Source organism: Aquarana catesbeiana, linkage group LG04 (assembly GCF_042186555.1).
Source record: "Aquarana catesbeiana isolate 2022-GZ linkage group LG04, ASM4218655v1, whole genome shotgun sequence".
Classification (NCBI taxonomy): domain Eukaryota; kingdom Metazoa; phylum Chordata; class Amphibia; order Anura; family Ranidae; genus Aquarana; species Aquarana catesbeiana.
In genome coordinates, this window is record NC_133327.1 from 669279548 (window position 1) to 669423726 (window position 144179).

General features: G+C 43.0%; 3 protein-coding genes across 8 annotated transcripts in view; 1 reads left to right on the forward strand and 2 right to left on the reverse strand.

Annotated features, from left to right (window-relative positions):
• Window positions 1-7064: 7064 nt before the first annotated feature.
• On the reverse strand, window positions 7065-90325 carry CLHC1 (clathrin heavy chain linker domain containing 1). Of its 5 annotated transcripts, none has more exons than XM_073628588.1 (13): window positions 90152-90325; window positions 86074-86168; window positions 81626-81833; window positions 64287-64474; window positions 59476-59615; window positions 55268-55469; window positions 52461-52576; window positions 44337-44427; window positions 40068-40174; window positions 36047-36221; window positions 32138-32340; window positions 24457-24636; window positions 7065-7305 (listed from the first exon to the last, which is right to left on the reverse strand). In XM_073628588.1, the coding sequence occupies exons 3-13, from the start codon at window positions 81803-81805 to the stop codon at window positions 7109-7111; spliced, it is 1779 nt and encodes a 592-aa protein (XP_073484689.1). In that variant the 5' UTR covers window positions 81806-81833; window positions 86074-86168; window positions 90152-90325; the 3' UTR covers window positions 7065-7108. The 5 variants fall into 5 exon arrangements, with proteins under 5 accessions (XP_073484689.1, XP_073484690.1, XP_073484691.1 ...); XM_073628589.1 differs by having other exon boundaries at window positions 90247-90320; XM_073628590.1 differs by lacking the exon at window positions 86074-86168.
• A 567-nt stretch (window positions 90326-90892) lies between these two features.
• On the forward strand, window positions 90893-99409 carry RPS27A (ribosomal protein S27a). The gene is made up of 6 exons (XM_073628593.1): window positions 90893-90985; window positions 91107-91171; window positions 95405-95459; window positions 97373-97458; window positions 98517-98648; window positions 99226-99409. The coding sequence occupies exons 2-6, from the start codon at window positions 91124-91126 to the stop codon at window positions 99373-99375; spliced, it is 471 nt and encodes a 156-aa protein (XP_073484694.1). The 5' UTR covers window positions 90893-90985; window positions 91107-91123; the 3' UTR covers window positions 99376-99409.
• A 15195-nt stretch (window positions 99410-114604) lies between these two features.
• The window catches only part of MTIF2 (mitochondrial translational initiation factor 2), a 53093-nt gene continuing 23518 nt past the window's right edge, over window positions 114605-144179 (reverse strand). For both annotated transcript variants that reach the window (XM_073628595.1, XM_073628594.1), the window contains exons 10-15: window positions 141524-141776; window positions 138522-138662; window positions 135378-135542; window positions 127984-128124; window positions 121456-121643; window positions 114605-117668 (exon numbers count right to left, since the gene is read on the reverse strand). In XM_073628595.1, coding sequence (XP_073484696.1) covers window positions 121471-121643; window positions 127984-128124; window positions 135378-135542; window positions 138522-138662; window positions 141524-141776 — 873 coding nt within the window. In that variant the 3' untranslated portion in view covers window positions 114605-117668; window positions 121456-121470. The remainder of the gene's footprint in view (window positions 117669-121455; window positions 121644-127983; window positions 128125-135377; window positions 135543-138521; window positions 138663-141523; window positions 141777-144179) is intronic.

A 144179-nucleotide genomic window follows, 5' to 3' on the forward strand; every position in this document is an offset into this window, starting at 1 on the left:
AACGTGCCACATGCTTAAGGACAGTGGAAACCTCAATAATAAATGAATATAAACATGACAAAATCCAAAAAATATAAGTAAAAGAAAATACCAAAAGAACAGTGTTAAAAAAATGTTGAATAATAATCTCAGAAGATAAAATGTCCTTATTTGATAATAAAAAACAGTGAATAAATGAGTGTTGGAATTTCTCTGATATTCTGTGCAAATAGCAATGTAAACGGAGACTTTTCTTCCGTGCAAGTGTAGCAAACTAAACGGTGAGTAATCTTCAGTGCAAATACTGTATAGCAATGTAAATGGTGACTTTTCTTCAGTATTTCTGTATTTTTTTATTTGTTTAGCAAAAACGAAAAAACTCAGTGGTGATTAAATACCATCAATACACAACAAAAGCTCTTGCCTGGGGTATTGCCCAAATATTGGCTGTATGCCATTTCCCAAATACCACCTTACCTTATCCCAATAATTAAGCCAGACAAACTTATTTTTGGTTAAAATGGCCATAGCAGCCTTTTTTTTACACAAAACCAACCATAACAAAAAACACTTTAAACATACTAAAAATTGGTAATACACAGCCAAAAAATAACCTATCTGACTGAAATGAAACTGAATAGGATTCTTGAAGGCACGCTTGACTGATCAAATATCTGTATCTGGCACCACCTTGCCTTTCCATGGCCCCCAGCCGTGACTTACGCCAGCTCTGGGACAATTTTTGACAAATTCACCAGCCGATACAGCCAACTATTACTTCCGCCCTTATTAGGGCAGGTACACCCATACCAGAGATGGGCTCAACCCATCGTTCTCCAAAGAACTTAACCATCCCCGTCTTCAAAAACCCTACGACCTCTGCCAGCTGCTACGACACCTTGTAATCCCAGCTAATATGACACTAACACAACTGAACTAAATACATCCAATGCCTAATACTTTACAAAAAAGAGGGAGGAAGGGTGGGAGAATCTTGTCCGTGCTGTCCCAAAGTCCAAGTGATGCTAGAAGAACAAGACCCACCTAGCAACCCCTTAGGCCCACCCAGCCACACCCTGCCCCACCCTAATATCCTCCAATGGGGTAATGCTAATCTTATCCCTCCTAATTATAATCCCTCCTATTAGCTGTACTACTTAACCAACCCCCACCTTGCTGTAGCCTTTTAGGGAAAACCCCATCATGTAGGCCCTACACTTATGCTGCGCTTCAGCTCCTGGCCTAAACTATTTAGGTGAAAATAATGATAAAAATTTCATATGGGTACAACGTGTCATGACCGCGCAATTGTCATTCAAAGTGCAACAGTGCTGAAAGCTAAAAATTGGCCTAGGCAGGAAGAGGGTGAAAGTGCCCGGTAGGCAAGTGGTTAAGGCACTAACACACATTTATTCGATTTTTCTTACACCAAAGAGCAGTTCCTGGAGTCGGGCTCTATGAGAAGTGATGATCTTAAAGGGGTTGTAAAGGTTCACGTTTTTTCACCTTAATGCATCCTATGCATTAAGGTGAAAAAACATCCGACAATGCTGGCCCCCCCAAGCCCCCCCCGTTTTACTTACCTGACCCCTCGAAAGTCCCGCGCTCGCTCCCAACATCCTCTTCGCCGCTCAGCCTGGCCGTTGATTGGCTAGAGTGGATGGATTGAAAGCAGCGCAGTCATTGGCGCAGCGTGCCGGGGGGTGGGGCCGAGTGATACAGTCAGCGGCTATAGCCGCCGGCTATATCACGGGAGCGCGCCCGCAACAACTAAGCACCATGCAAGAGAGCTCGCACGAAGGTGTTTAGTTCTTGCGTGGAGGAGCTGAGACAGCCGCCGAGGGACCCCAGAAGACAAAGTTCAGGGGCCACTCTGTGCAAAACGAGCTGCACAGTGGAGGTAAGTATACCATGTTTGTTATTTAAAAAAAAAAAATACCTTTACAACCCGTTTAACTGAGCAACAGACAGGAAAAGGACAGGGAAGTTACACACAGAGAAGAGCCTGAGATAACATCATACATTGTATATATCCTGTATGTGTGAACCGTTCTCTATCTGCTCTTCATTCGCTTGAAAGCAAATTCTACCCCAAAATTCATAGCGTGGTTGCTATAAAGCTAAACCACTTTCTGGTTTCTCATCCTCAGACATTGACACATCACCAAACATTTCATTTCTCTTCAAAAGCTGCAACCTTTGAAAAGCCATTGATTTACCTTTCCCCGTACATTGTCATGATGACAGAATAATGGAAAATGGAATACTTACCTTTACGGAATTTTCCTTTCCTGGTGCCTATACATGGCAGCATACGCATGGTTGATTGCTCTATCCGCGGCCAACCCACAGGACCATTATAACTCTATAAAAGATAGCGAGCCCCCCCCCACCCCCATTCTCATAACTAGACTCAATTCAGCCACAAGAATAAGAACAAGGGAGGGGAATAGGCTGCCGTGGATAGGCACCAGGAAAGGAAAATTACGGAAAGACAAGTATTCAATTTACCATTTTCCTGGAGCCTTCATGGCAGCATACGTATGGTAAATAACTCGCTACCAGGGAGGGAATGCTGAGTAAAACAGAATTTTTAATTGATTATTACGAAACAGAAAATTGTAAGGTCTTCCTCCCAAAATCCCGGGAGGTGAGACTAGCTGGATCTAGGCTGTAGTGAGCCACAAACATGGAAAACGAGGACCAGTTTGCCGCTTTGCAGATTATCTCAGGGGAGACCTTTGCCAAGGCTGCCCATGAACATGAAATCCCTCTTGTCGAGTGCCCATTCACTTCCTGAGGAACAGGAAGCCAACTAGCCCAGTAAGCCCTGTGTATAATCTGCACAATCCAACCCGCTATTGTGCACTTTGGTGCTGAATTGAGTCTAGTTACGAGAATTGAGGCGGTGGGGAGGTGGCATCGCTCTCTTTTATAGAGTTATAATGGTCCTGTGGGTTGACCGGGGGTGGAACAACCAACCATGCGTAGGTTGCCATGAAGGCAACAGGTGTATGCTGATGGCACCAGGAAAAGCAGATTTGACCTAATGGGGTCCTTGGTCAGTGTTGAGCTTTAAGGCCTGCTTCACACGTGAGTAGCGCTACCCTGAAAGAGTCTCTGACAGATTTGGATCCTCTGCTGTTTTCTTGGCCCTAAATGGAGACACATTCATGCTGACGCTACCAAGGTTCCTTGACCGGGGGAGTCTCCCAGCCGTTATACAAGAAAGATAAAGACCAACTGTGATAAGGGACACAGTAGCAATACAGTACAATCAGATACCCTTTAAGTGTGGCCACCTATGTCCTGCAGGACCAAGGGCATCTGTGATAGCTCTTTGACTGCGAGATCACTCCCCAAGTGAGATATGTATGGATAACAAGGAAATGAGAGGATAGCTCACTTATAGGCCCTCAGTCAGGAGAATCTAGGTTTAAGCCTGCAAAAATCTGTTAGTCCTCCTGCACCCCAGAATTTCCAAAGGGGGACTGACCCTGAGTATAAAACAGTTTGAACGTTGGTTGTTCTGCTGGCTAATTTGGGGCCCTTATTATGGCGCGCCAATGAAGTGCTGTCCCTTTAAAGGGTACCTCCGCTTTCATGGAAAAAAAAAATAGCAAATAAAAAAAAAATATATATATATAGCATATATTAATTGAATGTTATTAAAAATTACCTTTCCTTTTCAATCTGCAGCTCTGTAATTCAGTAAGTACAATGCAATATGGCAACCTGGAGGTGTTCTGTACAAAACGCCCCCCAGAAACATTATTTCCTGCTCGCGCGATTGGCTGACTGATTTTCCCAGAAGTCTACACTAAGACACAAGTCAGATTTTTGGCATTCCCTGCAACAAAAATTCAATTTTTGGTGAGATACTCCCTATAGGAAATAACGTCTAAGGGGATGCAGGCCCGGCAGCTTTCCTCATTAGAGCCCTGATTCTGCAGCAGCTGGTTGATAATTATGAAGCCACTCCCATTAGGCTCACTTTGCACAGGGGCACAGAGGAACACACAGGGATATCTTCAGAATAACAAAAGGTAGAAATCTGCCACAAAGGTTGTTATAATCCTTGCAATGTACATCGATCACCTAGAGGGGAATGTTTTTTTTTTTTAACAAAAGTGGAGTTACGCTTTAAGATGTGGTAAGAACAAGCTAGTTCTCTTTAAGAGGCAGAGCTTTTGGCACCGGACGCTTTAAGGGGTGGAGCAATCGGCAATAGTTCACTTTAAGAGATAAGGTGGTGGGTGCTGTTCACTTTAAGAAATAATAATTGTTAACAAGAGTTACATAACGGCTTCAATTCCAGACACTTTCACTCCTTCCTGCCCAGGCCAGATTTCAGATTTCAGCGCTGTCACACTTTGAATGACAATGGAGCGGTCATGCAACGCTGTCGTTTTTGGATTATTTCATGGAATGACAATGGAGCGGTCATGCAACGCTGTCGTTTTTGGATTATTTCATGGGCACACAAAATTTGAATGCTTGAGATGTTTGGTATTTATTTACTTGGCACAGATGATAATAAACCCCAAACCAATAATACAATATATTGCAGCTTACCAATCATTAGATGTGGTGGCTGCATTCGTTTTCTTTTCTTCTACCCTCCCCCCGCCTCTGTTTTCACCTGGTGATCTGGCCAGTAACACACTTCCTGTTTTAGAGCGCCACCACTCTGGATGAAGGAGTACAGGGGGCACAGCAGACAGCAGGATTATCAGTCTTGGGGGGGAGGAAAGTGTACCAGCAGATTTAGATACACTAACAAATTGAAGCCAAACTCCAGCTAATACTTTATAATCAGTTAAAGCAAACAATTTTTTTTTCCTTTTGGGTTAAAGGTTTTGCATGAATTAATAAAAGCTGATCATTGTAAGCACCGCTGCCAGTCTTAAGTGGTTTGTCTCATCCCTGAAAACAGATACATTCTGCTGTAGAGCTTGACCTTCTGAAAAACGCTGGCTGGATCACCAGATGAAAATAAAGGAAAGAAAGCCTAAAAAGGAAAACGAATGCAGCCATCACAGGATTAGTAAACTGCACTATAATAAATGTCTGCTTCTGGGTTTAATCTCACTTTAATATTTTACAAAAATAATATTTTTCTTATGTGCACTAAAATAATTCTTTTGGTACTTTTGCTAAAATATAGTTAAAGCTAGTGGCGGCCTGTCTATTAGGGGCACCCGAGCGCCGTCCCCTCTGTCCACAGCCGCCAACCACTATTCATGCATCCGGCCCCTTTCAGGATGCCGGGCACATAATTTAAAGCAGCGGGGGTGTTTTTTGAAGCACCTGATTAGAGCCAGAGGCTCTAATAGGCTTCAAAATAGGTTGGGCTTGTGGCGCAGAGGATGCGTCTGGAGCCCACCTAGGTGTGTTACAACAGCGAATGAATATTCGCTATTACAACACTGATCCTCAATCGGGATCAGCCAATCAGAAGCAGGTCTGAGACCAGTTTTCCGATTGGCCGAAGAGAGTCACAATTGGCCGCCAAGGAAGAGGGAGGAAACGGAAGCGGCCGCGGATGCCCGTGGAGAGCAGGGGAAGGGAAAGCCCTCGCCGCCGAGCAAGAGAAGCCGCTGGTGAAGCCGCTGGTGAAGCCTGGAAGAAGCGCTGCCCACCATAGATGGGGTAAGTACACCAGACCCGACCGGGGGGGGCAGTGGTGCTGTTTGCCCCCCCCCCAAAAAAACTGACCACTTGTTAAAGTGGTAGTAAGGATTGGTAGGGGACCGCACTCTCTTCAACCTCTGAAGTAGCCGGCACCGGTCAGGTTATGCCTGTGTCCACCTCTCCATCATGACCTGGATTTCAATCCTAAGGAACCCATGATACAGCAAACCCTAAAGGATATTGGTGTTTAACAGACCTGATAAGTATGCCCATTACTCTCTGGATGTGCATAACTACTTTGGATTCCAATTAGTCCATTTAGGACTGGGACTGGTAGCTTTAGGCCATTACATGACTGTGCTATACTGAACGACCTTATAGTGTGAGGGAGGGAATTCGGGATTTGGAGTTTTTTTGCCCCAATGGTGGCCATTTATGTATCATCTCATACCCAGAACCTTGAATGCTGAACCTCCACTGCAGCAATCTCTACTATACACAGCTACCCTTCCATCATCCTTCCGTATTTCTTGCAACATGAGTTATGTGAATCCTATTTACACATCCAGAGAATACAGGAGCTATTCAGTGATTATGAACTACAGTGGAACCTCGGATTGCGAGTAACGCGGCAGTTAACAAGCGTTTCGCAATACGAGCAATAATTTTTTTAAAATTCTGACTCGGTTTGCGAGTGTTGTCTCCCAAAATGAGCAGGATTCAAGCCTCTGTGGTGTGCAGTACCGCATTTGGCCAGAGGTGTGGGGGCGGCGGTGACACTCGGAGACGCTCGGAAATACTCTGTTCCCAAGTGTCTCCGAGGGTTTCTGCGTGCATCTGAGCGGTCTCCGAGTATTTCCGAGTCTCTCCGGCGCCCCCCCCCCACTTCTGGCCACATGTGGTATTGCATGCAATGGAAGTCAATGTGGAACTAATTATCTTTGTTTCTATGGACTTCTATGGGGAAACTCGCTTTGTTATACGAGTGCTTTGGATTACAAGCATTCTCCTGGAATGGAATATGCTCGTAATCCAAGGTGCCACTGTATATGTGAACTTTCCCTTGCAGGAATACTAATCTAACGTACCCTGCATACCCCATGCGTGATTCTATCAAGCCAATCGCATCAGAACCAATCGAATAACTGCAAATTCCCTTCCGATTGATTTAGACACTAGTTTAGTTGGGAGTCAATCGGCCAGGGTGGATAATTATTACTCATTTTGTATTGATCGGCAGAACTGACATACTTTGTTTATAGATACGATTGTATTTTGATCGATCAGATCATGTGCAGGAGTAGTTCTGAACGCAGACAGTGTGTGTTTGGATCCTTATTTGTTTAGACAAACAAAAATACTGTATATGTACACACACAGATAAAGAATTACATCACAGCAACAAAACAACAAATGTAGATTTAGCCTAGATTGTAGAATAGAATTTATTTTGCATGTCAGTAGCAGTGCTCCCCCTGCTGCCACGCCACAAGTATTACATATACACGTGTTCCATAATTTTTGCATCTTCGTCTTTCGGGGGAATCTCCATCACTCCATCTTGTGATATGACAACAGACATGATCCTTTCAGACAGTCGCCTGTAGTTGTTGTTGGAGCATTCTTCTGCGATTTCCACCCAACCTTCTGCTGTGCATACCGCATCATTAAGAATGACCTGCTCTAGAGCATCTGCGGAAAAAATCGTATGTCGGCACTTAGTCTTAATTAAAAATAAGGCACAGTTTAGGTAGAAAAGCAAAACATTGTGAATGGTTTGGAAACATAATATTACTGTACACTATATGGGTGTACATAAATGATTTATCCAGGAGGACCTCATTTGTCTTGGAGACTCCAGTAGTAAGATTGCTCTTATGGAGTTCCTGCCTCTGCATCTCTACCACAGCTATTAGAAAAGTAACTAACACAGTCTCACGTATTCCTATGCTTGTTGCCAAGGCCTTTTAAAAAATAAAATGTCAATGGATTTTTAGATTTTTTCAGAACAGTGAATACAGAGGTGCGGTCTTTTTTTTTTTTTTTTTTGCAAATTTCTTTTTATTAATATTTTGCATAGTAAAAAAAAAAAACATAGAAAAAGAGGTTTGTTTACTTTTTTCTCTTTTTCTATGTTTTTCTATGACCACGCAGGGCGGGAGTCATAGAAAAGACAAAAGCATCCCCCATCTTCAATTCAGGTTCTCCACCTTGTAGACAAATCCCGGATGCAAATCCCCCCCCCCCCCCCAAAAAAAGGGGGTAGATGTATTAAAATCATAGTATAAACAGTAAGAAAAATAACTTCACAGATTGTATGATAATAAGGTCAGTAATAGTCCTTATATACAGCGATCTAAAAAGCAGTCAATCCCCGAGCAATCCCAATGGTAGTTCAAGAATTTACAGAGCCATAGGCTCCCAGATCCATTATCATTCAGATAATAGTGGAAACTATATAGTCATTAGGCCACCGAAAGATCACTATCTAACCAAACCTTCCAAACTTTGTCAAATTACTTTGGACACCCTCTGCTTGGGTATGTTTCTTTATAGAACGGAATCACTCTATTTACTAGCCCCTTCTCGTACAACAGTGAGGGCATCAAGGGGTTCTTCCGGTACAGGATCAGTGTCTTACGTGCACAAAACAATAACAAGCTAAGTAGGGTACGCTGGGCCCTAGTAGGTGCCAAGCCCTCCACCAAGCCAAGCAGGCATGTTGCTACAGTCAAGGGCACAGACACAGATGTAATCTCCGTTATACAGCGCCCAACATCAGACCAGAAGCCCTTGACCACCTGGCAGTGCCAAAACACGTGGATAAAATTGGCTGTAAACTTTGAGCGATGCCAAAATTCTGCCGATGTAAGAGGTGCGGTCTTTAAAAGGGTTCCACCTAGAGATGGGAAGAACACAAAACAATCTCCTGCGCTCAGGTGCTAAGTCCATATGTAAGTGGTGTAGCCAACCCTTTGGATATGGAAAGTCAAAGGTCATGCTGCCCTCCTCAGAACAATGGATATCCTTAGAGCTGAAACATATAGAAAAACAGGGAGGGCACACCGACCTTGCACATTACCAAAGATAACATTTATTTAAATAGTAAAAGCAAGAGTCATACTCAGAAACAAACATTAAAAAAAGGCTTAATATTGCTCCAAGAATTTGGAAACCGTGTCTTCTGGACACCTGCAACCTGGACCGGGTATTATTAGGAACCAGATGGTATCACAAGCGGCTTACGCGTTACGAGGGAGTACCCGCTTCATCAGAGCCTCATCGATTCTTGGAGCAATATTAAGCCTTTTTTTTAACATTTGTTTGTGAGTATGACTCTTGCTTTTACTATTCAAATACATTTTATCTTTGGTAATGCGCAAGGTCGGTGTGCCCTCCCTGTTTTTCTATACTTTTCTAGAGATGGGAAGGCCTGGAAAAAAAAAATGGAGAAAAAAAAGTCGCCCCCCCCCCCCCTTTTTTTTTTTAAAGCCATTTTCTTTTGTTTTTGTTCCACAAAAACTGAAGAAAAAAAATGTGGAATATATTATTTTACAATAATAAATATTATATCTATGACATGGTATTAAAACTATATGACACGAAGACCTTAGTGAAAGATTTGAGACTTTATGTGAAGTCTTAAATTATTGCAAGTTCTCTGAGCTGAAGACAAGCAAATCCTGGAACACAATTCAAGTAACACTGTACTTCTCAATGCAGTTCTCAAACAAGAGTAATATTCATTTCTGCCAATAAGGAGCACTGCAGGGGAAAGGCTCCAGTTTAATTTGCTTGTGGGCTCCATCTTGTACCTCCTATAGTTGGGCGATTGTTGGGATACAGTAGATGATAGTTTCTGTCCTCGCAGGTCTTAGCTGACAGGTAAGAGGGTTTGTCTGTCAAATTTTTTATATTATTTATTCTTTAAATTATACCTATTAGGCTTAATGTACACGTGACGTTTTTACAACCTCTCCTGAACGATTTAACTTGACAGATAGTAACCCACGTTTAAAATGTCCATTTTGCCGTGTTTACATGCCGCGGATAGCGGCGTTTTTCCGTGTTTGCGTTTAGAAGCGTTTGAAAAAAAAAATATTATTTATTTTATTTTTTCAAAATAGCCAAAAATGAAAAATGCCTGTAAACGAAACGTGGCTAAACGCAGGTTACCGCGTTTGGAAGTGTTTGGAGCTTGAAATGCCTCTAAACTCAGCGTCTGAACTCATTTTTTTGCTTTTCAAAAAAGGCCTCTAAACTCAACTACTTAGAAACGGCTACAAACGCCCCTGTGTACATGTACTGATAAGATAACATAGAGGAGAGTTCAGAAGCAGTTGAAAAAAAAACGCCCAACTGCTCCTAAACGTCAGTTTAGCAGCAGCAGTGTACATGAGGCTTTACCGTTCTCCTCCATCACAGCATAAAATTTACCTACTCCACAATTATTCAGAAACGAAAAAAAAAAACATGGAAAACATTTTTTTTCCCATGGCTTCAAAATTCCACCATAGTTCCACCATGGTACAGAAAGCCTTATGCATATCATCATGTATTATAAGAAAACAAAAACTCTGTGGCAAGAAGAGACAAGAGCGGGGAGCACGGAAGAGCGGGAAGTGCGGAAGTGCAAAGGAGTAGATCAGAGAAGAGCTGAGAAGGAAAAGAGGGAGCAAGTGGGCATTTGCCTGATAGTCAACACTGCAAATTTTGGGGGTTATTTACTAAAGGCAAATCCACTTGCAGTGCACTTGTAGTACACTTGGAAGTGCAGTCACTGTAGATCTGAGGGGGACATGCAAGGAAAACAAAAAAACAGCATTTTAGCTTGCACACGATTGGATGATCAAATCAGCAGAGCTTCCCCTCATTTCAGATCTTCCCCTCAGATTTACAGCGACTGCACTTCCAAGTGCACTTTCAGTGCAAAGTGCAAAGTGGATTTGCCTTTCGTAAATAACCCCCATTGACTCTTTGCATAAACTTCATGTCATCATCAATAAAACCCTTTGACACTTATGGAATACTTGTATTTATACTTCAGTATACCATAGTAACATCTGACAAAAAAGATCTAAAAACACTGAAGCAGCAGACTTTGTGAAAGTTAATATTTGTGTCATTCTCAAAACTTTTGGCCACGGCTGTAGGTGCAAAACATATGTATAAACTGCTGCTCCCGTTCTGTGGATAGGTAATGTCCCTTTTCATTTGCACACACATGTGTGGCTTTCTGCACCAACCACAACGCATTGAAATAAAGTTGATAAGACTTAAAAAGTGGTCATTTAGGACTAGAGAACATTAATTTAAAGCGGGGTTCCACCTATCTATCGTTTTTTTTTTTTTTTTGAGTTCATTCACAAGCTTTTCTTCTCAGCATTACATACTCACATATTGTGTGTAATATGTCCGCCTGTGTCAGATGTCATCGGAAAGAATAACTTATATTATTCACTGCAGGTGGTTTCCATCTTCATTGTGGGCATTTGAAGCCCACAAGCATTTATTTCCTGGATGTGGTGAATGCTGTGCTCCCAGCATTCACCGCTCATTCCCGCACATGCTCAGTGGCATCCTGGGAAGCCTGAGACTAGCTCCCAGGAGTCTGGGAGAGGCTAGAAACACGCCTACTCCCACGGGAGGAGAACCAGGAAGTGCAAAGAAGAATAGAAAAATAAAAGGTAATTACGGCGATTTAAATTTTTTTAAACGGCATGTCAGCATCTAGGCAAGGAAGAGAATACATACAGATATTGTTCAAAATTTGGGTGGAACTCCGCTTTAAAGTATGGTAGGATATTTAATGTGTGTACAGCTGCAGCCTAATGCTACTATCTCTCTCAATTGTCATAAGTGAGGTGAAAAAAAGAGGGAGCGGAGACAGTTGAGATGGATGGAGCAGGGCCATCAAGGGATGGACTATAGACACTGAGAACATTGGGTAGGAGAAATACGGAGTATACAAGAAGCACTCACTGGTTAAAGCAACATAGCAAGCCCAGAAAAGGGAGAACAGATATGATATGAAGGAGCAGAAGAAGAACAGAAGAAGAAGTATTGAGGAGAGAGAGTAGAGCAGGCACAAGAGAAGATCAGTGACAGTGAGATGGGGAGAGAAGTGCTACTAAGGTACAGATTGGAGGAGAGAGAAGGACACTAATGCCCCGTACACACGATTGGACTTTCCGCCAACAAAACCGTGGAATTTTGTTTGAAGGATGTTGGCTCCAACTTGTCTTGCATACACACGGTCACACAAATGTTGGCCAACAATTACGAACGTAGTGACGTACAAGACGTACGGCGAGCCGATAAAAAGGAAGTTCAATAGTCAGCATTGATTCCGAGCATGCGTGTTTGTACTTTGGACTTTTGTCCAATGGACTTGTGTACACACGATAGGAAAGTCCGACAACACACACTTGTTGGTGGAAAATTTGAGAACACGCTAGCCAACATTTGTTGGCGGAAAGCCCGCCAACAAATGTCCGATGGAGCGTACACACGGTCAGACTTTCCGCCAACAAGCTCACATCCAACATTTGCTGTCAGAAAATCTGACCGTGTGTACGGGGCATAAGAGAGGGGTGAAAAGTCTTCTGTAAAGAAATGGCTCCAGACCAAACATTGAGGAGGACGGCAGAGAGGTTCTTCATGGTATCTAAAACAATACAGCTTAACAAGACAACCTAAGGATGGGAGCTACAGCCAGCTTACTAGCAAGATCAGATTATTTGTATGTATTGCTACCCTGTTTCCCCGAAAATAAGACCTAGCGTGATTGTCAGCGATGGCTGCAATATAAGCCCTACCCCCCCAAATAAGCCCTACCCTGTTTCCCCAAAAATAAGACCTACCCTGAAAATAAGACCTATAAGGACTTTAACTAGGGCTTATTTGGAGGGTAGGGCTTATATTGCAGCCATCACCGACAATCACGCTAGGTCTTATTTTCGGGGAAACAGGGTATGAAGCAGCTTCTACTTTGTAACTGTCTACTATTACAGGACTATGACATGACAGACATGACCATTGCTTCCTGGCATTCAACAGTTGCAGTTCCAGGCACTCGAATCACAAGCTTTGGAAAGATCTATCTGTGGTCAGGAGATGAACGAGACCTGGTAATTCAATTTCCCTTCCTTCTCATTCTTGGAACTCATTAATCTATATGAGGAAACTACTGAAATGTTTTAATTGCAGTTCTAATCAATTGTTTCCACTCTTTACTTTTATGGACAAACTGAAATAACCAGGTATAAAGGGTGCGTCCACTCATAATTCATATAGAATCAGATTTAATAACAAGCTTGTTAACACTCTTCAAGATCCCAGCACTGTATCTTCCTTCTCAGTTCCCGGCTCTGGCAGCTGCTGTGGCCGCTAAATATCCTCTTCACAATTTCTGACACAATAACACAGTGAATTGGTGCCAGCAGTACGTCTCTGTCTACAGCAAAGTATGTCGCAAGATAGATGAGAGAACTGAGACCTTGGGTGGAGATCACACTGTAGGGCCCCTAAGACCTCATTTACATGGGAAGTGTTAAAAGTAGGTGGTTAAGTCACGGTTTTACAGCCCCCTGACTGCACAACAGCAAGTTAACATCTGCACTACTAGCGGCTGCTCTGCTGCATTGTGAACACGGGAGGTTGGCCTCTTGGTACAGGTGACATTCAGAGAATTCTTTGTATTTATTGAGAAAATGCAAAGCATTCTCTGATTGGATAATGTGGAGAGCGTGATGTCACCACCCCGCCTCTCTGCCTCATCCAATCAGAGAATGCTTTGCATTCAGTTTGAAAATGAAAAGAATTCTCTGAATGGCGCCTATGCTTAGAGGCCTGCCTCCTGTGTTCACAATGCAGCAGAGCAGCCGCTCAGCACGGGACCTGGAAGCTAGTGAAGATCACAGGAGTAGTGGTGCCTATTACAGTGATTGTCAGCTTCCAGAGGGATCCCACAAGTATAGTATATACATAGTCCATGCTGGACCAATGTAACTATGCACAGATATGCATACCTGGAATTCTTCTTTAAAGCTGAATTCCAGGAATTCAGCCACTTTGTAAAAAGTGAAGGTACACAATTTACAAAAACTGGTGCACACAGAATCTGTAACCATTTAGCTTCTAACTTCCGGTTGTTCAATTAAGCTTTGCCAATAAAGCCTAGAAGCTGATTGCTTACTATGCACAGCTGAACCAGATTCTGTGTGCACCAGTTTTAATAAATCTCCCTCTGAGTTAAATCCAAGGAGGTGCATGAAACCACTTGAACTAATATATATTATTTACATCTGACAGGTTTACAGTACTCCCGGGAGATTGCTATCGCTGTATTTCCGGGAGCCCAACGCTGATCCTTCTGATCTTTGCATCTTTAACAGCTGCTATGCCTGCCCCATCCAATCCTTCTGCCCAATCACAGAAGCCTTGGTATTATGTGAACACCTTAAAAAAATACAAAGGCCTCTGTGAATGCGCTGCAGAGGGGAGGGGCTGACATAGCTGCTGTGTGTGCATCTCTCCTTTCAGATCCCAGAGTGTCTCTCTCACAGAGGAATAACCCTGTTATGCCGTGTACACACAGGTGGACTTTTCGACCGGACTGGTCCGATGGACAGAATCCGGCGGACAATCCGACCCTGTGTGGGCTCCATCGGACCTGCAGCTGACTTTTTCGGTCAAAATTCTGACGGACTTTAATTTTGGAACATGTTTCAAATTTGTCCGACGGACCCGAGTCCAGTTGAAAAATCTGCTCGTCTGTATGCAAGTCCGATAGACGAAAGCCCACGCTAGGGCAGCTACTTGTGTGGTGGAGATTTGGGCCCTGAAGGTGATGGACTTTATTATTAATGTTACTTGCAGTGACTTTTCAATTACTATAGTTTGAGAACCCTAGTTTGGAATCAACAGAGACATCTTGCCCTGCTGTGGAATGTTATCTGGAGTGGCTATCTGACCATTTGATAGTACAGTGTCACTTCAAAGGAGGTGGGAGGTGTGAAGGGAACAGGAATAACCTGGTCAGGATATGGTAGCTGGTAAGAGAGCCCCCCCACCCCCATTGAATCAATGTAGCAGTTTTTAGCATATGAAAGGAAGGGGGGGTTTACAAGTGTATATATTGCAGCACAGATCACTGCCCATTCTCTTGTGCTGACGGTCTAGATGAAGGATGGTTACGTAAGATTTCTCTATACAATGTATCTTTATTATCTTCTGCCTCTTTTCTTTTCTGTAACCCTTTTCTACTGTAGGATTTTGCCTTAATATATTATTAATCTCTAGCTAGCATGTGTATGACCATTATAGCAATATTTTGTATCATTGGTCTCTGTTTTACGGTTGTATCCTCCACTTTGTATTTGGTAATCTCTAACGTTCCTTTTCTGTATAAATAAATGTAATTGTTTATCTTTTCGCACTGTTATAGTTCGTTTTTAATTCTTATATAGGAAAAGGTTTAATCACTCCATATAAGTGAGGTAGGTATAAAAATCTCCGTATCAGATGGTGCCTCCTTGTGTGAGGAAGTTTAATGTTGAAGTTTAATGTTGGGGTGAATGCGATTTGCATGGAAGACAGAGCTGGTGTTGTGTTTACCTGTCTCCCATCTGAATACCCAGACTAAAAAAACTTCTGAGAACTTTTTTTTTTTTACCTTTTGTCTATGTGAATATTTTGATGAGACTGATTTTGAGTATTGTATATATATAAAATGAAATTGTAAGTGCGAATGAGAGGAAAAGGATATGTGCTCTCTGCCAAAAAGCAATTTCAGATGACCCTTTGAATGAGATTAGGCCAATCATTGTGATTGAAACGCACAGTGGGCATAGAGCTACGTTTCCACTAATGCAACTCTAAGGTCGCATGATTGAGTGTGACTGAGGTACGACTTTAATGCGACTGTGGTGTGGCTTTGAATGCAACTTTGATCCAGAGTCGCATCAGAGTGGTGCATTGAGTAGCATAGATTGGAACAGGTGCTATTGAATTCAATGGGCTGCGACTTGTAATGCGACTTTGTGTCCAGAGTCGCATGGAAAAAAAAAATTGCATCAGTGGAAACGGAGACTAAATCACACAGAATGATCTTAGGTATGAATCTTTCTTCTTTACAATTACTAACTGGGGATTGTAAGCTTTGTAAGTTAACCTGGGAACAGTGGCTATAATGTAACATATACAAATCGTATTGCAATTAGGTGTGCATCAGTTAACTACCTCCTGTACTACAAGCATGCATAGGGTCCTGATTATCTAAGTTCGTGCTAATCATTAGTAATAATCTTTCGTTAAGCATTTCTTTTAGAGTACTTCAGAAAAGTCCACGGGGGGATTAAACTATTATTTAGTTTGGGAAATCTCCAGGCTAATTTTTTGAAGGACTATAGCCAGGACAGGGAATTGGCCTGGCAAGTAGTGAAAAAAAATCGGCAAGGGTGACAGAGGCGGTACCTGTCAACCCAATTCTTGGTCAGAGAGTAGCTACCTCTGAAGTAAAGGCAACCTGTAAAAAGGTTGGGGGAATCAGTTCAAGGTCCGGAGTCCGTAAAGGATGGGTAATCAAATCGCTTCAAAGAGGGCGTCTAACCGTGGGGAACCCTACCACTTGACCCCGAGGGAAGAGATGATAGATAAATATGGACCTTGGGTTGTGAAATATCTGCAAGATTGGGATCGTTGGACTGGGAAAAAGTATTCTAAAAGAGGTACTTTTAAGCCAAAAGCTTGGGAAGCCTTGTGGTACAGTCACCGCGGGAAAATGACACGAACAAATGAAAGAGATGCATGGAGCGCGTGGATGGTAGAATCCATGCATAGAACTGATGATGTGAATATTTTTACGGTGGGAGTTAAGGAGAAAAAACACCAGATGATGCTGCGGAGTAGGGACAAGCAGGGACAGCCACTAGAGCCACATCCCCAGAATAGTGACAGTGAACAGGGGGATGATGAGGAATGGCCAGGATTGGGGCCTTATACAGTTGCCCGGTTCTTGTTGGCCAGATACTCAGAAAGTGATAGGAATTGTCATCTATCAGCAGATGAAAAAAAGGGGAAGCTACAACTTGCTGCCAAGTTTAACACCCCAGTTAAAACCCCCAATGAATCACAGAAAAACTCTTCCTGTGAAGCATTGAAACCACAGGAAAGAGATAGCACAGCAAACCAGGGGAAGGGAATGCTGGAATCAGGGGAGAAAAATCTCCCTAGTTCCAGAGAGCAGATACCATCAAAAGGGAAACTTTCTTCCCCTCTGACAGAAGACCCTCCCGAATATAGTAATCCCCCATTTACGGGCTGCGAGCCAGCATTCTCCCCTAAACGGCAGTTAACTAGCAACCCTGCTCCTGTAAGCAATACTGGCAGTTCTGCTATAGAGTACACAGCCTATGTACCTTTATACCCCCAAGTAACTAGCACCCCACAGCAAGGACCTGTGTGGTGTCACTCTAATGGGGAAAGGATATCACCCAATGTGGGCACACCTGTGTACCATGGGACTGTTAATGCCACCCTTCAGGGCACTTTGCAGTTGGATAAAGTGCCCCCACCTGGCAGCAACCATCGTCCACAGTCTTATTGGGATTCGGTGACAGAACCCCAAAAGACCAATCCACAACTGATATCTTTTTCAGATGACGTATCTCTCTATCCTGTAAGAGAACAGGTGGTCTATGACAACAGTGGGAGATCCACGGGAAAGATGACACATCACGTGCCGTGGACTCCCTCTGAGATGAAAGGATTTCTGAGTGTTATCCCCCATCCAAGGACAGATCCCATTAAATTTGCCAAAGAGCTTCTGGACATCCAGGCAAGCTACAATGCAAACTGGGGTGATATGCTTCAAATAATGAAGAGGGTTTGTGAAGAAGGGGACTTGGATGAAATTCTTAGTAAAACCAATATTCCAAGAACCCTGTATGTGGACTCCAGCCATCAAGGAGATATACTCACTAAACAATTAGCACAGTTGATTAAAACAGTCTACCCTCCCCAGTCTTGGACCAAGGTGTCAGGAGTGATCCAAGGTCCAAAGGAAGATTGTATGACATACTACAATCACTTTAAACAAGCCGTGGAATCAGCTGGTGAGGACATTACTAACAGTGCCCTATCACCCGTATTGATACATAGCTTCATGACCGGGTTGAGAGGAAACATCAGAGAAAAATTGATGACTGCAAATCCAGACTGGAGAGATAAACCCCTCTCCTCTTTGTTGTCACTTGCAACTGCGATTGAAAGCAATATAGCAGATTGGGAGTCACAGAAACCTCAAAGGATCTGCATTGTCACTGATCAGTTGAACAGTGCAGATCTCGGCCAAACACCAAAAGGGAAACCAGTTTGCTTCAACTGCCACAGACCCGGACACTTCAAGAAGGAGTGTACAGCTCCAAGACAGAGTAGGCCACCACGACATGGAGAGGAAATGGCCATGCTGGCATTAAGGGAGGAAAGTTTCCAGTCAGAAGGGATACTTTCTGTCCCGCTTACGGGAGAGGATGTGGAATTAAATTTCACTGAAAGAAGCTGTAGTAAGAGCACGGGAAAAACACTGCAAATCTTTGTGGCCAGGTGGTTAGCTAATCAGTATGAACATTTGAAAGTGCAGATTACATCCCTGAAAGAAGCGCTAGAAATAACCAAAGGTACCATCCGTACTTTAGAAGCTTCTATGTTAAATTCTGAGGCTACCCACCAGCAATTAGTACTAGAAAACAAAAGATTACAGGAAGACGTTCATCAGTTGGGAAAGAGACTGAAGGATGTAGAAGGTGGGGCAAAACCATTATCTGTCAGCTTCCAGGAGCCGTTGGATCAGTTTTTAGATAGAGAAGATAACAAGGTAACTTATTTGGGTAGGTCTGAATTCAGGGGGACGTCCTCCACACCTAGGGTATGTATCAACAAGAATAAATCCCAGGAAGGTAAGGGCTCTTTAAAAATTGCCCCTATATTTTGTAAGCCGCAGGTAAAAGCTACGAGTGCAGAAAAGTCCATCCCACAGTCATCTAAAACAAAGCCCTTTGTTAAGAGATGTTGTACCACTTTAAATAAGATAAAATGCCACTTATGCGGATTACTGGGTCACATTGCGAGATTCTGTCTATCCAGTTCCAGTCAAAAAGTCGGTAAGCATAATCCATATAGGACCACAAGACGTGATTTTGAAGTGTACTCTGCACGCTTCGCCACATGGCCTAGGTGTAGGAAGTATGGACCACCTGGGTCAGGGGTCCCATTCCAAACTCCTGAGAAGGGGCTAATGAAATGGGATGGATCTCTGAAAGAATTTCAACCTTACCAAACAGATGTTATGGGTTTAAGAAGAAGTACAGGGTATTATAGAAAACATGCTGATATGTGTGATGTCTAGAGGTCATCCAATTGTGAGTGTGTGTGGAATATGCAATATATGTCGTATTGTGTGACATTTGTTCTCAGCTGCTGACAGCCCACCCAATTGACCCCTCTTCTTTCTCACCAGGTCTGTGAAAAGGTACAGCGAACTGTATTGACATGCAAATGACCTGAGCCATGATAATTATCTGTACTAGTGAATTGAAAGATACATGTACTAAAATGGGTTTGTTTTTCAGGAAAACAGTACTGGAGAGGTTCTTTCTGGTGAGCTATTATGATCTGTTGACAAATGGTACTGCTAAAAGGTTTTTTACGGATTGCTAATTTTTTTCAACCATGGTGAATAAATTTTTTTTTGGAATTATTGGTATACCATAAAACAAAAAATCCACGTGGTATTAATGTGTATTAAGTAATACATATTAATGATAAGTTGAGCTCAACAATTTTTTGGTATCTTAAAAAAAAAGTGCACTGTTTATGTAATGTAATGTAATGTATATTTGTGTTTCATATGCTAAGGTCTTATTACAGGTATATAACCATTGGATTATTCTGTTTCTAGGAGGAAAATGGAATATTTATTACTAAATTTTATTGGTGTTTTATTTCTCAGATTCGATAATTGGGTTTCCTGGCTTTAAAGGGTCGGCTCGTGTACCCACTACTGTTCAGTGATCCCGGCGCCTCAGTGCTGCAAGGGATATTTCTTTGCCCTTTGGCCAGTTGTGTTTGGTAGCAGAAGTTCCTCGAGTTGGATACACATTATGCAATTTTTGGTTTTCCAATTTCCTTCAGATTTACCTGCAGATGTGTAGTATGAGGGCCTGCCTGATGGCATACAAGTTGAGAGTGTATAGTTTTGGGAGAGCCTGGAGAAGAGTTGTGCAGGAAGATTGTGTATATTGCACTCTGTGTTCTGGATGGAGAGGTCATTGCTGGGAAGGAAGCACCTGGGTATTATTTGGGACATAGACGAGTTTGTTTCTGTGTCCTAAGGAATACTGATGTAACGTTAGTCAGGGAACTAGAGGGTTCTTTGAACCTAACCATAGGTAGAGGTGCATTGTATACCCTGGGCATGGTCTCTGAAATCCAGGCACAGGGATGGAGTTGTGTGGGCATGCTGTATTCTCCTCAGTGGATACCCATAGGTGTCCTTCCTGTCCTAGACTCCTTGCGTACCTTAACTAGTGGTCTGTGTCCTGCATGACAGGAAGACCAGTGCCCCATAAGGTGTGCAACCTCTATGAAGAGACAAGTGTACCTGGTGGCAGGTGGTTTTCAATCCGGGTATTCTGACTATTTCCCATCCTTAGGAAAGAGAGGCTTAATGGAGACTGTCTTTGGAGCTGGAGGTGGGGCACTGGGTACCTTAAAACACTATGGAGCTGGAGATATTCAGGATCACATTGGGGGGGTCTTGTGCTACATATCAGGGAAGGGGTTAGGAAAGCCAACTTGCTCTGTCCAGCATCACTTTGCAAGGACAGACAGGAGGGGGGGGGGGGGTAGTATCCAGGTTGCCTATGAGTCGTAATAGATTGGTGGATGACTCAGTTCCAGGATCGTCAAAAATCTTACTTGCACTGTTCTCATCCCTAATGGCAGGGATGGAACATTGTGCAGATATCACGGTCAATCTGGGTACTATCCTATCAGACTCTACTGGATTACACCCTGGAGTCCATCTTGTTCTGATGGTTTGAGTCTGGACAGCCTCAGATGACTGGTACTGATGACTGGTACTGATGAGTGCTAGAGGAAGGTAAGGGTTGTGCTATGGGAAAAGGCAATAATGCTGGCACGGGGGGGGGTCATGTCCAATGGATGCCGGGGTAGTGTCTAATGGATGCTGGGGTAGTGTCCCAACTGGTCCTAAACAAAGTTAAAACTACTTGAGACTGGAGACCAGGGTACTGGTGCTAGTATCACATGTCTAATGATGCACTGTTGTCAGCATCAGGTTAAATGGTACTCAGCAGGGTACACTACCTCGGGGAGTCTATAGTACACCTCCTCTGGCCCGAGGCATGGATATAGCAGGAACACCGGGTTGTACCCCAATCACCCCTGAAGAAAGGTTTTATAGCAAACCTGACATCCCCTTACACCTACAGAAACTTCCTCTGGGATTTGGGGCTGAGTTAAAAGCTTGGCTGATGGATTTCGGACAACAGGATGAAATATTAAATGTACTAGGAGATGCTGAAAAACAAGCCACCATACGACTCACCCATGATCAAAATAGACTGATCCAAGTATCCCATGCTTTAGACGCAGATGCTAAGATTTCCTGGTGGGAAAGTTTATTTGGGTATAGTCCGAACGCTACAGCTTTCCTAAACATTTTGCTCCACCCTGTTGTGGTCCTAACCTGTGCAGCCTTATTGCTTTTTCTGATGCAGGTAATAATGTGCGTTACTATCAGGAGAATGAATGCCAAAGCTATGAGAATGTGTACCTCAACAAGGTATCTTCTCTCAAGGAACAGAAAGGCCACTAACTCAGAAACAAATCTCTGAGGAAGCCATATCCAATCCAGACCAGTACAAAGAAGTTGCGCATTTAAGAGAGGACCCTAGAACTATATTTTTCTTGTTCTAGGGATAAGCCTCTTCAAATTTTTGGTAATAAAGTGCAGTCAGGTTTACCTAAATTCCAAAAGTTTTAATAATTTTTTTTATTATTTTTATTTATTTATTTATTTTTCTCTCCCTTTTTTTGTTAATATCTGTGTACCTGACCTGCAAAAATACTGTTAATGGGAGAGGAGTTTTTTTTTTTAGAAAAACATTTGTTTTGTTTTTTTTTGTTTTTATTTTTTTATTATGTTTTTTTAACCAATGTATTCATTTTTTTTATATACAGATTCAAGGCTCTTTAACAGTCTTGGTTGGAGCAGCGTTCAATCTGTAGTTTTTTCCGTTTTTTGTTCTTTTTTTCATTATTATTCCCACTATTTTTCCTGTTCATTTTCATTACTCACCTCTCTTCTATTCCTTTTTCTTCTTTAATATTATGCTCTCTAAGTTTTTCCTTTGGTTTCTATCATTTATCTTCTCAAGATAATGTAACTAAGACATCAGTCATATAATTTTTCTTTAAAAAAAGACTTTGCCTGCCCGCAAGTACCATATTTTAACTAAAGTATCCCTGGACATCCAGTTTTATGTCTTAATGTAATTCCACCTCCCCTAGTCTACCTACTGCCTTAACCTGAGCCCCGTGAGCAGGTGTGGTGAACCCAGGGACCTGGCAATAACAGACAGTATTGACTATCCCTACCATCAAGGGCCATGGATGATACTGGCTGTTGCTCAGACTCTGTACCCTGTGGGGAACCCACTCTACTCGTCCACATTACACCCTTTAGGAGTATTTAGTCTTAATGGCCAACACTCTGCTCCTGTCCAGCATTTCTCCAATATCTGTACACCAACGTTCTCCTCTCTCTTTTTGTATTCATGCACGACTGTCTGGAGGCCCGTCCGACCCCACCTGAAGAAGCAGCGACCACCAAGTTATTTCTTGAGATAAATGTGTCACGAATAAGACTTTCCTGAACTTTCCTTCACCATGCTGAAAAGTGCTGTCTCGCGGTCCGATCCAATCGATGCAACCGTTACATGGTCTTACAAAGTTACAGGACTAGATATGCCAGGATCCCGCCATCAATGTTGGAGTTCCGCTCTTCCAAGGCAGAGGGGCGATGAAACATTGCAGTACAGACACTCATGGTTTGGATGTGAAGTCTCAAAGGCACCAGGATTTCTTTGCTGTCTTAAGCCTACCTTGAGGAGTTCCGGCGTGTTCAAGAAAGGAAGAAGAGGCCGCAGTGGTGGTGGGGAAGGGTTGGGGCTTCTGGGCTGTTGTGGGTGGGTGCAAGATCATTGAAGGAGGACATAAGTTCAAGAATGAACTTCAGGGGGGACTGTGGTGGAGATTTGGGCCCTGAAGGTGATGGACTTTATTATTAATGTTACTTGCAGTGACTTTTCAATTACTATAGTTTGAGAACCCTAGTTTGGAATCAACAGAGACATCTTGCCCTGCTGTGGAATGTTATCTGGAGTGGCTATCTGACCATTTGATAGTACAGTGTCACTTCAAAGGAGGTGGGAGGTGTGAAGGGAACAGGAATAACCTGGTCAGGATATGGTAGCTGGTAAGAGAGCCCCCCCACCCCCATTGAATCAATGTAGCAGTTTTTAGCATATGAAAGGAAGGGGGGGTTTACAAGTGTATATATTGCAGCACAGATCACTGCCCATTCTCTTGTGCTGACGGTCTAGATGAAGGATGGTTACGTAAGATTTCTCTATACAATGTATCTTTATTATCTTCTGCCTCTTTTCTTTTCTGTAACCCTTTTCTACTGTAGGATTTTGCCTTAATATATTATTAATCTCTAGCTAGCATGTGTATGACCATTATAGCAATATTTTGTATCATTGGTCTCTGTTTTACGGTTGTATCCTCCACTTTGTATTTGGTAATCTCTAACGTTCCTTTTCTGTATAAATAAATGTAATTGTTTATCTTTTCGCACTGTTATAGTTCGTTTTTAATTCTTATATAGGAAAAGGTTTAATCACTCCATATAAGTGAGGTAGGTATAAAAATCTCCGTATCACTGGCTACCGGCTATCAACTTCCTTATTTTAGTCCGGTCGTACCTCATCACGTACGAACCTGTCGGACTTTGGTGTGATCGTGTGTAGGCAAGTCCGTTCATTCAAAAGTCCATCGGAAGTCCGTCAAAAGTCAGTAGAAAGGCTGTCGGAAAGTCCGTCGGACCATTCAGGTCGGAAAGTCCGCCCGTGTGTGCGCGGCATTAGATGTAAATAATTAGAGAGAAGTCTAGGGGGTGTCATGCCCCTAGTTGCACATAACTCAGAGCGTGCCTTCCCTTTTACAAAGTTGCTGAATTCCTGGAATTCAGCTTTAGTGTCCATTCACACAGGGGCAACACGACTTCCAGCGCGACTTTGGGAGGCAACTTGGACACGACTTGTGTATGAATCACAGTGCGTCTTGGGGCAACTTACAAGCAACTTAAAGTTGCCTTCAGGACAGGGGACTTTGCTAGTGGCCAATCACATAATAATCAGCTCTGTGGGAGGGAGGGGTTTGCCTAGAAAACTATTTTTACTTCCTGGAAAGTTGCTTCAGTTAAGACAGGGGATCCAACTTGGAGGCAACTTCTATTGAAATCAATGGGTACAAGTCGCCTAGAAGTCGGATTGAAGTAGTACAGGAGCCTTTTCTGAAGTCGAAACGACTGCAGTAGTGTGCATTAAGACGGATCCATTCACTTACATTGATTTTTTCATTTAGCGCGACTTGAGGCAACTTGAAGTCAGATCCAAAGATGCCCCTGTGTGAAAGGCACTGAGTTAGTACAAAAAAAAAAGCTTGTGTTAAATCCACGGATGGTCTACTTACCTTCTCCACACTGGTTGATGTTCTCCAGCAGCTTGAACCCATATTCCTTGTGATCTGTGCACAGCAGAGATAACACAGCCTGACCTACAGACAGTACGGCTGGCTTCCCGTCCCACTCTTTGGTCAAACCATTAATAAGCTCCATGGTGGGACATTTCTTAAGGAGAAATAGGTAATCATCTGTATGAAAAACAGATAAGGCCTTTATTAACAAATGAAATGTTTTCAGATTGTTGGTCCTTTTTCGTGGACCTCATTGCCATAAATCGCTAATAGGAGAAAACTGTATTTGAGCTTCATTTGTTTAACATTATATCCATTAAGTGATCATTTTGGCACTTTTTTACAAACCTAAAAAAAGCAAAGATGTGCTGTAATCTATGCACACCATTCATTTGCTTAAATTAATTATCTTTAGTGTTTTTAACTCTTAAAAATAAAATGCATTAAAGCGGACATTTAATCATTAAAGTAGTATTAAGCCCTTGCGTTTTTTTTTTTTTTAGCTTAACCACTTCAATACCGGGCACTTTTACCCCCTTCCTGCCCAGGACAATTTTCAGCTGTAACACTTCGAATGACAATTGCGTGGTCATGCTACACTGTACACAAACTAAATTTTTATCATTTTGTTCACACAACTGGAGCTTTCTTTTGGTGGCATTTAATCACCACTGTTTTTTTTTTTGTTTTTGCAAAATTTTGCAAATAAATAATTGTTCTTCATAAATTTATATTTATTTATTTATTTATTTATTTATTTATTTATTTAAATTTATTCTGCTACATTCTTTGATGAAAATAACCCATATCAGTGCATATTATTTAGTCTGTAGGGAAGTTATAGAGTCCACAAACTATGGTATACAGTGCTTTGAAACACAATTCATTCCCCTTGAAATTTTCCACATTTTGTCATGTTACAACCAAAAATGTAAATGTATTTTATTGGGATTTTATGTGATAGACCAACACAAAGTGGCACATAATTGTGAAGTGGAAGGAAAATGATGAATGGTTTTCAATTTTTTTTTTAAATAAATATCTGAAAAGTGTGGCGTGCATTTGTTTTCAGACCCTTTTATTCTGATACCCCTAACTAAGATCTAGTGGAACCAATTGCCTTCAGAAGTCACCTAATTAGTAAATAGAATCCACCTGTGTGTCATTTAATCTCAGTATAAATACAACTGTTCTGTGAAGCCCTCAGAAGTTTGTTAGAGAACCTGTCAGGGCTGGGCTTTTAGCAGCTCTCTTCTCAGTATTCTGGCTGCTCAGCTGTCAGATAATTACGAGCCACTCATTGTTTCCACACGGACTCACCTAGTTACCATTACCTGCTTCATTAGTCAGCCTACAGCCAGCCCCTTTTGGCATTTTAACCACTTCAGCTCCGGAAGGTTTACCCCTTTCATGACCAGGCCATTTTTTGCTATACGGCACTGAGTTACTTTAACTGACAATTCCCCGGTGGTGCGATGCTGTTCCCAAATAAATTTGATGTCCTTTTTTTCCCACAAATAGAGCTTTCTTTTGGTGGTATTAAATCATCTCTGCAGTTGTTATTTTTTGCGCTTTAAACAAAAAAATACCCAATAAAAAAAATGTAAAAAATTGAATTTCTTTATCAATTTAGGCCAATATGTATTCTGCTACATGTTTTTGGTAAAAAAAAAATCCCAGTAAGCGGATATTGATTGGTTTGCGTAAAAGTCTAGATAAACATCTCAGAACACTGGCAGACTCCTTCCATAAGAAAGGTTACAAAGACAAAACCATAAACAACAGCATAAACACAGCCTTGAAAACCCGTAGAGAAAATCTCCTCCAATACACAGAGAAAAAAACAAATAACCGAGTACCTCTAGTGACCACATACAACCCAGCACTTGAAGGGATCAAAAAGATAATTAAAGATTTACAACCCATTATAACAGAGGATGAAACTCTGAAAGGAATATTCCAACAACCCCCATTATTGGCTTTCAGACAACCACCCAACCTCAGACACAAACTAATCAGCAGGAAACTTCACTCTGATTATGAAGTCAAAAATAATGGTTGCAAACCCTGCAATAAAAAACGCTGCAAACTATGCAACCAGATAAATCTATCCAAAAGTGTTACACACACAAATGGGACCTTCTATATCATGGGATCTTACAGCTGTACCTCAAGTAATGTTGTGTACCTCATCCAATGCAAAAGGTGCAGCAAAGGATCTTATGTTGGTGAAACAGGACAGAAGTTGCAAGTGAGGATGAATTTGCACAGACATACCATCAAAGAACATAAAGAAGACAGTTTATGCACACCTGTGGGACATCATTTCTCACAATCGGACCACACTATAGAAGACCTCAATGTCTTAGTTCTTAAAGGGAATTTCAGAACTATCCAGGAAAGGAAAACGTTTGAACTAAGAATGATACTTCTTTTTGACACAAAGAATAATGGCCTGAATTTAGATATTGGTTTCCTTACACATTATGCTAAAGTTTTACGACCGCTCTGTGATTAGTATTCCCCCCCCTTGCATTCCCTCCTAGCTCTCCCTCTGTCTTATCTCACTAACTCTGCTGCTATCTTTATTACCATTGATTTGTATGTGTTTTGTTTTCTTTTTTTTTTTTTTTTTTCCTTTTTTTCTTTAACATTCTGCTTAAAAATGTGTGAATCAGTACTGCTTGGACCTTGAAGAAGGGGACATACCCCGAAAGCTTGTCCTGAAAAATTGTATGTTAGTGCAAATAAAAAAAGTATCACGGACAGTACTCAATTTTCTCTGTCACAATTGCACTAATACGGCTACAACAAATCACGTAAAAGTCTACAAACTATGGGATATTTTTTTTTTTTTTTCTTTTTTTTTTTTACTAGTAATGGCGGCGATCAACAACTTATAGCCGGACTGTGATATTGCGGCATACAAATCGGACACCTGACACTTTTGACACTTTTTGGGGACCAGTGACACTTATGCCCCATACACACGGTCGGACTTTGTTCGGACATTCTGACAACAAAATCCTAGGATTTTTTCAGACGGATGTTGGCTCAAACTTGTCTTGCATACACACGGTCACACAAAGTTTTCGGAAAATCCGATCATTCTGAACGTGGTGACGTAAAACACGTACGTCGGGACTATAAACGGGGCAGTGGCCAATAGCTTTCATCTCTTTATTTATTCTGAGCATGCGTGGCACTTTGTCCTTCGGATTTGTGTACACACGATCGGAATTTCCGACAACAAATTTTGTTGTCGGAAAATTTATAGCCTGCTCTCAAACTTTGTGTGTCGGAAAATCCGATGGAAAATGTGTGATGGAGCCTACACACGGTCGGAATTTCCGACAACAAGGTCCTATCACACATTTTCCGGCGGAAAATCCGACCGTGTGTACGGGGCATAATACAGTGATCAGTGCTAAAAAATATACACTGTCACTGTACAAATGACACTGGCAGGGAAGGGGTTAACAGTGGCGATCAAAGGGTTAAATGTGGTCCTAGGCAGTGCTTACTAACTGTGGGGAAGGTAAAGATCCGTGGTCCTACTTAGCAGAAACACAGGATTAGTACATTCCCCTCTCACAGAATGGTGATCTGCCTTGTTTACATAGGTAGATCGCAGTTCTGCCTGTCTCTCAAACAATCTACACCAGAGTGCAGAACACCTCCAGATTGCCATATTTCAATGAATTTTTTTTACAGAAAATTACAACAGCTTTAGATAGAAATGGAAAAGTAATTTTCGATAACATTATATTACAATACGGCTTGCATAGCTATCATTTATGCTATATTGTTTGCTATTTGTTATTTTTACTTTTTTTTACAAAAGTGGAGTTATGTATGTCTATCCTTAACCACTTCAGCCCCAGAAGATTTTCCTGCTTAATTACCAGGCTATTTTTTGCGATACGGCACTGGGTCGTGTAACACTATACCCAAACAAAATTGATGTCCTTTTTTTCCCCACAAATAGAGATTTCTTTTGGTGGTATTTGATCACCTCTGCGGTTTCTAGTTTTTGTGCTATAAACAAAAAATTTTGACAATTTAAAAAAAAAACCCCACAATATTTTGTACTTTTTGCTATAATAAATATACCCAATTTTTTTTAAAAAAAGCAAATTTTTTTCTCAGTTTAGGTCGATATGTATTCTTCTACATATTTTTGGTAATAAAAATCGCAATACACGTATAATGATTGGTTTGTGCAAAAGTTATAGCGTCTACAAACTATGGGAAAGATTTATGGCATTTTTATGGTATTATCATTTTTTTTTACTAGTAATGGTGGTGATCTGCGATTTTTATCGGGACTGCGTCATTATGACGGACAGATCGGACACTTGACACATTTTTGGGACCATTGACATTTATACAGCGATCAGTGCTCTAAAAACGCACTGATTACTGTGTAAATGTCACTGGCAGGCAAGGGGTTAACACTAGGGGGCGATCAAGGGGTTAACTGTGTTCCCTTGTGTGTGTTCTAACTGCAGGGGGAAGAAACTGAATAGAGGAGATGACAGATCGTTGTTCCTAGCTAGTAGGAACACACAATCTGTCTCTCCTCTCCTCACAGAACAGGGATTTGTGTGTTTACACACACACATCCCCATTCTGGCTCTCGTGCCCGCGATCTTGCGTGGCCGGCGGTCATCCTGACCACCGGCCACGCGCATCGGTTCCCCCGCAGTGCAGCGGGCGTGCAAATGCTATTCCTGCTTAAAGGACCAACGTACAGCTACAACGGCTAGCGGTTAAATGTACAGTGCTGTGAAAAAGTATTTTCCCCCTTCCTGATTTTTTTTTTTTTGCATATTTCTCACACTTAAATGATTCTGATCAATCAAACAAATTTTAATATTACACAAAGATAACCCGAGTAAATCTAAGATGCAGTTTTTAAATTATTATTTCATTTATTAAGGGAAAAAAGCTATTCAAACCTGCCTGGCAAATTGCCCCCTCCCATGCTGAATCATGAATGAACTGTGATTAACCACAATTTTTTGGAAAGCTGAGTTAAATGTCACTTGCCACACCCAGGCCTGATTACTGCCAGACCTGTTGAATGAACAAATCACATAAATAGAAGCTGTCTGACAAAGTAAAGCATGCTAACAGTTCACAAAAAGCCACAGATCATGCCACAATCTAAAGAAATTCAAGAGCAGTTTAGAAACAAAGTAATGTACATGTATCGGTCTAGGAAGGGTTTCAAAGCCATTTCTAAGGCTTTGGGACTCTAGTGAACCATGGGGAGAGCCATTATCCACAAATGGAGAAAACTTGACACATTGGGGAAACTTCCCAGGAGTGGCCTGCCTACAAAAATGTCTCCAAGAGCATGACGACGACTGATCCAGGAGGTCATAAAAGAACCCAGAACAACATCTAAAGAACTGCAGGCCTCACTTGCCTCAGGTAAGATCAGTGTTCATGATTCAACAATAAGAAAGAGACTGGGCAAAAATGGCATCCATGGGAGAGTTCCAAGGCCAAAGCCACTGCTGACCAAAAAGAACACAAAGGCTCATCTCACATTTACCAAAAAACATCTTGATTATCCCCAAGACTTTTAGGCAAATATTCTGTGGACTGAAGAGACAAAAATTTTACTTTTTGGAAGGTGTGCGTTGCATTACATCTGGCATAAAACTAATACAGCATTTCATAACAAGAACATAATACCAACAATCAGATATGGTGGTGGTAGCGTGATGGTCCGGGGCTGCTTTGCAGCTTCAGGACCTGGACGACTTACCATAATTAATGGAACCATGAATTCTGAGCTCTACCAGAAAATCCTAAAGGAGAATGTCCGGCCATCAGTTTGTGACCTCAAGCTCAAGTGCACTTGGATTATGCTGCAGGATAATGATCCGAAACACAACAGCAAGTCCACCTCCAAATGGTTCAAACAAAGCAAAATTTTGGTTCTGGAGTGGCCTAGTCAAAGCCCGGACTTAAATCCAATTGAGATGCTGTATCATGACCTTACACAGGTCGTTCATTCTGGAAAACCCTCCAATGTGGCTGAATTAAAACAATTCTGCAAAGAAGAATGGGCCAAAATTGCCAGTTATCACAAACGCCTGATTGCAGTTGTTGCCACCAAGGATGGCACAACCAGTTATTAGGTTTAGGGGGCAATTACTTTTTCACATAAAGTCAGGCAGGTTTGGACAGCTTTTTTGCCTTAACCTCCCCGACGGTATTCCCGAGTGTGGCTCGGGGTTAAATTTCAGCACCATTATCGGTAACCCCGAGCCACACTCGGGATTACATTGCAGGATCCTGGTTCAGCTTTACTTACCATGTCCCCAGGATCCTGCGATGTCCCCCGCGCTGTCTGCGGGCTCTGTCTCCTCTGAAGCCTCTCCGTGCCAGGCTCCGTTCCCTGCGAGCGTCGCGACGCACGGGGGCGGAGCCTGGCGGCAAAATGTACAAACCATAACACATACAGTACTGTAATCTTACAGATTACAGTACTGTATGAAATTATTTCACATCCCTTTTGTCCCCAGAGCTTTGTCTAGTGCCCTACATGCAGTTTTATGTTATATATACTGTTCTTTCTGCCTGGAAACTGGAGATTGTCCATAGCAACCAAAAAGTGTCCCTTTACGTCAAAAGTGGCTTTAGACCAGCTAGAAAACAGCGATAGTAAATTAGAACATTTGCAGAATTGAGCGATAGTGAATCGTGGGGAAATGTATTTTATTATTATTATATTATTTTTTTATTATTATTATTTATATTTATTTATTATATTATAATTTATGTTTTTGTATTTCAAACTTCATCATACCCGGGATATCTACTAGACTCTTGTTTGGACAGATTTAAAGCGGGGGTCCACCTATCTATCGTTTTTTTTTTTTGAGTTCATTCACAAACTTTTCTTCTTAGCATTACATACTCACATATTGTGTGTAATATGTCTGCCTGTGTCAGATTTCGTCGGAAATAATAACTTATATTATTCACTGCAGGCGGTTTCCATCTTCATTGTGGGCATTTGAAGCCCACAAGCATTTATTTCCTGGATGTGGTGAATGCTGTGCTCCCAGCATTCACCGTTTATTCCCGCACATGCTCAGTGGCATCCTGAGAAGCCTGAGACTAGCTCACAGGAGTCTGGGAGAGGCTAGAAACACGCCTACTCCCACGGGAGGAGAACCAGGAAGTGCAAAGAAGAATAGAAAAATAAAAGGTAATTACGGCGATTTAAATTTTTTTAAACGGCACGTCAGCATCTAGGCAAGGAAGAGAAGAGAATACATACAGATATTGTTCAAAATTTGGGTGGAACCCCGCTTTAAGTGTGTTATTGTTAAGGATTACAGGCCTACAATATAAAACGCCAAATTTCTATGCAAAATAATTGTACCGCTTTCAGCACCTAAAATCCGAAATAATCATACTGCCAGGGAGGTTAATAAATGAAACCATAATTTAAAAACTGCATTTTGTATTTACTCGGATTATCTTTGTGTAATAATAAAATTAGTTTGATGGTCTGAGTCATTTAACTGTAACAAATATGCAAAAAAAAAAAAAAAAAGAAGAAAGGGGGCAAATACTTTTTCACAGCATTGTATGTCTATCTTTTTCCATACTAAACAGATAACATGTGACCCCAATTCATAAAACAGAATACCTAATAAAAAGCGTTTGCTCTGGTAGGTGTAGTCGAGGACTCCCTGGATTTGTCCTTGTACACACATACAGAGAGCCGCCTTCCTAAGGCTGGAGCATTTTCTGTAGATCAGCTGGGCCAGTGCCAGGCATGTGACCTTGTGCTGTGGCTCTTTCTCTCCATAATCCCAAATCACATCGCCGAGAGGTTCAGAAAATGTCACCCTACACCACAGAGAGAGAGAGAAATAAGCTTGGGAGGACAAATATGTGGGTAAAATAGGACAATAAGAACCTTTTATTTACCAGGAGCAAAATCAATAATTACTGAAAATAACAATTATACAATCAGTCAATATACAATCAATCTCCAAACGTCAGATGGCCATGTAAACCTTTTTTTTTTGGCACAGATCCTTAAACCATTGTTCTTGGTAAGCCTGCAGAGATTACAGAGTGTGATGCCTATTAGAATGCAGAGAATCCCCTTAGCACATAGTCAGCCTACGCAGCCAAGGCGAGAGAGAAAGGCCATTAACTGATCTCTAGCAGAGCTGTCCAACTCTCGCCTCTGAAGGCAGATTACAAGCTGGGATTCTAAGGCAGACCCAGATATTCAGCTTAGGGAAATATTTCTGATTGAAGAGCAGCTTTACCTTTGGGTATGTTTTTAGTGATAAATTCAGTATAAATATACTTATGCTGCAACAATGTAATTTATTTGCTAATTTATTTTCCTTTATCCCTCGTCGGTTTCCACATTTGTCTTTTCAAAATGATCACCATTTTAATTTTTTTAATGAGACAGATACATTTTGCATAATTATTATTTTTTTTTAATGTGTGTAGCACCTTCCTAGAATAGGTTGTTTGAGAGGCCCAGGTAAATCTAGTTCTTTGGCTCCTCTGTAAACATTGGTGCGGTGTGTGAATATTTTTGACTGTTCTGGGTCTCACAGGCTAAACTACTTCTATCTGCCTTCTAGGGGATTCTAGAATGTAGTGTGTTGAAAGAGGTGAATATTTATGTGGTCTCAGCCAATCCCCGGGGGGAGAATGCCAAGTAGGTGGCTGAGGAGTGCATAAATAGTTTTATGCCTGGAGCAGCAGGGTTCTTGTCCAGAAGGAGAAGATCCCAGCTTCAATGGCTGCTGTCCTTCTGGGCAGTGTAGCTGAAGTCTGCAGGAGTTCATCGAGGTCCCAAACTCGGTGAGAGCTGAAGGACCTATTTGATGACGTTGGAGTCAAATCAAGGGATTCATTAAGGATATGGCCTGGAGACTCACTGGAGAAGTGTCTGGTTGATATTGGACAGAGACATCCAAGTACACAGGGACATTGTGAGTATAGGCCTGGATATAGGATCCTAGTGACTGTTCGTTGCTCTAATCCCTTGGCTATCTGCTCCAGTGCTGTTGGACTGGGTCTTTTCTTTTGCTTGGAGTTCCAGGGTTGCTGTTCCCTCTATTATTTGTCAGAAGGGGAATTATCCTGAAGAGTGTAGACAAGGCAGAAAGTGGCCTCTGGTTTATTAGTGTACTCAATTTGGAGTATCCCAAAGCTCACTCTGTACCCTAACCAAGTTCAACGAGCATTAAAATATTAAAAAGACATCCCTTGCCTGGTCATTGAGTTGTGAGACTGTCTGTGTTGTTGTGTGCCTGGCTGCTGGTACACCCAAATAGGAAGAGAATCTGGGGCAGATTAGCGGAGCCCAACAGGGGCCTGCGCTACACATATACTATGTGTACCCATCTCCGTTTCTCTCTTCTCTAGTATAGCACTGCTAAGTCCCAGTTTATCACTGTAGCAGAAATAGAGGTATCCTATAGCCCCCATAGGGTAGTCAGATGAGCATGCACAGACAGTTCAACCTAACTCTAGCCCCAGTATCAGGCAGCACTGTCATAACAATGATTGCTTGGCTTGCAGAAATGGAGAGGATTGCTTGAGGAGGGAACCATAAATATTGGGGAAGGCTCTTGACCTTGTCCTATTAATTGTTCCCCAAGAGCAGTTGGTCCACAATTTTGCCCTAGAAATGGTCCACAATTTTGCCTAGGACACATAAATATTAGGTTAGCACTAGATCTGGCTGAAAGTAGCCAGATTGGGCAAAGTCCGTCTCATGTCTCATGTCTGTGGGTAACTTACAGTAAACCTTAGCACCGGTGGTGGATTTAGGTAGTATGGGATGCCGGTTAGGCAACTGTTACAATTAGTTGTCCAGTATTCACATTAAATCTATGGCGCTCTCACTATATCCACACTTCTTCCCTGGGGACTGAGGAAGTGTCACTGGACAATGCAATTGCATCTTTATTTATTTATTTATTTCAGGTACTTACAGTATATAGCGTTGTCAATTTACGCAGCGCTTTACATATACATTGTACATTCACATCAGTCCCTGCCCTCAATGAGCTTAAAGTCTAAGGTCTCCAATTCACATTCATACATACTAGGGCCAATTTAGACATAATCCAATTAACCTACCAGCATGTCTTTGGAGTGTGGGAGTAAACCAGAGTACCCAGAGGAATCCCACGTAAGTAGTATCCTGGTTGGGGTTCGAACCAGCGACCCTGTTGCTGCTAGGCGATAGTATTTACCACTACACCGCTGTGCTGCCCAACTGGCAAAGTTTGGTCATAAAGTCAGAGGAAGTCATGTCAAAATAACAAAGTAAAACCAAATTTGGGCACAGAAGACCCTCCTGATTAGATTAATAGCTGTGAAAAAATAATGATAGTTCTTAGTACTGATGCATTGCTAATGTTTCTGAACTGACCTTGAATGTGTGGCAATAGACATTTCCTAAAGCAATGAATTGCGAGACTTAAAAAGGAACTATGACAAAATAAAAATAAAACAACATATTTAAAGAGGAAGTAAACTCTCCCACTCTGATGCTGCTTTTCATTTAGTCCATTATAATAAGTAACTATAGCCACTGTTTAAAGAAACTTTAAAAAACTTGTTTCCAGGGGTAAGGCAGCGCCATCTTAAGTATTGTTTTCTGAGTCCACAGTAGAGTGTATTTCCGCCCTTACATTGAGCACTTCCTGTACTATTAACCAAGCCTCCTTCTCAATCCAACGTTTCTATGGCAACCCTGCTTCACTGCTCATAGCTGACTTGTTTTATTTCATAGTATTTACTTGTGTCTATTATCTAGTGTTTGCCTGTGTCAGTCTTATCAGCTTATCAGTCTTATCAGTAATGCTGTCCGATGCCCAAGTTTACACTCCATGTGCTGTCCGATGCCCAAGTTTACAATCCATGTGATGTCACATGGGGTGTAGTAGGAAGCTCTGAGTGATAGTGCTGTGCCATAGGAAGATCTGATAATAGACAGACAAGTACACAGAGTGTGCCGTAAGTCAGGGGAGATCTGGGCATGCTCAGTGAAGTCATTCTAAAGAACAAAAAGGATTACAACAATACTAAGCAAGTAAGGAGGTGTCTACAAGCAGTGTTCATTAGGGTTTTTTTGCTGATTTACATGGGACAAAGTTGTCGGGGAGAGTTTACAACCACTTTAAGGCTCTATTCACACAGGGATTGAGCCTTGTATAGCGTGAAGAGCCATTGGTTTATCTTTTTGTACTAGCCTGTAGCAGAGTGTCTGTACCTACTCATCTACACAACCCAGTTTGGCAGGTCTGTGGGGATGGGTGCACAGCCCCAACGCAGAGCCTGTGCATCCGGGGCCATGCACCTGTCTGTGCATACCTATCAGGGATCCCCAATACTGCAGGAGTTATGTTTGCCAATTCCCCTATCTCTTCTTTTTTCCTAATATTTTAGTGGTGGACTGGTTTTGCACATGTGTAGAGACAAAAATCATGGTAATAAGATTACTGATGTCCCTTACAATAAGCTTTAAAATACAAATTAATCAATTTTAAGATTTTATAGTATTTCTTGCCTTTGTTGAGTTACCCAATGAACGACTAGGTCTACTTTATCATTGGCTAAAGCACATTTAACTCCCTCCAGTGTTAGTGCTGCATTTACAGGATGCCTGGCCAAATTACTGGAACCTATGACAGCCTCAAAAAACAACAGCAAAGGAGGATCCTGGTCTTTAGGCTGCACAACAGCTGTAACAAAAAAACATAGAAATGAAATTATGAGAAATTATGACGTTCTTAATACAAAATTATGACATTCCTATTGCACAGTCATTAAAAAGTTCAGTCGCAATAGAAATATTATTCCCAAGTTAAAATTTCTGTACAATCAATCCATAACTCCACTTGCTACTTTATTACATTAGGAAAATAAGATTTTTGTATCCATTGTAAAATCAATTTTTTGAATTCCATAGAGGGATATAAGAAGTCCTTCACTTTTGGGTTGTCCTGCTGCTTGCAGGAGGATTGGATACTGGGAATAAAAAAAAAAAACTGTAAACCAGCCAGGAATAACCCATCCCATTAGTAGAATGCTGTCAGGGTTGGGCTCAGCCCTTCCTTCTCAAAGCTGGCCGCTCAACTGTCGGCTAATTGCCAGCTCCTATCTCTCCACAGTGACTGACCTGTTGATGATATCCTGCTAGTCAGTCCTGCCTACTTAAGCCATCCAGTCCAGATGATATCTGCTCTCGCCTTGGTCACATCTCTAGAGATGCTCCCCTGTGTTCCTGTTAGAGACTTGCTTGGCTGACATTCCTTCTGGCTCCAGATCCTGCTTGCTGTTCTACTGCGCTCATCTCTGGCTCCCTGATGTTTTGGCTTGTCTGACTATCCGTTCCAGTTCCTGAACTCTGGCTATGTTTTGACTACGGTTACTCTGTTTACTTTTGTATTATTATTAAACAAGTGGGATTTAACTGTACTTCTGTCTCAGTCTGATTCATGCTTTCTGACACATGCCTCAGTGTAGTAGCAAGCACTACTGAGAACATGATCGTAAACAAAGACCTTACAAGAAAAGGATTTTATGGCGAGTTCAACATCTGTCATTTTTTTAGTCCATCAAGGAACACAGGAAGACTTATATTTGGGATATCCACAAGCAGTCCAATTGAGGGATGGGCTAAAAAAAAAAAAAAAAAAAGGTATTCAGAGTTTTTAGATCCAATCTGGGGTGCATGCCCCCTCTGGATTTGAAAAGTAAACTGGTTGGAGTAAAACCCCCTGAAATCATTCTGCCACAGAAACTTCTGATCCAGAAGTCTCGATGGAGATTTGCTAATCTGTGTGGAGGTTGGACGTAAGAAGGGGGGAGCAAAACTCCAGCTTGTAGCATTTGTCTACCACCTCCAGCACCAAGGTGTCTGAGATGCAAGTACCAGGTGTTCACAAAGGTTACCAAACCCCCCCCCCCCACACACACTCTGGAAAGTGGGGAAGCACCTTCATGACTGAGAAAGATTTCTAAGGATTTGACAAACTTTGAGCTTCAGACCTCGTGCATGAGCTGTGATCCAAGCTTGGGGGTCTGGATAGTGCAGGAATTGAGAAAAGCTAGGGATGTTTCATAACTGATAAAGTGGTAGAAGACTTTGCAGTCTGTTCCTTAGGCTTATGCCCCGTACACACGGTCGGATTTTCCGATGGAAAATGTCCGATCGGAGCGTGTTGTCGGAAATTCCGACCGTGTGTGGGCTCCATCGGACATTTTCCATCTGATTTTCCGACACACAAAGTTGGAGAGCAGGAGATAAAATTTTCCGACAACAAAATCCGTTGTCGGAAATTCCGATCGTGTGTACACAAATCCGACGGACAAAGTGCCACGCATGCTCAGAATAAATAAAGAGATGAAAGCTATTGGCCACTGCCCCGTTTATAGTCCCGACGTACGTGTTTTACGTCACCGCGTTCAGAACGATCGGATTTTCCGACAACTTTGTGTGACCGTGTGTATGCAAGACAAGTTTGAGCCAACATCCGTCGGAAAAAATCCTAGGATTTTGTTGTCGCAATGTCCGATCAATGTCCGACCGTGTGTACGGGGCATTACACTGAGAAAGATGGGTACTCTTGCCACCATCAGCTTGACAATGGTTTAAGAGTAGAATTGAAGAGACATTGGAGTTTATTTACTAAGGCTAGAAAGTGCGAAATTAGTAACACTTCTGCAGAGAAATCAACCAGCTTCCAGGTTTTATTGCCAAAGCTTAATTCAACAAGCTGAGGTTAGAAGATGATTGGTTTCTCTGCAGAAGTGTGACTGATTTTGCTGTAGTAAATAAACCCCATTGTCCCTCAAAGCCCAAGCAGATCATACACTTCTTAGATGCACTGTCATGAATCTGCAGTAATGTTTCATGCCCTGTCTGTCTGCTTACCTCTCTGGTCTGTGTATCAGCTTAAGGGCCGGGCTCTCACACCTGCATGTTTAAGTAATCTTCTTTAAACATGGCTCCACCCCAGCCTCTAACAGGAAACACTACATAACTCCGTGCACCGCAAGCCAGCCTTGTCCGAGCAATAGTGTGCTAAGGCTTCCCTGTATGTTTCTTGCCTTGACTCCGTGTACCGTCTTTGGCTTCTTATCCTGACTATCCCTGCCTGCTTGTATCCCCGACCTTGGCGTGTTCTCCTGACCATCCCTGTCTGCTTGTTGCCCCGACCGTTGGCTTGTCCTCCTGACTATTTTTTGTTGCCCTGGATTGCTGCTTCCTCTCCATCCACCAGAGCCGGCCGTGAGTGTGAGCTGGGAGACCCTGGGGGCCGCGACCTGGAGTCAGCTGCAGCGAAGTCCATCCTCACCATCAGAGGCTCTGGTGAAAACCTGCTGGCTCTTAGACTCCGCGCCCTGGGGAATCTTATGCACTAGCTCCCTGTTTCATCCGTGTCGGTGCTCAGGTGGAGCTGCTTTCCTGAACCACCCAGAGCTCCATCCACAGCAGTCAGTCAAAGAGTCCACAACCTTAGCGGTGCGCTCCTAACCCCAGCGGTGTGCACCCGTCACCTGGGCTCAGGTGACCTGACATGCAGGTTATGCACGCAACACTCCACCCAGCAGATGGCAAGCGGCTGCAGAACAGGTAAGTATAGGGATTTCTTCTTTACAGGGCAAGATAAATTAGGCTTAGAATGTGGCATAGAGTAGGTTTAGTGTTAGGTTTTGGGTGAACTTCTACTTTAAAGAGTAAGAAAAAGGTGCTGGCAAAAACAAGTTAGTCTTTTACACAGGCAAGCTTGTAGTAGAAGGGGTTATTCTGGGCTGGCCTGCAGTTTTTTGTTTGCCAGGGTTTAATCCTCCTGTTGGTGGCTGTATAACCCAAAAGGTGAAAGACTTTCCATGTTTCTCAATGGACAAGAAAGAAAGTAGCTTTTCTTGCACATATTATGAAAAGTACACCCAAGAATCAGAGCCCCAAAATCACCACGTGTAAAGACATCATCCTAAAGGTTTATCAAACCAATTTTATTGTGCCTAATAATGAAATTACATTTGGTTAACCCAAAAATTAAAAAAACAAAAAAACAAAAAAACAACAACTATGCAGTGGTACAAAATTGCGATGTAGCAGATCAATGGATGTCATGAGTTCTTGCACATAGTTTATACAAATAGTAAGTACATTTCCAAAAAAAATTAAATGTCGTTATTAACAGAAATGATGCCAAGGTAGGTATATATGTTTTATACAAAGGAGATCACCATCTGTTATATCCCACAGTAATACTGCACACCATGGCCTACATTTTACGGCTCATTCATAAAATGCAGGCCGCAGTATAATCCCTGTGGTGACAGGTCACATGATTGGCTCCACCGAAGTGATCCACCAAAGTGATAAGCACAATTACATTTTTTTTTTTAAACAGCATTATGGCCGAGGCAGGAGTACAGTGTGGGAAAGTAAATGCTCCTGTGGTCATGTGAACCCGCTTGCCCACTATGGGTAAAGGATAGTTTTACTATAACATTTCTATACAAAGTTTTTACTGTTTAATATGGCAACACAAAAAGTACAGGATTTGTCTTACCTTTAAACCTCTCCATGGTTTCTGTATTTCTGAGAATGCCCCTGGGACTATGAGCTGCATAGATAGCCGCAGCCTTGTACTGTCCGCTGACTAACAGCTCATTAAATCTGGGAAAGGACAAAGCATACATTCTAAGCGCTGGAGTATATAACATTGTGTTCAAAAAGGACAGCTTATTAGCTGCCACAAGGGCATCACATTAAATAAGGTTAATTAGCTTTGTCATGTCACTATCACAGTGGTTTGTGCCAAGAATAAGATTTTATTCCCAAGAGAAAACTTTTTGGCAGCTTTGTCTGTTCATTTTTAATTGTTTTAAAATTGGTTTCCAGGAAAGAGTTAAAATGGACCTATATTCAAAACATGGACAATTGCTGTTTTTAGGAAATATATAGAAAGGTCAATTGCAGCTAAGTAGTACCCTGAAAATGCACCTTTTTGCATCCTCCTGAAAAGCAGCAGTTCAATTCTTCATATATGATATTGCCTTGGCACTGGTGTTCCTATAACCTTATAATTGCATAACTGCAGGTGAGAAGTTCTAAGGCATATCCTGCCCATTTCTGCCTTCAAAGGCTGCTATTCTCTTGAGATCTGATGCGTCTTCCTAAACCCTGTAGTCACAGCTTACAGGCAGGTGAAGTCTGTATCCTCCACTGTAGGTGGCGCTTGACCAAAGCAGCAATGCAGAAGGGGAAGAAAGTCATGAGGAACCCCTGTGGTCGCAATGAGGTGGCTGTCGGATTGAATGTTGGCTGGCCATGAGATCTTTCCAGCTAACTTTGGTCAGGCAGAGTCTATTTAAGGCTCCGGCTCCTGGGTTTGGAGCGCTTTATGCGAGTGGTCACTGTAGGGATAGGTTCCCCGTCTGGCAGGGGACAATGCTTAGTGGCAGGGTAAAGTTCCTGAGAAGTCGGGTAAGGGCAGGGACTATACAATGTCCACGTGGGAAGCCTCCGCTTTGGTTGTGGGCCGATCAGGTCGCCTTCCTGCTCCTCGCTGCAGAAGCTGACGGCATCATTCTGCTACTGCTATTCAGCTATGAGTAAGCACTCAGTTCCGAGTGTGAAACGCGTCATCTGATCCTGTACATCCTGCATGATTGTCTTGTACTTCTAATGGTCCCATTTTAATAATAAAGACAAGTTTTCTACTTCATCCGGTGTGCGGCATCCAGATCTTTCGATGTTTGTAAGTGGCTCCAGTCGGCTGGGCCTGTTTGTACATTGTTGGAACTTTCATAATACACTACTTGGCCTCTGAGTGTATTTTTGCTAGGCTGCGCACTACCCACAAGCTGGTGATGACATTTATGTGCTGCTCGCTGTTCTTCTGAAGGGCGTTGGAGAGGAAGCTGTACCTGAGGACCTTCGGTGGAAGGATCTCCCTGCTTCTGTTTCATTTATTCTGTGAATCTGTACCTCTCCTGCTGCTTTGTTATGATCTCCCCACAATTATCAGTTCACCCGTCATTGGGGAAACGTGTCTGACATGAAAAAACAAAGACCTGATGCTATACAAAAAAGGCCACTTCCACATGGAGACACAGTGTCAAACAAGGCATGGTAATCGGTCCTGGGGAAAAGATCAGTTGCAGGGAGCCTACCAGCAGTTTTGGCTTTTTTTGGGGCATAGCTTCCACCGTATAGGTCCATTTTGCACATATACTAGAATAACATTCTTCAAGCATATTTTTTTGGAGAGTATGATTCTTGCCCAGTTAAAGCCTCTCCAGACTTTAACTGCAGGCTCCAGGAGAAAAAAATGTAAATAACTAATGCTTTGTGCATCAATCACCTTATTTCTCAGTCTACATTGCAAACACTTCTTCCTACGCCATCCTGCAGTGTAATGGGTGAAAGTCAAACTTTCCTCTATAAGCCAATCTTCTAACCTGAGGACCAGACATTTTGCCTGCTCGTTATCTTGGGCACTGGTCCCCTCACTGCCCTTCTGAGTTCTCCTGCCTTTAGAGCCTATGAGAGAGGACCCTGCCACTGGAAGTGCCACATCCACCAATAGGAAATGTTCACATCATGCAGACAGCGATGTAGGCACCCAAAAAAGGACCCCAGGAAGTAAAAAGAAGAGACAAGGACCGTCACATGACTGTGGCTTAACGCAAGCAAAATGGGCATTGGATAGGTTTTTTTCATACCAGCGGTTAATTAAAAGAGGGTGGGAGGGGGTTACTAATATTCTGGAGTTGGGCTTTAAAGCATTTTTGGCCAGATCAGATGACTTCTTATGTCTGCAGGTGGCCCCCAAATCAGCCACTTGGCACAGTGTATGGAAAAAAATCAAACATGTCGTTTAGAAAACCTGTCCCAATAGCTATTACTATTTTGTAAGCCAACATTAGCACTCTTAGCTTCTTCATAGAAAGTACTTATGAACTTATCTCAGCTGGCCTTATAGACCAGCTTTTCTCAACTAGGGTTTCTTCGTTAGTTCATAGGGGTTCCTGGAACAATAAGTAAAGTTTGTCTCTCAGATGAGTAAAAACTGGCAGCAATGATCTTTTTAGCCATCTGTAAGGAGGGATTCTTGCCAATGACCAGAAATGTAAGTAGCTTTCTTCCCACTAACTATCACAATAATGTACCATGAGCTATAGCATAGTAATTATCAGCAGGGATTCCCCAAGCCTGGAAAGTTATTTCAAGTATCTCTCTATGTTAAAAAGTTTGAGAAAGGCTGTAATAGACTCTCTACAGGTACAGCACTCTGTGCAAACATTGTCTGTAGGAATTAGGATTGTGCCTGCATGGTTTGGCACCTTTCGAAGTCTATGGATAGCTTTAGAGGCCAAAAGGAAGCAAGCTTTTTTAGGATGCAAAAACGCTTAGAAAACAGAATAGCCTTTTTGGTAATGTAAATCCAGCCACTTAAAGTGGTTCTAAAGGCAGAAGGTTTTTTTACCTTAATGCATTTTATACATTAGGGTTAAAAACTTTCTGCAAGCAGCTCATCCCCCAGCTACCTCTAAATATTTACCTGAGGCTGATCTAGATCCAGCAATGTGCACAAGAGCAGATGTTCTCTCGGCTCTCTGCCTTCAAATTGGCTTTGGCTCCCGCTGCTGTAAATCACAGCCAGTGAGGAGAAAGCGGGGGGCAGGACCGAGTTGTGCATGCACGAGTGCCGCTATAGGGGGCACCCAGCAGGGGGGGGGAGAAGCCAGGAGCACGAGTGGGAGACCCCAGAAGAAGGATCCAGGCTGCTCTGTGCAAAACTATTGTTCACCTTTTAAAAAAAAAAAAAATGTACATTGATTATTATTTTATTTTTTGGAGCCTGTACAGCATTGCACATGTGATCAGTAGATCGCAGGTGCAGTGTCAGGCTCCTACAGACTTTCAGTGTAGCTGTGTGCTCGTACCTTGTATGGGCAGGCAGTTACTGAATGGCAGGAAGAATCAATGAACTACTAAAGCGCTCACCAGCACCCTTGTTGGTAGTTGCAGTTCTCTCATTCACAGAACTCTGTGAATGAATGATGCAGCTTGGGGGCGGAGCCCCGCACAGCCACACTTTTTTTAAATTGTACTGAAAATTTACCTTATCCTTTAAGTCAGAGCCCAGTTACTGTGATTGTTTCAAGCTATGATGTTGAAGTGGTTAGCACTTCCGCCTAGCAGCACTAGGGTCGTTGTTTCAAATCCCAACCACGACACTATCTGCCTGGAGTTTGCATGCTTTCCCTGTGCCTGCGAGGGTTTCCTCTCACACTCCAAAGACATGCTGGTAGGTTAATTGGCTCCTATATAAACTGGCCCTAGTATGTGTATGTATGACTAAGTCTCATGCCGAAACGCGTCGGCCGTTTGCTTTTTAATGCTCATATGTAGCCAATAAAATTTTGCAACAAGGACTTTGGAGTTGCCGGCTCTTTTCTCTTATATGTGTATGTATGAATGTGAGTTAGGGACCTTAGATTATGAGCTCCCTCCTTGACAGGGCAGGGACTGATGTGAATGTATAGTAGAATATATATATATATATATATATATATATATATATATATATATATATATATATATATATATAAAACGCTGCATAAATTGACGGCACTGTAATTAATCAATACACTTGTGCTGGAATATACATTTTTAGGCAGACTGTTCAATTCTTGGTTGGACTACTTAGTGAAGGCCAATGAGGCTATATTAAAAAAATGGATCTAATTAGATTGCTGTAGTCTTAAGTGCGTTGTTGTTTTTCATTTTAATATGTAATATTAGGAATGTCTAAAAGCCATGTCGTTACCTTTCTACATATTCTAGTAAGGATTCAGCTTCCATACTCTTCTTTGGCTCCAGATCATCAAACACATTAGTGGGTGCTGACTCATCTGTAGCTAAATACAAAGTCATAAAAAAAGACTTCCGTGAGAAAATTCATTTTTTTCGACAGTGCAAATACTATTTGTCCTCTCACAAGTGCTTTCAATTTGGAATATGGATTTTACAGGTCAGCTATTCAACTCTGATGTTAAAGTAAACCTGTGCTCAGTTCAAGATCCATTAAAAGTACAGATAAGCTTACAATTGGATATATACCATAATAAAGCAATCAGAAACCCTCAGATTATCAATTCACAGTACCATACTGCACATTTCCCAGTAGCTGCTGCCATTCTAGGCCAAGGGGGTAGGAGCTGGCTGTCAGTGATGGGCAGCCCCTCACTGAATATGGTCCATACAGGAAATCACACTAGAGATGGAAGTCTGTTCACTGCCAGGAGAAGTGATCATTGGCTATTTGTATGATTAAAGGAGACACAAAAGGGCGCTTCTAAGTGCAGCAGATTAAATAATTTATTAGTAAAAAAAAAGCAAATTTGCCACTCACATGAAGTAGGAAAAAAAGCACATATCATCCATGGAGGACCTGGGTCATCTGAAGCAGATAGAAGCAATGCCGCCAGTGTTAGGAGATGCACAAGCTCAAAACTAGGAGATACATCAGCTCAGGAGCCAGTCTGACAGCATTGGAATCAGCCAATGACATCAGATGTTGGAGTACATGGATGGCGTGTGGCTATGCATTTCAAGGCAGCAACACCTCTTTCTCAAGCCTGACAGGGTAGCAAGTTTTCATTGCTCATATGTAGCCTGCTCCATTGCTCTTTTGATAGTCTGGTTCCATAGAAGTTTTCACTTCCTTTGCATCTTGCATATGGAATTGTTCCAAGATTTGAGATTTTCTGAAATTAGTTGAGAAGATAACTTCCATCTTCTTCTTTTTTTGGAATCCCAGAGAGTAGCCAATGTTCCCTAGCTCTTTGATTTCAAAATTTTCTTTCAGCTTGTGAACTGATTATAATCCCCTTCTTGTTCAAAACAAGTTATGTCATCATCATAGATAAGGATGTATATCCATCTGTCTCCTTGATTCATGGAGTAGAGACAGGGGTCTGCTTTACTTCTTGAGAATCCCTCTCTGGTAAGTACTTTATTCACTTTCTCATTCCACATCCTTGCAGATTGTTTAAGACTGTAGATGCTCTTCTGAAGTTTACACACAAGGTTGTCTCCTTGCTCAAACCCTGGTGGTTGCTCCATGTAGAGGTCTTCTTTAATGTCTCCATATGAGAAAGCAGTTTTAACGTCTAGGTGTTTGACTTGCATGCCCTTCCAGGCTGCAACGCTAAGAAGCGCTCTGATGGTGGAGTGTTTTACGACGGGAGAATTTCTGGGAGTAACCCTTGGCAACTAGTCTAGCTTTGTATTTGTGGATATTCCCTCCTGTGTCTGACTTTACTTTGAAAGTCCATTTACTTCCTGTTTTTGTTTTGCGGTTAGGAGGAAGATCTGTGAGTGTCCAGGTTTTATTTTCTTGAAGTGACTTTAATTCATCTTCTGCCGCCTTTCTCCATTTATTGGTTTCACATTTTGGCAGTTTTTCTGTCTTCCCAGGATGTTGTTTCAAGTACGCTGTGTGTTTTGACAGTGTATAACAGCTTGCGGGGTGGTATCCCCTTTGTAGTCTGAGTGGATCTTCTGACTTCAGACAGTTCAGCAGGATCTGGTGGAGAACATGATTTAGGCATTTTGAGTTCCACCTCTGGTTTGTTGGGCATTTTCACTTCACAGCTTTCAGGGATTAGTGTTTCTGGTGATGGGCTCTCATCAAAATGAACACTACGGTTTATTGTCACTTTGTCAGTCTTTGGGTGTAGGATTATGTAACCCTTTGTTGGCTCGCTGTAGCCTACTAGATGCCCTCTATGGCTCCGTTCTCCAGCTTGGATCACTTTTCACTTGGAATATAGACATATGCTTTACATCCAAACACTCTGATGTGCCCTATGCTAGGCTTTCATCCATGCCACATTTCGAATGGAGTAGTTTTAATAGTTCTTGAGGGTTATCTGTTCTGTAGGTAGGTTGCAGTCATGACTGCTTCTCCCCAGTACTTGTGAGGTAGGTTGGCATCTGACAACATGCATCCGGCCATTTCTATAAGAGTGTGATTTTTCCTTTCTTCTACACCGTATTGTTCAGGAGTGTATGGTGTGGTTGTCTGGTGTACTATTCCTGGTCTCTTCAGGTATGAGGCCACTTCTTTGCTTATGTATTCTCCACCATTGTTGCTGTGTATTATTCCTGGTTTCCGTTCAAATTTGTTGCTAGACATGGCAACAAACTCTTGAAGTTTCTCTGATGTTTCATTCTTGGATTTCATCAGATAAGTAGTTGTGTACCTGAAAGTCAGTAGATATCTGTTCCCACGATTAAGTCCTAGTGACAAAACATGTCAGGGCGTGGCTATACGGCAATCTAGTGCGTGTGACGTAGGATGGAGTGAGGAGACACGGAGCATTGGGAAGCGAAGGATCGTTTCTAGGAACGGGTGAGAGTATTGCCAGCATTCACACTCCCTGGATCCGCTACGGCCGCTGTTATTTATTCCTACCACTACATGGATTGCCTTGATGCGATTTACCTTTTGCCTGCTGTGTTATGTTTACATGTGAGTACAGGTATATAAAAGGGTAGCGCTATTGTACCAAATAACCATATAAACAAAAAGTGTATTATTACATGCACAAAATGTGATGACAAAAGAGAAAAAAAGAAAAACATGTTTTTCTTATATAAAAAACTAAATAAAGTCTCTGGTGATCTTCAAGTGTCGCTTACGTACAATAATTATTCATGGTCCAAACTTGAATGAAACGGTCCTTTTCACCACGTGAGTAACCAATATAGAAAGTTAATGTGATGGGACCACCACCCAGATGAAATGCAGGCTTACCAAAAGGGTTGGACTCATAAGAACATATGCTCTATGAGTCAGAAGGGCTTGTATTGCCAACCGGCAATGAAGGAGGACCTTTGAAGTGAATGGCGATGAAACTCCAGAGGCATCAAGGCTTTGGGGGAACCTTTTCTTATAGGTAGTTGCCCGTCTCAAGAGAATGGCCCATACAAGATAAAAAGGGGCCACGCAGCATAATTCCATATATAAAACACATTTATTGATAAAAGGTAAAACACTTACATTTTATGCAGTGAAAAAGCGCTTAGTATAAAATCGTGGCAGCAGTGGAGTCACCCGACGCGTTTCGTCTCACTAGACTTCGTCTGGGGTTTTTGTTTTTACATGTGAGTACAATGGTGATGGATTACTGAGATTTTAATTAAAACATTTTTTGAATGGTATCACACTACTGGAGATCTTCTTTTATTCACATGTGGAGCTATTACTTCAGAGAGAGAGCTTGACAACTTTGGACACTGGAAATCTGATTTTAACCCCCATGTGAGTGGGTTGAGGCGATTATGGCCAAACACGAGAGTGTGAGGCTATAGCAGCTGGTGAGTGCAAATTTTTGAGGGGAGTGGAATCACATCACTGAGGTGTGGTGGATGATTACAAGAATCACACTGTGTTTCTCATACCGGAGATCTTATCACTTTTTGGACTTTCATCTGCACTATATATAGACTGGTTTTATGCATCTAAATCAATTTTTTGATTAGTGAGTTATCAATTTTGTGATTAGTGACTTATTCATTTTACACTTGTCACAGGGTAGATATTATTTACTTTGGCACGTTATTGAGGTTATGTTCATATACTCAGTCTACACATTTTTTTTTCCTTTGTACTTTACAGTGGTATTGATGATAGGGTCACTTTACCATCATCATTTCACATTTTTATGTATATTATTCACTTTTAGTTTATCATTATCACGTTAGCGCCACCATTCATTCTTATATTTATTAGAGGTTTGAATTCGGTTCACAAGATATCTGTTCCCGCCTGATTTGGGAGTTTTCATTGGACCGCATACGTCACTGTGTATGAGCTGCAGAGGGTGGGTAGTTTTTCTTTATGAAGCCTGTGGAAGGGGAGCACATGTGGCTTTTGCTTCAATACAGCACTTGCATTTCATGAGCACTTTGCAAAGGCGCTATTGTCATATCTTCTGATAAGCCTCTCTTTATAATGTCCTGTATAGCTTCTGAACTTCTGTGCCCCAGTTGCCTGTACCATAATGATTAGATTTGCTGTGTAGGTCATTAATGACTATATTGGCTTGCTGGTCTGTGGTGATGAGCCTGTATAGGTGATCATCCAGTTTTCCTTTTTTGCCAGGAATCGCTTATTATTGTGAACTGTGCATTCATCACCCTGGAACTTAACTGTGAGACCGTTGTTGGCAAGACTTTTCAATAATCGAAGGTTGCCTTCTAGTTCTGGAACATACAGCACTTTCTTTACAAGGACACTATGCTGATCTCCTTGCTTTTCCCGTTTGCTATGAAAACTTTGTCTTTTGCACGGTAATCAATGTTTGTGAAGAAGGTCTCATCGCTAGTCATGTGACTAGTCGCACCTGAGTCTATGCACCAGCCGCATGGCTTGCCACTCTGTCACTTTAAAGGTGCCACTCCATGATGTGTCTGCAGTTTCCTTTGTGATTGCTTTAACTCATTTTGTGGATAGCTCTAGCTTTTGCTGCTCAGCTTTCCAGATAGAACAGTCCTTTTTTAAGTGACCAGTCCTTTTACAGCAAAAACAGGCTCTGCTTTCTTTGTTGTGCTTTGTGCCTTTGTACATCTTAAGAGCTTTGTCATCATGGTGCGCATTTTCTTTCCTTCTGTCATATTCATCAATTAATTTGCCTTTGACATATTCTAGTATTAGTTCCTGCTCAGGTCTGGTTTCTAAAGCTTTAATAAGAGCAGTGTATGTCTCTGGAAGGCTGCAGAGGAACAGGGCAACAATATGGTTATCTTTGATGTCCTCTCCGATGGTGGGTAGTTGCTCTATGATCTCTAGCATAGCTTTAACAAGGTCACACATTTGCCAGCCTTCTTCTATTCTTATCTTATATAACCTTCTTAGCAAAAACAGCTTACTGTTTAGACTTATACGCTCATGCAGTTTTTGTAATGAAGTCCACATACCTTTGGCTGTTTTCTCTGTTCTTATGTAATATGTTTATAGTTGCTTTTGCCTGCCTATCCTTTCTGTCCCATTCCTCAGTCTCTCTGTTTGTGGGTCTGTCTGTACTCAGCACTTGCCACAAGTCATCCATGCTAAAAAGCATTTCTAGTTTAAACCTCCACAGCTGGTAATTGGCATTGTTCAGCTTTGCAATTGCAAACTTCACATCTGAACTGCTTGCCATATTTCAGCAGTTTGCATACAGTATTCACAGACTTGCAGAATTATTTTTCCACTGCCTGGGTGCTTCTGGGTTTGCTGGCTGTGCCTGGGCCCATAACCTATTGGCAGGTTATTGAATTATGTGCTGGAAGTTTGTTGTATGCAGAGAATAACCTTACTTGGTATTTGATCACCTCTGTGGTTTTTATTTTTTGCGCTATAAACAAAAAACGACTGACAATTTTGAAAAAAAAAAAACTATATTTTTTACTTTCATATATACATATACATATTTCATCATATACATATTCACATTAAAAAAAACAAAATGCATTTATCAGTTTAGGCCAATATGTATTCTGCTACATATTTTTGGTAAAAAAAATTAAAAATCCCAATAAGCGTATATTGATTGGCTTGTGCAAAAGTTATAGCGTCTACAAAATAGGGGATAGATTTAGGGACTTTTAATTTTTTTTAATTGTTTTTACTAGTAATGGCGGCGATCTGTGATTTTTAGCGGGACAGCGACATTGCAGCTGACAAATCTAACCCCAAGTGACACTTTTTGGGGACCAGTGACATTATTACAGTAATCAGAGCTAAAAGAAATGCACTGATCAATATATAAATGACACCGGCAAGGAAGGGGCTCGATCTAGGGGTTAACTGTGTTCCCTGGGTCTGTTCTAACTGTGTGGGGGATGGGCTTGCTGGGACAACACAGAGATCGGCATTCCTGATTACTAGGAACAGCATATCTCTATGTTGTCCCCTGTCAGAACGGGGATCCACCTTTTTTACATAGGCAGATCCCCGTTCTGCCTCTCTGTACTGTGATTGCGGGTGGCCGGCGGACATCGAGTCCGCCGGACCCGTGGGAGCACTCCCTCGGTGCGTGGCGGGCGCGCTCCCGCCCACGATACCACATGCATGGACCGACGTACAGGTACGTTGGTTTGCACAGCTGGACCGCCTTGCCGCAGTATATATGCGAAAAGGCGGTCGGCAAATGGTTACATTACTTGCTGTTGTTCTTTCAACATCCAGAAGAGGAGGATCCGGTCTGCTCTGTGCAAAACCAATGCACTGAGCAGGTAGGTATAACATGTTTGTTATTTTTATTTGAAAAAAAAAAAGCGAACCTTTATGTAGCGCCTCCCTGGGTCTACTGGGAGCAGGAAGGCACCTCCAGATACAGGGAGCGGGCTTACATTCACCCCAGGGCTGAGTCCATGGGAAGTCCATAATGGGAAGATAGAACAAATGTGGGCGCCAGTCACTTTAAGTATTTTTCAATGCTTTAATGAAGAACTTGGAAGTAGTAGTAGGAGAGAGGGTTGGGGGAGGTTTTAGATACCCTTTTTAGCAGATCACTTACAGACTCCTTGAATCCAAAGACAAAACAGCTTTCTTTTAGAAGATCTTGGAGGCCTGGATAGGTCTCTCACACAGACCTAGCAACCGGTATGATTTCTGGATAAGCCTCTCTCACAGACTTAGCAGCCAGTAGCTAGTTACCTTCATTTAGATTTGTAGAACAGCTTCACAGTACCAGAACCTTTAAGCCGACCCGGCAGTACTGTAAGGGTAGTTCAGATATGGGTGCGTCCTCCAAACGAGTCACCAGGCCCTCTTGAGGGACCAGCCTTCATCCTGGTTCTCTCCAGCAAGGGTCCTCTCCTGGATCTCCTCAGCTTGGCTAGGCTTCTTCCAAACAGGCAAGACAGCCTAAGGACCACCTCCGGACTAGTAGGCCCCAGACAGGCTTCTAGGCCTACTTGCAGAATGTGCAGCAACGTAGCCTCAGGCCCGGAGGGCCAGGAGGTGACGACTGACTAAGAGCACATGGCACTGCCCAATAAATACCCCTTCCCAGAATGCACAGCGGCCAGGAACCTCCTACTGGGCTGTTTCTGGAAAAAGAATATTAATTACAGCTCAACCTAGTTGTAATTCTCACACTGTCCTGTGGTACCAGTGACACCTACTGGCAACAGTGGGAAATGCACAACACAGTCAAGTTTAGAACAGAACCAAATAAACTATGTACAATCAATCTGAGCTGTTTACAGCTCAGCCAAAAACTACATTATACATTACATTATAACCCCATTTTTGGGAACACTGGGCTACATTTAAAATCACTTTATTGCAGCTACCAGATACAGCTGTGACATGCCCCACTGTTAAAGTGGTTGTAAATCCTTATATTTACCCAGTGATGTGACTGGCCTCAGGTACATACACAGCGATGAAACAAATCCTCCTACATAAGTTGTACCTGTTAATCTGCAGTCTTCTCTTCTCTACAGCTGTTCAAAGTGCATAATTTATACAGCTTGTCTGAGCTTTCAGAAAGCGGAGAGCTGAAGGTATACTCTGCAGAGCCCAGTGAGAGCTGATTGGAGGGAAGGGACACCCCTCCCCTCTTCACACAGCACACAGGAACAGAGCTGAAGCAGTCAATCACAGGCTGTGTGCTGGAAATCCCTCCCCGTCACCATTTTTCTCTCTCGGTGTCAGGAAAACTTGTCATTAAAGGTTCATGCTGATAGCAGAGGAAATAAGCAGCAGACAGAAAGGACACTTAGTGCTCTGGATTGAGACAAGTACACACTATAGAGAAATATGCTTTGTTCATATTTCATGTCTGAGGTTTACAACTACTTTAATGAAGACAGGGTCATACCCTCAAACATCTTCACATGTATTAGTGACAATAGGAAATGAATACAATGCATATATCTGGACACAAAATACCTTTTAATTCGCTTTCTTTCTCTATCACTTCCGTTAATGTCTCATAGAGGCCAACATTTTTATTAGATTTTGCCCAAGACGATATCGCATCCGCAATGACTCTTTTCTTCCGGTAACTAAAGGAAATGAGAATCCAAACTATTACATCACATGAATTATACATGACACAGAATAAATGAAACTGAATAGACATTCACAACAATGTATAATTCACTTTAAGTGATCAGCTACAAAGTTTTAAGCATTTACTTAGTAGCAACTATTATCAAATCTCCCGTGGAGAGGGGGTATTTAAAAGGGATGGGGGACTTGTATTTTCTCAATCATGTCTAGTCTAAATCCGGTTTTATAAATATTTACATTTACAATATACTGTCAGGATTTATCCTTTAAGCGATGCAGCTGACGCGTTTTATCTTCTTATCTCTTAGCAGAAGACAGCTCCTGCAGAGCAGCTCAGGAGCCAATTTTCTTATGTGGAAGAAAACTGACTCAGCTTCTTCTGGTATTCTCTGTGAAGCGCGTGATAGTGCAGGGTTCAAGGGGTTTAAAGAAGGAGCCAATACAACACCTCCTCAATGCTTGTCAAATGCCCCCTGAAGAGCGATTTGGATATGGATTGATCGTCAGAGTCCAAAGCAAGTGTGAACGAGCCCATAGACAGTTTATACAGTTTAGCTATGCCTTTCATTTTATAGGCTGCCATGCAATTTTACATCTATTGGTACTTTGGGAGCGAACGCTGCACAGTACATTTAAGTGAAAGATTTAAACTGGTATTAAAGTCAAAAATATTTTGTCCTAAATCAGAGAAAAATGCAGCCAGTGCGAGAGAAGAGTACAAGCCATGCCTCTCCCCCTCCACAGTAGTGATTGACAGAGGCTCTGTATCCCTCTTGTGTGGGCTGTGTGTACAGCGCTCTGAATGGTTGCATGTAGAGTTGTAGTACAGAGCGGAATGCGCCCGTTGCATGTAGAGTTGTAGTATGGAGTGGGAGCGCACACGTTGCATGTAGAGTTGTAGTAAAGAATGAGAGCACGCAGGTTGCATGTAGAGTTGTAGTACAGAGTGGGATCATGCATGTTGTATGTAGAGTTGTAGGACTAAGTGGGAGTGCGCATATTGCATGTAGAGTTGTAGTACAGAGTGGGAGCACACACATTGCATGTAAAGTTGTAGTACAGAGTGGGAGCACACACATTGCATGTAGAGTTGTAGTACAGAGTGGGAGCACGCACTTTGCATACAGAGTTGTAGTACAGAGTGGGAGCACGGATGTTGGACATAGAGTTGTAGTACGGAGTGGGAGCGCACATGTTGCATGTAGAGTTGTAGTACGGAGTGGGAGCGCACATGTTGCATGTAGAGTTGTAGTACGGAGTGGGAACGCGCATGTTGCATGTAGAGTTGCAGTATGGAGTGGGAGCACGCATGTTGCATGTAGAGTTGTAGTACGGAGTGGGAGCGCGCATGTTGCATGTAGAGTTGTAGTACGGAGTGGGAGCGCGCATGTTGCATGTAGAGTTGTAGTACGGAGTGGGAGCGCGCATGTTGCATGTAGAGTTGTAGTACGGAGTGGGAGCGCGCATGTTGCATGTAGAGTTGTAGTACGGAGTGGGAGCGCGCATGTTGCATGTACAGTTGTAGTACGGAGTGGAAGCGTGCATGTTTCATGTAGAGTTGTAGTACGGAGTGGAAGCGCACATGTTTCATGTAGAGTTGTAGTACGGAGTGGGAGCGCGCATATTGCATGTAGAGTCGTAGTACGGAGTGGGAGCGCACATGTTGCATGTAGAGTTGTAGTACAGAGTGGGAGCGCACATGTTGCATGTAGAGTCGTAGTACGGAGTGGGAGCGCACATGTTGCATGTAGAGTGGTAGTACAAAGTGGGAGCGCACATGTTGCATGTAGAGTCGTAGTACAGAGTGGGAGCGCACATGTTGCATGTAGAGTCGTAGTACAGAGTGGGAGCGCACATGTTGCATGTAGAGTCGTAGTACAGAGTGGGAGCGCACATGTTGCATGTAGAGTCGTAGTACGGAGTGGGAGCGCGCATGTTGCATGTAGAGTCGTAGTATAGCGTGGGAGCGCGCATGTTGCATGTAGAGTCGTAGTACAGAGTGGGAGCGCGCATGTTGCATGTAGAGTCGTAGTATAGAGTGGGAGCGCGCATGTTGCATGTAGAGTTGTAGTACGGAGTGGGAGCGCGCATGTTGCATGTAGAGTTGTAGTACGGAGTGGGAGCGCGCATGTTGCATGTAGAGTTGTAGTACGGAGTGGGAGCACACATGTTGCATGTAGAGTTATAGTACAGAGTGGGAGCGCACATGTTGCATGTAGAGTTGTAGTATGGAGTGGGAGCGCACATGTTGCATGTAGAGTTATAGTACAGAGTGGGAGTGCACATGTTGCATGTAGAGTTATAGTACAGAGTGGGAGCGCACATGTTGCATGTAGAGTTATAGTACAGAGTGGGAGCGCACATGTTGCATGTAGAGTTATAGTACAGAGTGGGAGTGCACATGTTGCATGTAGAGTTGTAGTACGGAGTGGGAGTGCACATGTTGCAGAGACTCACACAGGACTCTATAGGTCCCACAGTGGCGCAAGGGGCAAAGAGAGAAAGGGAATATAGCGACACAGCCAGGGGAAATTTGAAACAGGAAGTTCTGAGGTGGAAATGAAGAAAAAAAAAATCAAATGCCTGTTGCGAGTTATGTTATCTGATTTAGGGAAAAAAAATTCCATTATTTCCATTTTAAGAATACCAATACATCATATCGATTATTTTGCCATGTGTTTTACCTGTCCATCAGTTTCTTGTTTATTTGTTCAGCTTCTTCCCTTTCCTGCAATGCAAGGCTTAGTTTTAAATCCAGTTCCTGTTTCCTTTGGATGGGAACATATTTGGTAGTCATGCTGGCAATTAATTGTTGCTTCTTTTGATCTAACTGTTGCTGGTATTTTTCAAGAGCGCTCATATCAAGAGAATCTTCTATAGACATACCTAGGAAAAGGAAACAGTAACCTTACTGGTCAATACACGAGATCTCACCAGGGGCCCTCATATGCTATGCAATGGGGTTAATATACTAAAGGGAAATAGGCTGTGCACTTTGCAAGTAAATGAAGTGAAGCTTCAAGTGATTTAAAAAGGAATATTATTATTATTATTATTATTTTTTTAATAACAAACATGTCATACTTGCCTGCTCTGTGCAGCCTGGATCCTCCTCTTCTCACTCCTGGCCCCTTCCTCCTGCCTCCATAGCAAGCAGTTTGCTATGGGGGCACCCAAGCAGGCTCGCTCCCGAGCCGCTGCTCTCCACTTTCATAACGCCGGGCGCATGGATTCCAATGTGTGGTGGGTGGTTTTTTTGAGGCGCCGATTAGAGCCCGAAGCTCTAATAGGCTTCAAATAGGGTGGGCTCTGGGTGCTGAGAATACACTCTGAGCCCACCCAGGTGTGTGAGAATAATGAATGAATATTTCCTATTCTTACACTGAATCGCTTCTCCACCAATCAGGAAGCGTGGGTCTGAAACCCAAAAGGAGAAGCGATCTGATTGGCCGCCGAGGAGGAGGGAGAAGAGAGAAGACCGAAGCCGCCTAGCAGGGAGAAGGAGAAGCTGCTCATGATGCCCACAGAGGAGAGCCCGGGAAGCTGCTCGTGATTGCCCGCCATGGATGGGGTAAGTGCACCAACCGACCGGCTGACCAGACTCGACCCGTGGTGGGTGGCGGAAAGTGCACTGTTTGCTGCCCCCCCTAAAAAAAAAAATTACCACCAGCCGCCACTGCTGGCTGCAATTAACAGTAGTGGGAGCCGTTGGCTCAGCCAATGAGAAGACCCGGGCGAGCCGCTGCTCTCATGCACATTTATGGATCGAGATGTGGCTCAGGTGAGTATTGGGGGGGGGGGGGTGGGGGCTGCTGAACACAGAAGGATTTTTTACCTTTATGCATATGTAGGTAAAAAAAAACTTGAGCCTCTACAACCACTTTCACTTTGTGAAGAATACCCAAGCAGGTTCAAAGAAAATTAAAAACAAAAACAAAGGATTTTTGCTTGCATATGATTGGATGATGGAAATCAGAAGTGCTTCACCACATTCATTAAGCTCTGGGGAAAATGAGTGCAGCTGCACTTTCAAAGTGCACAATCTATTTGCCTTTACTAAATCAACCCCAGTGTATGTTTTGCACTGTAAATAACACACATCCATATATCCTATTGTAAAGTGTTACATGAGATCATATTGCTTTATGAAAAAAAGGTAGTAAAATTATATCCAACAAATATAACAGCCTGTTAACATTCACCCAAAACTGAAATATTGGTATTAATATAACCTTAGAATACACACTAAGGTTAATTTTTAAAGGATTCACTGTGCGGTTTGCTCAGTGAATGTGTTCTGGACATTTGTCCAGGGATGCTGTTAGGAATCACGGGGCCCCATACAGTCTACCTGACAGCCCCCCTCAGCCAAAGTGACTGAGAACATAGATCCTGTCTCTACAGCCTCAGCTGCATATATGGATGAATATGAAGCACTCTGAGGCTTCCTACTAATTCACAACCTGAAGCATAGTAAATGTACTTTACTATGCTTCAGTGATGAATGGACATAGGAGTGATTGGTACCGGTACCGGGGGTTAGGAGAAACGCCGGCAGCGCTGTGGGGGAAAGGGACACACAGGGGGGCCCAGTCAGCAGATAGAAGGGAAGTATGTGCTAGAAGCAATTCCTTTTCAGTGCAGCCGGAGGGAGGGAGAAGAGGAGAAGCTGGCAGCGCTGCATGGGAGACAGAAGGGGAACGGTGGTTGCAATAAGACAGTACAGTCGGCTCTTTTCTGTACCCTTCCCCAGATCTGTGCCCTGATACAATCCTATCTCGGAGGTCAAAAGACAATTCCTTGGACTTCGTGGCTTGGTTGGTGCTCTGACTTGCACTGTTAACTGTGGGACCTTATATAGACAGGTCAAATCATTAGTAAGACCTCATCTGGAATATGCAGTTCAGTTTTGGACACCAGTTCTCAAAGAGGATATCGGGGAACTGGAGAAAGTGCAGAGAAGAGCAACCAAACTGATAAGAGGCATGGAGGAGCTCAACTATGAGGAAAGATTAGGAGGAGCTGAATTTATTCTCTCTTGAGAAGAGGAGATTAAGGGGGGATATGATCACCATGTTCAAATATATAAGGGGTCCATATAGTGAACTTGGTGTTGAGTTATTCTCTTTACGGTCAACCCAGAGGACAAGGGGACACTCTTTACGTCTAGAGGAAAAGACATTTAATCTTCAAATACGGAAAGGTTTCTTCACAGTAAGAGCTCTGAAGATGTGGAATAGACTCCCTCCAGAGGTGGTTCTGGCCAGCTCTGTAGATTGCTTTAAGAAAGGCCTGGATTCTTTCCTAAATGTACATAATATAACTGGGTACTGACATTTATAGGTAAAGTTGATCCAGGGAAAATCTGATTGCCTCTTGGGGGATCAGGAAGGAATTTTTTCCCCTGCTGTAGCAAATTGGATCATGCTTTGCTGGGGTTTTTTTGCCTTCCTCTGGATCAACTGAGGGTATAAAATTGGGTATATTGGATTGTACGATATTTTTTATTTTATTTATTTATTGTTTTTAAGGTTGAACTGGATGGACTTGTGTCTTTTTTCAATATAACTATGTGTGCCTTTCCAAATCATGTCCAGTCAACTGAATTTACCACAGGTGAACTTCAATCAAGTTGTAGAAACATCTCAAGGATGATCAGTGGAAACAGGAGGCACCTGAGCTCAATTATGAGTGTCATGGCAAAGGCTGTGAATATTTTTGTACATGGGATTTTTTCCTTTTTTATTTTTTAATAAATTTGCAAAGATTTCAAACAAACTTCTTTCACGTTGTCATTATGGGGTAGTGTGCGGCGTATGGTCTGAGCACTGACAGACTGACCCCCCCCCCCCACCCCTTCAACCTCTGCAGCAATGCTGGCAGCACTCATACATCTATTTCCCAAAGACAACCTCTGGATATGGCGCTGAGCACGTGCACTCAACTTCTTTAGTTGACCATGGCGAGGCCTGTTCTGAGTGGAACCTGTCCTGTTATACCGCTGTATGGTCTTGGCCACTGTGCTGCAGCTCAGTTTCAAGGTCTTGCCAATCTTCTTACAGCCTAGGCCATCTTTATGTAGAGCAACAATTCTTTTTTTCAGATCCTCAGAGAGTTCTTTGCCATGAGGTGCCATGTTGAACCTCCAGTGACCAGTATGAGAGAGTGAGAGCGATAACACCAAATTTAACACACCTGCTCCCCATTCACACCTGAGACCTTGTAACACTAACGAGTCATATGACACCAGGGAGTGGAAATGGCTAATTGGGCCCAATTTGGACATTTTCACTTAGGGGTGTACTCACTTTTGTTGCCAGCGGTTTAGACATTAATGGCTGTGTGTTGAGTTATTTTGAGGGGACAGCAAATTTACACTGTTATACAAGCTGTACACTCATTACTTTACATTGTAGCAAAGTGTCATTTCTTCAGTGTTGTCACATGAAAAGATAGAAGAAAATATTTACAAAAATTTTCAAGGGCCTTCAGATGAAATTTGTTGACCCAAGGGTGACATCATCAAATTCTCTGACAAATGATATTTCAGAATTTCATACTAACATTCAAATGAAAATCTAACCTTGTATGGCCAGCTTACAGGCACACTTCAATGTTGTAGATTGGAAACCCTTAGGGCAGGTGTGGTTCCCCGTAGATATAATTCTCTCTATATTGATAGTGATCTTTGTTGAGAAGGTTTCATTTCTAATACGGCTAATTCACTGTGAAATCAATGTTAGTTCACCAGTGCACCCCACAAAGTGTCCCTGCATTGGTGCTGCTCCCAGGTAAGGAAGCTGTGGATCGCTGTGACACCCCCATATCACTGCGTTACAAACTGCCTGAGATTATGATGGTTTGCTGAAGACAGGTGGACCATGGACCATACCTGGGATCAGAGCGGAGGGGTTTATTTCATCCTTTTCAGGTAATTCCTCTTTTACTGGAGGGCTCTTCACGCTATTTTGTCGCAGAAGTTTTTGCAATTTTCGTTCAATCCTATGAGAGTCCTGATTAATTAATTCGATCCTAAGAAAAAAAACAATCATCATGTTATATCAGATGAATTTAGATGGAAAACAAAAGGGGAAGGTGATGTGATGGAAAGTTACAAAGTACCATATTCATCAGTTTATAACACGCACTTTTTTCCCCTGAAAATAGGGGGCAATTCACTGGTGCATGTTATACGCCGATAGTTTTCCTCGGAGGGGAAGGAGGGGGACGAGCGCCGTCGGAATTCACCGAGCCGTCATATCTTGTTTACACGGCTCTCACGTCACACACACAGTCCCGCCTCCATCACCGGCATTATACCAGTGTTCTGTCTATCACAGGAGCTGGTCCAATGCCGATGGCGGAGGCGGGACTGTGTATGTGACTGCCGACTGAGAGCCGAGTAAACAAGAGATGACGGCTTGGTGATTTCCTGCACTGCCCTGATGAGAGATGGTGAGGCTGCAGATGGGCATTAATTGGGCAACTGCATTGATGAGAGATGGGCTGCAGATGGGCGCAAGTACAGGCTGCAGATGGGCAAAGTTCAGGCTACAGATGGGCACAGATCAGGCTGCAGATGGGCACAGATCAGGCTGCAGATGGGCACAGATCAGGCTGCAGATGGGCAAAGTTCAGGCTACAGATGGACACAAATCAGGCTGCAGATGGGCGCAAATCAGGCTGCAGATGGGCACAAATTAGGCTGCAGATGGGCGCTGATCAGGCTGCAGACGGGCGCTGATCAGGCTGCAGACGGGCGCTGATCAGGCTGCAGATGGGCGCAGATCAGGCTGCAGATGGGCGCAGATCAGGCTGCAGATGGGCACAGATAAGGCTGCAGATGGGCACAGATAAGGCTGCAGATGGGCACAGATAAGGCTGCAGATGGGCACAGATAAGGCTGCAGATGGGCACAGATCAGGCTGCATTGAAGCTGCAGATAGGCACAGATCAGGCTGCAGATGGGCACAGATCAGGCTGCATTGAAACTGCAAATAGGCACAGATCAGGCTGCAGATGGGCACAGATCAGGCTGCATTGAAGGTGCAGATGGGCACTAACCAGGCTGCATTGATGGGCACTGACCATTATTTTGCTTCAAAGTAGTTTATTTTAAAAAAAAAGTTTTTTTCCTGAAACTTCCCTCTTAAATCGAAGGTGCGTGTTATACGCCGATAAATACGGTAATTAAGAGCGTTAAAGGAATTGGTCGTGCATCCTTATACAATGAACTTAGTAAGAATATCCATCTACCAGTTCAGTGCATAGTAGATTCTTACTAGTATGACTTTTTTACCATTTTGTTTTGATTTCTGTGTAAGTATCTTTCTGTTAGGAAAAAAACATTAAAGTACAACCCCACTTTTTTTTTTTAGAAAAAAAAAAAACAACATTCCCCTCTGGGTGATCTGTGTACATTGCAGGGATTTTTATATAATATCAAAGTATCTCTTAGAATGGGACTTTTAAAAGGCAACCCATTGATAACAAAAAATATGTTATAAAAATTGATTTTATTAATAACACTTTAAAAACTCCTCACATGAGGCACGTGTTTAAAAATAAACATTATGTCAAAATTGTTCAAGATGAAGCACAAAACATAGAAGAAGTGGCGATACCCAAAACCATGAATAGCTGTATGATCAAAGGTTCAATAGCAGCAGTACATAGAATGGACTATCCGTTTGGAACTGCTGACCCGTACCGTGATTGGACACAGCATGAGTTTGCAGCATATTTCAGCCAATGATTAAGTCAGAAAGCTGCTAATCAGCTGTGTCCAATCACACACAAAACAGGTACACAGGAACAGCGATCTGGCTGTTTCTTCTCCCTGAAAAGCAGGGAGAAAAAAGCAGTTCCTGTGCAGTTGGTTTTGCACAGAGCAGCCCAGATCCTCCTCTTCTCGGGTTCCTCAGCGGCGCTCCTGGCCCCTCCCTCCTTTGTGTGCCCCTCAGCCAGCAGCTTGCTACAGGGGGCGCCCAGGCTGAGTCAGAGCTCCGTGTATTCATTCAGAAACGGAGCCCTGACCTGGCCCTGCCCCCTCTCTCCCCTGATTGGCTGGCTGACTTTGATTGGCGCTGCTGCTCTGTCTCAGCCAATCAGGAGGAGTTTTCCTGGATGATTGAGGGGGGATTGTGGACATCGCTGCAGTGAGAAGGAGCTCAGGTAAGTAATTGGGGGGGGGGGGGGCTGTAACACACAGAAGCTTCTTTATCTTAATGCATAGAATGCATTAGTGTAATGGAAGATAGTAAATGCGCTATTACCTAAAAATTCAAAGAAGAGCTGATACAAACAATGTGACAATAATAGAAATATAAAAGTGGGTGAATTGTAGCACTAGTGTAAAAATAACATAAAACACACTGTGAAGTGATGTATAAATGTCTATCAAAATATATGACTGTACATCCCAAATAAAACGAGTGTACTCCAGATGTTTCTGAATAAAGTCCGTGCCAAAATGATGAGATGCAGTGAATCAGAGGGGAAATTCCATCAACAATCTGAATGTCCAGTATAGGACCATCCAAACATTGGGTAGGTGTAGATACGCTTACCGGAACCGGTGGACTCTACTGCCGGCAGCATAGAGTCTATCGAGCAGTGTGCCACCACGGGCAGATGGAAAGATGGTCACGGGAGGATGGATGGTTTCCGGATCGTCACAAGTCACGCAGCCGGATCTCCAAGGGGAAACACGAAAGATCTCAACATGCAGACGTCCTCTCACAGCAGGGAGATATGTAGAAAAAATATAAAATCCCTCCACATAGTGCAAATCAGGGTTGTTTATTTACTAAAAAACCGCAATACATAAAAGTGATCACAGAGTAAAATCAAAATGGCAATGTAGAGAGTGATAGCCGCCCTACGCATTTCGATCAATAGACCTTCATCAGGGGCATAAAAAAACTCCTACTACATTGCCTATATATATAGATAATATTGTAAATACTAAATATTATAAATAATATTTACAATATTATCTATATATATAGGCAATGTAGTAGGAGTTTTTTTATGCCCCTGATGAAGGTCTATTGATTAAAACGCGTAGGGCGGCTATCACTCTCTACATTGCCATTTTGATTTTACTCTGTGATCACTTTTATGTATTGCGGTTTTTTAGTAAATAAACAACCCTGATTTGCACTATGTGGAGGCATTTTATATTTTTTCCACATATCTCCCTGCTGTGAGAGGACGTCTGCATGTTGAGATCTTTCCTGTTTCCCCTTTGAGATCTGGCTGCGTGACTTGTGACGATCCAGAAACCATCCATCCTCCCCGTGACCATCTTTCTATCTGCCTGTGGTGGCACACTGCTCGATAGACTCTATGCTGCCGGCAGTAGAGTCCACCGGTTCCGGTAAGCGTATCTACACCTACCCAATGTTTTGATGGTCCTATACTGGACATTCAGATTGTTGATGGAATTTCCCCTCTGATTCACTGCATCTCATCATTTTGGCACGGACTTTATTCAGAAACATCTGGAGTACACTCGTTTTATTTGGGATGTACAGTCATATATTTTGATAGACATTTATACATCACTTCACAGTGTGTTAGAATGCATTAGTGTCTGATCGGATCGTAGCCATTACTAGTTAAAAAAAGAAATAATAAAAATGCCATAAATATATCCCCTATTTTGCAGACGCTATAACTTTTGCGCAAACCAATCACTATATGCTCATTGCGATTTTTTTTTACCAAAAATATGAAGGAGAATATATATTGGCCTAAACTGATGAAGAAATTTGTTTTTTAAAGAGGGAGTCCCGCGAAAATTTTTTTTTTAAAAGTCAGCAGCTACAAATACTGCAGCTGCTGACTTTAAAAATAAGGACACTCACCTGTCCCAGGGTCCAGCGATGTCGGCACCCGCGACCGAATCGCCCCTTGGTCCTCGGGTGCTGCCGCCGCCATTCTCTGTAAGGGAATCAGGAAGTGAAGCGTTGTGGCTTCACTTCCCGGTTCCCTACTGCGCATGCGCGAGTCGCGCTGCGCTTCCTAACCGGTCCCTGCTGTCTCTGGAACCCGTGTGTGTCCCAGCAGACAGCGCGCTGGGGACGGGAAGAGGCATAGACTCCCGTGGGAGTCTATGCCGGAAGTGGGTGCAAATACCTGTCTTAGACAGGTATCTGCACCCCCCTCCCCCCTGAAAGGTGCCAAATGTGACACCGGAGGGGGGGAGGGTTCCGAAAAGCGGAGGTTCATTTTTTGTGTGAACCTCTGCTTTAAAACATTTTTTTTTGGGGGGGGGGGGGATATTTATTATAGCAAAAAGTAAAACCTATTGTTTTTTTTTTTCAAAATTGTCGCTCTTTTTTTGTTTATAGCGCAAAAAATAAAACCTGCAGAGGTGATCAAATACCACCAAAAGAAAGCTCTATTTGTGCGTAAAAAAGGAGACACATTTTGTTTGGGTATAACGTTGCACGACCGCGCAATTGTCAGTTAAATCGGCCTGGTCGTTAAGGGGGAAAATCTTCCGGCCTGTAAGTGGTTAAAGTAGCGCAGTGCTGAATAGCAAAAAAAAATGCCCTGGTCATGAAGGGGGAGTAAAACCTTTCGGAAGTCAAATGGTTAATCAAACGCCCTATGCTGGAACTAGCAGCCGACAGCCATACATCCTCTGACAGAGAAGAGGTAAGTATTTAATGGATAGACTTCTCATATCCTCACCTCTCCTCCAGCTCCGCGGCCCTCTTCCTGTAATACATGAGGGTGGTGGGCTCAGAAGTCAGGCTCTTCAGCTTGGCCTGGAGATGGGTGGCATCTATGTCTCCCTTCCTGAGGGCCTCAATAAACTCGTCATATTCTTGCTTGATTGCAGTAAGAATGTCTTTATATTCTGTACAATGCTCAATTAACTAAAAGAAATGAGTGTGAGATGTAAGAAGAACCCTAGGTAAAAAGGAGGGTATTTATTTTGAAATTAACCAGCCCCCCCCCAATACAAATACCATAGCTGCTGACTTTCAACTAAAAGGACACTTACTTGTCCAGAGATCCAGCACTGTCCTCAGCTGGGCTGGTTCCTCAGCGCTGCCATGCCGGGGGCCGTCCATTAAGGGCACACGGGCGCCGCCCCCCGTCCATGTGTCCGGCCCCTTTCAGGACCCCGGCGCATGGATTCCAATGCAGGGGGGGGGGGGCTGTTTTTTTGAAGCACCGATTAGACCCAGAGGCTCTGAACCCCTCCTTCAATATAGGGGGGGATCAGGTTGCAGAGAGTGCACTCCGATCCCACCCAGGTGTGTTACAACAGTGAATGAACATTCGCTGTTGTAACACTGATCCTCCTCCCTTGCCAATCAGGAAGCCGGTTTTGACAGGGGTCAGCGGATTGGCTGAAAGGACAGGTGATCCTATTGGACGCCTTGGAGGAGGAAGGGAAGAGCTGGAAGCCACCATGGAGGAGAGGACACAGAGCCGCTGCACCACGCTGCCTGCCACCCCCGATGGGGTAAGTGCCGGACCGACCGGCAAACAGCCCGGGGGGGGGGTTGGTTTATGTTTGCCCCCCCCCCCAAAAAATACACCAGCCACCACTGCTGTCATGTCTAGTGTGGGAAGCCAGCTGTGAATTTTTGAGCCTTCACTGCCCGCTTCCCGCTGCACATGCGCGATCCACGCTGCACTTTGTGAATGGTTCCACAGGAGGCCAATGCGGGCAAAGGGGGCGGGGAAGCAACTTCTGCTTGGACCACCTGGCGATCTGACCAGAAATGGATGTGGGTACCTATCAAATTGCGTACCTGCTTCTTTTTTCAAAAAAATTAAATGGCCAAAAGTTAGTAGAGGGGGGAGGAGGCAGAAAAACTGATCTTCCCCATAATAATCAAAGTGGCTGTAAAGGCATTCTATGCATGAAGGTGAAAAACTTTCTGTGTGCAGCAGCTCTACCCCCTAAAACTTACCTGAGCCCCATCTCAATCCAGCAATGTGCACAAGAGTCTCAGCTCTCCGGGGACTCTCCCTCCTCATTGGCTAAGACAGCAGCGAGAGCCAATGGCAATGTCAATCACAGTCAGTGAGCCAATGAGAAGAGAGAGGGGAATGGGGCCAAGCTGCGGCTCAATGACTGAATGAACACACAGAGCAGCGGCTCAGGAGCAAGCCTGCTCGGGTGCCCCCCACAGAAAACGGTTTGCTGCGGAGAGACATGGCAGGAGGGAGGAGCCAGGAGTACCGGCAGGGAACCTAATAAGAGGAGGGTCGGGGGTGCTCGGTGCAAAATCACCGCACAGAGCAGGAAAGTATCACGTTTGTTATTAAAAAAAAAAATAAAAGAGGAAAAAAAAATACTTGACTTTAAATATCACTATAACCTTTGCTCCAAGAAAGGGATAGGCCGCTAATTCACAAACTAGAACAAACTACTAAACTAAAGGTATTGGGGAAATTTCCCATCACTTCCTGTCCTATAGCCCGAACAAAGTGAAGGAATTCCTGGTTGTCACCAGAACTAGTGTCCCCATTGGAAGATTACCCCTCTATTCCTGCTCTGGGGACAACCAAAAATGTGACATTTTCCTTCACTTTCAATGATAATGGTAAACATGACAAATAGAGAGGGTGAATGTCCCCAATGGACAGCGCAGACAGCAATAAAAACTTGCAGATGTAGCAGTTGGAGGTTTGAGGCAAACCATATACCACAGACAGGGGAACTTACAATGATTAGCTTTTATTTATTTATGTAAAACCTTTCTCCCAAAAAGGAAAGAAAAAAAACATTTGCTGTAACTGCTTATAAAATAATAGCTGAAGTTTGGCTTTTATTTGTTAATGTATTTAAAACTGCTAGTCCATCTAACACTCCCTTCCCCCCAAACTGACAATGCTGCTGTCCAAAGGTGCCCCCTGTGCTCCTTCATCCAGGGGGGAGGGGCGCTCTAATACAGGAGGTGTGTTACTGGCCAGATCCTAGAGGGAAAAAAAAGCCTAAAAAAAAAAAAACTAATGCAGCTACCACATCTAATAATTGGTAAGCTGCAATATATTTGATTTTTTTTTTTTTGGGGGGGTGTTTAAGTATTTTCTTGCAATTCTTTAATATCTGTCAGCAACAGGATAATATTCTTCGCATACATTTCTAGCACAGGAGTTTCCTTCCTCTCTGGTTGTGGATTGGGTCTTGTATTCAATATGTGAAGCATTTCTAGGTGTTGGTGCCATCTTGTGGACAATTAGGAAATAAATGCATATACAAGTGTAGCGCTATGAGTTTAAGAAACTTATGAGATTATAAAAATGAAGATGATAAAAAATGAAGGTAAAAAATATCTGTATCAAACCCCAACAGTTGCAATATAAGATAGCTTGACAGATACATAAAATAAACAAAATCAAAATAAAGTCTCTGGTATTTCTTCAGATGTTTTAAATGTTTTAAAGGATGAGGAGGACTGATGTTAGTCAAGAGGTATATGTAGTTCCTTATTCACCACGTGGTTAACACATGCAAAAATGTGATGGACCCTCCACACAAGAACAAAAATGAAGGCTTACCAGAGGGATTGAACTCATAGGAACATACGTTCAATGAGTCAATCAAGCTTGTGACCCCAATGGGTAATCAAAGAGAGGGAACTTCACAACTGGATGGTGGTAAAGCTTCAATATATATCCATACTTCTGACGGAATTCAAAATGAATGGCAAACCTTCCCGCGGGTCATCTCAGATAGACAATCCATATAAGAATAAAGAAGGGGAGCCACATAGCATAATACCGTTTGAGAAAACAAATTTATTAAAATAAGTAATCAACTTACATTTCAGTAGTAAGAAAAGCGCTTCAAGTTAAAATTATGGCAGGCAGTGGAGTCTCCCGACGCGTTTCGTCTTAAAAGACTTCTTCTGGGGTGCTCACTCACTGCTGCCATACCCCTTAATATAGAAATCTAAGCCCCCTTAATGAGGATACAGCTCGTGTCCAAATTTCAAAAGTACTTCCGGGTTTAGCCAAGATGGCGGACCCGCGTGCGTTCCACGCCTCAGTTAAATGTGTGTACATGCGTTCCAGCATTATACTGAGAGATTGCTATAAGATGTAATCGAATTGTGAGTGTAAGGACAAAATAAGAGTGTGATAAAAACGAAAAACGTTTCATAGTGCGGATATTTCAAATATATGGCTGTTGTTACTCTCTATATCCTGGTGAGGAAAAGAGGGGACGAGATACCGGACGTGCGTCACCCATTCGGATGGGGTGAACACACGTCACTTCCCTTCACACGGACCGCAATAGATAGATAGCGGTTCAAGCCTCGTTTCGAAGCCTAACCACCTATCCGTGAGGATAGGAAGAACGGGATGCCGGATGTGCGTCACCCATTCAAATGAGGTGAACGCACATCACTTCCCTTCACATGTACCGCTACAGATAGACAGCGGTTCAAGCCTCATTTTGATGCTTCAGTGGGGCATATATTGCCACGTCAAACGGGACGGGAGTATGTGACGCCCTATCACATGAACGATTAAAAATAAACCTAAAGTCAGGCCTTATTTTGGTGACGAACAACATAGTGACATCAGTAAAAGACCCTATGTGAACAACAGTGGAGAAGGATAATGTGCAATGGCATAAAAACCTAAGCCACAGATAATATATGTTAGTGAATGAATGAATAAAAAATTGGATATACTAACTGTTGATATATACAGTGACATTATGATAGAAAAAACAAAAACAAATAGAAAGTAAAATAAAATAAAATTGAAAAATAAAAAATAAAAAATAAAATAAAATAAAAATAAAAATAAAAATAAAAATAAAAATAAAATTAAAATTAAAAATAAAAATAAAATAAATAGAATTCAAAAATAAAATAAAATAAAATAAAAAAAATAAAAAATAAAAAATAAAAAATAAAAAATAAAAAATAAAAAATAATAAATAATAAAATAAAATAAAATAAAATACAACATAAAAAACAAAATAAAAAACAAAAAAACAAAATAAAATATACTAAAATAAAAAATAAAAAATAAAGAATAAAAATAGAAATGAAAATAAAATAAAATAAAAATAAGATTAAAAATAAAAATAATAATGAAAATAAAGAATAAAAATGGTAAAAAATAAGAAAGAAGAAAAAAGAACAGATAAAAGTGAATGTGAATGGATGTGCAGTAGTAAAGAAAATTTTCATTTACATAAAACATCTTCAAATATTATGATGTGAATCTAAAATATATCTAAAATGTGAAAAGTCATCGGTGGTGACATATCGGTGAAGTCTTTGTATATATGTGTACAAAAAATTTTTTTGACCTCAATAGACTCGAGATATATTCTCAAAAAAAGTTCATTACAGTTAAACACCAATATACAAAACTCATGCTTACTCCAAAATAAAACTAGGAATCATTGATAAATGCATTGATGTCAATTTCCATATTCATACCCCTTGGGGAGAGGGACTGTAGCTCATGTATCCAGAAAGTCTCTAGGCGGGAGACACCCCTGGTCTTAGCACCGCCTCTCCAGGGTGGAGTGTATTGGTCAATGACTAGAAATTGTGAACCTAGTGGGTTACCGTTATGGAATTCTTTGAAATGTCTAGGTACACTATGTTTGGACTTCCTCCCTTTAATTAGGGCAATATGTTCACCCACTCTTCTAGTAAAAGTTCTCGTTGTGCGGCCAACATATTGTTGGCCGCATGGACATGTAATCAAATATACCACATATCTGGAATTACATGTGCAGAAAGGCTTGATGGTGTACCTTTTCCCTGTAACTGTCGACATAAAATGTGTGGTTTTACGTCCCATTAATGTATTGTGTTGGCATACAACACATTTCTTGCATGGAAAGAATCCAGTCAGATTGTGAAAAAAAGAGGGACGAACTGGAGGATTCGTAACATTGGGTGCTACTAGGCCACGTAGGGATGGTGCTCCTTTAAAAATTAGTTTGGCTTGTTCCGGTAGCATCTTAGCTAGAATATTATCTTGCTTCAACACCCCCCAGTGCTTTTTTACAATATTTTTAATTTGTTTGTGTTGCACTGAATATGAAGTTAGCATTGCCCACTTATAAGTGGAATCTGGTTCCCTGTCGGGTTTAACTTCAAACAGGGTATTTCTATCAATACTCATAACTCTCTGAAGGTCCAATTCCAAAGTAGTATTGTCATACCCCTTGTCTAGAAACCGTTGTTTTAGAATGTTTGCTTGTTCTATGAATACTTCCACGTTTGTACAGTTCCTACGGAGACGCAGAAACTGGCTACGGGGAACTGCGTTAAGCCAAGATCTATGGTGACAGCTATCTATGGGGATGAAACTGTTTCGATCTGTTGGCTTAAAGTAGGTGTTGAATTCAAATTGATTGTTAACAATCCTGATTTCTACCATTAAACGTCTGGAGGGGATTCAGTTGCAGCAAGGTTTTATCATGGCCACAGCTGATGTGGCCTCGTTATACACGTGCATACCACACGAAAGAGGCATAGAGGCTGTCAGACACTTTCTATACCGTGAAGAATCCCTGGCTTCTTTCCAGTGCGATTATTTAATAGAGTTGCTTGAATTCGCGACTAAACATAACTATTTTTGGTTCGATCAAAAGTACTATTTGCAACAACGTGGAGTGGCCATGGGAGCGAAATTCGCTCCGAGTCTTGCGAACCTTTTCATGGCCAAGTGGGAGGAGGATGTCGTCTATACCTATGGGACTACTTCATTAGTCTTGTGGGCTAGATATATAGACGACATCCTCCTCCTATGGAGTGGTACTCCAGAATCATTGAAACAATTCTTTGAACACCTTAACAATAATGATATAGGTATCTCTTTATCATATGAAGCGAGTGAAGAGGTAATCCACTTCTTAGACCTAGAAATCAGGATTGTTAACAATCAATTTGAATTCAACACCTACTTTAAGCCAACAGATCGAAACAGTTTCATCCCCATAGATAGCTGTCACCATAGATCTTGGCTTAACGCAGTTCCCCGTAGCCAGTTTCTGCGTCTCCGTAGGAACTGTACAAACGTGGAAGTATTCATAGAACAAGCAAACATTCTAAAACAACGGTTTCTAGACAAGGGGTATGACAATACTACTTTGGAATTGGACCTTCAGAGAGTTATGAGTATTGATAGAAATACCCTGTTTGAAGTTAAACCCGACAGGGAACCAGATTCCACTTATAAGTGGGCAATGCTAACTTCATATTCAGTGCAACACAAACAAATTAAAAATATTGTAAAAAAGCACTGGGGGGTGTTGAAGCAAGATAATATTCTAGCTAAGATGCTACCGGAACAAGCCAAACTAATTTTTAAAGGAGCACCATCCCTACGTGGCCTAGTAGCACCCAATGTTACGAATCCTCCAGTTCGTCCCTCTTTTTTTCACAATCTGACTGGATTCTTTCCATGCAAGAAATGTGTTGTATGCCAACACAATACATTAATGGGACGTAAAACCACACATTTTATGTCGACAGTTACAGGGAAAAGGTACACCATCAAGCCTTTCTGCACATGTAATTCCAGATATGTGGTATATTTGATTACATGTCCATGCGGCCAACAATATGTTGGCCGCACAACGAGAACTTTTACTAGAAGAGTGGGTGAACATATTGCCCTAATTAAAGGGAGGAAGTCCAAACATAGTGTACCTAGACATTTCAAAGAATTCCATAACGGTAACCCACTAGGTTCACAATTTCTAGTCATTGACCAATACACTCCACCCTGGAGAGGCGGTGCTAAGACCAGGGGTGTCTCCCGCCTAGAGACTTTCTGGATACATGAGCTACAGTCCCTCTCCCCAAGGGGTATGAATATGGAAATTGACATCAATGCATTTATCAATGATTCCTAGTTTTATTTTGGAGTAAGCATGAGTTTTGTATATTGGTGTTTAACTGTAATGAACTTTTTTTGAGAATATATCTCGAGTCTATTGAGGTCAAAAAAAAAATTTTTTGTACACATATATACAAAGACTTCACCGATATGTCACCACCGATGACTTTTCACATTTTAGATATATTTTAGATTCACATCATAATATTTGAAGATGTTTTATGTAAATGAAAATTTTCTTTACTACTGCACATCCATTCACATTCACTTTTATCTGTTCTTTTTTCTTCTTTCTTATTTTTTACCATTTTTATTCTTTATTTTCATTATTATTTTTATTTTTAATCTTATTTTTATTTTATTTTATTTTCATTTCTATTTTTATTCTTTATTTTTTATTTTTTATTTTAGTATATTTTATTTTGTTTTTTTGTTTTTTATTTTGTTTTTTATGTTGTATTTTATTTTATTTTATTATTTATTATTTTTTATTTTTTATTTTTTATTTTTTATTTTTTATTTTTTTTATTTTATTTTATTTTATTTTTGAATTCTATTTATTTTATTTTTATTTTTAATTTTAATTTTATTTTTATTTTTATTTTTATTTTTATTTTATTTTATTTTTTATTTTTTATTTTTCAATTTTATTTTATTTTACTTTCTATTTGTTTTTGTTTTTTCTATCATAATGTCACTGTATATATCAACAGTTAGTATATCCAATTTTTTATTCATTCATTCACTAACATATATTATCTGTGGCTTAGGTTTTTATGCCATTGCACATTATCCTTCTCCACTGTTGTTCACATAGGGTCTTTTACTGATGTCACTATGTTGTTCGTCACCAAAATAAGGCCTGACTTTAGGTTTATTTTTAATCGTTCATGTGATAGGGCGTCACATACTCCCGTCCCGTTTGACGTGGCAATATATGCCCCACTGAAGCATCAAAATGAGGCTTGAACCGCTGTCTATCTGTAGCGGTACATGTGAAGGGAAGTGATGTGCGTTCACCTCATTTGAATGGGTGACGCACATCCGGCATCCCGTTCTTCCTATCCTCACGGATAGGTGGTTAGGCTTCGAAACGAGGCTTGAACCGCTATCTATCTATTGCGGTCCGTGTGAAGGGAAGTGACGTGTGTTCACCCCATCCGAATGGGTGACGCACGTCCGGTATCTCGTCCCCTCTTTTCCTCACCAGGATATAGAGAGTAACAACAGCCATATATTTGAAATATCCGCACTATGAAACGTTTTTCGTTTTTATCACACTCTTATTTTGTCCTTACACTCACAATTCGATTACATCTTATAGCAATCTCTCAGTATAATGCTGGAACGCATGTACACACATTTAACTGAGGCGTGGAACGCACGCGGGTCCGCCATCTTGGCTAAACCCGGAAGTACTTTTGAAATTTGGACACGAGCTGTATCCTCATTAAGGGGGCTTAGATTTCTATATTAAGGGGTATGGCAGCAGTGAGTGAGCACCCCAGAAGAAGTCTTTTAAGACGAAACGCGTCGGGAGACTCCACTGCCTGCCATAATTTTAACTTGAAGCGCTTTTCTTACTACTGAAATGTAAGTTGATTACTTATTTTAATAAATTTGTTTTCTCAAACGGTATTATGCTATGTGGCTCCCCTTCTTTATTCTTATATGGATTGTCTATCTGAGATGACCCGCGGGAAGGTTTGCCATTCATTTTGAATTCCGTCAGAAGTATGGATATATATTGAAGCTTTACCACCATCCAGTTGTGAAGTTCCCTCTCTTTGATTACCCATTGGGGTCACAAGCTTGATTGACTCATTGAACGTATGTTCCTATGAGTTCAATCCCTCTGGTAAGCCTTCATTTTTGTTCTTGTGTGGAGGGTCCATCACATTTTTGCATGTGTTAACCACGTGGTGAATAAGGAACTACATATACCTCTTGACTAACATCAGTCCTCCTCATCCTTTAAAACATTTAAAACATCTGAAGAAATACCAGAGACTTTATTTTGATTTTGTTTATTTTATGTATCTGTCAAGCTATCTTATATTGCAACTGTTGGGGTTTGATACAGATATTTTTTACCTTCATTTTTTATCATCTTCATTTTTATAATCTCATAAGTTTCTTAAACTCATAGCGCTACACTTGTATATGCATTTGTAATCTGACAAAATCCTAATTTGTTGTGTGAGCTGCTTCCTTATTGGGTAAGCGCAGGGTTATACTTTTATTTTTTCTGGTTTACATGCTATTTTGGAACAAACACTGCAGCTGCCCTTATCTATATTGGCTTCTTTCGCCAAGATGGATATTTTTGACTACCGAGCCGCCCATAAGGTTAACACCGAGGGAGTATTTGTTACAACCGGGAGTGACACTGAGGTTGGAGGTCTATTCTTGAGATTAAAAAACATCTTGACCACGGAACTCCATCTCCAGTGGGATTTAGTATTTTTACAACAATATATCTCTGAACAAATGGTACCAAGAAGCCTCAGGTGGGAAGTCCAACCTCAACAGGGTGAAACTGATTTAGACTCCTGGTTCAAATACTTTAATGATGCTGGTATTAATTTTTTGAATGTACTTATCTCTAAGAAAAAGAATAGATTGGTCTCCCTAGATAGGGAGATCAAGGATTTGAAAGACAAACTACTAGCGCATAAAAATACTCAGGAATATAACTCTTTGTCCTCTAATCTCCAGAGCCATCTGGAGAAGGAGGACAGAGATCAGAAATATAAAAAACAGAAGAAATATTCCAGAGATGTTGGAGACTATAGAAATAATGGGGTTTTTGGGTGGCAGAAACTCTTCTTGGTTGCTCCACCCATGGAGGTTTCAGCTGGTACCAGTGAAACGACCATGCCAACAACTGCCTCTATACCTCCGACAACTCTAGCCTCCCATCCCCTCGCCACCAAGGGTCGACCCTCTAGAGACACAGAAAGATACAACGAAGACCCTTACAAACCTCAACCAAGAGTGCGTCACTATAGCCCACATACTCCCAACAACTTTTCAAGGGGTAGGGGCAATCATAGAGGTAAACGTGGAGGTAGGAGAAACCCCAGAGGAGATACATACCACTCTGCCACACGTCCCCATTGGGAGTATGATAATCAATCACAACGTCCCTCATCTTCAAGACACGAGACACGTCCCAATTTTCCTTACTATGACGAAAGTCCTTACTATCGGTACCCTTCCTCCCCAATCCGCACCTATAATAGATACTCACCCCTCAGGGATACCCACACCAGGAGAGACAGCTATGTCGACCCTCCATATATTCAAAACTCTACGACCTACCATAATCAGGTTTTTCACGAGGACCGACACACCACAAAACGGGGTCCAGACCCAAGAGAGGGTGCCGAGGGGGGAGGAGAATACAGAAAAGAAAAGAGAAAAAGAGTGTAGTAGGACAAGGGGTATTTAATTTGAGCACCCAGGTACTTACTCAGGCTGAAATATCAGTGCTCGATAAGGGTCTCAAATATGCCCCCCCCAAGAAACTGAATAAATTTCATACATTTATTGATGTTCATAAATTCATACGCAAAATCAACATCCAAAGGTATTTGATTTCTAATCCCACTCGAACTGATTACCCAGCAGCTACCTCAGGTACTGTACACTCGGGATTATCTAATCCTTCTTTATTCGTACCTCCGGTCCCTATTACTCCTGCAATGAAAATTTTTAGAGATCTCGTTCTTGATGATCTCGCGAGACTGCCAGAAAAACATATTCGACATTCATCCTTGCCAAAAAAAGGATTACAATCCTTATGCGCACGGAAGAATTTAGTTGTCCGCCCTGCGGATAAAGGAGGAGGTATAGTGGTGTTGGATAAAAGCCAATACGAGAAGGAGATGTATCGGATACTGAGAGAACCAGATACTTATGTAGAACTCTCCAATAATCCCACCAGTATTTACAAGAAGCAACTACAGACCCTTATAACCAAGGGTTATGATTCTAAGATTTTAAACAAAAAAGAGAAAGCCTTTCTGGTACCTTCTGCACCAAGAATCCCCACCATCTACTATTTGCCAAAAATCCACAAACATCCGACGTGCCCTCCAGGGAGACCCATCGTGAGTGGTATCAATTCTATTACATCCAGAATAGGCAAATACATTGATTTTTATTTGCAACCTATTGTTTCAAAGACACCTTCTTTTTTGAAAGATACCAGCTCTACCATTAAACGTCTGGAGGGGATTCAGTTGCAGCAAGGTTTTATCATGGCCACAGCTGATGTGGCCTCGTTATACACGTGCATACCACACGAAAGAGGCATAGAGGCTGTCAGACACTTTCTATACCGTGAAGAATCCCTGGCTTCTTTCCAGTGCGATTATTTAATAGAGTTGCTTGAATTCGCGACTAAACATAACTATTTTTGGTTCGATCAAAAGTACTATTTGCAACAACGTGGAGTGGCCATGGGAGCGAAATTCGCTCCGAGTCTTGCGAACCTTTTCATGGCCAAGTGGGAGGAGGATGTCGTCTATACCTATGGGACTACTTCATTAGTCTTGTGGGCTAGATATATAGACGACATCCTCCTCCTATGGAGTGGTACTCCAGAATCATTGAAACAATTCTTTGAACACCTTAACAATAATGATATAGGTATCTCTTTATCATATGAAGCGAGTGAAGAGGTAATCCACTTCTTAGACCTAGAAATCAGGATTGTTAACAATCAATTTGAATTCAACACCTACTTTAAGCCAACAGATCGAAACAGTTTCATCCCCATAGATAGCTGTCACCATAGATCTTGGCTTAACGCAGTTCCCCGTAGCCAGTTTCTGCGTCTCCGTAGGAACTGTACAAACGTGGAAGTATTCATAGAACAAGCAAACATTCTAAAACAACGGTTTCTAGACAAGGGGTATGACAATACTACTTTGGAATTGGACCTTCAGAGAGTTATGAGTATTGATAGAAATACCCTGTTTGAAGTTAAACCCGACAGGGAACCAGATTCCACTTATAAGTGGGCAATGCTAACTTCATATTCAGTGCAACACAAACAAATTAAAAATATTGTAAAAAAGCACTGGGGGGTGTTGAAGCAAGATAATATTCTAGCTAAGATGCTACCGGAACAAGCCAAACTAATTTTTAAAGGAGCACCATCCCTACGTGGCCTAGTAGCACCCAATGTTACGAATCCTCCAGTTCGTCCCTCTTTTTTTCACAATCTGACTGGATTCTTTCCATGCAAGAAATGTGTTGTATGCCAACACAATACATTAATGGGACGTAAAACCACACATTTTATGTCGACAGTTACAGGGAAAAGGTACACCATCAAGCCTTTCTGCACATGTAATTCCAGATATGTGGTATATTTGATTACATGTCCATGCGGCCAACAATATGTTGGCCGCACAACGAGAACTTTTACTAGAAGAGTGGGTGAACATATTGCCCTAATTAAAGGGAGGAAGTCCAAACATAGTGTACCTAGACATTTCAAAGAATTCCATAACGGTAACCCACTAGGTTCACAATTTCTAGTCATTGACCAATACACTCCACCCTGGAGAGGCGGTGCTAAGACCAGGGGTGTCTCCCGCCTAGAGACTTTCTGGATACATGAGCTACAGTCCCTCTCCCCAAGGGGTATGAATATGGAAATTGACATCAATGCATTTATCAATGATTCCTAGTTTTATTTTGGAGTAAGCATGAGTTTTGTATATTGGTGTTTAACTGTAATGAACTTTTTTTGAGAATATATCTCGAGTCTATTGAGGTCAAAAAAATTTTTTGTACACATATATACAAAGACTTCACCGATATGTCACCACCGATGACTTTTCACATTTTAGATATATTTTAGATTCACATCATAATATTTGAAGATGTTTTATGTAAATGAAAATTTTCTTTACTACTGCACATCCATTCACATTCACTTTTATCTGTTCTTTTTTCTTCTTTCTTATTTTTTACCATTTTTATTCTTTATTTTCATTATTATTTTTATTTTTAATCTTATTTTTATTTTATTTTATTTTCATTTCTATTTTTATTCTTTATTTTTTATTTTTTATTTTAGTATATTTTATTTTGTTTTTTTGTTTTTTATTTTGTTTTTTATGTTGTATTTTATTTTATTATTTATTATTTTTTATTTTTTATTTTTTATTTTTTATTTTTTTTATTTTATTTTATTTTATTTTTGAATTCTATTTATTTTATTTTTATTTTTAATTTTAATTTTATTTTTATTTTTATTTTTATTTTTATTTTATTTTATTTTTTATTTTTTATTTTTCAATTTTATTTTATTTTACTTTCTATTTGTTTTTGTTTTTTCTATCATAATGTCACTGTATATATCAACAGTTAGTATATCCAATTTTTTATTCATTCATTCACTAACATATATTATCTGTGGCTTAGGTTTTTATGCCATTGCACATTATCCTTCTCCACTGTTGTTCACATAGGGTCTTTTACTGATGTCACTATGTTGTTCGTCACCAAAATAAGGCCTGACTTTAGGTTTATTTTTAATCGTTCATGTGATAGGGCGTCACATACTCCCGTCCCGTTTGACGTGGCAATATATGCCCCACTGAAGCATCAAAATGAGGCTTGAACCGCTGTCTATCTGTAGCGGTACATGTGAAGGGAAGTGATGTGCGTTCACCTCATTTGAATGGGTGACGCACATCCGGCATCCCGTTCTTCCTATCCTCACGGATAGGTGGTTAGGCTTCGAAACGAGGCTTGAACCGCTATCTATCTATTGCGGTCCGTGTGAAGGGAAGTGACGTGTGTTCACCCCATCCGAATGGGTGACGCACGTCCGGTATCTCGTCCCCTCTTTTCCTCACCAGGATATAGAGAGTAACAACAGCCATATATTTGAAATATCCGCACTATGAAACGTTTTTCGTTTTTATCACACTCTTATTTTGTCCTTACACTCACAATTCGATTACATCTTATAGCAATCTCTCAGTATAATGCTGGAACGCATGTACACACATTTAACTGAGGCGTGGAACGCACGCGGGTCCGCCATCTTGGCTAAACCCGGAAGTACTTTTGAAATTTGGACACGAGCTGTATCCTCATTAAGGGGGCTTAGATTTCTATATTAAGGGGTATGGCAGCAGTGAGTGAGCACCCCAGAAGAAGTCTTTTAAGACGAAACGCGTCGGGAGACTCCACTGCCTGCCATAATTTTAACTTGAAGCGCTTTTCTTACTACTGAAATGTAAGTTGATTACTTATTTTAATAAATTTGTTTTCTCAAACGGTATTATGCTATGTGGCTCCCCTTCTTTATTCTTATATGGATTGTCTATCTGAGATGACCCGCGGGAAGGTTTGCCATTCATTTTGAATTCCGTCAGAAGTATGGATATATATTGAAGCTTTACCACCATCCAGTTGTGAAGTTCCCTCTCTTTGATTACCCATTGGGGTCACAAGCTTGATTGACTCATTGAACGTATGTTCCTATGAGTTCAATCCCTCTGGTAAGCCTTCATTTTTGTTCTTGTGTGGAGGGTCCATCACATTTTTGCATGTGTTAACCACGTGGTGAATAAGGAACTACATATACCTCTTGACTAACATCAGTCCTCCTCATCCTTTAAAACATTTAAAACATCTGAAGAAATACCAGAGACTTTATTTTGATTTTGTTTATTTTATGTATCTGTCAAGCTATCTTATATTGCAACTGTTGGGGTTTGATACAGATATTTTTTACCTTCATTTTTTATCATCTTCATTTTTATAATCTCATAAGTTTCTTAAACTCATAGCGCTACACTTGTATATGCATTTGTAATCTGACAAAATCCTAATTTGTTGTGTGAGCTGCTTCCTTATTGGGTAAGCGCAGGGTTATACTTTTATTTTTTCTGACAATTAGGAAATAGCAGCATGATAGAAAAATTAAAAATAGAATTTCAGTGAAGCAGTACGCCTGTGTGAAAGGCCTCAGATGCAAGCTACTATTTCTTCTGCTTTTTTTTTTCTCTCACATGTGTATACAAAACGTTCAGAAATAAAGTGAAAAGCTGTCCACTTGGGTTTACTTTTTTTTTTCTTATGTACACATAATGTTTTGTTTATGCCAATAGCAAGAAATAAAGACAGTCTAAAGCTGGCCACACATTATACAATATGATTGTGTAAAACAATCTCCTTTAACTACTTAAGGACCGGAAGGATTTACCCCCTTAATGACCTGGCCATTTTTTGCGATACGGCACTGCATTTTTTCTCCACAAATAGAGCTTTCTTTTGGTGGTATTTGATCACCTCTGCGGTTTTATTTTTTGTGCTATAAACAAAAAAAAGACTTTTTGCTATAATAAATATCCAAAAAAGAAATACATTTCTTCATCAGTTTATGGCCAATATGTATTCTTCTACATATTTTTGGTAAAAGAAAAAAAAAAAAAAAAAAATTGCAATAAGCGTATTATTATTGGTTTGTGCAAAAGTTATAGTGTCTACAAAATAGGGAATAGATTTATGGCATTTTAATTTTTTTTAATTTTTTTTACTGGTAATGGCGGCGATCTGTGATTTTTCAGCGGGACTGCAACATTGTGGCGGACAGATCGGACACTTTTCACAGTTTTTTGGGACCAGTGACATTTATACAGCGATCAGAGCTAAAAATAGCCACTAATTACTGTATAAATGTCACTGGCGGGGAAGGGGTTAACACTAGGGGGCGATCAAGGGGTTAAGTGTTCCCACAGGGAGGTGTTTCTAACTGTGGGGGGATGGGACTGACAGGAAGTAGAGAGAGATCGCTGTTCCTGATCACTAGGAACAGACAATCACTCTCTACTCCCCTGTCAGAACGGGGATCTGTTTGTTTACATACACAGATCCCCGCTCTGGCTCTATGTGAAGCGATCGCGGGTGGCCGGCGGACATCATGGCCGCCGGCCACGTGCATCAGGTCCGGCGCCCTGCTGCGAGCGCACGTGCCCCCATCGCTCTTAAAGTGGCCGACGTACACCTACGGAGATTCGAGCAGCTGTGCCAACCTCCCTCGGCTGGTCGGCAAGCGCTTAAAGTGGTTGTAAACCCTTCCATACACCCAGTGAAGTGACTGATACACAGAGATTAAACAAATCCTCCTACATAAGTTGTACCTGTTTATCTGCAGTCTTCTCTTCTCTACATCCCTTCAAAGTGCTGAATTATAAAGCTTGTCTGAGAGTTCATAAAAAAAGGGGGGCAGGACCACCAGGATGCCACCAGGATGTCGCCAGGACCACCAGAGATGGCCACTAGACTGGACCACCAGGTATGCCACCCTAGATCACCAGGGAAACGCCAATCAGTGCCCAGGCAGCTGCCAATCAGTGCCAAAGAAAAATGCCTGCCAGTGCCACCAGTGATGCCTATCAGTTAAATTTATCAGTGCCACCCATAATACCCATCAGTGCAGCCTTTCAGTGCCCATCAGTGCCACCTACGAGTGCCCATCAGTGCCACCTATCAATGCTTCATATCAGTGCTGCCTATCAGTGCCCATGGTCAGTGCCCATCAGTGCCGCCTAGCAGTGCCCATCGGCAGTGCCCATCAGTGGCACCTCATCGGTGCTGCCTTATCAGTGCCCATCAGTGAAGGAGAAAACTTACTTATTTACAAAATTTTATAACAAAAACAAAGAAAAAAGTTTTTTTTTCAAAAGTTTCTGTCTTTTTTTTTATTTGTTTAGCAAAAAATAAAAACCGCAGAGGTGATCGAATACCACCAAAAGAAAGCTCTGTTTGTGGGAACAAAATGATAAAAATGTAGTTTGGGTACAGCGTAGCACGACCGCGCAATTCAAAAAGTGACAGCGCTGAAAACTGAAAATTGGCCTGGGCAGGAAGGTGCGAAAGTGCCTGGTATTGGTTAACCACTTCCTGCCCGCCCACTTTCAAATGACGGACGGGGTGGTGCGACTCTCGTTCTGGGACGATGTCATTCGACGTCGTACCAGAACGACCGCTCTTGCATGCCCGCGGGGGTGGGGGGGTGGTGGCTTTGCCCAGCGCGGCGATCGCGGCCGCGCCGTGTTGCTAGGACACGGTGCGACCCCCCATCTCTATGTGGTACCTTTACTTTCAAAGTGGACTGACCAACCCGAGCTAAACAAATTCCTATTCACCTTATCAAAGACTTGTCCATAGATAACATATTGCTGTTCAACATCCAACTGACCAACAGCTGACAGTTTCTCATTCTCCGTCTTTATGAAGTCCTCAATGCTGAGCAGAAGCTTCTTGTCCCCGGCACTGAGGATGGGCGGGAGGATCGCATTCTTGGATCTTCCAATAGAACGATTCATTTTTGGTGCATAAAATACTTCTTATTATCTATGCAAAAAACAAAAGAAAGGGTCCTATTACTGATATTATATAACATTTGTAGATTTGTAAAATATATAAATAACATACAATGTACAAACAGCATGTGACTTTGATTTCAGTTCCCAGTTTGTACGGTGAGGTTTAATAGTAAATGCCGACTGTTACAGTTAAACTACTCAATATTAATAATAGGCATCATGGATAAAAAAAGAAAAAAAAAAAAGGAGACCCCCAAGGCTCATCAGATGGGTTTTTAAATGGGGTTAATAGTAGGTGTGTAGCACCCTCCTAGTGTAGGATGGTGGGCAAATTTACTTTTTGGCTCCTTCTGTAGTCAAGGGAGCAGCGATTGTCTGTTCAGGGTTTCACGGGCAGGGAGTTTGATTGCTTCCCCTTGCCAAGCCAATCCGTGGAGAAGAGTGTCCAGAAGGTGGCTGAGGGGATAATAAACAGTCTGAAGCCCTGGAGAGATTGTTCCTCTCCCCAGGAGGACCTCTGCGGGGTCCAAAGCCGCATGTCAAGTCGCACAAGTGTGAATGGGGCCCAAGTTAAAGTGTTACCAAACCCATCCCACGTGTGACTAAGTTCAACCTGCATTTTTCTTCTCTGCTGCTGCCCCTGCGCGGGCTTACACCACTGTGATTTGATATGGTTTATTGTGTGCTGCACTTTGTTTGTCTCTTTAATGCTTAATAAGCAGATTTCTAAAAAAAAAAAAAAAAAAAAGTGTTACCAAACCCAGGACCCTGCATTCACTATACCTGGACTCCCACAGCGCACAGAACACGGAAATGCAGTTATTTTACTAAATATAAACTGCTAAATACCTTTTCTCATCAGCAGTATAGATCAGTCTTGTGACTTCTAACAGTGTCTGGTTAAAGCTTGTAGGAGGAGTATTGATTCTACCCTGATTGTCCAATGAGGCTGCAGGACCCCTGACTATCTGGACAGTGCTGATTGGCCCTGTGCTGATCACATGCTTCCTCCCAAGAAAAAAAAAAAAACTCTCTAGCAATACACACCAAACTGAGCATGTGCAGCTTGTCCCCAAGCCTCTGTTCTAGCAGGAGATAGATTGGGGACAGTGGAAGAAGGGGAGGATCAGAGAAGACAGGATCAAACATCCTTTTTACACAATGCAGGGGATTAACCCCTCAGGTTCCACAGCGAGTATAACAAGCATGCTTTACTGTATATACAGACTGATTTTACTGTTGTGGGTTTAGTAACACTTTAATATTCATGCAAAAAGTTTGATCATTTTGGCTCACATTAAGTGCTAAATAGGATGCCTTTCTTTATTCACAAATACCCTATTCTTCTTATTCCCTGATTTACTTTGTATACAACATGTGTCAATTAGTACTGGGGTTCCATTCAATACATTTTCACAAATGTCTCCTTTCTCAACACGTTTCACATATCCAGCTTCATCAGGAAAATAAGAAGAGGAAAATTCTATAGTTACATAATTACATAGTTAGTCAGGTTGAAAAAAGACACAAGTCCATCTAGTTCAACCATAAAAAAAAAAAAATCCCATATACATAATACTATACCCACATTTGATCCAGAGGAAGGCGAAAAAACCCCCCAGAAAAGCATGATCCAATTTGCTACAGCAGGGGAAAAAATTCCTTTCTGATCCCCTGAAAGGCAATCGGATTTTCCCTGGATCAACTTTACCTATAAATGTCAGTACCCAGTTATATTATGTACATTTAGGAAAGAATCCAGGCCTTTTTTAAAGCAATCTACTGAGCTGACCAGAACCACCTCTGGAGGGAGTCTATTCCACATTTTCACAGCTCTTATTGTGAAGAAACCTTTCCATATTTGGAGATGAAATCTCTTTTCCTCTAGACGTAAAGAGTGCCCCCTTGTCCTCTATGTCGACCATAAAGTGAATAACTCAACACCAAGTTCACTATATGGACCCCTTATATATTTATACATGTTGATCATATCCCCCCTTAATCTCTCAAGAGAGAATAAATTCAGTTCCTCTAATCTTTCCTCATAGCTGAGCTCCTCCATGCCTCTTATCAGTTTAGTTGCCCTTCTCTGCACTTTCGCCAGTTCCCTGATATCCTTTTTGAGAACTGGAGCCCAAAACTGAACTGCATATTCCAGATGAGGTCTTACTAATGATTTGTACAAATGATATCCCAATTGGCCTCTCTGGAGTCCATACCTCTCCTAATACAAGAAAGGACTTTGCTCTCTTTGGAAACCGCAGCTTGGCATTGCATGTTATTATTGAGCTTATGATCTACCAAAACCCCCAGATCCTTCTCCACTATGGATTCCCCCAGTTGTACCCCCCTAGTATGTATGATCCATGCATATTCTTAGCCCCCAAGTGCATAAATTTACATTTAGCCTTTTTTTAAAATCTGTGAGTACGTGTACCGATACTTTTGATTAAGTACTCGCCGATACAGAGTACCGATACTTTGCGGTGCGATTTGCATCCATACAGGATCAATGGGCACAAATCGCACTGCAAAGAATTGCATAGGATTTGAACAGGAATGTGGTGCGATTCCTGTCCAAATCGCATGTGTTTTCCGCACCGCTCCTGTGTGCACTGCATTCCTGTTCAAATTGCAGGCAATTCTTTGCGATGCGATTTGAGCCCATTCATTTTGTATGGGTGCAAATTGCGCTGCAAAGTATTGGTTTCAGGTATCGCGAGCATTCATGAAAATACTCAGTATCGGCACTCATACCGGTATCGGTGCATCCCTACTGCAGAGGTCTGCACATCATATACCAAAGGGCTGCAGGTTGGGCACCAGAGTCTTAGACCAACAAGTCTAGGTTGATTTTTTTTCTGGCTGATCCTGTTTCCCTGAGATTAGGCCAACACTGTGGTGTCTATACGATGCATTAAACATATTAAAATATAAATAAATATCCTAAAATGTAAATACATGAGATGATAGCTTGCAGGTTTACACATTAATCAAATAAATATTATTCAGTATTCAAATTTTTCAAATTTCCCCTTAAAAGTAATCTCCAGCAATTATCTGTATTGCATACTTGCATTGGTCCAGCTTGGCACAATGTAGGTATGTACAGTATATCTCATATCCGAGGGACTGCTGGGGAAACTGATGATCAATGTAGCAGGTGGTGCTTCAATCTCCCAGGTTCTGTATTGAGCAGCTTCCCCTCTGCACACGGACCACAGAGGGCTGCTCACTCAGCACTGCCATACAACACCTTGGAGTTGATTTAATAAAGGCAAATAGGCTGTGCACACTGACACCAATGATGGGGCACTATTCCTCCCACTGACACCATTGATGGGGCACTATTCCTCCCACTGACACCAATGAGGGGGCACTATTCCTCCCACTGACACCATTGATGGGGCACAGTTTCTCCTACTAAGACCAATGATGGGGGAACTATTCCTCCCACTGACACCATTGATGGGGCACTGCTCCTCCTACTAAGACCAATGTTGGGGCGCTATTTCTCCCACTGACACCATCGATGGGGCACTGTTCCTCCTACGAAGACCAATGATGGGGCACTATTCCTCCCACTGACACCATCGATGGGGCACTGTTCCTCCTACGAAGACCAATGATGGGGCATCATTCCTCCCAATGACACCATTGATGGAGCACTATTCCTCCTGCTAAAACAAATGACAGGACAGTGTTTACTCCCACTGATGCCGGGACATTTTCTACACACTGTGGCCAAAGTCCGGCCCACCTGAAGCCCGAAGGCCAGTAAACTGGCCCTTTGTGTTAGAAGTTTGGACACTCCTGCTCTAGAGCAACTGCACTAGCAGAGTGCAACTTCCCCTTCTAAAATGCACAGCCTAGTTTCCTTTAGTAAATCAACCCCAAAGTGTGAGTCTGTGAGGTTGATTTACTAAAGGCAAAAAAGACTGTGCACTTTGCAAAGTGCAGTTGCACTCTGCAAGTGCACTTGCTCCAGATCTTAGTAAATGAGCCGAAGCTCTGCTGACGTCCATCATTCCAATCATGTTCAAGCAAAAATGCAGTTTTTTTTTATTTTCCTTGCATGTGATTGGGTACTCTTTGCAAAGTGAAGCCTTACTTCATTTACTAAGCTCTGGAGCAACTGCACTTTGCAAAGTGCACAGTCTATTTGCCTTTAGTAAATCAACCCCTGTGTCCAACTTCCATAACACAACCACATTGGGCTCCACACGCTGTACCCAATAAGTGTGCGGCATCCCTGGCCTGTCACTTACTTCAGCTTGGGAGGATGAACCAGGCAGGTCAGAGGTCCTCTCACACTACTGCTGTTCTCTGCTGTAGACTTGTCCATAGGCCTAGAATAGCAGACCTAGACAAAGTTGGAAAGGTACTAATTAAATAAACAATCTTTCAATTAGGAATTACTCCCTCCTCTATTTCTTTATAAGATTCAGATTGGAGAAGAGTGCTCACCATTAGCTGTGCCGTATAATGTTGAAAAAATTTTCTAGGTTGGCTTGTCTGCAATGGCTGGTGACAGGTCTCAAAATTATATTAGGGCCGGTGTCAGTGGGCTTTTTTTTTTGCATCAGATGGGTTTGGAGAACATTTAAAGCGGACCTTCACCCTCTTCCTCAAGTTCCCTTTATTCTACCCCTCCTCCCATCCTGCAGCAGTATTGGTCTTTTTTTCTTTTTTTTTTTGTTAACCTAAGAAAAAAAAAAAGTCCGGTCCCTCCTCCCCATGCGCGTCATTCGCATTAGGTGACTGACGCGCATCCAGCATGTCACATATCCCGGGAGGCTTAAGCATCCATTCAAAGAAAGGAGGAGGGGGCGTGTCATCGAGAAACCCGCCTGCTGAACCTGGAAGAGCCGGTGGGACTCTCAATAACATCAAATGCCGTGTACACACGGGCAGACTTTTCGACTGGACTGAATCCGACCGCGTGTGGGCTTCATCAGACCCGCAACGGACTTTTTCAATTGAAAATCAGACGGACTTTAGATTTGGAACATGTTTCAAATCTTTCCGACGAACTCAAGTCTGGTCGAACAATCCGCTCGTCTGTATGCTAGTCCGATGGACGAAAACCGAAGCTAGGGCAGCTATTGGCTACTGGTTATCAACTTCCTTATATTAGTCCGGTCGTACGTCATCACGTACGAATCCGTCGGACTTTGGTGTGATCATGTGTAGGCAGGTCCGTTCGTTCAAAAGTCCGTCGGAAGTCCGTTGGACCTTTGATGCCGAAAAGTCCTCCCGTGTGTGCACGGCAAAACGGAACACTGGGACGGAGCTGTGACCGGGCATGAGAGGAGCTCAGCGGGACAATGCTGGATCCACTGGATGGGTGAGTATCTGAAATATGTAGATACCACCTTCAGGTAAGTGGGGTCATAAAAAAAAAAGGTTGGGCAGAGGTCCTCTTTAAGAGAAGTTCCAAAACAAACAACCTATAATGGTCGAAAAGATGGAGACGTATGTATTTTTAACATGATCAAATGCATCTCCCTGGAATTTCCCCATCTAGGATTCACCCTTAGGTCACAGGAGCCTATAAACACAACCGTAGTAGTCTTAAAACTAAATCTAAACCCCAAAACAAAAATGTGATGTATTGCATTGGTGGATACTGGGTACCATTGAGATTTCAGTTGACAGGATGTTACAAGGACACTGGACTTCTGGTGGGATCGAGGTATTTTTCTTTACTTGCAGAGAATGTAATTAGCAGGAAAAAAAAAAAAACTAGAGCAGCCCAACCTCCAAAGACTATCAAGCTGCAATATATTATAATTTTGTGTTTGGGTTTAGATATACATTACATTTTAGATTTTTAGACGTTATTGAGATACCATAGCAGCTGATCCTGTACATTTTATTTTCAGGCAGCCAGGCATGTATGATTTACATGCAACAGTGCAAAAGCTTTCATAATTTCCAAACACATTACATTTTTTTCTAATGGTGTACCAACTAAATAGGTTTTATTTGGCATGTAGTATTCTGGTACATTAGAAATGTTTTCAACCAGCGCAGGATGGGGTTGTGTGAGATGGAGCTCATAAAGTTTCTGAAGCCATGCAGGCTTTCAGTACCCCTGTCTGTGATCAGTATCTATGTTACCCTTGTATTAAAACATACATGTATAATATATACAGAACATACATATATTTTTTTTCCTCTCAACCAGGGTTCCTCCAGAGATTACTAGGGGTTCCTTGGGTGATTTCTAACTCTCAGATAGGTAATCACTGACACTAATGATTAGCTAAAAAGATGTAATTCTTCCCACTGACCACCAACGTAGGGAGCATTCTTCCCACCAGCCCCCAGTGTAATTGGGACCTTCTCTCAATGACTCTTCCAATTATCACCATTGTCACTGATCACTAATGCAAGGGAGCATCTCACTGACCACCAGTGTAAGGGAGCATCTCACTGACCTTGAAAGTAAGGGACCATCTCATTGACACCAATGTAAGGGAGCGGCTCACTAGTCACCAATGTACAGAAGCATCCCACTGGTCACCAGTGTAAAGGAGCATCTCACTGACTACCAGTGAAGGGAACATCTTGTTGGCTATTCCTGGGTATGTCTCTCAATCCCAAGAATTCCCAGGTGTGTCCTTTAACCTCAAGAGTTCCCAGGTGTGTCCCTCAATCCCTAGAGTTCCCAGGTGTGTCCCTCAATCCCTAGAGTTCCCAGATATATCCTTTAACCTCAAAAATTCATTGGTGTATGCCTCAACCTCAAGAGTTCCCGGGTGTGTCCCTCAACCTCGAGTTCCCGGATGTGTCCCTCAACCTCAAGAGTTCCCGGGTGGGTCCCTCAACCGCAAAAGTTCCTGGGTGGGTCCCTCAACCTCAAGAGTTACCAGGTGGGTCCCTCAACCTCAAGAGTTCCCGGGTGGGTCCCTCAACCTCAAGAGTTCCTGGGTGGGTCCTTCAAACTCAAGAGTTCCCGGGTGGGTCCCTCAACCTCAAGAGTTCCTGGGTGGATCCCTCAAACCCAAGAGTTCCTGGGTGCGTCCCTCGACCCCAAGAGTTCCCGGGTGCATCCCTCAACTTCAAGAGTTCCCAGGTGCATCCCTCAACCGCAAGAGTTCCCGGGTGCGTCCCTCAACCGCAAGAGTTTCCAGGTGCGTCCCTCAACCGCAAGAGTTTCCAGGTGCGTCCCTCAACCCCAAGAGTTCCCAGGTGCGTCCCTCAACCTCAAGAGTTCCAGGGGGCGTCCTTTAACCTCAAGAGTTTCCAGGTGTGTCCCTCAAGTTCCAAAGTTCCTGGGTGTGACCTTCCACCCCAGGAGTTCCCAGGTGTATCTCTGCACCCCAAGAGTTTTATGGGTGGGTCCCTCAACCTCAAGAGTTCCCGGGTGAGTCCCTCAACCCCAAGAGTTTTGGGGTGCGTCCCTCAACCCCAAGAGTTCGCGGGTGCGTCCCTCAATCTCAAGAGTTCCCGGGTGCGTTCCTCAACCCCAAGAGTTCCCCGGTGCGTCCCTCAACCCCAAGAGTTCCCGGTGCGTCCCTCAACCTCAAGAGTTCCTGGGTGCGTCCCTCAACCGCAAGAGCTTCCGGGTGCGTCCCTCAACCCCAAGAGTTTCCGGGTGTGTCCCTCAACCCCAAGAGTTCCCAGGTGCGTCCCTCAACCTCAAGTGTTCCAGGGTGCGTCCCTCAACCTCAAGAGTTCCCAGGTGTGTCCCTCAACTTCCAAAGTTCCTGGGTGTGACCTTCCACCCCAGGAGTTCCCAGGTGTATCTCTGCACCCCAAGAGTTTTATGGGTGGGTCCCTCAACCTCAAGAGTTCCCGGGTGAGTCCCTCAACCCCAAGAGTTTTGGGGTGCGTCCCTCAACCCTAAGAGTTCGCGGGTGCGTCCCTCAATCTCAAGAGTTCCCGGGTGCGTTCCTCAACCCCAAGAGTTCCCCGGTGCGTCCCTCAACCCCAAGAGTTCCCGGTGCGTCCCTCAACCTCAAGAGTTCCTGGGTGCGTCCCTCAACCGCAAGAGCTTCCGGGTGCGTCCCTCAACCCCAAGAGTTTCCGGGTGTGTCCCTCAACCCCAAGAGTTCCCAGGTGCGTCCCTCAACCTCAAGTGTTCCAGGGTGCGTCCCTCAACCTCAAGAGTTCCCAGGTGTGTCCCTCAACTTCCAAAGTTCCTGGGTGTGACCTTCCACCCCAGGAGTTCCCAGGTGTATCTCTGCACCCCAAGAGTTTTTTGGGTAGGTCCTTCAACCCCAAGAGTTCTCAGGAGTGTCTCAAATTACACTGAAAACTTTGTTAAAAAAGCATTTTATCACTCATAGATGTAAAAGAAGCCCAAATAACTGTATCTGATTGGCAGACATTTCTCACCTTAGTCTAGGCTTGCCTCTGGACATAATTTACAAAGATATCACCTATGATCTCACTAAGCCCAGTCACTGAGCTGTGAGCCCTTTACTCCTTACCCAGCTCCGAGCTCACTCTCTGCATACAGGGCTCTACCAGGGCACTCTGTATATTATCTATGCCTGTTACTAAGATGGTTGTTAGGGGGCGTTACCAGGAGTAGAGGGCCTACATAGGGGAAGGGGCGTTACCAAACAGAATTGCTGTGAATGACAGAAGGACGGACCAACTGGGTGAAAGGGGGCGTTACCAAACTAGAGCGCTTCAGAATGACAGAGGGTGAGATGGGGCGTCACCAAACCAGAGGGGCGGGGAAGGGACTGACAGGGCGGGCTCACAGGGGAGGTGGTGCGCGCGCATCGTACTTATTAAAAGTCTGTCTTTTAAAAAATAGCATTCTAGCTAATCGCACCGTGTAATTACGACTATACAGATCTCCTTAACGTATAATTGTGTTGTTTTGAAACGAGAATAAGCATACCAGAAACCGGACCATTTGACAGGACTACCAGTCCCAGAATGCATTGCGTCTGAAGGGTCTGGTCCTTCATATTAGACCAATTCAAAACCAATTCAAAACAGCTTTTACTATTATTTATTGTATAAGAATTGACACAACAAAGTAAACCGAACGCGTTTGAACGTCAAACCGGCCCGCCGTTGCAAATAACGTGCGGTCTTTCGCTCAGGCACCGCCACGGACAGCTCTGCCCCGCCCACCGCCCTTGTGGAGCGGCTAGGAAAACCCCGTAGCGGCCGGAAGGAGGTCCTCTCTCCAGGATCCGCCATTAGCAGGAGGTGAGTGTGGCGGATCGGCTCCGGGGACGGCGGGGTTGTAGCCGGTGTGGCGGGCCCCGGAGGAGGGCGGGACGGGGTGTAGTCGGTACATGGAATGACCTTCTCTCTCTTCCTGTCACAGGTGGGTCCGCCGTCACCATGCAGATCTTCGTGAAGACGCTGACGGGGAAGACCATCACCCTCGAGGTGCGTGTGGCGGCCATGGCTGTGTGAGGGAGAGGAGATGAGGGGGACAGGCAGCTGCGGGGGGCAGCCCGGGACACACATAGAGGACCCCCCACTAACACCACGTGTCCGATCTCCACGTGCTGGACTGGAGAGTGAAGTCTGCTGCAGATCTACATAGCAACCAATCAGATTCCACGTTTTATTGTCAAAGCTTAACTGAGCTTTCTGAAGATAGAAGCTGATTGGCTACCATGCACAGCTGCACCAGATTTTGCACTCTCCAGTTTTAGTAAATCAACCCCAATGTGTTCTAATGACCAAGAACTGCCACTGCCAGAGGGGCCTCTATGGAATGTGATGTCCAATCAATGCAGGCCTAAAGGCCCCATTCACCTCTGTGTGTGGAAGTCCACTCACATGATTAGGCCGCTGTCTGCATGAATAATGCACCAAATGTTCTTGCACCACCTTTTTAGGTGTTGAGCTTTGGCTGGTTATTGTGTGACAAAATGCTAGTTTCCTGGCTGCAATTTGGGTGTTGGTAATTCATGGTACAGCTGGTGTGATGTGTGGTGTTTTTTTTTTTTCCCATGCATTTCAGGAACACGTGAAGAATAAGGATGAACTCCAGCGTGTTCGCACAGCCCACGTGCAGAGCCCGCCAGGAAGTCAGCGTTGCGCTAATCGCAGGCAGTGATACATTGTCCCGATGTGCGGCTGCAGAGATCAGGAAATGTCTAACCGCCTGTGATCAGCGCAGCGCTGACTTCCTGGCGGGTTCTGTACGTGGGCTGTGCCAACACGCCGGAGCGCATCCCTGGAGCACACGGGTGTGAATTAGGCTTGTGCCCAGGTTCACACTGACCGTGGGAATGAACTCGCACAATTTCGTTCTGCATGTCGGTCCCAACTTTGGGGGGCGATTGCAGAGACATTTGTGCGGGTTTTTCTGCGCGGATGTCAATGGAGATCGCACCCGCAAATTGCCAAAAGTAGTACAGAAACTACCTCTGGGAATCAGCGCATTGTCTCGTTGATTTAGAGGCTGTCTTTGCTGCCAATTTGAAATCGCATCAATGTCAACCAGGGCTCACAGCAACAGTTTTGAGTGACTGCTCTTTTTCAGGAGCCAAAAAAGGTTGCTTGAAACTGTTGGATAAGTCCACCTTTTTTTGGGGGGGGGGGGTAGAGAAGTAGGTGGGTATGTGTGTGTATGTGTGTGTATATATATATATATATATATATATATATATATATATATATATATATATATATATATATATATATATATATATATATATATACAACACGAAAAGTATTCAGACCCCCTTAAACTTTTCACTTTGTTATATTGCAGCCATTTGCTAAAATCATTTACGTTCATTATTTTCCTCATTAATGTACACACAGCACCTCATATTGACAGAAAAACACAGAATTGTTGACGTTTTTGCAGATTTATTAAAAAAGAAAAACTGAAATATCACATGGTCCTAAGTATTCAGACCCTTTGCTCAGTATTTAGTAGAAGCCCCTTTTGATCTAATACAGCCATGAGTCTTTTTAGGAAAGATTTAACAAGTTTTTCACACCGGGATTTGGGGATCCTCTGCCATTCCTCCTTGCAGATCCTCTCCAGTTCTGTCAGGTTGGATGGTAAACGTTGGTGGACAGCCATTTTTAGGTCTCTCCAGAGATGCTCAATTGGGTTTAAGTCAGGGCTCTGGCTGGGCTATTCAAGAAGAGTCACGGAGTTGTTGTGAAGCCATTCCATTATTTTAGCTGTGTGCTTAGGGTCATTGTCTTGTTGGAAGGTAAACCTTCGGCCCAGTCTGAGGTTCTGAGCACTCTGGAGAAGGTTTTCGTCCAGGATATCCCTGTACTTGGCCGCATTCATATTTCCCTCGATTGCAACCACTTGTCCTGTCCCTGCAGCTGAAAAACACCCCCACAGCATGATGCTGCCACCACCATGCTTCACTGTTGGGACTGTATTGGACAGGTGATGAGCAGTGCCTGGTTTTCTCCACACATACCGCTTAGAATTAAGGCCAAAAAGTTCTATCTTGGTCTCATTAGACCAGAGAATCTTATTTCTCACCATCTTGGAGTCCTTCAGGTGTTTTTTAGCAAACTCCGTGCGGCTTTCATGTTTTGCACTGAGGAGAGGCTTCCGTCGGGCCACTCTGCCATAAAGCCCCGACTGGTGGAGGGCTGCAGTGATGGTTGACCTTCTACAACTTTCTCCCATCTCCCGACTGCATCTCTGGAGATCAGCCACAGTGATCTTCGGGTTCTTCTTTACCTCTCTCACCAAGGCTCTTCTCCCCCGATAGCTCAGTTTGGCTGGATGGCCAGCTCTAGGAAGGGTTCTGGTCGTCCCAAACGTCTCCCATTTAAGGATTATGAAGGCCACTGTGCTCTTAGGAACCTTAAGTGCAGCAGAAATTTTTTTTGTAACCTTGGCCAGATCTGTGCCTTGCCACAATTCTGTCTCTGAGCTCTTCAGGCTGTTCCTTTGACCTCATTATTCTCATTTGCTCTGACATGCACTGTGAGCTGTAAGGTCTTATATAGACAGGTGTGTGGCTTTCCTAATCAAGTCCAATCAGTATAATCAAACAAAGCTGGACTAGAAGGTGTAGAACCATCTCAAGGATGATCAGAAGAAATGGACAGCACCTGAGTTAAATATGAGTGTCACAGCAAAGGGTCTGAATACTTAGGACCATGTGATATTTCAGTTTTTCTTTTTTTTATTAAATCTGCAAAAAGTGAACAATTCTGTTTTTCTGTCAATATGGGGTGCTGTGTGTACATTAATGAGGAAAAAAAATGAACTGATATGATTTTAGCAAATGGCTACAATATAACAGAGTGAAAAATTTAAGGGGGTCTGAATACTTTCTGTCCCCACTGTATGTGTTGAGGGGGGAGTGCACACGATCTAGATGTAGCAGTGTAATCAGACCCTTCCACAGGATGTATAGATAGATGGATATATTCAGATGGGATTGCTGCACTTAACATTTATTTATAAAAAATCAAATTGCTAAGGAACATTTAGTGCCGGTTCACACTACCGCGACTTGGGATCCGACTTGTCAGACCTCGAGTCGCCCCAAGTCGCTTGACATCTGAAAGTCCATGTAAGTGAATGAGAGCCGTCTATATGTACGCTACTGAAGTCGCTCCAACTTCAGAAAAGGTCCCTGTACTACTTCAAGGCGACTTGTAGGCGACTTGTACCCATTGATTTCAATGTAAGTCGCCTACAAGTCGGATCGTGATCTATACTGAAGCGACTTCACAGGAAGATAAGATGTTTTTTTCAAGCAAACCCCTCCCTCCCCCAGAGCGGATTGTAGTTTGATTGGCCACTGGAAAGTCGCCTGTCCTGGAGGCGACTTGAAGTCGCCTTGTAAGTCGCCCCAAGTCGCGCTGTGGTGTCGCCCTCAGGTCGTGTCCAGGTCGCCTCACAAAGTCGTGGCCAGAGTCGTGTTGCCCCTGTGTGAACCGAGCCTAATTGTTTGGTAAAGATTACAATTGTTTTGCATTGCATGGATGCTGAATCCCATTGGGGGTTATTAAGAGCCCTTTCACACTGAGGTGTTTGAAACTTCAAGAACCGTTTTGAGGCGCTTCCCATTCATTTCAATGGAGAGGCGTTTTTTTTTTTTTTTTTTTTTTTTTTTTTTCGCATGAGGGCTCTTAAACTGCATGGTGCAGCTCTGTGCATAAATTAATCAAGTTTCAGCTTTTGTTAAAGTTGAACAAGCTGAAGTTAGAAGCTGGTTACTAAGCAGAGCTGCACCACATTCTGCATGCTCCAGTTTTAGTAGATCTCCCCCATTAGAGTGAAGCATAAGCTCAAGTGTAATTCCCCTAGTGGGGGGGAATACCAGTCATTGATCTTGGTGAGGGTCCCTTCAGAATCAGGTGACTTGGCTGAGACTTACTTCCAGATGAAACACTATTTCCAGAGGAAAAATCCCCCTCTCTGCAGTGTTGCCCCAGGGTTGCATGCTTGTTGTTAATGCCTGGGTGGGATGGGAAAAGCAGTTTTACTTACCTGATCCTCAACCCCCCCCCCCCCCATACGCTCCCACTCTGACCATAAAGGCAAATCTTATCTTTGTACTATACAGCTGTAAATGTGATAGAAATGGTAGTTGGTTAAAACGACAGTCATACTGCCAGCAGAAAGTGAAGTACTGTCACGCATCTGATGTTTATACAATTTTTTTCCAGGTCGAGCCCTCTGATACTATTGAAAATGTCAAGGCCAAGATTCAGGACAAGGAAGGTTGGTTCTGTTTATTTCACTTGTGTATGAGAAGTTGGCTATTGCAAATACTATAGCTGCTTATGTTTACTACACACACCTATAGCGGAATTAAAGTGATTGTAAAGTCTAATTTGTGTTTTTTAATAAAATAAAAAAAGTTATACTTGCCTGCTCTGTTTTAGTGGTTTTGCACAGAGCAGCCCGGATCCTCATCTTGGGTCCCTCTTTGGCTCTCCTGGCCCCTCCCTCCTGTCGAGTGCCCCCAACAGCTAGCAGCTTGCTATGGGGGCACCTGAGCTAAGTCACAGCTCCCTGTGTATTCAGACACTGAGCCCCAGTCCCTTTCTATTCTCATTGGCTTACTGACTTTGGCAGCGGGAGCCAATGGCGCTGCTATCTCAGCCAGTGAGGGGAGTCCCGTAGGCATGAGACATTCCTCCAACATCGCTGGATCTAGAGGGACCACAGGTAAGTAATTAGGGGGGCTGCTGCACACAAGGCTTTTTATCTTGATGCATAGCATGCATTAAGATAAAAAACCTTCTTGCCTTTAACACCTTTTAGTTTTATTTAAACGTGTGTGTGTTTTATACTGTAGTGTGCTAGTATACTCCACAAATTGGCACATTATGGCAGACTTGCCTATTGGATGAAGCCTTCCAGCACTGCAGGCGCTCCTAGCTGCTCCCAGGCACTTATTTTCTGCTGGTCGTCTTTCTGCGTTGCTCAGTTCAACTACTTGAATGCCATGTTGACGCAACTTCTGCACATGCACACATTAGCCACTTTATCATGGGGCAAAGCGGTGGCATAAATGTAACACCACCTGCCCATGAGTGTGGTGGCAACTGGCAAATATCCTCACCTAGGTGAGCAGTGAAGGGGGGAGACAAGTACCTGCTGGAAAAGATACTGGTTTTCCCAAAAAAATACCTAAAGTGGAAAAGTACATTAAGCTCATGAGTGCGTTAGTGAATTTGTAAGAACAGTGTAAAAAGACAGTTTGCCTTTTTATGGGTATAATTGTTGCAGCACCGAAGTTGGGGATAATTTTAAAATGTATTTGATCTCAGCTAGAAGAGACACACCTAATGCTGCACAGCCTGTGTTCAGGATCTTCCAATCCCTCCTTGGTGCTGTCGGTACATTCACTGTTTAGGACTCCGCTGATGTAGCCTGTCGGTGGGTTAACTAGCAGGGGACATGTTTCATTCAAGCCAGTGGAGGTCTTGGAAGACTTTAAAATGTTAGCTGATGGTGCATAGTTACATAATTGGGCTCTATTAAACCCCACAGGGGGGGCTTACCCTTTGCAGGTTAAAAAAAAAAATGTGCATTTATTTTTGGGAGCTTGTAAAGCAGGGGTAGGCCTTCCATCTGTTGCAGAACTAAAAGTCCCATCATGCCTCTGGGAGTAATTGTAACTGCCAGCCTTGCAATGCCTCATGGGAAATGTAGTTCCACAACAGCTGGAGGGACCCAGGTTGCCTATGCTTGCTGTAAAGCATTGCACTCAGTATCAGCAGATTCCGGGTGCAGTCTTGGCCTCTTGCAGACTGTCAGTACATTGTCTGCCCATAGAAGTCCAGGAAGCTCAACGGACTAGAGGAGCGCTCACCAGCACCCTTGCAGTTCATTGGGAGCTAGAAAACCGCTGCAAAGGCTATTCATTCACAGAAAAAAATGTGGGTGGAGCCATGCTGTTTTCAAATTGTGAAAGTGCGGGGAGGAGATTCCCGAATCATGTAACCTGTTCCAAAAGGTGAACTTTCTGCATTTTAAGCACAACTATTGTTAATCGGAGGTGATAACGGATTATGTCCACTGTTACCTCTTGCAGTAACTTAACTATACATTTGTATTCCTTTTTTAGTTTCAGTGACCAGATATGCTTTGGTTTTCGGATATCTAATGTGTACTTGTCCCTACAGGTATTCCTCCTGATCAGCAGAGGTTGATCTTCGCTGGCAAACAGCTTGAAGATGGCCGCACACTCTCAGATTATAACATTCAGAAGGTGGGTCTCTATCACTTAGTAAAAAGCTATGACCAGGATTGTTCTTTTACATTTGCAATTGGGTAGTCTTTTCCAGTATGATTAAAGTGCCTTGCTTTCTATTGAAAAAGATATAGATATATCTATCAGAAGCTCAGCTTAACGAGAGATTTCTGCAAATTGTGTGTAATGGGAGCAGAAGTTACCTTTTTAGTATTCTATTAAAAAGACTGTTAATGACTCGATTTTTTAATAATGCAAATTTCTGACTCTTGTAAGCTGAGCTTGGCTGTCCCCCACACACCCTTTGGATCCAATGATCATTTAAAAGAGCGGTTTTGACATGTTTAAAATTTAAATGTGGCTCTGCAGCCAGGTTTATGTAAAGCATCTCAACACTCTCAATATAAAGGCAGACAGTACAGTTACCATACAGAAGGATTAGGAGGGCCCTGTTCACAAAGCGTACAATCTATAAAACCTCAAACTGCAAGCAATGTGTAGATTTTAATTGCTGTCGCAAGAAATGTAAACATCCCTTGTAACAACAAAGCATGAAAGGTCCTCTTTTTATGGAGAGATCTGGGGCCTATAAGACCTCACATCTCTCTACAATGGAAAGCATCAGATCAAAAATAAAATTAATGCTTTGAAGAAAAAAAATAGCATTGTTTACATTGTTCATGAACCTGAAGTGACATCACGACATTGCTCCTGGCCTCCTAGTTCATAGTGTTGAGCGATTAGGCCATCTTTCCTCTGCTGATTTCTATGGCCGGCGTCTGCAACCGCTGGATTGGTTCCTGTGCTTCCTGATGAGTCAGAACCACCGGAAAGTGGTGGGGCTGACCCCTCATTCTGCTTCTAAAAGTGATCCAGTGGCTAATCTGTGGCTCTGATCGCTTTTATGAAAAAGGGCAGTGGCTGCTGAGAATTTAATACTGGGGTTATGGTATTCAGCTGCAGCCAGGTATTTCGCTTCAAAACCATGACTTTTTTTGTAGTTAGGTAGCCTTGAAGTGGTTTTTGTCTTAATAGAGTCATATTAGACTTTATATCTGTCTGTCTGTATCCTATAGGAGTCCACACTTCACCTGGTGCTGAGGCTCCGTGGTGGTGCTAAGAAGAGGAAGAAGAAGTCTTACACCACCCCCAAGAAGAACAAGCATAAGAGGAAGAAGGTCAAGCTTGCTGTGCTCAAGTACTACAAGGTAAGAAAGCTGCAGGTCTGAATGGCAACGTATTCTCTCCTTCAAACTCCCCAGTCAGATGTCTTTTGAAACCCGTACATCTAAGGCTGCAGTTATGAACTTTAAGAAGAGGCTTTACACCAACCTAATTTTGCGTGGTACATTGCCATAGAATGGTCAGTATTTTATGTACCTTATTTGATAAAGGAGCTATAAAAAAGTGGGAAAAAAACAAACTTTGTTTTAGTACCCAGTTACTACATTACAATAGATAGCATGAATAGGTTCTCAAAACGCCATCTAGAGTCAGGACTCTGTAAACGTGACAGTAGTCCACTAAGATAATGTGCCCACAACAAGAGATGACGTGTTGTATATCATGGCATGCATGGTGGCAACAGGATCTTACAAGATTTTGGGTGGACAAGGATTGATGACATAGGTCAGTGGGGTGAGTAAGAGCAGCAATGTGGGAAAGTACTTGGACACTGAATTGTAGTGGTTTGAGGTTCCTTTATTTGTAGGTTTGTGTTGCTGTAAGTACGGTACACCTTGTATGATGTGCACCTTTTTTAATACAGTTTCCTATGTCTTGCAGGTTGATGAGAATGGCAAAATCAGCCGCCTGAGGCGTGAATGTCCATCTGATGAGTGCGGTGCTGGAGTCTTCATGGCCAGTCACTTTGACAGGCACTACTGTGGAAAGTGTTGTCTGACTTATTGCTTCAACAAGCCTGAAGACAAGTAAAATGTACATGTGTTAATAAAACCAGTTGACAGACGCTGCTTGTGTCCACGCGTTTCATTCCTAAAGTGTGGAAGAAAAGCGCCCAGGGCTGCCCCAATCATGCCCCTGGCAAACAGGAAAGTGGACTCTCTTGGTACCTAGGAAGTGACAATTATATTTTTATAAACACTTTTTATTTATACAAATTTTCATAGATATCCATCTATCGCGGTGCACATGTGCTTGTAAATTCTTAGTGATTGATTCCTCCTGAAGAAGACTATGGATCAAGACTTGCTATATCTTGTGTGCCCTTAGTTATGATGGGTTGTCCCCAATGGTTAAGGGCACAAGATGTAGTAAGTCTTGATGCACAGTCCTCTTCAGGAGGAATCCTCAATAAATCAATCACTACTAAGAATTTACAAGAACGTGCACTGCATTTGCTGTTTTATTCATATATATGGATATGTTTATTTTTAATTTGTATAAATAAAATGTTTGCATTGTATATAAAAAGTGTCACTTCCTGGGTACCGAGAGTCCATTTTCCTGTTTGCCAGGGACATGATTGGGGCAGCCCTGGGCTCTTTGTCAAATATTCATTTACGAATGATGGTACCCCTACCTACGTAATATACTTTTTATTTTTTTTGAGGCACACATCACATTCATTCCTAAAGTTTTGAGAGATTATGATAAAGGATATATAGAGATTAAAGACTAGGAGAGTGGACTTTAAAGGCACACGGGTAGACCTATAAAAGTAAGGTTTTTATTTGTAGAAAAATATTAAAAGAATTTTATATATAGATATATAAAATGTATTAAACTTATTATATGACTCACACACACATTCTGACAACACTTCCAATGTAAACACTTTTATATTGATACACCCAATGGTACAGTGGTTGAAGTTCTAATGATGGTAACCAAGTGAGGATGTAAACATGGAATAGTTTGAGTCTGTGTGAATCCAAGTACAGGATATTCGCTCTACATGTTGCACGCAAGGGTACGCTTCTTCAGGAGCACATATATAAATAAGATATTTTGTGTAAATTTTCCGCGGGACTTTGGGAAGGTAGATAACCAACCAGTCCAGGGTGTGGAGTCATAATCATCAGCCGCAGAGGTTTAACGTTGTAGTTTGCTGGTAAGCGAAAGGATATAGATATATATATATATATATACCCAGGGAAAAAAAATGGCCAACACACAGCTGAAAAGACAGGTATGTTGGTGGTGTAAACCAGCATGTGTCTATCAAGATAACAAGGCTGTCCAAACAAAGTAGAGAGAGGCAGGCTTAAAGCTCAAAAGCGGCTGGGTACCTCAAGGTTCAAGCTGTACTGTGTGGTGTGTATGCCTCCTGGTATCCAATTATGGACAGCAAACTACAAGGTTAAACCACTGCGGTTGATTATGACTCCACTCCCTGGAACTGGTTGGTTACCTACCTTCTCAAAGTCTGGCGGCAAATTTATTTACACAAAATATCTTATCTATGCGCTCCTGAAGAAGCGTATTCTTACGTGCAACATGTAGAGCGAATATCCTGTACTTTGATTCACACGCTGACTCAAACTATTCCACGTTTACATCCTAACTTGGTTACCATCATTGGAACTTACACCCAATGGTACAGTGGTTGAGCAATATACCGTATTTATTGGCGTATAACACGCACCCCAAGTTTAGTAGAGAATTTTAAGGAAAAAAACTTTTAGGAGGGAAGTTTAAGGAAAAGAAACTTACATTAAAATGCCCATCAATGCAGCCTCATCAGTGTTATCTGCAGCCTTGTTAGTGTCAGTGCAGCCTCGCCCCCAGTGTCAGTGCAGCCTCGCCCCCAGTGTCAGTGCAGCCTCGCCCCCAGTGTCAGTGCAGCCTCGCCCCCAGTGTCAGTGCAGCCTCGCCCCCAGTGTCAGTGCAGCCTCGCCCCCAGTGTCAGTGCAGCCTCGCCCCCAGTGTCAGTGCAGCCTCGCCCCCAGTGTCAGTGCAGCCTCGCCCCCAGTGTCAGTGCAGCCTCGCCCCCAGTGTCAGTGCAGCCTCGCCCCCAGTGTCAGTGCAGCCTCGCCCCCAGTGTCAGTGCAGCCTCGCCCCCAGTGTCAGTGCAGCCTCGCCCCCAGTGTCAGTGCAGCCTCGCCCCCAGTGTCAGTGCAGCCTCGCCCCCAGTGTCCATGCCTGCCGCCGCCATACACATAGCTGCATGTAGTTTTAAACATGGCGCCGCGGAGTTCGGAGGGACTCCGTGTCGGCGGAACTGAACGAACGCCGCCGAGATACACATAGTCGAGTGTATTCGGCTCTTTCCGGCGCCGCTCACAGTCCCGCCCTATGATGGACATAACACAGGTCCAATGGCGGGACTGGGCGTGACTGTGAGTGGTGCCGGAAAGAGACGAATACACTCGACTGTGTATCTCGGCTCTGATTTCGGCGGAGCTCATTCTGCTCCGCCGAGTCCCTCCGAACTCTGTGGCGCCATATTTAAATCTACTCGCTATGTGAATGTCGCCGATAGCTCACAATTAGCGGGGATCGGCGTATAACACGCACCCACGATTTTCCCCTCATTTTAAGGGGAAAAAAGTGCGTGTTATACGCCGATAAATACGGCAAGTGTTTACTTTGGAAGTGTTGTCAGAATTTGTATGTGGGTCATATAATAGTTTCAAAAATGTTATGTTTTTTTTTTTTTTTTTCTACAAGTAAAAACTTTTAATTACTTTTATACGGTCTACCTGTGTGCCTTTTTAAAGTCCACTCTCCTAGTCTTTCTATTCATTCCTAAAGTGGTTGACTTTTCTATAAAAAAAAAAAAAAAAAAAAAAATCAAGTGAAAATGTAACCACTTTTCACCCGCCCAACGTCAACTCAAGTCTGCGGCGTGCTATCTGGCTGCAGTTACAGGCATCATCCAGATATCTTTTTTTTTTTTTTACAGCTGCGATTCTCTTCACTGTAAGAACAATCACAAAATATGGTGCAAAAAAGCAAACTAATGAAGTCCACAGTAACAATCCTAACACCATAAACCTAAAAAAAAAAAAAAATCCTCTTCTGGTTTGATGGTTCTTCAAATATACGCTTTACCAAGAATGTTCATGAGGGGTAGATGGCAATTTGCCAATGGCGTTTGACCAAAAAAAAAGAAAAAAGTGTAAAGGGGCAGCAACGTGAGACATAGAAGGAATTGAATGGTGCCGGATGTTGATGATAGAGATTTCTGGCAGGCCAGATGTATCCTGAAATCTCTTGATCGTTCGGAGGCTGGGTGCGATTGTTTTCTTGAAAAAAAAAAAAAAAAAAAATGCCAGTTTGTGAGATGGTCACACTCTCTCCTGTCATGCAAATTGGATGCAGAGAAACCAACATCCAATTTGTGTAAGTGTGAATTTACACTTTTAAGATTTTTTTTTTTTTTTTACATGAAGCCACGTTTGTAGAGTTGCTGCAATATCTAATTTTGCAACTAGCAAAGTTCTCCCCAGGAATACTTGTAATGGTTAAAATGTCTGCTGCAATTTCTTTAACAGCTTGGTGACCAACCTATAGCAGTTTTACTGCTACAGGGTGGCAGCTGTGCAGGATTGTGTGTGATTTTTTTTAATTTTTTTATTTTTTCTCCCTGCATTTTCAGGGAGGGGGAGCGAATGTGTGCTACCGGCGGCTCGCTCTTACTGTGAACACGGCGGGGACCACAAACTCAACGTCCTCCAGCACCTGCCAATCATCAGCCAGAATGGCGATCTGCCTATGTAAACAAGGCACATTGCCATTCTAACAGGAGGAAAGTCATAGATCCTGTGTTCCTGCAAAGCGGGGACTGGGATCCATGTCTTTCCCTAGCTAAAGCACCGCCTAAAGTTTAACACATTGGCTAAGCACAGTTAACCCTTTGCTTGCCCCTGGTGTTAACCCCTTCCCAGCGAGTGTCATTAGTACAGTGACGGTGCATATTTTTAGCACTGATCATGGTATTGGTGTCACTGGTTCCCAAAAAGTGTCAATGTCCCCCGCAATATTGCAGTCCCACTATAAGTCGCTGATCGCTGCAAATTGCTGGTAACAAATAAAATAAGTAAAAATGTCCCATGGTTTATGGACGCTATAAGTTTTGTGCAAACCAATTAATATATGCTTATTTGGGAAAAAAAATTTTGACCAAATACATGTAGCAGAGTACATATTGACCTATTAAGGAAAAAAAAAAAAAAAAAGTGATTTCACAATTTTTTTTTTTTTTTTTTCAGTGGATATGTTTTATAGCAGGAAGTAAAGTGTTTTTTGTTTTTGTATATATCTTTTTAAATTTTCTTTTTTATAGCATAAAAAAATGCAGAGTTAATCTAACCTCAAAAGACTGCTCTATTTGTGGGACAACCCATAATTTTTTTTGGGTAGTATCACATGACCGCGCAATTGTCAAAGTAACGTAGTGCCCTATTGGCCCGGTCATGAAGGGGGGGGGGGGATAATATTCCAGAGGTTAAGTGGTTAAAGGAGTTGTAAAGGTTCATGTTTTTTCACCTTAATGCATCCTATGCATTAAGGTGAAAAAACACCTCGCTGTCATGGGCCCCCCTGTTTTACTTACCTGAGCCCGTTCACCTGCTGTGCGCGTCCCCCGGCATCCTCTTCTCCATGGAGTCTGGCCGTTGATTGTATAGATTGATGGCAGCGCAGCCATTGGCTCGCGCTGTTGTCAATCACATCCAATGATGCGGCCGCCGGAGGGGGCGGGACCGAGTCATACACTTGGTGACACCCCCCCCCCCCTTCTTCCTGACAAGGCTGTTTTTTTGCGATATGGCACTGCGTTATTTTAGCTGACTATTGCACGGTCTTATGAGGCTGTACCCAAATAAAAAAAAATCCTCCCCCGAATAGAGCTTTCTTTTGGTATTTGGTCACCTCTGTGGTTTTTCTTTTTAGCGCTATAAACAAAAAAAATCACCATTTTGGGAGGAAAAACAATTTTTTACTTTTTTGCTATAAAACGTACCCAATAAAAAAATAGCTTATCAAATTTCTTCATCAGTTTAGGCCAATATGTATTGTTACATATTTTGGGATTTTTTTTTTTTTACCAAATCAGTGCATATTGATTGGTTTATGCAAAAGTTATAGCGTCTCCAAACTGTAAAATATTTCAATGCAATTTTTTATTTCACGAGGATTCATTTAGCGGGACTGCGGCGGATAAATCAGAAACAAAGTGATGCTTTTTGGGGACAAAGTGACACCAATACAGTGATCGGTGCTAAATAAAAAAAATGCACTGTCACTGTACTAATGACACTGGCAGGGAAGGGGTTTACGGGGGCGATCAAAGGGTTAAATGTGTCCCTAGGGAATGTTTTGGCTATGGGAAGACAGATCCATTTTCCTGCTTGTTTACATAGGCAGAACGCCGTTCTGGCTCACTCTTGTGGACATCGGGTCTGCCGGATCTGCTGATTGGCTCTGATCACACAGCGGGAGCTGGTCGGCGGTGCGTGCCGCAAACTTGGAAAAGGCGATCGCGTACAGGTATGTGATTTCGCCTGTAGGAGCCACCGCCCTGCAGTATAGGTATGTGGGGCGATCGGCAACCACATAAACAGTAAATGCACATTTAATCTTAGGGGAAGGTGTTGGTTTTTAGAAGAATGGTCTGTTAGTCTCTTCCAGCTCCCAAATGCCTGGATCAGTGGCACATATGCGGATTTACCCCCTTCCTGACCAGAGCACTTTTTACAATTCGGCACTGCGTCACTTTAACTGCTAATTGCGCGGTCATGCAATGCTGTACCCAAACGAAATTTGCGTCCTTTTCTTCCCACAAATAGAACTTTCTTTTCATGGTATTTGATCACCTCTGCCGTTTTTATTTTTTGTGCTATAAATGGAAAATTTTGAAAAAAAATGATATTTTCTACTTTTTGTTATAAAAAAAATCCAATAAACTTAATTTTAGTCATACATTTAGGCCAAAATGTATTTGGCCACATGTCTTTGGTAAAAAAAAAAAAATGTCAAGCGTATATTGTTTTGCGCAAAAGTTATAGTGCCTACAAACTAGGGTACATTTTCTGTAATTTACACAGCTTTTAGTTTATGACTGCCTATGTCATTTCTTGAGGTGCTAAAATGGCAGGGCAGTACAAAACCCCCCCAAATGACCCCATTTTGGAAAGTAGACACCCCAAGGAAATTGCTGAGAGGCATGTTGAGCCCATTGAATATTATTTTTTTTTTGTCCCAAGTGATTGAATAATGACAAAAAAAAAAAAAAAGCAGTGAAGAGTGAAATCAAAAATTCACGCCCTTAGAAAGCCTGAAGGCGGTGCTTGGTTTTCGGGGTCCCGTGCGCGGCTAAGCTCCCAAAAAGTCTCACACATGTGGTATCCCCGTACTCAGGAGAAGCAGCAGAATGTATTTTGGGGTGTAATTTCACATATTCCCATGGCATGTTTGAGCAATATATCATTTAGTGACAACTTTGTGCAAAAAAAAAAAAAAAAAAATTGTCTCTTTCCCGCAACATGTGTCACAATATAAAATATTCCATGGACTCGACATGCCTCTCAGCAAATAGCTTGGGGTGTCTACTTTCCAAAATGGGGTCATTTGGGGGGGGGGGGGGGGGGGGGGGGGGTTGAACTGTCCTGGCATTTTATGCACAACATTTAGAAGCTTATGTCACACATCACCCACTCTTCTAACCACTTGAAGACAAAGCCCTTTCTGACACTTTTTGTTTACATGAAAAAATTATTTTTTTTTTTGCAAGAAAATTACTTTGAACCCCCAAGCATTATATATTTTTTTAAAGCAAATGCCCTACAGATTAAAATGGTGGGTGTTTCATTTTTTTTTTCACACAGTATTTGCACAGCGATTTTTCAAACGCATTTTTTGGGGAAAAAACACACTTTTTTTAAATTTTAATGCACTAAAACACACTATATTGCCCAAATGTTTGATGAAATAAAAAAGATGATCTTAGGCCGAGTACATGGATACCAAACATGACATGCTTTAAAATTGCGCACAAACGTGCAGTGGCAACAAAATAAATACATTTTTAAAAGCCTTTACAGGTTACCACTTTAGATTTACAGAGGAGGTCTACTGCTAAAATTACTGCCCTCGATCTGACCTTCGTGGTGATACCTCACATGCATGGTGCAATTGCTGTTTACATTTGACGACAGACCAACGCTTGCGTTCGCCTTAGCGCGAGAGCAGGGGGGACAGGGGTGCTTTTTTCTTTTTTCTTTATTATTTTTTTGTTTTTTTATCTTATTTTTAAACTGTTCCTTTCATTTTTTTAAAATCATTTTTATTGTTATCTCAGGGAATGTAAATATCCCCTATGATAGCAATAGGTAGTGACAGGTACTCTTTTTTGGGATTGCTTTTACATGAAAGCCGACCGCTGGCTGAAAAGAATGATACCAAAATGATACCTAAACCTGCAGGCATCATTCTGGTATAACCACTCAAAGTCGTGAATGGCGTACCTGAAGACAAAAAAATGGTTAACAATAAAGCACAGTAAACGGTAAAGTATAAAAAATTGCATACCTGAAAAGTAAACCTGATAAAACATAACATAACATTGCAGAATAGAATACAGTAAAAAAGAGCAGAACAATAGAGAGAGAGAGAACAATGAAACGACAACTATTTTTTTTTTTTATTTTATATATTTTTTTGTGTTTTTTATTTTTACACTTTTTTTTGTAACTAACTTTTATAACTGTAACCGATTCCAGGTTCGGGTCTCTCAAAATGCGATGGCATCTTGGGAGACCCTGTGAAAGTGTGTCCTAGTCTGTGCAATGCTGTCAGGACAGGAGGGACAATAATAGCGGGTGTCACGCCTATATCCGCGCTCTTACTGCAGACACAACATCTTTTTTGGGGGTTCGTTGGGTAGGGGTACTCGGGAGGACATAAAGAAAATGCCTCTCATGCAGCCGACTGCATTTGGTTGGGGATGTGAATGGGGGAAGTACGGGCGCTGCAGAAGCGGTGGGTTCCCAATTAGGATTGGCGAATGCAGCAGGAAGGGCACTATGGGCACGACGGGCCTGTGTTTGTCTTCTTGGTGGCAGCGGGACACTACTTGTGCTTGCCACCTCACCAGCTTGAACTGCACTTATGGGACTCGCCACCTCACCAAGTGTTACTGCAGTGCTGGTTTGACTACGACCGGGGTGTACTAGGCCGCTGGTGCTTGCCAGTTCACCAAAACGCTACCAAAAAAACTGTTAGCGATCGCAGGGATCAGGCCTGACTCTGCGAACACTGCAATTATGTGTTTAGTGTTTTGTAAGTGACAGTGATCGATCGATACTGCACTTGGGTGGGCTGGGCCGGGCGGAGGGGCAAAATGCAGGTGCTAGCAGGTATCTGGGCTGATCCCGCTAACACTGCGTTTTTGGGAACCCGAAACTGCTGGGGACGCTAGTATAGATCTGATCGGATCAGATATTGATCCGTTCGGATACTATACCACTAAGGGAGGCGTATGCTGCATGCGTGGGTGTTAGCGGTACTGGCACTAACCTGACGCTGCCTGGGGCGACGCATATCACCGCCGGGCGATTATTCGGTAATAAACGGCGGGTGCCCTGACACTATAAAAAATAAACTAACTAACCAGCGTCACCCGTAACAGTTATACGGTGATCACTGGTGAAAGGGTTAACTAGGGTGCAATCAAAGGGTTAAAACCTTTACTAGGTAGTATATGGGGGTCCCCGACGCTATAAAACGCTGACGGCGAACGTAAATATTTACCTCCCTAACTAGCGTCACCAGTGACACTAATACAGCGATCAGAAAAACGATTGCTTAGTGACACTGGCGATGGGGGGTGTTCAAGGGGTTAAAACTTTGTTAGGGGGGTACCCGAGACCTAAAGGGGGCCTAACACTAACTGCACCAATGCAGTAATCCGAAAAAAAAAAAACTGCTTGGTGTCAGTGTGACGGGGGGGGGGGGGGGGGGAGGGGTGATTAGGGGGTGATCGGGGGGTAAAGGGGGGTGTAATGTGTGCCTGGCATGTTCTACTGTGTGTGTGTTGTGTTTTACCATCACTCGGATGTCTTCTCTCCTCGGTGCCGGAACGGAAAATACCGAGCCGAGGAGAGATGACATCACTTCCTCTGCTGCTGTTTACCATACAGCAGCAGAGGAATGATCTCATTGGCCAGGAGCGATCGGGAGGGGGGGGCCAGGAATGGATGGCCTCCCCCTCACCTCCGATCACCGGGGGACAAATGCCGACCGCCTCGGGCACAGGTACGTGATTCTGCCTGCCGTGCCATTCTGCCGACGTATATCGTCGTGAGGCGGTCGGCAAGTGGTTAAAAGAAAAAAAAAAAAAGGTAATGTGGAAGAGAGGTGGAGGGTTTCTAAAGGTGACCATACAGGCATACACTATACCAGGGATATGCAATTAGCGGACGTCCAGCTGTTGCAGAACTACAAGTCCCATGAGGCATAGCAAGACTGATAGCCACAAGCAGGACACCCAGAGGCATGATGGGATTTGTAGTTTTGCAACAGCTGGAGGTCCGCTTATTGCATATCCCTGCACTATACAATCTGATTGTACAATCTCCTTTAGATCTGCCACCAAATAGGTAGAGCAGAGATATGCAATTAGCGGACCTCCAGCTGTTGCAGAACTACAAGTCCCATGAGGCATAGCAAGACCCTGACAGCCACAAGCATGACACCCACAGGCATGATGGAACTTGTAGTTTTGGAACAGCTGGAGGTCCGCTAATTGCACATCCCTGATAGTGCAAGGGCCTGCCTGATCGGATATAGAGTGATTGGCTAGATAGGTGTTTCCTCTTATTATATAAATTTGGTAAATCTAAAGGAGATTGTACAATCAGACTGTATAGTGGATGGCCACCTTTTTATACACCTAAAATTACTAGTTGCGCTTTCAGTGCCATTAATTGGTAACGACACACCAAACACACATTTTGCCATGTAAAAAAAACGAGTGGCAAATGCTGCAAAACGCACAATAAAAAAAAAAAAAACAACCCACAAAACATCAACATGTCCCGTAAGCCACATATAGCACAGCCCATTTAAATCAGCAGACTGCCCTATGTATGTCACAGGAGACACAAAACGTTCGCTCCCACTATGCTAGATGTGAATGGGGCCTGAAAGTGAAATTGGTGCGCTGACACAAGAACAATGAGGCTCCATTCACATCTATGTGTTTCCTTGCATTTTTAGAAATGCACTGCACCAAAAATCGCACCAAGCTCTGCTCTAAAAAAAAGTCCTGAAGCTTCTTTGGGGTGATTGCTGTGTGTAGGGCGGCCCATTTAGGTGGATGGTCTGCCCTATGTGTGATGAGCGAAAATGCTCCAAAACACCTCCCCTTCTCGCTAAAAAACCCCCCAAAAAAACACATGTGGGAATGCAAGTTCCCGCTATGCAGAGATGTGAACGGGGCTTGACAGCTGAGTGTTTCTGTTCACTCCCTTCTATGTACTTGTAGAAAGATGGCCATACAATATCTGATTGTGTATTTAGTGAGAAGGGTGATCACTGATTGATTGCATTTCATTTTAAAAACGTGCACCTGGGAATGGGAGGGTGGATGATGCAGGGTGTGTGCTAATGAGGTCAGCTGGTCAACTCCTTCCTGTGTCATGACCTCTAGTCTGTAAGGACATAAGACAGAAGCAATAGACACGTTTGGAATCATGGATGGAGGACAGTATGGTGCGTGTCTGTAGATTTTATGGAAAGCTTTGATATTTTTGTAAAAAAAAAGTACATGAATGCTATATTGGTGCAATAGGAGAGCTGGAATAAAAAAAAAAAAAAAAGTGAACTAAAGCCCCATACACACTGTCAGATTTTCTGCTGATTTTTTTCCTTCAGATTTACCAAAACCATATAATATGAGGTCAAACCTTAGGAGTTTCAATTTGTATGCAATCAGACAGGCCCTTGCACTACATGGTTTTGGTAATTCTGAAGACAAAAATCAGCGGAAAATCTGATAGTGTGTATGGGGCTTTAGCCTTTAAGTCAAACAGCCCAGTGTTCTGACATCGATGGGCAGAGTACAGGTCAACTGCTCAGGGATTGTAGTCCCTCAGATCACACTGCATAAAGCAGAGCGGCCCCACAATCATAGTTTACTAAGCAATACAGTACAAGACGGCTCTAGCCAAACATGGGATGAGGAGCAGAAGGAAGTTTTGACAGGATATTACTGACTCAGCCCTGGTTCACATACGGTTATGGCCAAAAATATTGGCACCCCTGCATTTCTGTCAGATAATGCACCACTTTGCCCAGAAAATTGTTGCAATTACAAATCTTTAGGCATTCTCATGTTTATTTCTTTTGTTTTTGTATTGATATGACAAAAAAAGTGGAGAAACAAAAAGCCAAATCTGACACATTCCATGCAAAACTCCAAAAATGGACTGGACAAAATTATTGGCACCCTCAATTTAATATTTGGTAGCACACGCCCTGGAAAAACATAACTGAAATCAATGGCTTCCTGTAACCATCAATGAGTTTCTTACACCCCTCTACTGGAATCTTGGACCACTCTTATTTCACCAACTGCTCCAGGTCTCTCAGATCGGAAGGGTTCCTTTTCCCAACTGCTGTTTTGAGATCTCGCCACAGGTGCTCAATGGCAGTGGTTCTCAACCTCAGTCCTCAAGTACCTCCAACGGGCCATGTTTTGGGAACTTCCCTTAGATAAAATAGCTGTTAGCAATACCATGTCATTGATTTTGACTTAAAGCCACTGTGCAAAGTAGAGGAAAACCTGAAAACATGACTCGTTGGGGGTACTTGAGGACTGAGGTTGAGAACAACTGCTCTATGGGCTTTAGATCTGGACCCATTGCTGGCCAGTTCAGTACTCTCCAGCGCTTTGTCTTAAACCATTTCTGGGTGCTTTGTGACACGTGCTTTGGGTCATGGTCCTGCTGTAAGTCCCATGACCTCTGCCGGAGACCCAACTTTCTGACACTGGGCCCTACATTGCACCCCAGAATTCTTTGGTAGTCTTCTGATTTCATAATGCCATGGACACTGTCAGGACATCCAGTGCTGAAGCAGCAAAGCAACCCTAAAACATCAGTGAACCTCCCCCATGTTTGACTGTAGGGACTGGATTCTTTTCTTTAAAGGCCTCATTTCTTTTTCTGAAAAACAGTAGAATGATGGGCTTTACCAAAAAGCCGTGATTTTGTTTTGTCTGTCCACAGCACGTTCTTCCAAAAGGATTTTGGCTACCTCAGGTAAGTTTTGGCAAAACTTTCATAAACCCTCCAGGAAGATTAGCTACAGTGCCACGGACTGTGAACTTCTTGACAATGTTGCGCCAAGTGGGCACAGGAACAAGGACTTGTAGCCTTGAAATTGCCTATGCTTTTACACATAAACAGAAAGGTTGAGTACATTTTTCACCATTCTAACTGGTTGCCGGGGTGATCTCTATATTGTCAGCACCTGTTATTTGATACAAGTGAGTTTAATTAATAATTACAGGAGCATCAAAAACTTGGAATGAAATTATTTTTTACAATTTTGAGAAGCTGCCAATAATTTTTTCCAGTCCATTTTTGAAGTTTTGCGTGAAATGATTTGGCTTTTTTTGTGTCATACCAATACAAACAAAAGAAATAAACATGAAAATGTCTAAACATTTTTAATTGCCAACAATTTTCTGGGTTGAAGTGGTGCATTATCTGACAGAAATGCAGAGGTGACAATATTTTTGGCCATGACTATGTTAATTGGATGTGTTTTGAACCACATCTGATTCGCATGACATATGAATTAAACCGGCTTTCTATAGAGCTGGTTCACCTATGTGCGGGCCAGCTGCAGTGCATTTTTTAAGAGTCCTGTCCGATTTTCAGTCCTGTTCAGGTGTGATTTCAAGTGTCGTACACTTTAACAAAATTCGCACCCGAACTGGTAAATGAAAACGTACCGGACTAATTTGAAAATCCGCAATGAAACCGACCCCACATATGTGAACCCAGTCTAAATGTAGAGGGTACATCAGAAGCTCATTCAGCAAAATGATAAAGCCACATAGGGTCCATTTGTTCCACTGAGAAAGAGCCTCATTAATGTTGGTGCCCTACCATCATGCTTCCGTCCTAGGAGGGTGGACATCTATCTTTTTTTTTTTTAACTCTACAGTGAAAAGGCTTATGATATTTTTTGGCTCGCCCTTTTATTCAATCAAGATTATTTTTGTAGCATGGGGCCTATCCCGGATGTTGTAAGGCTAGCCTTGAACTGACCTTCGGGCACTGCGTCCTGCAAAAAGAGCTTTCTGTACCCCATTCTGGTAACAAGATGGCCATGGAGAACTTTCCAGGACCAGAGCTGTTGACATTGTTTCTGTACCTACCCTGTCTCTGAAGGCCAATTGAGTAGCGCGCCTGGAGCTATCTCGTTTTGTGGCTTTGAATTTCCCAGCCTGTGGTTAACGCTGAAAGACTAAGCGCTAATGTTATCTGCTGGGTGGCGTGCGCACTTTTGCGCTGTTTCCCCTATATGCAACTTTTTTTCCCCCCTTCCTGCTGCTTGCCCACAGCGACCTTGTCACTTCTGGCCTACTGATCTTACACCTGCTACCAGTGGTTGGGTTTTTTGAGTACCTGAGGCTTGCCTTGTACCATGAGCTATATTGCTTTGCCGCCATGCAGTTGCAACATGTCTGATTCTAGAAAAAGTGGGGACCCTCCAAAGGAATAAAACTCCTGGTGGGCCCTTCCAGATCATCTAAATCAAGGATCCTCAAACTACGGCCCTCCAGCTGTTACGGAGCTACACATCCCATGAGGCATTGTAGAACACTGACATTCACAGACATGACTAGGCATTATGGGAATTGTAGTTCCTGAACAACTGGAGGGCCGTAGTTTGAAGACCCCTGATCTAAATCTTCTGTCTCAAGGACCGATCTACCATCCCACTTCATGGTCACTGGCTTTAACGGCATGGCTATTGAACTCAGGTTTTGAGGTACAGGGATATTTCAGAATTCATCATTCCCATAATGAAAAATGCCAGGACGTCTACTTCTTGCAAGGCCTATCATTGTGCATGGAAAGCATACTTTGCTTAGTGTGAAGCATGAGGCTTGCACCCCAGTTTTCAGTTGGACAAATACTTTCCTTTCTACAGCTAAGTTTGAACTAGAATTTGCCTCAGCATCATTAAGATCGGTTATATGCCCAATATCATGGCACTTCCCCCTCCCTACTCCTACCCATAAGATGATATGTCTTGTAGCCATCACCCCTACAAGGCAATTGTTTGAGCTGGAACCCTCATCCTGTAATGAGCCATTTCTGTTCTTGGACAAGGTAGTGTTGAGTTGCAGCCTGTCTGGCTCCAGTTTATCATAAGGAGATTTCCCTCTATTGCCCAAATGTGGTTCAGACACTGAGACTTTATCTCTGTCATTGTTTCCCTCCAGGAATACTTACTCTCATTCCTGAGGGTCCCCATAATGGAGAACCAGTTTCTCATTCTACCATTTCTGACTCAGACTGTTATCCAAGCCTATGGGCTCAAGGATTGGGTTCTACTCTTTGCAGTCAAGGCACACTCTGTCAGTGCCTCTTGTGCTCTTCAGCATCAGGCTAATGATTTCCAGCTTTGCAATGCTGCCACCTGGACTTCTGTTAAAACATTTTCCAATATGAAAAAAAAAAAATGGTATTAGGCCTCATCCAACAGAATACCTACAAAAATATTAGGAAATTACCGGGATGATAACCCCAGTATCCTACCCAATGACGATTATACCAGCCATAGAGAGGAGAAAAGTTGAATAAAATAATTATTTTATTCAACTTGTCTCCTCTGTGTGGCTGGTATATAGTCTGTCATTGTGGGATACTGGGGTTCTCACCCCATTAATCTTCTAATATCTTTTAACACATTTTCCAAGTTTCACCAGATGGATGTTCAGGCCTAAGATGATGCCAGCTTTGGACTTTAGGCTGTCTCCAGTTCTGTTTTTTTGGTAGGCATGTTACTGTTTATTTGCTGCATTCCCCACCTCCCTCAGTTGGACTGATTTTGGACATCCAACAAATGAGATTGACTTCCTGTGCCCCTCAGTGGACAAGAAAAAAAAAAAATAGGATTTTTGTGAACTGCAAATAGGTGCTGTAATAACACTAAAAGAACGGACCATGCAACTGAAGTCTGTTATAGATTTAATCTCAATATTTCCTCCAGGATGATTTTTCTCTTTTTTTTTAACAAAAGTTTTGAAAAATAAATATAAATCTGCCCGGTCTCACAGACTTTACAGTACACATCAGTTGTAGATAACATGCGTTGTTCTTGCTTTTAAAATACATACTTTATACAATGGTATATAGTGGATATCCAGACTTCATGTACATAAAGCATGTAAAAGATATTCAGGTTTATTTAAAGAGGCCCTGTCACCAACTTAAAGGGTTACTAAATCCTCATTTTTATTTATTTTTTTAAATAACAAACATGTCATACTTACCTCCTCTGTGCAGTTGGTTTTTCACAGAGTGGCCCCGATCCTCCTCTTCTGGGGTCCCTCATTGGCGCTAGTACCTCCTTCTCTTCTCGAGTTCCCCATCAGAGAAGCGCTTTCCTTCGGGACACCCGTGCGGGCACGCTCCCGAGTCCAGCTTCTGCGTCTATTGACACAGAAAGCTGAACTCAGACCCGCCCCCCCCCCGCATCATTGGATTTGATTGACAGCAGCGGGAGCCAATGGCTGCGCTGCTATCAATCTATTCACTCAGGAACCGAGACACCAGCTAGAACTAGTGTGCTTGTCATCCCTGGGGAGAAAAAGACCGGGTTCAGGTGAGTAAAACGGGGGCACTGGGGGGGCTGCTGCATGACAGAAGGTTTTTCACCTTAAAGGGGTTGTAAAGGTTTGCGTTTTTTTACCTTAATGCATCCTATGCATTAAGGTGAAAAAACATCCAACAATACCGACCCCTCCAGCCCCCCCGTTTTACTTACCTGAGCCCCTAAACCTGCTGCGCTCGCCCCCGATGTCCTCTTCGCCGCTCAGCCTGGCCGTTGATTGGCTAGAGTGGATGGATTGAAAGCAGCCATTGGCTCGCGCTGCTGTCAATCACATCCAATGACGTGGCGTGCCAGGGGGCGGGGCCGAGTGATACAGTGAGCGGCTATAGCCGCCGGCTGTATCACGGGAGCGCGCTCGCAAGAACTAAACACCATGCGAGGGAGATCGGATGAAGGTGTTTAGTTCTTGCGGGGAGGAGCTGAGACAGTTGCCGAGGGACCCCAGAAGACCAGGTTCAGGGCCACTCTGTGCAAAACGAGCTGCACAGTGGAGGTAAGTATAACATGTTTGTTATTTAATAAAAAAAAAAAAAAAAAAAAAAAAATTCCTTTACAACCCCTTTAATGCATAGAGGTGAAAAAACAGGAAGGTTAACAACCCCTTTAAGACATTATTCCCCTGCAATGTGCCTGTGACCTTGCTAGAAAATGTAACTACTCCATGAAGAGTCAATTCCCAGGTAGGGGTGAACTCAGGCATGTTCGGATCCTAGTCCAAATCCAAGTGAGCGAGCCCGCCAGGTAGCTGGGACTGTACTGGGGCGATCATCTGTGGCCAGGGCTTTCCCCACCCCCATAGTCTCATGTATACATGCAGCTGCAGGGCAGGTAATGTCATAGCTCCCAACTGTCCCTGATTTCGAGGGAATGTCCCTGATTTGGAGCAATGTCCCTCTGTCCCCCTTTCCTCCTCATTTGTCCCTCATTTCGGTCTGATCTAATTGTATATAAAATGCACTATTTATCTTTCAAAAAGTGTTTCCCAGAGCTAAACCTTTCATCCAAATTCTAAATTACTGCATTTGTAAATTTTAAAAGCAAATATAAAGGAAAAGTAGTTGTAAAAATAAAGCCCTTGTGGATTTAATTAACTTTTTTTATTTTTGGATAATTCTCCTTTAAGAGGGTGTGGCAGGGGGGCGTGTCCTATGCCTACATATGTATGCTAGTAGGTGTCCCTCATTCCCATCTCAAAATGTTGGGAGGTATGAATACAGGCAACAGCTTCCTGGCAGGCTTACTCACATGCATTCGGATTAGGATCTGAACACGCCTGAGTTCATCACTATTCCCTAGCACAGTTATGGCGAACCTTGGCACCCCAGATGTTTTGGAACTACATTTCCCATGATGCTCAACTGCTCTGCAGAGTGCATGAGCATCATGGGAAATGTAGTTCCAAAACATCTGGGGTGCCAAGGTTTGCCATCACTGCCCTAGCACAACCCTCTCCTCTTCTGGGAGTATCCAGTTGCTGGCCCAGCTCCTCTGCCTTCCCCACCCTGCATAACAGGAGGGGAATGCAATAGAGCAGTGGTGGTGAACCTTGGCACCCCAGATGTTTTGGAACTACATTTCCCATGATGCTCATGCATTCTGCAGTGTAGGTGAGCATCATGGGAAATGTAGTTCCAAAACATCTGGGGTGCCAAGGTTCGCCATCACTGCAAAAGAGTGTCCTCATGTCTTGCCGATTTCCCATCTAAGATGGCAGCACCCAGTAGCAGTCTTAGGCCATTTGGATGCAAGGGAAACTTTGATGGGTAAATAAGGTTAATAAAATACATTGTTTTGAAATGAAAAGGGTCTGGTGACAGGGTTTCCAATCAGAATTCACCTTTGATTTCTCTTGCTCAGTGGGATTGGTGTCCACCGAATTCTCAATGACCTATACCAAAAGCCTCTATAAGTATAAATTTAACAATATATTGTGTCTGCAGACAGCAATGATGTGACAAGCATTACAGACATAAGATGTGAGCAGGATGTACGTCAATAATCCAGATGCCACTGGCATAGATCAGAGCAGTGTGTATTTTTCTATGATATGCACAGTCCTGGTATTCATTTTTACTTTGGAGACACAGTGAGCTTGAATGAAGATATCCAACGCAAGTCCCCTTTTGTTCCTAAACTCGTTTTCGCAATCTCTAGGAGGATCCGAATGTGCAGAGATATAAATGATGGCATCTGGTCAGGTCTCATTGAATTTTTTTGGCAGAATAATCTGGCCAACGAAAGCTGGCCTCTGATTGGTTGTTATAGATCCGCCCCCCTCTGCTCTGTGCCTGCCCCTGCGGTATCGTGTTTTGTTTGGTTTGGACGAAGCAACGGAGAGCCTCTCTTCTTATGCACAAGGAACGCCAGAGCTGGAGAATGTTACCAGAGATTTATCGAAAAATTCCCTGTGAAGATACAAAAATGTGAAGGCTTTCAGTTAAAGCGGAACTTTAGTCAGCAAATGAAGTCCTGCTATATCACTTCGGGCTGGCTCCTTTTGCAGCTATAGCTATGTAACACATTAAACAATCCTCTATACCAGGGATCTCAAACTGGTGGCCCTCCATCTGTTGCGAAACTACAAGTCCCATCATGCCTCTGTCTGTGGGAGTCATGCTTGTAACCGTCAGCCTTGCAATGCCTCATGGGACTTGTAGTTTTGCAACAGCTGGAGGGCTGCCAGTTTAAAAGCCCTGCTCTATACTGTTTAAAATCCAGTAATATACTAGGGTTGATTTACTAAAAGGCAAATATACTGAAGGGAAGCTCTGCTGATTTCTATCATCCAATCACCCATGTGCAAGCAAACTAGCATTTAGGTGCAGGCAGAAGGCACAGGTGGCATGTTTAGGCCTGCTAAACTTGCCACCTGCCGACGCCCCCCCGCCCCAGTGTGAAAGTGCCCTTAATGTGATTTATTTTCATCAGTTTTATTAAAGTGGAACTTAACCCATAACAACTTGATAAAAAAATATTGTTCTTTAGCAAGGAACATACATTCCACATTAATAATTATTCTACCAGCATTAGTGTGAGCTGTAAATTTCCTCCAGCATTGCTCCTGTTTCTTCTTGCTGGAGGCTGCCATTTTGCTGAAGCCCAGAGCCCCAGAACAGCAGTAAATCGTAAAGCGGAACTAAATCCATCAAATTAACAGCTTCATAAACAGTTACATTCCTGGAATTGCTAACTGTCGCATTTGCTAGTGTCCTCAACCAAACTGTCAAACGTCTGGTGTCATAACTGATCACATGTGCAGTGCCATGACAGTTGAAGATCAAACAGAAGCAGCTTCCTTCGCTGTACAGGATAGGAGGGTTTAATTAAGGTTGTGAGCAGATCAGCCTCTACAACTTGGCAGTGCCTAAAAATGAAGAGCAACTGAGCATGTGCAGAGCAGGGTGAGACAGTGGGGTTGATTTACGAATGGAAAATATAGTATGCACTGTAAGTGCAGTTGCTCCAGAGCTTAGTAAATGAGGGAAAGCTTCACTTTGCAAAGAATACCCAATCGCAAGCAAGGAAAACAAAACAAGGAAAAAAAAAAAAAACAGCATTAGCCCCATGCACCAGGGCTAAACTCCCTGTGTGTAAGGGGCTGAACACAGTTACAGTAAGATGGCTGAACCTACCTAGGAAGCATGGCTGTTTGCTGTAAACCCAACAGCCTATTTAAAGGGAATGTCTATCCAGCTTTGCTCTTAGCGGCTCCCAGATCAAACAGATCCCTGCATGCACTCACGGCAGGGACCGATCTCCAGAATCTGAGAGAGAATATTGACAAGGCGAGGCAGAACCACCTACACAGGGAGGTATTAGAGCTGAATACATGAGTAGTAGAACCAAATACACAGGAAGGTAAAGGAGCAGGGCCAGGTAGGAGAGATTCGAAATTCGAGGAAGCTTTGGGGGGGTTTGCACACTGTGCTTAGTACACCTCTAAATCCTGCACTCTGTACTTAGTGTATTCCTCAGCCCTGCACTCTGGGCACGGCGCACTCCTCAGCCCTGCACTCTGGGCACGGCGCACTCCTGAACTCTGCATGCCACATACTCCTATGTTTCTGAGTAGATACATAGTCTTACAGATACAATGGGCCCTTTTGAAGGCAACCATTATGCTGATGCGGTCCTCGATGAAATTGAGTTTGACACCCCTGCACTACAGCAAAGCCATTCTGCAGTATCGAGTGGAACTAAACCTCCAGAAATACTCACCTCCACTTTCAAGTTATACGACAGTTACATTCTTTGCCAACTGCTGTTGTCTTCTTCAGGGTGAAGGACTTTTGGCCTCTTGATTAGCTGGTGGGGGGTGATGTCATCCCAGGCATGAGCACAGGAGTCAGTCATTCCGGGACAGTCGGAGTGTTCTGGGCAGTGGCGAAACTAGACATTCTTTCAGCCGGGGCAAAGACTCAGTTTGGCGCCCCAACCCAAAGAGAAGTTCTCCATCCATATACTCCCAACTCTCTGCCCAGCAAGGGAAGCGTAATAAATGTGTAGATAAGCCATAGGATGGTAATAATAACAGTTTTGGTAATAGAGATTTCAAGCCTCACTTCTGTAGTAGATTAGGACAGGGGCCACCAGTAAATAAGAAGTGAGCCAAGAAGCTAGTCTTTATTAAGGCCTGCTTCTGTGTGCTCTTCCTCCTTCGCGGAAGCGCCCCTCCCAATCTGCTGTGGAGGTGAGGCTTGAAATCTCCACATAAAAGCGATGCCGTTTTTTTTTTCTGGCGCGGTGCCTAGGGTTGCCACCTTCAAGCCAATTCTGAACACTTTAGTGGCACACACAGATTTCTATTTTTTTAGTAGCATACACTATAGGATTGTAAAAGATCTGGGACACCTTTGGGTGCCCCAACGAGAGCAGCAATGTGGCATGCATAGCGTACGAAATTGCGTTAAAAGTTGGAGGGGCTTAAAGGGGCATGGTTATATAAAACAAAAGCATTATTGTACCCAGGCAACAGAAAAAGGAGAAGAGGGGTGGCATTTACTAGAACCGATCACCATTGGCTGTATTTTTCTCCTGCAGCCGCTGAAAGGCTGTATTTTTCTCTGCAGGAGAAAAATACAGCCAATGACGATTGGTTCTAGTGAAATGACCCCCCCCCTTCCCTGCGATCAGCAGCAGTGCAGGCTCACAGAGCAGAGGATGGTGTGAATGTAGCTCAATGGCTCAGCATTGTCAGTACAGCCTGATCCAACCTCCAAAATCCCAGCTAGTGTCAGCACTGCACACAATTTGGCACCCCCCTCAGGTTGGCACCCGGGGCATGGTGGTGGGAGTGTCATGGTCTGGGGCTGCATAAGTGCTGCCGGCACTGGGGAGCTACAGATCATTGAGGGAACCATGAATGCCAACATGTACTGTGATATACTGAAGCAGAGCATGATCCCCTCCCTTCGGAGACTGGGCCGCAGGGCAGTATTCCAACATAACGACGACCCCAAACACACCACCAAGATGACCACTGCCTTGCTAAAGAAGCTGAGGGTAAAGGTGATGGACTGGCCAAGCATGTCTCCAGACCTAAACCCTATTGAGCATCTGTGGGGCATCCTCAAACGGAAGGTGGAGGAGTGCAAGGTCTCCAACATCCACCAGCTCCGTGATGTTGTCATGGAGGAGTAGAAGAGGACTCCAGTGGTAACCTGTGAAGCTCTGGTGAACTCCATGCCCAAGAGGGTTAAGGCAGTGCTGGAAAATAATGGTGGCCACACAAAATATTGACACTTTGGTCCCAATTTGGAAATTTTCACTTAGGGGTGTACTCACTTTTGTTGTCAGCGGTTTAGACATTAATGGCTGTGTGTTGAGTTATTTTGAGGGGACAGCAAATTTACACTGTTATACAAGCTGTACACTCACTACTTTACATTGTAGCAAAGTGTCATTTCTTCAGTGTTGTCACATGAAAAGATATAAAATATTTACAAAAATGTCAAGGGTGTACTCACTTTTGTGAGATGCTGTATATTTATTTATTATCCATAGCAGTGGTTACAGAATGGCAAATCCTTTAGTTATTTAATTGTCTGAATATTTTTTTTCTTATGGCACTTAAATTCAATTCTTATGGAACAAACAAAAAAAATCCATACCTGGAATTCATCTATAACCTCAATATAATATCTATATCATGTTTTGTAGGTCCGTTCAGTCAACAACAAAAAGGACATTTACCAAGAAAAGGACCGATTAAAATCCGGGATCCCATGATGTTTTCCTCGATATCGTCCTCTCCTCAAAGCAAATGATTTCATCTCCAACTTTTACTTCAATGTCATCGTCATCCAGATTAAGACCACACTCTACCCCCATCTTCACACTCTGCACGTCGTTCTTGTGGTGCTTCAGAGATGATAAGCAGCCTGCAGAGGAACGTTTAATTTTAGTGAATGTCATCAGAAGGAAATTGTGAAATTTAAAGTGTATTTTCTATTTTTTTGCAGTCAAATTTGAGAAAACCCTCCAACATGTTTGTTAGAGGGGGATATGATCACAATGTACAAATATATCAAAGGTGACTCCAGTAACTGTAATAAGGTTTTACTCTAAGGTCCCACACAGTCACAATATGAGGTTAGAAGAAAGGAGACTTAACCACTTCAGCCCCGGAAGATTTGGCTGCTCAATGACCAGAGCACTTTTTACAATTTGGCACTGCACTGCTTTAACTGACAATTGCGCGGTTATGCACTGCTGTACCCAAACGAAATTTGCATCTTTTTTTTTCCCCACAAACAGAGCTTTCTTTTGATGGTATTCGATTTTCTCTGCGATCTTTATTTTTTTGCGATATAAACAGAAAGTAGAAAATATCATTTATTTTTCAAAATTTTTGGTCTTTTTCTGTTATAAAAAAATCCAATAAACTCAATTTAAGTCATACATTTAGTCCAAAATATATTCAGCCACATGTCTTTGATAAAAAAAAAAAAATGAGCGTATATCTATTGGTTTGCACAAAAGTTATAGCGTCTACAAACTAGGGTACATTTTCTGGAATTTACACAGCTTTTAGTTTACGACTGCCTATGTAATTTCTTGAGGTGCTAAAATGGCAGGGCAGTACAACCCCCCCCCCCCTCCCCCCCAAATGACCCAATTTTGGAAAGTAGACACCCCAAGGAAATTGCTGAGAAGCATGTTGAATATTTATTTTTTTGACAAAAAAAAAAAAAATTACACAGAGTTGTCACTAAATGATATATTGTTCACACATGGCATGGTTATATGTGGAATTTCACCCCAAAATACATTCTGCTGCTTCTCCTGAGTACGGGGATACCACATGTGTGGGACTTTTTGGGAGCCTAGATTTCTAAGGGCGTAAATTTTTTTATTTCACTCCTCACTACCTATCACAGTTTCGAAGGCCATAAAATGCCCAGATGGCACAACCCCCCCCCCCCCAAATGACCCCATTTTGGAGAGAAGACAACTCAAGTTATTTGGTGAGAGCCATCTTGAGTCCATGGAATATTTTATATTTTGCCACAAGTTGTGCAAAAAAAAAAAAAAAAAAGTTTGTCATTTTTCCTGCAAAGTTGTCACTAAATGATATATTGCTCAAACATGCCATGGTTATATGTGAAATTACACCCCAAAATAAATTCTGCTGCTTCTCCTGAGTATGGGGATACCACATGTGTGAGACTTTTTGGGAGCCTTTCCGTGTACAGGACCCTGAAAACCAATCACCGCCTTCAGGCTTTCTAAGGGCGTAAAATGGCGATTTCACTCCTCACTACCCATCACAGTTTCGAAGGCCACGAAATGTCAAGATGGCACAAAACCCACCCAAATGACCCCATTTTGGAAAGAAGACACCTCAAGCTATTTTTTGATAGGCATGTCGAGTCCATGTTTTATATTTTGCCACAAGTTTCGGGAAAATTACAATTTTTTGTTTTTACACAAAGTTGTCACTAAATGATAATTTGTTCAAACATGCCATGAATATATGTGGATATACACCCCAAAATACATTGTGCGGCTTCTCCTGAGTACGGGGATACCACATGTGAGACTTTTTGTCAGTCTAGCTGCTTACAGCACCTCTAAAACCAATCACCGCCTTCAGGCTTCCTAAGGGCGTAAATTTTTGATTTCACTCCTCACTGCCTATCACAGTTTCGGAGGTCATGAAATGCCCAGGTGGCACAAAACCCCCCCAAATGACCCCATTTTGGAAAATAGACACCCCAAGCTATTTGCTGAGAGGCATGTTGAGTATTTTGCAGATCTCGCTTTTTGTCACAAAGTTTTGAAAACTGAAAAAAGAAAAAAAAAATACATTTTTCTTTTTTCGTCATTTTCAAAAACAAGATGAGAGCTGCAAAATACTCACCAAGCCTCTTAGCAAATACCTTGGGGTGTCTACTTTCCAAAATGGGGTCATTTGGGGGGGGTGTTCTATCTGGACATTTCAGGGCCTCCGTAACTAGGATAGGTAGTGAGGAGTAAAATCAAAATTTTACGCCTTTAGAAAGCCTGAAGGCGGTGATTGGTTTTCGGGGTCCTGTACACGGCTAGTGAAAACTGTGCAAAAAAAAAGTTTGTAATTTTCCTGAAACTTGTGGCAAAATATAGACTATTCCATGGACTCGACATGCCTCTCAGCAAATAGCTTGGGGTGTCTACTTTCCAAAAAGGGGTCATTTTGGGGGGGGGGTTGAACTGTCCTCGTATTTTATGCACAACATTAGAAGATTATGTCACACATCACCCACTCTTTTAACCACTTGAAGACAAAGCCCTTTCTGACACTTTGTTTACATGAAAAATATTTTTTTTTTGCTAGAGAATTATTTTGAACCCCAAAACATTATATATTTTTTAAAGCAAAGGCCCTATAGATTAAAAAGGTGGGTGCTGCAATCAGTGGCGTAGCGTGGGTTGTCAGCGCCCGGGGCAAGGCAAGTAATTTGTGCCCCCTAACCTGCGGACTTTTAGCACTCCCCGAGTCCCTTCCCTTCCTACAATAGTACTGACCAGCCTGATTCCTACACTGACCACTACACTAACCTACCTACCCGATTCCTACACTGACCTACCTGATTCCTGCACTGACCTACCTGACCACTACACTAACCTACCTGCTTCCTATACTGGCCACTACACTGACCTACCTGTCCACTATCCTGACCACTACACTACCCGATTTCTACACTGTCCACTACACTACACTGACCACTACACTGCACAGGCCACTAAACTGCACTGACCACTACACTAACCTACCTACCTGATTTCCACACTGACCTACCTGACCACTGCACTGACCTACCTGATTTCTACACTGACCTACCTGACCACTGCACTGACCTACCTGATTTCTACACTGACCTACCTGACCACTGCACTGACCTACCTGATTCCTACACTGACCTACCTGTCCACTATACTACCCGATTCCTACACTGTCCACTACACTAAACTGACCTACGCTGTCCACTACATTACACTGTCCACTACACTGACCACTGCACTGCACTGACCACTGCACTGATCACTATACTGCACAGACCACTACACTACACTGACCACTGCACTGATCACTATACTGCACAGACCACTACACTACACTGACCACTGCACTGATCACTATACTGCACAGACCACTACACTACACTGACCACTGCACTAATCACTATACTGCACAGACCACTGCACTGATCACTATACTGCACAGACCACTGCACTGATCACTATACTGCACAGACCACTGCACTGATCACTATACTGCACAGACCACTGCACAGACCACTACACTACACTGACCACTACACTACACTGACAACTACACAGACCACTACACTGACCACTACACTACACTGACCACTATACTACACTGTCCACTGCACTGACCACTACACTGTCCACTACACTGACCACTACACTGATCACTATACTGCACAGACCACTACACTGACCACTGCACTGACCACTACACTACACTGACCACTACACTGCACTGACTACTACACTGTCCACTATATTAGCCATTATACTACACTTTCCACACTGACCATTATACTACACTTTCCACTACACTACACCGATTACTACACTACACTGCACTTATACTGACCTGACACCAGATATTTTTTAAATTTATACTGAATCTAACTGCTTGTCTTATCTCTCTGACTGGCTGCTCCCTCTCTCCCCAGACCGTATCCACCCCCTCTCCTGCAGCTTGTGGCTTCCATCAGTCCGGAGGAGAGGAGGGAGCCTGGAGGAGGTGAAGGCAGCAGCGGTGTTCACAATGGGGTGGACTCCAGTCAGGAGCAAAGGTGATCACGGATTGGCCGGCCCGGCCGCCGTCACGGATTGGCCGGCCCGGCCGCCGTCACGGATTGGCCGGCCCCGCCGCCGTCACGGATTGGCCGGCCCCGCCGCCGTCACGGATTGGCTGGCCCCGCCGCCGTCACGGATTGGCCGGCCCCGCCGCCGTCACGGACTGGCCGGCCCCGCTGCCGCACATGACCTAATTCACCTAATCACAGGGCGCCAGCCGCAAATGAGCTCAGGGACACATGAAGTTAACATTAGGGGAACGGAGTTGGCAGTGACACACACTGCCTGGCGTGGGATTTCGCCCCCCTAAATGTTGCGCCCGGGGCCCCGCCCCCTTCCGCACCCCCCACGCTACGCCACTGGCTGCAATTTTTCTTTTCACACAGTATTTGCACAGCAATTTTTCAAACGCAATTGTTTTTGGGAAAAATCACTTTTAGGATTGGCAAATGCAGCAGGAAGGGACTATAGGCTAGACAAGCCTGTCTTTGTTGTCTTGGTGGCTGCGGGACACTACTTGTGCTTGCCACCGCACCAGCTTGAACTGCACTTATGGGACTCGCTACATGTATGATGTATGACCAGGATGTACTAGGCTGCTGGTGCTTGCCAGTTCACCAGATGGATGAGCGGCACTAGTATCGGTTCTCTGCTCCATACGAGAGCCCTGCGGTTCTTGCACCTCAACAACAGAAGAACGGGGTCTGGTACGCCTGACCTTGGCAGGGACCACTACTCCGTCGTCAGACCTGTCTGTCAGGGTGCCGCTGCTGTCTACAGGTTCGTATTCAGAGCCTGAATCTGACAGATGAGCGAGTTCCTCTTCACTCTCATCTGTCATGCTCAGAAACGTGTATGCCTCTTCACTAGTGTATCTTCGATTGGGCACTAGTGCAACTCACAGGAAAAAAAAAAAAGAGCACCTGACTGTCAGCGACGCTACCAAAAAAAACTGAGCGTTCACAGGGATCAGGCCTGACTCTGCGAATGCTGCAGTTATGTGTTTAGTGTTTTGAAAGTGACACTGATCGATTGATACTGCACTTGGGTGGGCTGGGCTGGGAGGAGGGGCTAAACGCAGGTGCTAGCAGGTATCTGAGCTAATCCTGCTAATGCTGCATTTTTGGGAACCCTAAACTATTGGGGACCCTAGTATAGATCTGATCAGATCAAGGGAGGTGTATGGTGCGTGCGTGGGTGTTAGCGCTACTGGCACTAATCTGACACTGCCTGGGGCGACGCAGACCCTAACTGACGCTAAAACCTAACTGATGTCAACCTGCTGGGTGATCAGGAGGTTAAACCTTTATTGGGTAATATACGGCGGGTGCCCTGATGCTATAAAAAACGAAAACTAACTAACCAGCATCACTCATAACACTAATACGGTGATAACTGATGACAGGGGGTAATCAAGAGGTTAAACCTTTATTAGGGGGGTTTGGAGGGGCGTCCCTAGACCTAGCTGGGCCTACTACTAAGTACCCTAACGCTGATTAGTGTCACAAATGACACCAGTACAGTGATCAAAGAAAAATATGAAAACTGCACTTGGTGACACAGTGACAGGGAGTGAAGGGGTTAACTGGGGGGGGAGGGGGGCGATCGGGGGGTGAAATGTGTGCATATGTGTGCTGTGTCAGTGTAGTGTTGGTGCAACTCATGTTTGGATGTCCTCCCTCCTTTCTCTGGAATGGAAAAGAGTTCCATGAGGGGAGATGACATCACTATAAGCGTAAACACAAGCAGGGGAGGATTTCATTCGTCAGAACCGATCAGCAGGTCCAGGCCAGAAATCATTGGCCTGGGCCTGGAGACTGATCGGTTCTGAAACAAATCCGATCGTCGCAGCCGCCGTAAGGCAACGTCGCTTCGCCCACCCATGCCATTCTGCCGCAGTAAAACTGCGGCGGCTGGTCAGGAAGCAGTTAAAGTGATTGTAAACCCTCACCTTATAAATCAACCCATTTAGTTTCAAATAGAAATGAAAGGCAAAACATTTGTTTATAGATATAAAAAAAATTATAAATATTTAATTCCCTTGTTAGGACAGAGTGTTCAAATCTAATTTATAACTGATAATGAGATATGCCAGCACAGTACACACGGGGTTAATATTTCAAACATTGGTCTCCAGTCCCCTCATAAACAAAGAGAACCAAGTAGGATTTTTCAGTGCTGGGGTTATCCTAAAAGAGCATCTAAAAAAAGGTAAACAGCAATTTTAAAATATATATTAATTTTAATAATTTTAAAAATAATTTTAATTTTAATATTTAATTTACATTTAATTTATGCTATATTGATGGGGACTTGTAACAAATATAAAGTAGACGTTCTCCCAATTTGTCTGCAAAAAAAATAATGGAAATACACTTTTAGAATAGTAGAAGACTCGGCACTTACCTGTCCATATAACATTATTATTGCGCTTTAGTTTAAATTTCAGTTTTTTTTCTAGGGCGCCTTTTTGAACTCTGCACCCCGCCACCTGGGTGACCTTCTTCCCCACAGTGACATCAAACAGAGCCAGGACAGAGGCTTCTCCTAGAAGAACACAATACTGAGGATTAATGGTCCATTGCAGAGCTCAGATAAGTGAGATTATTGTAAATCGTACTCTATACAAAGTTAGGTTTAGGGTTTCCTCTGAGACATGTATGCCAGTAAATGTTCTTTTCCTTTCAAGAAATTTAAAGAGGTCCTGTCTATACAATATCTACTCACACCACTGCTCCACTGATCTCCACTAGCTTCCGTGTCCTTAGTTGAACACCAATACTGATGCCTTGTGAGCACAGAAGGTCAGCTGTTCAGCACAGGCGCCATTCAGAGAATGTTTTTCATTACTTGAATGCACTGACGGCTGGTGCTCAAAATTTTTGGGGGGCGCAAACAAACTGAAAAATTCTGAAAAAAAACCCCATCAATTGCAGCTTCACTGTACCAAACGCAGCCACTGTGCTCATCAAACGCAGCCACTGTGCCCATCAAATGCAGCCACTGTGCCCATCAAATGCAGCCACTGTGCCCATCAAACGCAGCCACTGTGCCCATCAAATGCAGCCTCACTGTGGCCCATCAAACGCAACCTCACTGTGCCCCATCAAACGCAGCCTCACTGTGCCTCATCAAACGCTGCCACACTGTGCCCCATCAAACGCAGCCTCACTGTGCCCCATCAAACGCTGCCACACTGTGCCCCATCAAACGCAGCCTCACTGTGCCTCATCAAACGCTGCCACACTGTGCCCCATCAAACGCAGCCTCACTGTGCCTCATCAAACGCTGCCACACTGTGCCCCATCAAACGCAACCTCACTGTGCCCCATCAAACGCTGCCACACTGTGCCCCATCAAACGCAGCCTCACTGTGCCCCATCAAACGCAGCCTCACTGTGCCCCATCAAACGCAGCCTCACTGTCCCCCATCAAACGCAGCCTCACTGTGCCCCATCAAACGCAGCCTCACTGTGCCCATCATATGCAGCCTCACTGCGCCCCATCAAACGCAGCCTCACTGCGCCCCATCAAACGCAGCCTCACTGCGCCCCATCAAACGCAGCCTCACTGCGCCCCATCAAACGCAGCAAAAAACCCTGCCGCTGTAATTCAGGCGCCCAGATGTATATGTGTATATGTGTATATGTGTATGAATATATGCACGTGCGTGTGTGTACATACATGTGCATATTATCACCACAAGGTGAGTGAAAATTAGTGGCATACACATGGAGCACCCTATATGTATTGCAGCCGATTCTCTTTTTTTGGATAACTGCCTGCGGTCTGTCAAGACAATTAATGGGTGGAGCCTGTGATCTCTAGAGCTGCTGTTTATTTCAAAGTTTTATGTCTGTAATGTGGTTATGACTAAGGCCTTATAGGCTGAAACACATCAACTGACAATCTGTGTTTGTCCACTGTGGCTAGTTAATAAAATGAAGACATTTTAAGAGCAACAACCGGAGTGCGGATCATTTTTTCCCATATAATTCTAGCACTAGACCTCCTCTGTACTCCTAAAGTGGTAACCTGTAATGGCGTTTAAAGAGTCGCCTATGAATAGTAAACTTTACATCTTTTGCTGCTGTTGTACATGCGTGCACAATTTTAAAGCATGACATGTTTGGTATTTATTTACTTGGCATAACATCATCGTTTATGGTTTACAAAAAAAAATTGGGTCATGTATTGTGTGTTTTTGCATTAAATTAAAAAAAGTGTATTTTTTCCAAATAAATGGCATTTAAAAAACTGTTGCACAAATACCGTGTGACATAAATTAAAAAAAAAAAAAAATTGCAAAACCCACCAATTTATTCTCTATGGCCTCTGCTTTAAAAATATATAATGTTTGGGGGTTCTAAATAATTTCCTAGCAAAAAATACTGGATTGTTACATGTGAACAAAAAGTGCCAAAAAAGGCTTGGTCTGAAAGTGGATATATACAGTTAGGTCCATATAGATACACAGGCACAATTTTAGTTTTTCAGGTAGTTACCAAAACATATTCAAGCTATAGTTATAGATTTAATTTGAGGGTATGTACATCCAAATCGGAGGAAGGGTTTAGGAATTACAGCTCTTAATAACCACCCCCCTTTTTCAAGGGACCAAAAGTAATTGGACAATTGAATCAAAAGCTGTTTCAATGGCCAGGTGTGGGCCCCTCCTTCGTCGTTTCTTCATCAATTAGGTAAAAAGTCTGGAGTTGATTCTAAGTGTGGTATTTGCATTAGAAATCTATTGCTGTGAACCTACATCATGCGTTCAAAGGAGCTGTCCATGCAAGTGAAACAGGCCATTGTAAGGCTTCAAAAACGAAGCAAATCCATCACAGAGATAGCAGCAACATTAGGAGTGGCCAAATCAACAGTTTGGTACATTCTGAGGAAAGAAGAACACACTGGTGAGCTCAGCAGCATAAAAAGGCCTGGATGTCCACAGAAGACAACTAGGGTTGCCACCCGTACGGGATTCATCCATACAGTCTGGGATTTGAATCATGTGTGCGGTTTTGAGCCCCCCTGAAAACCGCACACATTATTCAGATAGGATCGTGGCTCATAGCCGTAGAGAGATTAGGTGTTCTCCTCCCTCCAGCCTGCAGGGGGCAATAGAGAGTGGCACTGACTGAAAAGTCTCAGCAGCACTGCCGAGGAACGAACACAGAGTGTGTGTGGAGCCTGGAAAGAGAAATGAGAAACTTATTTGCAGTTAGTGAGTACAGGGGGAAAGGGGGGGCTCTGGTGTCACATCTGATGTAAGGGGGGGGGGGGTTCTGGTGTCACATCTGATGTAAGGGGGGGGTTCTGGTTTCACATCTCATGTAAGGGGGGGGGGGGGTTCTGGTGTCACATCTCATGTAAGGGGGGGGGTTCTGGTTTCACATCTCATGTAAGGGGGGGGGGGGTTCTGGTGTCACATCTCATGTAAGGGGGGGGGGGGGGGGGTTCTGGTGTCACATCTCATGTAAGGGGGGGGGTTCTGGTGTCACATCTCATGTAAGGGGGGGGGTTCTGGTGTCACATCTCATGTAAGGGTGGGGGCTCTGGTGTCACATCTCATGTAAGGGTGGGGCTCTGGTGTCACATCTCATGTAAGGGGTGGGGCTCTGGTGTCACATCTCATGTAAGGGTGGGGCTCTGGTGTCACATCTCATGTAAGGGTGGGGCTCTGGTGTCACATCTCATGTAAGGGTGGGGCTCTGGTGTCACATCTCATGTAAGGGTGGGGCTCTGGTGTCACATCTCATGTAAGGGTGGGGCTCTGGTGTCACATCTCATGTAAGGGTGGGGCTCTGGTGTCACATCTCATGTAAGGGTGGGGGGTTCTGGTGTCACATCTCATGTAAGGGGGGGGGGGTTCTGGTGTCACATCTCATGTAAGGGGGGGGGGGGTTCTGGTGTCACATCTCATGTAAGGGGGGGGGTTCTGGTGTCACATCTCATGTAAGGGGGGGGGTTCTGGTGTCACATCTCATGTAAGGGGGGGTTCTGGTGTCACATCTCATGTAAGGGTGGGGCTCTGGTGTCACATCTCATGTAAGGGTGGGGCTCTGGTGTCACATCTCATGTAAGGGTGGGGCTCTGGTGTCACATCTCATGTAAGGGTGGGGCTCTGGTGTCACATCTCATGTAAGGGTGGGGCTCTGGTGCCACATCTCATGTAAGGGTGGGGCTCTGGTGTCACATCTCATGTAAGGGTGGGGCTCTGGTGTCACATCTCATGTAAGGGTGGGGCTCTGGTGTCACATCTCATGTAAGGGTGGGGCTCTGGTGTCACATCTCATGTAAGGGTGGGGCTCTGGTGTCACATCTCATGTAAGGGTGGGGCTCTGGTGTCACATCTCATGTAAGGGTGGGGCTCTGGTGTCACATCTCATGTAAGGGTGGGGCTCTGGTGTCACATCTCATGTAAGGGTGGGGCTCTGGTGTCACATCTCATGTAAGGGTGGGGCTCTGGTGTCACATCTCATGTAAGGGTGGGGCTCTGGTGTCACATCTCATGTAAGGGTGGGGCTCTGGTGTCACATCTCATGTAAGGGTGGGGCTCTGGTGTCACATCTCATGTAAGGGTGGGGCTCTGGTGTCACATCTCATGTAAGGGTGGGGCTCTGGTGTCACATCTCATGTAAGGGTGGGGCTCTGGTGTCACATCTCATGTAAGGGTGGGGCTCTGGTGTCACATCTCATGTAAGGGTGGGGCTCTGGTGTCACATCTCATGTAAGGGTGGGGCTCTGGTGTCACATCTCATGTAAGGGGGGGCTCTGGTGTCACATCTCATGTAAGGGGGGGGGGCTCTGGTGTCACATCTCATGTAAGGGGGGGGGCTCTGGTGTCACATCTCATGTAAGGGGGGGCTCTGGTGTCACATCTGATGTAAGGGGGGCTCTGGTGTCACATCTGATGTAAGGGGGGCTCTGGTGTCACATCTGATGTAAGGGGGGCTCTGGTGTCACATCTGATGTAAGGGGGGCTCTGGTGTCACATCTGATGTAAGGGGGGCTCTGGTTTCACATCTGATGTAAGGGGGGGGGGGCTCTGGTGTCACATCTGATGTAAGGGGGGCTCTGGTGTCACATCTGATGTAAGGGGGGGGCTCTGGTGTCACATCTGATGTAAGGGGGGGGCTCTGGTGTCACATCTGATGTAAGGGGGGGGGGCTCTGGTGTCACATCTGATGTAAGGGGGGGGCTCTGGTGTCACATCTGATGTAAGGGGGGAGGGTTCTGGTGTCACATCTGATGTAAGGGGGGGGGGGCTCTGGTGTCACATCTGATGTAAGGGGGGGCTCTGGTGTCACATCTGATGTAAGGGGGCTCTGATGTCACATCTGATGTAAGGAGGCTCTGGTGTCACATCTCATGTAAGGGTGGGGCTCTGGTGTCACATCTCATGTAAGGGTGGGGCTCTGGTGTCACATCTCATGTAAGGGTGGGGCTCTGGTGTCACATCTCATGTAAGGGGGGGGCTCTGGTGTCACATCTCATGTAAGGGGGGGGCTCTGGTGTCACATCTCATGTAAGGGGGGGGGGCTCTGGTGTCACATCTCATGTAAGGGGGGGGGCTCTGGTGTCACATCTCATGTAAGGGGGGGGCTCTGGTGTCACATCTGATGTAAGGGGGGCTCTGGTGTCACATCTGATGTAAGGGGGGCTCTGGTGTCACATCTGATGTAAGGGGGGGGCTCTGGTGTCACATCTGATGTAAGGGGGTTCTGGTGTCACATCTGATGTAAGGGGGTTCTGGTGTCACATCTGATGTAAGGGGGGGGGCTTCTGGTGTCACATCTGATGTAAGGGGGCTCTGATGTCACATCTGATGTAAGGAGGCTCTGGTGTCACATCTGATGAAAGGGGCTGTGGTCTTTTATAGCGCAAAAAAAAAAAAAACTGCAGGAGGTGATCAAATACCCCAAAAGAAAGCTCTATTTGTGGGGAAAAAAAAGGATATAAATGTTGTTTGGGTACAGCGTCCTACGACCGCGCAATTGTCAGTTAGAGCGACGCAGTGCCGTATCGCAAAAAATGGCCTGGTCAGGAAGGGGGTAAATTCTTCCGGGGCTGAAGTGGTTAAAGTGTTTGGGTTTGACTTGAGGAAAAGATGGCAACCCTAAAGACAACAGTGGTGGATAATCGCAGGATCCTCTTTATGGTAAAGAAAAACCCATTCACAACATCCAGACAAGTGAAAAACACTCTCCAGGAGTTGGGCGTATCATTGTCAAAGTCTACAATCAAGAGAAGACTACATGAGAGCAAAATACAGAGGGTTCACCACAAGGTGCAAACCATCCATAAGCCGGAAGAATAGAAAAGCCAGATTAGACTTTGCCAAAAAACATCTAAAAAAGCCAGACCAGTTCTGGAAAAGCATTCTTTGGATGGATGAAACTAAGATGAATTTGTACCAGAATGACGGGAAGAAAAAAGCGTGGAGAAGGCTTGGAACAGCTCATGATCCAAAGCATACAACGTCATCTGTAAAACATGGTGGAGCTTGCAGTGTGATGGCATAGACATGCATGGCTTTTAGTGGCACTGGGTCACTGGTGTTTATTGATGATGTGACAGAAGCAACCAGATTAATTCTGCAGTGTTTAGAGATGTACTGTCAGCCTAGATTCAGCAATGGACAATGATCCAAAACACACTGCAAAAGCAACCCAGGAGCTTTTGAAGGAAAAGAAGTGGAATATTCTGCAATGGCCGAGTCAATCACCTGATCTCAACCCAATGGAGCATGCATTTCACTTGCGGAGGGCAAAACTAAAAGGTAGAAAGACCCACAAACAAACAACTGAAGACAGCTGCAGTTAGAGCCTGGAAAAGCATCAGAAAGGAGGAAACCCAGTCTTGGGTAATGTCCATGGGTTCCAGACTTCAGGCAGTCATTGCCACTAAAGGATTCTCGACAAAATATTAAAAATGAACATTTTATTTATGATTATATTCATTTGTCCAATTACATTTGAGGCCCTTGAAAATTGGGAACTGTGTATAAAAATGGTTGCAGTACCTAAAATTTGTACTTAATTTTTATGTTCAACCCCTTGAATTAAAGCTGAAAGTCTGCACTTCAAATTCATTTGGATTGTTTAAATTTTAATTTTATTCTGGTGGCACACAGAGCCAAAAAGTATGAAAATTGTGCCTGTGTCCAAATATATATGGACCTGATTGTATAATTACATTGGTCCAAACTGGACCCCTGGCACCGCCATCTTGGTTCACAGTCAGCTCTCCACTTTCCATGAGCAAGATTGTGCAGTGCTGAAAGACTGAACCATCATGGAACAAGCAATGTGTCGCAGGACACTACGCTGCCACTGGAATTGTGGGAACCAAAATTTTCTTATACTCTATCTACTTGACCATGAAGGTTGCCAGAGCAGCTGCATATACAAAGAAACATTTTACTGCATTTATGATAAAATACGCTTTTCACCAAACAGTGCCACCGATACACTTCTGGCCATGTCGCAATCTTTCATCCCAATAAACTGCATCCTGTCTACAGGTTACAAAACTTCCCAGCACATCCTCAGTTATTCCTATCTAATTTGATTCTATTAAGCTGTGGTTCCCAACCTCAGTCTTCAAATACTGTAACTCCAACAGGCTACGTTTTGGGAATTTACCTTAGATAATACCAAGCCACTGACGTTGATTTAAAGCACCTGTGCAAGGCGAGGGAAATGCTGAAAACATAACCTGTTGGGGGTACTGGAGTACTGAGGTTGGGAACACCTGCCATAAAGGATGAAAGGTCCCTCCCAGAACCCTCTTCACACCTTTGACAATCTCTTCTGTTATTGGGGTCAGTTTACTGTTGAGCTCCTCCTTCAGGTCTTCAACAAGATGGTAGATGATCTTATGGAGTTTGATGGGGATGTTCTTCTTAGCTGCGAGTTGCTGTACAGTTTTGTTGGCATTTACATTGAATCCATAAACACTACCTGGAGAATAAGAAACAAGACACATGGTGAATAAAGGAGGGGAGATTTTGGTATTCTAATTTGTTACATAAATTAACAGTACTTCATGAAGCATCTCTAAAGGTTGCTTATGGCAGTCTAAAATGGTGTCACATCAGAGTTGTCAGTCCCCAATCCCCCCACTTCTTCACATCAGAGTCCTCAGGTCCAACCACTCGCACATCGGGGTCCTCAGTCCCCCTCTCTTTCAAAATCGAGGTCCTCAGTCCCCCTCTCTTTCACATCGGGGTCCTCACCTCCCTCTCTTTCACATCGGGGGGCCTCACCGCCCTCTCTTTCACATCGGGGGGCCTCACCTCCCCCTCTCTCACATCGGGGTCCTCACCTCCCTCTCTTTCACATCAGGGTCCTCAGTCCCTCTTTTTCCTTTGGAGTCTCCATTCCCTTCCCTTAAGAGTCCTTAGTCCCCCTTACCCTTCAACCTACGAATCCTACAGTACCTTCAGATCTTCAGGGCAGTGGGCAGGAGATAAAGCAGGTCATGAAGTAGGCCGACTTTCATCCCCTTCTGAATGCTGGGGGTTGCCCTGAATGATGCCCACCCTGGATTAGTTTCCATGGGGCTGGCAGCCAGCTTACCTGTACCATGGAAACACATGTCACAGTGCAAAAATACTGGGTGCAGCACAACACCCTTGATGAACCCAGACGGCACCCCAGTGTGCCGCGCCAACCCCATTGGGTAATACTGATTTATAGGATGTTATCAAGGCGGTCTGTGATGTACAGGTCCGGAACCTCCAAACAGACAGCAGATAAACATTTATAGTTATAAAATATGTAAAGATATATAGCATTATAAATTGCTGGAGAGAAGACATTATTTTGAATACAATTGTTTTTTTTTTTATTAACCGACTTTGTATACAGCAACTAAAAATGTAACATGGCCACCATACAAGGCGTGAGAATGGCAACCTTTACGGTTTCCCTTAATAAAACCATTTCTGTTACTGATAGAAGTTTCAAAAGATCAGCTCTGCTCAAAGCCCTGATGCCGACATGCTGGGCTGCAAGGTGGTCAGGTGCTCTTCTCCCTGGACTGTTATCAGGTAGCATTGTTTCCTGCTATCTGTGTGACTACAAAACACCACCCCCTGTTTTGTGAAGAGGGAGGTGTGAAGCTATCCTTACACACTACCTGCCCTAGGGTGACAATGTTGCTCAATATGCCTATCACTCTAGAACAGGAAGGGAGTTAATGGCAGGATCACCAGGTTAACCACTTCAATACCGGGCACTTTCACTCCGTTCCTGCACAGACCAAATCTTCAGGTTTTAGCGCTGTCACACTTTGAATGACAATTGCGCGGACATGCAACGCCGTACCCATGTGAAATTGTTATCAATTTTCTTTCACACAAATAGCGCTTTCTTTTGGTGGTATTTAATCACTGCTGTTTTTTTAAATTTTTTACTAAATAAACAAAAAAGACCCCAAAATTTTGAAAGAAAAACGTGTTTTTCCTTTTCTTCTGTTCTAAAATTTTGCAAAGAAATAATCTTTTTTCATAGAGTTATACACTGTATTTTGCTACATTTCTTTGCGTAAAATAACCCAAATATGTGTACACTATATTATTTAATCTGTAGGAAAGTTATAGAGTCCACAAACTTTGAGATATATAGATATATATATATATATATCTATATATATGAAAATTGATGAATAATGATGTACTGATGGTCTATCTCATTTCTTGTGGTCTGAAAATGCCAGGACAGTACAAATAACCCCCAAATGAACTTTTTGGAAAGTAGACAGCCCAAGATAATTAGTAAGACTCATGGCGAGTTTTTGGAAGTTGTCATTTTGGTCACAATTTTATGGAAAATGAAGAAATGAAAAAAATAAAATAAAAATTTGTTTTCACATATTGTCACCAGTGCGGTATCATCATATGATTGGTGTGGCGGTGATCAGAGACACTGACTGGTGACAGTTTGTAAGAATTTTTTATATATATATATATATATATATATATATATATATATATATATATATATATATATATATATGTGTGTGTGTGTGTGTTAAAAAAATTGTGCAAACAATTTAATAAAAGAAATTATTAAATATATGTGTGTGTATATGTGTATATATATATATATATATATATATATATATATATATATATATATATATATATATATATATATATATATATACATACATACATACATACACACACACATACATATACACACATATATTTAATAATTTCTTTTATTAAATTGTTTGCACAATTTTTTTAACACACTCTACACACACACATAGTAACACTATTGTACTCTGGGTAGGTGATCAGGATTTTTTTTTTTTTTTTTTTTTTTATGATTGCTTATACCAGTGAATTTCACTAGTATAAGCAACCATTTCTACTGAATAAAATTGATTCATTCAGTGTGTATTGTTGTGATTAGCTGTGATTGTCCACAGCTAATCACATGGTACAGATGGGCTGCGATTGGCCTTGTCTGTACCATGTGATCACTGTGACTAACCACAGCTAGCAACACAATTGTACACAATGAATGGCATGAATCAAAGCCATTCATTGTTTACAGTTGTCATATGATCTACTGTGATTGGTCACAGAGATCACATGGTACCGGCAGAGGGTCGGTACGCTGATCAGTCATTGGCTGTGTCATGTGGACACAGCTGGTGACAGATCACCTCACAACACGACCACACGAAGGTCACGCCCAGCCGTCATTTGACAATTGGCTGGGGGAGAAGTGGTTAAAATAAAAGGCGAAATAATGTAACAAAAAAAAAAAAAAAAGAAATGAATGAAGCCGCCACATCTAAGGACCAGTAAGCTGCAATACTATCAACTTTTTTGTGCTTTTGTTTAGATACACTTAAACACCAAGCTGATTATTTTCACATCCACATCTAAAAGATAATATAAATCCTCTCTCTTGTTATCTTACCATTAAATGTTTCTGCCAGAACAATGTCACTCTCACTGATGTCCCCGATGCCAAAATGGACCAAGTTCAGCTCACACTCCTCTTCAGCATCGTATGTGTCAATGACATTCAGAATGGCTTCCACAGACCCGTCTACATCTCCTAGACAAAGAAATGGGGGAGACAGTGAGACACGGTACAAGAGGAAACTGAATGAAATCTGCAACACATCTTATTAGCCACTTGCCGGCCGCAACACATAATTTATATAGATAGATAGATAGATAGATAGATAGATAGATAGATAGATAGATAGATAGATAGATAGATAGATAGATAGATAGATACGTTGCGGATTGCAAGTGGTTTACCAGGGTTATGGCTAAAGATATCAGCCATGACCCCAGTACCGTTTTTTTTTTCTGCAGGCAGCTGGCTTTCTCATAAAACCGGTCTGAGCGGCTCGTGAGCCGCTGGAATGGTTTCTGCCAAGATCCAACGGTGCGGCCAGCTGCTCCCATAGGTGATCAAAGAGTCAAACACTCTTTGATCGACTCTATGGCCTTGGGGGACCGGAGCGACGTCACTTCCGGTTCAGGCTGAAAGGAAATTATTTTTTTTAAACAAAAGATCAAAAAAATAAATAAATACATTTTGTGATCTTTTGCTTTTATAAAGGCGCTTCTTGGGCTTACCGTTACCGCCGGTTCGCCTGAGAATCGATTCGGCAGTGCCGCTGTCTTCTCCCATAGGCGATCAAAGCGTTAACACCTCTTTGATCGCCACTATGGCCTTGGAGGACCAGAGTGACATCATTTAGTCACTTCTGCTCTAGGCTTGTAGATAAAAAAAAAAATTTAAAGCGAAAGATCAAAAATTATTATTTTTTTGTTATCTTTTGCTTTTAAAAAAGGTAAATAAGGGATTTGGGGGCTTTTTGATCCCAGATCTCTTCATAAAGAGGACCTGTCATCCTTATTTCCATTACAAGTGATGTTTACATTTCTTGTAATAGGAATAAAAAGTGATAAAAAAAATAAAAATACATTTACAGCTCCGAGACAGGGCTTCTGCAAGAAGGGCAGAGCGGTCATGTGATCTCCCCGGCTGACATCAGAGGGAGATCTCGGCCCCTCCTGCAGAATTCATATATCGGAGCTGAAAAGCGTCTGCGAGTCACGTGACCGGCCTGAAGATCGCTATAAAAAAGGTATTTACAAGCCTCACTTTTAGAATAGACATATACAGTGTGGTATGCCTGACTCTAATAGAGGGACTGCCAGTGATTTATACTTGTGCCTTAAACACTTTAAAGGGTTACTAAACCCTTTTTTTTTTTTTTTAAATAACAAACATATCATACTTGCCTCCACTGTGAAGTTCGTTTTGCACAGAGTGGCCCCGAATCTTGTCTTCTGGGATCCCCCGGCGGCACTTGCGTCTCCTCCTGGCATCTGAACCCCCCCCCAGGAGAAGCACTCTCCCGGGGGGTTATCTTGTGGGCGCACTCCCAAGTCCAGCATTTGCATCCATAGACTCAGAATGCCGGACTCGCCCCCCCCCCCCCCCCCCCCCGCGTCATTGGATTTGATTGCCAGCAGCAGGAGCCAATGGCTGCACTGCTATCAATCTATCCAATCAAGAGGCAAGAACCCCGGCCAGAGAGGGAGAGCGTGTCTCCGCCGAGGGAACGAACGTGCTCAGGCGAGTAAAACGGGGGGGCTGCTCAGTGACAGAAGTTTTTTCACCTTAATGCATAGGATGCATTAGGTGAAAAAACACGAGGGTTTACAACCCCTTTAAAGTGGGATTTTCCCCCCAAAAAACGTGTTTGCAAGACCGCTGCGCAAATACCGTGCGACATTAAAAAATTGCAACAATCGCCATTTTTGTCCCTAGGGTCTCTTCTTAAAAAAAAAAAAAAAGTTATCAGGCCCTTTCACACGGGCGGATAGAATTCAGCTTTTAGCTGCGGATAGATGACGTTATCCACCGCACCTAAACTCACCCAATGCTTTCCTATGGCCCCATTCACACACTGCGTTTAGTGACAGTTTTGTTACATAAATTTTTGTGCGGTTAGAAAAAACAAATAATTTAAACAGGAGCGATTTAGCGCAGCTCTCTGCACATAACCGCAGGTAATCGCAGTTGTACTATTTCTCCTGCGGATAGCAGCGGCAACGAGGAAAGAAAAGCAACAGGAAGCACTTTAGAAATGGCAAGAATGTTCCACTGCAGCTAAACGCAGCCGCATGTAAAACGCAGCTAATCGCAATGTACAACTGTAAGTGATCGCTGTGCCTGGTGTCTTGGAATTTCAAAATAACAAAACATGCTTTTAAACGGCAGCAGAACAGCCGCCCGTGTGAAAGGGGCCTAATATTTGGGGGTTGCAAGTAATTTTTCTAGCAAAAAATAATGATTTGAACTTGTAAACAAAAAGTGACAGAGAAAGCCTGGCCATCAAGTGGTTAAAAAGGACCTGCGAGGAAGGTGCACTAACCATTATTCCCTGTAGAGGGCAGCCAATGCATGCGCAGTATTGACCAAGCCCTGACTCCCAGGATGATAGAGGAGAACTTGGCAGTGGGCAGACAATATCAAGGAAAGGTTGTTTCTGAAGGAACACGTATTTACTATAACTAGAAGAAAGTCTGCCCCCTATGGACACAGGAGGGACTGCGATAATGAATACAACCTGCGGCACGCCTGATGGGCCACAGGAGACAGTAGGAGGAGTGTGGAGTATACAACATACAGCAATGTGTATAGAGCCATATGAAGTACACAATGTACAGCACAGTGTACAGGGAAATATATAATGTACGGCACATTGCACAGAGTAGAAATATATAATGTGTACAGATTTAGTAGTGTGGATTATATAATGTACAGCCTGGGTAATGCCCTTGGTTTTAGGTGGTGGGGGGGGGGATGACCTGCGCGGCCTCCCTCAATGAAGCTCATCTTCCCAGGAATATAATATAGTGATATGTAGAAAGGATCACATGGAGAGTCACCTTTTACTATCAGAGGGACGGTGGGGTTGTCATCCGTTATCCTCTCCGATGTTCTCTGGGGTATCAGGTGCCTACTGGTCTTGTACAAGGCAGAATTTTTCTGCTTCCAGTTCATTCCATAGAAAGTATCCAGAGTCTTCCTGTGAGCCTCTCTGTGCTCATGTTGTTTGGCGGAGATCACCTCCAAGTCCTTCTGGATCCTTTCCTCCTCTTCTACATCCGTCCTCCAATCAACAACTTCCCTCGCCCGTTGCTGGAGAGGGAGAGGAACAGGTTCAAGATTATTCATAACAGACGCCTTCTATCCGACCCGTTATCACAGCAACACAGGAATACAGCATGGAAATCACTGTCATTATATATATGTATATCTATCTATCGATATAGATATATATATATCTATATCGATAGATATATATATATATATATATATATATATATATATATATATATATATATATATATATATATATATATATATATATCTATCGATAGATATATCTATATCTATATTGATATAGAGAGAGAGAGAGAGAGAGAGAGAGAGAGAGAGAGAGAGAGATAGAGAGATATAGAGATATATATATATATATATATATACACACACACACACACACACCGGCCACTTTATTAGGTACACCTTGCTAGTCCCGGGTTGGACCCCTTTTTGCCTTCATTCTTCGTGGCATAGATTCTACAAGGTGTTGGAATCATTCCTCAGAGATTTTGCTCCATAGTGACATGATAACATCACACAGTTGTTGCAGATTTGTCGGCTACACATACATGATGCGAATCTCCTATTCTACCACATCCCAAAGGTGTTCTATTGGATGAGATGTGGTGAGTGTGGAGGCCATTGGAGTACAGGGACCTCATTGTCCAGTGATGAGATGATTGGAGTACAGGGACCTCATTGTCCAGTGGTGAGATGATTGGAGCTTTGTGACATGGTGCATTATCCTGCTGGAAGGAGCCATCAGAAGATGGGGACACTGTAGTCATAAAGGGATGGACATGGTCAGTGACAATACAAAAGGTAGGCCGTGGTGTTTGGATGATGCTCAATTGGTACTAAGGGGCCCAAAGTGCGCCAAGAAAATATCCCCCAAACCATTACACCACCACCACCAGCCTGAACCGGTGATACAAGGCAGGATGGATCCATGCTTTCATGTTGTTTACACCAAATTCTGACCCCACCATCTGAATGTCGCAGCTGAAATCGAGACTCATCAGACCAGGCAACGTTTTTCCAATCTTCAATTGTCCAGGTTTGGTGATCCTGTGCCAATTGTAGCCTCAGTTTCCTGTTCGTAGCTGACAGGAGTGGCACCCGGTGTGGTCTTCTGCTGCTGTAGCCCATCTGCTTCAAGGTTGGATGTGTTGTGTGTTCAGTGATGGTATTCTGCATACCTTGGATGTAACGAGTGCTTATTTGAGTTGCTGTTGCCTTTCTATCATCTTGAACCAGTCTGCCCATTCTCCTCTGACATCAACAAGGCATTTTCCGCCACACAACTGCCGCTCACTGGATATTTTCTCTTTTTCGGGCCATTCTCTGTAAACCCCGAGAGATGGTTGTGTGTGAAAATCCCAGTAGATCAGCAGTTTTTGAAATCCTCAGACCAGCCCGTCTGGCACCAACAACCATTCCACGTTCAAAGTCACCTAAATCCCCTTTCTTCCCCATTCTGATGCTCGGTTTGAACTTCAGCAAGTCCTCTTCACCACATCTAGATGCCTAAATGCATTGAGTTGCTGCCATGTGATTGGCTGATTAGCAATCTGTGTTACCGAATAATTGAACAGGTGTACCTAATAAAGTGGCCGGTGAGTGTATATTTTTTTATTACAAGTATTTATATAGCAGTGACAGTTTAGACGTTGAATATGAAATCAAATCTGTTCAGATGGTCTTGTTACCCAGGAAGCTCCGCCAGACAGAATTGTCACATCTGCAACCTGCCTACAGGGGTCATAATGCAGTTAAAGCTGAAGTTTAAAGTGGTTGTCAACCCTTCCATATACCCATTGAAGCGAGTGGCCTCAGGTGATACACGGAGATGAAACAAATCCTCCTACATAAGTTGTACCTGTTTACCTGCGGTCTCCTCTACATCTGTTCAAAGTCCAGAATTTATAAGCTTATCTGAGATTTCAGAAAATCTAGTAAAGCCAGGAAAAGATGTTGTGCAACGCGATCTGCATTGTAAAACATTCGTTGGAGCCCAGAGGACACATCTGGGGTATTTTAAACCCCGCATACGTCATTAAAGAGAACCCGTCACCTAAAAAACATCACATAGGGGACTTTTTTTTTGCAAAAAAAAAATAAAGTTGCACCCAAGCACATAAAAAAAACCCCAAAATTTTTTTTCGAGGCATATACGCATATATGAATGTAAACACGTTCACAAAAAATATTAATATATACACAGTTGTGCTCGTAAGTTTACATACCCTGGCAGAATTTATGATTTCTTGGCCATTTTTCAGAGAATATGAATGATAACACAAAAACTTTTCTTTCACTCATGGTTAGTGTTTGGCTGAAGCCATTTATTATCAATCAACTGTGTTTACTCTTTTTAAATCATAATGACAACAGAAACTACCCAAATGACCCTGCTCAAAAGTTTACATACCCCTGATG

Coding starts and splice junctions, on each gene's coding strand:
- CLHC1 (XM_073628590.1), bottom strand. CDS start 81,805: ATGAATCGTTCTATTGGAAGATCCAAGAATGCGATCCTCCCGCCCATC. Junction 55,470..59,475: donor CCCCTCCGCTCTGATCCCAG/GTATGGTCCATG, acceptor TCCTTTTCCTAG/GTATGTCTATAGAAGATTCT. Junction 7,306..24,456: donor CATCAACCAGTGTGGAGAAG/GTAAGTAGACCA, acceptor TTTTTTCCGCAG/ATGCTCTAGAGCAGGTCATT.
- RPS27A (XM_073628593.1), top strand. CDS start 91,124: ATGCAGATCTTCGTGAAGACGCTGACGGGGAAGACCATCACCCTCGAG. Junction 91,172..95,404: donor GGAAGACCATCACCCTCGAG/GTGCGTGTGGCG, acceptor ATTTTTTTCCAG/GTCGAGCCCTCTGATACTAT. Junction 98,649..99,225: donor CTGTGCTCAAGTACTACAAG/GTAAGAAAGCTG, acceptor TATGTCTTGCAG/GTTGATGAGAATGGCAAAAT.